The 121896-nt window shown below is 38.2% G+C and overlaps 3 protein-coding genes, 2 long non-coding RNA genes and 1 other non-coding gene across 8 annotated transcripts; 3 read left to right on the top strand and 3 right to left on the bottom strand.

The window, feature by feature from the left end:
• Nucleotides 1-1679: 1679 nt before the first annotated feature.
• Nucleotides 1680-73219, bottom strand: UBE2K (ubiquitin conjugating enzyme E2 K). Of its 2 annotated transcripts, XM_061164593.1 has the most exons (8): nucleotides 73063-73211; nucleotides 69851-69967; nucleotides 31048-31141; nucleotides 26774-26832; nucleotides 15232-15314; nucleotides 7506-7605; nucleotides 4793-4921; nucleotides 1680-4117 (listed from the first exon to the last, which is right to left on the bottom strand). In XM_061164593.1, exons 1-8 carry the CDS (start codon nucleotides 73123-73125, stop codon nucleotides 4043-4045), a joined length of 720 nt encoding a protein of 239 aa, XP_061020576.1. In that variant the 5' UTR covers nucleotides 73126-73211; the 3' UTR covers nucleotides 1680-4042. The 2 variants fall into 2 exon arrangements, with proteins under 2 accessions (XP_061020576.1, XP_061020577.1); XM_061164594.1 differs by lacking the exon at nucleotides 69851-69967 and having other exon boundaries at nucleotides 73063-73219.
• LOC133071953 (U6atac minor spliceosomal RNA) lies at nucleotides 23176-23298 on the top strand. The gene has a single exon (XR_009696574.1). It is a non-coding gene; the product is annotated as a U6atac minor spliceosomal RNA (small nuclear RNA).
• LOC133071800 (uncharacterized) lies at nucleotides 31150-48279 on the bottom strand. Its single transcript, XR_009696540.1, has 3 exons — nucleotides 47226-48279; nucleotides 32441-32456; nucleotides 31150-31522 (listed from the first exon to the last, which is right to left on the bottom strand). It is a non-coding gene; the product is annotated as an uncharacterized LOC133071800 (long non-coding RNA).
• On the top strand, nucleotides 48313-48706 carry LOC133071798 (small ribosomal subunit protein uS10-like). The gene has a single exon (XM_061164595.1). It carries the CDS (start codon nucleotides 48332-48334, stop codon nucleotides 48689-48691), a length of 360 nt encoding a protein of 119 aa, XP_061020578.1. The 5' UTR covers nucleotides 48313-48331; the 3' UTR covers nucleotides 48692-48706.
• Nucleotides 73220-73467: 248 nt separating the features above from the next.
• On the top strand, nucleotides 73468-91141 carry LOC133071794 (uncharacterized). 2 transcript variants are annotated; one of them, XR_009696537.1, is made up of 3 exons: nucleotides 73468-73843; nucleotides 87306-89587; nucleotides 90481-91141. It is a non-coding gene; the product is annotated as an uncharacterized LOC133071794 (long non-coding RNA). The 2 variants fall into 2 exon arrangements; XR_009696538.1 differs by lacking the exon at nucleotides 73468-73843 and adding an exon at nucleotides 78272-87006.
• Nucleotides 91142-117301: 26160 nt separating this feature from the next.
• LOC133071793 (copper transport protein ATOX1-like) lies at nucleotides 117302-117660 on the bottom strand. Its single transcript, XM_061164589.1, has one exon. The coding sequence runs from the start codon at nucleotides 117658-117660 to the stop codon at nucleotides 117454-117456; it is 207 nt and encodes a 68-aa protein (XP_061020572.1). The 3' UTR covers nucleotides 117302-117453.
• Between the last annotated feature and the right edge of the window lie 4236 nt (nucleotides 117661-121896).

Here is a 121896-nt window from a genome sequence, read left to right as displayed (position 1 = left end):
CTATAATGGCAGTAGACTTCCAGCAGACACCACGACAAAGCACCATCAATTGCTGAAAGCTAAAAAATAGATATTATTTTCAATAGTATTCCATTTTCTATTGGAAAAGTCTTTAAATTACATTAAATAAGTCTCTTTCCCCCCAAAGAAATAGTCTAGCTTTTATTACGATGTCTGTAAAAAGCAGGTAACAGCAAGCACACGAGGGTCATTTAACAGCACAGTGCAAATGATTTCTGAATCCACTCACCCCCAGGACCAAACTGATAAACTGTGCCTCATCTCATTATATAAGCAGCACTGAATATATACATATACATATATATTCAATGCCTGGTTGGAATAACCAAGCAAAAGGTGACACATTCACAACTTAACATTTAGGTGATGATCACAGGTTTATGAGGGTAGATCAGTCCAACAGAACAGTAACAGAACAAATGGGACAAGTGAGATACTGACATTTCCCTAGCTCTATGCCACAAGGTTTTTGACCCATATTGCAACAGTGCAAATAGAACATGTGACATAGTATGCAGACAAGGCAGAAAAGTCACACTTGAAGAAAAGGCTATTTATCAGTAAATATTTCAAGTCAACTTCTTCCCCAGTGATAGTAAACAGCTGATGTTAAGCATTTATTTTTAACTAGTACTAAAAGAATGGAAATGCAAATTTTCAAAATCAATGGCTTGTACAAGAAAAAAGTGATTCATACATTATTTTGTAAAAATCCATGAAATAAAGTCAACTGTAAACGGCTTCCTCTTTCCTATCCAAACACTTGTTTCCATCTATGTACAAGAAAGTATACATGGCTCCAACTGTCCCATGCCCAAATCTATCTCTAAAACAAAAACAAAAAGAAACATAGCTTCTGTTTCCTGTTACTAACAAGGATCGTGGACACATTATTACACCCCTATTGCAGAGTTTTAAAAGCTCAAATCAGGCATACACTTAGAGCTAAGAATTGCTTTTCACACTGATAAACTTGTTAAGCAGCAGTAACACAACATGCTGCATTCTGTATGGCATAAATAAGCAATATGCACTTTATCTGCCAATTCTTTCTCATACTTTAAAATTATTTTGCATAGTTTTATGCACTATCAGCAATCACAAATGTGAAACACTTCCCCCCAAAAAGGAAAAAAACCTGCCTTTCATTTCACAGAAAATGCTTCTCAAAAGCAAAATGGTCAGAATATAAATACACATATATATATATACTTGAATGCATTATGTGTTTATGTAAATCACAGCCACAATTCCAAACATTTGGGGGAGCCAGCACGGAGCATCTAATTTAGTACCAAGTTCCTCAAATATTTATATACCTTACCGTATACTTATTTGGATCACAAACTGCTATTTATTCATTCAGTCTGTACGGATACACTAACACAACTAATTGTTTGTTCTTTTAAAAGTCAGACACACACTCAGGAAACAGACCTGATCATCACAGAAGACTATTTGAGTATCAGTGACTTGTAGCAAATTGTCTGCCCAGATGGGATAAAACTACACATACATTTAACTACAATTTTTGAAGCCTTTACAACTAACAAATCACAAACCATTGAGAATTATATAAATAATTTCCAACAGGGTATGCTTTCCCTAGACCTGCACTTTTACTGCTCTTTTTCTAAACATACATAAGACAAGAGAAAAAAAAGCAACTGCCTTTATTTCTGTTTGGGGAAATAAATCTACCTGTAGAAAATAGGGGAAAAAAAGCCAAAACACCCAGTAAGAAGGCGATAGTGGGAAATATACCAGAAAACAGATAATCACATTAAATGTAAATGAGGTAAATTTTTGAAATGAAAATCCATTATGGAGAACCTCTCATACCAAATATTGTAGTTTTCCATTTCCTGGGCACTGGGGATGTTGAACTGCAGTTAGATGAGTATACCCTAAGGGGCTAATGTGCATAAAAGTCATAGGCAAGTTACAGCTGCCTCCAAGAGCAAAGTATACAATGCTTGACCCTTAGTAACTTCTGAGTTCTCTCTCTCATTTGTCAAACCACAGGACAATTAAATATACCCTGATAATACAGGCAAATAGTAAACTGGGTAGAGGTGTTTGATATTTAAAATAATGCAAATATTACTAACATTACCAAGCCACCCTCCACTAAACAACAAAAAAAATTAATTCTAAACAACGATGGAACAAAACTGTCCACATTTTCACACAATTCCAACCTTACCTCAAAATATAAAGAAAAGTACATGGTTTTAGCTATTTAAAATAAATAAAGAAAATCTTTTTTCCTTTGGCATCTTTAGAAAGTAACTAAATTACAATTAAAGGAGGTGATTGTATAAAGAAATTTATACTTAGGCAAACACAGGGGAAAAAAACAGCAACTTGTGTTTAGTATGCAATAATCAACTACAAGAGTTTCACTACTGATTAGGAAAGCCTTACAAGTTTCTGGAAGAACCTTCACATCTTAACATTACAATATATTTAATAATGGTTCTTTTTATTGCTTCTAAGATTATTGAGAAGTCAAATGAAATTATGCTGAATTTATGGTTCAAAACTATTTTCCAAACATGTAACCATTATAATTTAGGATAAATAACACTTGAAGAAAGCAAACCTTTCATAATATGACTTTCCATATACAGCCTTACTTTAATTCATTCAGATTCCATTACATTTTTGTTATTTTCGCATTGGTCCTGAATATTTAATAAGAACTGTGTTTCTATGTATAGAACTGCCTACACAAATCCATTTCACCCTTCATAAAATGTTCACATTAGTGTTAGAGCTTGCAAAACTAATAATTTTCAAACTTTGAACTTAGAGTGAAGTGTAACTTTAATACGTATAGAAAGTCTGACTATGTACAGGAGAAGGTAAAGTTTTCAATTCTCATATTATCAGAAACACCATAAAGAAAGCTAGATTTATAACACACTTCTATCCCTATGTGCATCTGAAGTATGTACAGTAAAACACCAACACAGCTTTCACGCGTTAATAGGGGAAGTGCAAGCAATCTCTATAAAGCCAAAATCAGGCTAAAAAACTGCAAGCAGTTGATTTCATCCTTGCAAGTTCTCAAAGAAAAATTCCATCAGTTTAAAAATCAAAAGACGTTAAATTCACCGAAAAATTAAGCTGGGTTCTTTTCATTTAATCTGGGAATACTGCAACATCAAGTATTTACTGTTTTTACCAAAAAAATGAAACAAAATTGGCAGCTCCATTTTTACATTATTGTATATATATTGTATATATTCCTATATAAGTAATAGGAAAGTTTTAAGAGTGGAGAACTGTGACAAAACATTCCAAATGGATGACCTAAAATGGAGCAAGGGATACTGTCCTTCAGCACATTTCCCCACCAAATATAAAGAAATTTAATATTAGAATATTAGCTGTGTGTGGAAAGAGGGGAAAAACAGGTAAGTTGTCCCAGTCTGTTGACAAGGACAAAAAAGGCTCTGACTAGGTCACCATCTTCATTTCTGGATAAGTCTCATATTGAAGAATTCTCAAATGCTTAAAATGGTGGTCTTTTCAGCTACCCATCCTAAGAAGTCAAGTACAAGCATGCAAGTAAATTCACAGGCACAGAGGATCCATGTTAAAAACAGTTAAGGTAGCTGTGATGCAACACCAACAATTTGAATGGCCCTGACACACTCAAAATATTATCTTAATTATTCAACAAAATCCTGAAGCAAACTCTTGCTAGTCTTGGTATACTGCTAAACACTAAAGTAGCATGTTTTTTCCATGGTTTTAGCTTAGCTCAAAAGAATTTTTACACTATTAAGTAAGAAAAAAATTAAAGTATTTCCCCTTTTTAAATTTACACAGACGTTTAATTAGCTTTATTTACAGAGCAGGGATTTTTTTCAGTCTCCAATGGTGCCTAGATAACATCATTAGGCAAGAATGCCAGTTTAAAAGAAATCTATGCAGAATCCTAAAAATAACAGATGTTGATGCTCCTCCAAGAAGGGGCAAGCTTGACTATATCAGCATCTCTCTTTATGTTTCAGTTACTCAGAAGCAATTCTGTTGCAGTCTCTACATCCCATGATTTTGAAGACAAGGCCACTATTACCGCATTCTGTAGAAAAGAAAAGGGGACAAAATAAAATCTCAAGGAAATATTTTTAAAATACCAGTATCAAAAAAAATAAATAAAAAAAAATAAAAATACCATATCACTCACTGTCTTTAAAGAAACCACACCCTGTTTTTTCATTTTTAAGTTACCTTGCACTCGTAGTGCATTAAAAAACTCTCAAACCAATGACCAGAGCTTCTTTGGTGGCTCAGAAGTAAAGAATCCGCCTGCCAATGCAGAAGACACAGGTTTGATTCCTGGTCTGGGAAGATCCCACATGCAGCGAAGCAACTCAGCCCGTGTGCCACCATTACTGAACCTGTGCTCTACAAGCCAGGAGTCACGACGGCTGAGCCCCGTGCCACAACGAGAAGCCATCACAGTAAGAAGCCTGCATGTCACACGAGAGAGCGGCCCCAGCTCGCTACAGCTAGAGAAAAAGCCCGAGCAACACTGAAGACCCAGCACAGCCAAAAATAAAGCAATAAAATTATTTTTCAAAATAAAATAAATGACTGGAACCAACCAAAGTTAAAAAAAAAATCACTAGTTTTAATAACAAAGTTTGCTTATCAAAATTAGATTTAGAGTACTGCTGAACCACTTTTGTCAGCCAAGGATTTGCAACAATAACTTAACAAATAAATAAAAATCAACATGCCTTTATGTACTTACCCTATCAAAGCCCATAGCACATAGGTTTTCTATTTTTTTGGTGTACTCTGGACTAGAAACTGGTGCTCCAGCATACACATGTGCCCAAAGTCGAGCTGTCTGTTTGAACATTTCAGGATTTTGTTTGTACTACATGGGGGAAAAATTGATTGATATGCAGTTATAGTATTCAAAATAGGAACTCATCTCCTAATTGCTTAAAAACCTGTTTTTTCTAAATAAATGTAGATTAGATTGTTAAAATGTGACTGATTCACTTTCCATAGCAAACAAACTATGTCACTGAAGAAAAGACTGTTTAACATGAACCTGCAATTCACAAGTTGCACTGATGAAAGAAAAACAAAGATATATAATATTTATAAACTTTAATCTCCAATTTCAACAAAGTAGTAGAAAACTAACACTAAATGGACTTATTAGAGATGCCTCTAATCATTGTGAAGTGGCAAACATTACACAGATAAACAGAATTACTAGCTTCTAAAATTAAGTGAACAGTAACTAATAAATGTGACCAATTTTTGTATTAATCACAGCCTGGGCTAGAATACAAGGAGAGTTGGCTGTTTTGTTAGAGTTGTATTACTGTAGTGATTTAAGGAAACCCCATGTGCAGTCCTAACTTACAGCACATGTTTTGAGATGATTATGAACTCACAACAGAACACTTTTTAAAATGTAAGAGTCTTCATATGCATTGGAAGAGGTAAATTTATTCTCAAGTATTCAGAGACTACGATTACTTAATAAAGCAAATTATAAAAATTTAAAATATTAAATTCATTTTATAATATTTAAGATGTTTTATACACATTGAGTATTTCTATACATTAAAATAATAAATCTAGTTTCTACCATTATTAACAAGGAAATAAGTCAGACGACCCAACAGAGTCAAAAGAAAACTGAGTCCAATCTCAAACTTTGAGACTCAGAACTCAACAGGAAATCAAAGCTGAGGCTCAAACCATGCTTCTATCAAAATTGAAATCAATAGGACATATATAACACGTTAAACCATAATTCTAAGCACTCTACAGCAAATAATAGTAGGACATATTAACAATATACATAAAATAAGGAGTGAACAGTTTTTCAAAGGAAAGAAAGAAGCTCGTAAGAGGGAAAGTTTTCTTAGGCAGCAAACATGACAGACTGGGTGAAATGACATGCAGGAATGATAATCTTGAATAGCCGGAGTTTGAGAACAGTAAGAATTTAGGAGATAGTTCAAATCATGGAGGAACTTTTCAAACTAAACAATTTGCTCTTACCAAGTAGGTGACAGGAGAGCTATTAACAGGTTTTTAATAGTAAAATGAAACAGGATTTGAACTTTTATAAAGCTAACTGCTATCAGCGTAGAAGGTAAAGAGAAGAGGTTGAGGTAGGAAATTCCATCAGAGCAGTCAAACGAGAATTTTTAAACATGTGAACTAAAGCAGTTAGAGAAGTATTATGATAGAGATATTGAGATATTAGAGAAAAGGAGACACACAGAAGTACTCCGTATCTGTGACTTGGATATATAAACAAGCTGTCTATAGAAGGATGGACAGGTTCACAAAGTTTAAGAGTCTGCCTTCAGTTATGGAATGTTGTACTAAGGTACCCATGGGATATTCATATAGAGCTCTCTGGTTCCTAACAGGTTTTTGGGTTTAGGAGAAAGGTCAAGCCTGACTATTGTTACCAACATACAGGTGGCAACATCAGTGTGGATATGATCATCCAAATGAGAGTATAGAATGGAAAGTAAAAGAAAGGATGTGATAAGAACTGAGGAAGTGTATTTAAAAGGGAGGAGAGGGAATTCCCTGGCAGCCCAATAAGTAGGACTCCACACTTCCACTGCAGGGGCAAGGGTTCCATTCCTGGTTGGGGAACTAAGATTTTAGAGGGCGGGCAACATGGCCAAAAACAAGGGGGGGGTGAGGGAGTAATGGTAGGAACTAAGAGGGAACAACCACAACTACAAAGATAGGAAGAGAAGTCAAGAGATGAAAAAAACTTCTGGCTTAAAAAAAAAAACCCTACAAGGCTCAATAAATCCTAATGGTTTAGAGTAGGAGCTGGCAAACTTTCTCATAATAATTATTCAGGCTTTCAGACCGTGTGGTCCCTGTTATAATTATTCAATTCTGCCACTTGTAGCTGTAAACAAATGGGGGTGTTCCAATAAAACATTATTTACAGAAACAGCCAGTCTGGCTGTAATTTGCTAACCTCTGCCTTGGAAATCAAAGATCAGAACTGAAAAATATTTATTCCATTTGGCAACTACAAAGTCCGTGATGACCTTCACCATGCCATTTCAGTGCCACAGCTGGAGCTGATTAACACTATCATCAGGGAAAGATCATCACTGAATTAAAAGACAAATGGACACACACATGAAGTAAAACGTTAATCACACAATCAAGACAGCAGGCAGATAAATGGGTGTTCACTGTGTAATTCTTGAAAATGGCACAATATATTCGAAAAAAGCAACTGGCTGCACTGGGTTTATTTAATACACCCAGTTAAACTACTATGTTTAAAAAAATCACTAAATTAGGTTTTCACTATTATATGTAATATAATAATCTCACAGCAAGAAAGGAAACCATTTCTAGATTTAGTTTCAATAGACATATGCTTATGTTCTAACACTGCAAACCACTAAAGACTCATAGATAAGGAAGTCTTTCAAAAGGAAAGATCTTACCTGATTTGCTACGACTGCATCTTGTGGATCATCTGGTTCTGCAGCTGCCAGCAGGGCTTGTAATGACAACAATACCGTGCGCAGAGTCATCGCTGCTGCCCTAAAATTCAAAACAGGAAGACATCCAGGTTGAAAACAGTTTGCATGACAAAGTAGATGTTTTCTGAATAAATACGAAAAGTACTGGAGCTAAAAAAGATTTTTATCTCAATCATATAATTAAGTCTTAGAAATTTATAATTACATATCTGCCTACCATATATATATTAAAACAATATATATAATGTACAAATATATATATATTTTAAAACAAGTAAATCTTTCCGTTTCTTAAGATACCTCAAATTGCCTTTAATCGGCTTAGCTCCACCCCACCCACCCACCCCCATGTTATTGTTGCCAATATTCTGGTCAGCTTTATCTACTGACTTAACTTTCTATCCATTTCTCTAGACATTATTAAAGTGACAAAGTAACTTCCTTTCTGTGTAACTCTAAAAACAAGATACCATCAAGCAGATATCCTTTACTTTCAAAAAAGTATAAAATTACTTGGAGGGCTTTATGCTTAAGTGTTATGTCAGAAAAAAAAAATATAGTAGCACTTTAATGTGTAATCTAAAAAATAAAACAAACTAGTGATATAACAAACAAATAAAAACTAGTGGTCAGCAGTGGGAGAGAGGAGAAGGGAGGGACAATGTAGGGGTAGGGATGGTTAGTGTCTGACTCTCTGTGAGCCCACTAGGCTCCTCTGTCCATGGAATTCTCCAGGCAGGAATACTGGAATGAGTAGCCATTCCCCTCTCCAGGGTCTCTTCCTGACCCCAGGATTAAACCTGGGTCTCCTGCACTGCACAATGCTTGATCATCTGAGCCACCAGGGAAGTCCAGGGATGTAAGGAGTACAAATTATTAAGTATAAAATAAGCTACATGGATCTACTGTACAACAAATTCCACGACAGAGGAGCCTGGCAGGCTAAAGTCCATGGGGTCGCAAAGCATTGGACACAACTAAGCACTCAACAGAAATACAGCTGATATTTTGTAACTACAAACGGAGTACAACCTTTAAAACCTGCAAATCACTATATTGTACACCTGTAACTTAGCAACTACAATGAAAAATTTTAAATGAAGAGAAAGAAAATAAATCACTCCATAATATTCTGAAAAAAGAAAGCTTTTGGCTTAATATTCATGCTTCTAAATGTTTATAAAGCAAATATTTATCTAGAAAATGCTGCCTACCTAACCAGAAAGGATTCTGAGCATTTCTGTTAAAAAATTATTTGACCAGTTACTATAAAAAATATTTATGAATACAATAGTGAAATAACATAATAGTGAACTGTTTTAAATGTAGAAGATTATTAAACAACATATCCATTTTCACCACACATTAGATAATTCCAAACCAGTCTTTTTCAACTGGGTTCCCCATAAGAGAAGGGAGAAAATTAAGTATTGTCTCAATTTCCCTAAGAATGGTTATATAAATAGTGCCATCTCAGATGTTTAGGAAAGTTAATTTACTATCAGCAACAAATTTAACGAAATGTGTCTCATACAGGTTTCTTCAAACAGCAGCATTAGTATCACGTGGGAACTTGTAAGAAATGAAAATTCTTAGCCTTATCCCGGATCTACTGAATTAGAACCTCTTGGGTGGTTTAACAGATACTCCAAGTGATTCTGATGCAAGTTAATTTCTGAGAAATACTGCTTCAGTGCATACAACTTAAAGCTAATTGAGAAAGGCTGTTCTAAACTAAAATAAAATCAGTGTCACAAACATAGGTCTATATTTTATCTATTAGAGAAAAATTACAATACAAATAGTTCTTTATCTAAATGCTATTGGAACTGTCATTTATATTGAACTCCATAAAATGCAAACTAATCTATAGTGACAGCAGATAAATGGTTGCTGGGAGATGGGGGAGCAGAAAGTCTGGAAGAAGCAATTACAAAGGAACCCACTAGAAAACTCTGGAGTATGTTGAGTATGTTCGCTATCTTGATGTGTGACAGCTTCATGGATGTATGAGTCTAAACTTATCAAACTGTATATTTTTAATGTGTGTAATTTAAGGTAAATTACACTTCAATGAAGTTTTTAAAAGTTGTGTTTTAAAAGCTTCCACCTTAAAAAAAAATAAAGTAAAATAAAAGCTTCCACCTTGCCTTATATCCTATATCAAAATTAACACAGAGAACCATGCTCAATATCTTGTAATAATCTACAATGGAAAAGAACCAGAAAAAGAATATATATGTACAACTGAATCACTTTACTGGACATGTGAAACTAACAACATGTTAACCATTCTTCAATTTTTGAAAAATCAGGGAAAAAAGGAGAAAAAAAATCAGTTCAAAATGGATCGAAGTCCTAAACCTAAGACTAAAACTATTTTTGGCTGCTGTGCCTGGCTTGTGGGATCTTAATTCCCCAACTGGGGATCAAACCCCACACCCCGCAGTAAAACAGTGAGTTCTAACTAGTAGACTGCCAGGGAATTCCCAAGACTAAAACTTATTATAAAACTCTTAGAAGGTGAAACATGGGGTGAAAGCTCCATGACAGTGCAGCATGCCATGATTTCTAGCATATCAAAGGACAAGCAAAAGCACAGGTAACAAAATAAGAAATAGAAAAACTGGTCTACAACTATATCAAAATGAAGAACTCCTATGTAAAGAAAAAAAAAAAGTTTTAAAATAAATCTTCCTTTGCAGTGAGTATAATCAATAGTGAAAGGCAACTCACACAATGGGGAGAAAATATTTACAAAATCATACATCTGACAAGGGAATTATATACAGAACTATATATACAACTATACAAGAATTATATATATAAGAACTCCTACAACTTGTTAACAACAAAAAAATGAACCTCACACACTACCTCACATCCATTTGGCTGGTTTACTATGAAAAAAACAGAAAATACCATTTGTTGGCGGGGATGTGGAGCAATTGGAATTCTGTACACTGTTGGTAGGAATGCAAAGGGACAGTCTGTTCTCAAAACTGAAGGAAAATCTAGAGTTTTACCTGGATTTAACTCATAACAATCTCGATGAGAAAAGTTTTAAGTCTCCTGTATGCTTGAAAACTTTCACAATAAATGTTGGGGAGGTATTCATAAACCATTAAGAACTGGTTTAAAAAGAAACTTAAATGCAAAGTTCTTAAAAGTTGAACACAAAATCAACATAAACAACAATTTTTTCAAAATTAGTTGTAATAAAATTAACATTAAAACAAAACTTATTCTTCTGGCCCTAAATACGATAGAAACTATAACATCTTTGATGGTATAAAGATATGTGTACATTTTTTTGACTGCTCTACATGAAATTTTGAATCTAAACTTGGTAATGTGAAAAAAATATACAAATAAAAATACAATCTTTAGTTTTCATTTATTTTTCTTTTCACAAAGTACTGATTAAATTCATACTACTGATAACTTTGAGATTTTTAGCATATAATGTGTAACATTAACATAAATCTATTAAAAACCAATCCTAACAGCCAAGCAGGAGTATGAAATTTCAAAATGTGTTAGCTAATTTTAATCAGTGGATATGAGTGAGTTGAAACTCCAATACTTCAGTCACCTGATGCAAAGAACTGATTCACTGCAAAAGACCGGATGCTGGGAAAGACTGAAGGCAGAAGTAGGGGACGACAGAGGATGAAATGGTTAGATGGCATCACTGACTCGATGGACATGAGTTTGAGCAAGCTTCGGGAGTTGGTGATGGACAGGGAAGCCTGGTGTGCTGCAGTCCATGGGGTCAAAAAGAGTCGGACACAACTGAGCAACTGAACTGATGACTGATGAGTGAGTACCTTATAAAACTATCTTCAGTAAATTAACTTTGCTCAGATCTCAAACTTCAATAAGCACAGTTAATATGGCTAATTGAATATTCATTCATATGGACTGCTGCTGCCGCCGCTGCTAAGTCACTTCAGTCGTGTCCGACTCTTTGCGACCCCATAGACAGTAGCCCACCAGGCTCCCCCGTCCCTGGGATTCTCCAGGCAAGAACACTGGAGTGGGTTGCCATGTCCTTCTCCAATGAAGAAAAGTGAAAAGCGAAAGTGAAGTCGCTCAGTCGTGTCCGACTCTTCGAGACCCCATGGACTGCAGCCTACCAGGCTCCTCTGTCCATGGTATTTTCCAGGCAAGAGTACTGGAGTGAGTTGCCACTGCCTTCTCCATCATATGGACTAGGTGGGGTCTTTAACATGTACAATAAAAAGCATTGAATTTTTGTATTATTGACTAACTTGTCTGTCAAGAATCTTCCAAAAGATCATCAATAAATAATCTATTTTCATTCAAAACACTGAATGCTACCTAAAGAGCATCTACTTTAAGAGAATGGCAGCTTTTTTGTTATAATTTTTTGTTAAGGTATACTAAGAGTAAACTGCCTGACAGCTAGATGAATTTTTATATATGTATACATTATAGCAATCACCACCTAGATAAAAATATAGAGTACTTCTAGTACTCAAAAAGCCCCCCTCTTGCCCCTCTTATTCACGACCCTTACCTATCCCCACCGCTGTCATAGTTTCTATCACCCCAAATTAGTTTTGACTCATCCTGAATTTCATAAAATGAAATCATACAGTATGTACTTCTTTGTGTCTAGCTTTTGTCACTGAACATGTCTATGAGAATCATTCATGTTACTGTGTCAACATGTCTTTTTTTTTTCTTACTGCTATGTACTATTTCAGTGTACGATTAATCCATTATATAGCCATTCTCTTGCTTATAGACATTTGGGTTACCTGAAGTTTGAATAAATCTGCTATGTATATTCTTGTCTTCGGGTGGACATACGCACTCATTCCTCTCAGATTTCTCCTGCATGTAATACTGAGGAGTAGAACTGTTATGCCATATGAAGGTATACGCTTTGGCAGGTACAGCTGGTTGAGTGGCTGAACCACATTATTACCAGCAATGCACAAGAACCATTTACAAGTGTGTAGTGCTATCATGGGCTTCCTTGGTGGCTCAGTCCATAAAGAATCCACCTGCAATGCAGGAGATCGTCTGCAGCACAGGAGACCTGGGTTCGATCCCTGGGTCTGGAAGTTCCTCTGGAGAAGGAAATGGCAATTCACTCCAGTATTCTTGCCTGGAAAATCCCACGGACAGAGAAGCCAGGTGGGCTATAGTCCATGGGGTTGCGAAGAGTCAGATGTGACTTAGTGACTAAACCACAACCACTACACTGGTATCTAACTATGATTTTAATTTGCACTTCCCTGATGACTAATGGTGCTGAGCACAACTTATCAACCATCCAAATATTCTCTGCCTGTTTATGTCTTTTGAAAGAGCAGTATCAATGAGTATTTTTTACGTGTTGCCATTTTCTTCCCCAGGTAAACAGACACCTTCAGTCTTAACAGGTGTCAGGGGAAAAACATCAGAAAATAGTTTGCATGTAGGGTTATGTTATGAAGTTAAGAAATAAACCATACTAACATACAAGTCATCAAATATTAAAGGTAAATCACCATCCGCATGTACTAATAAAAAATTTAGATTAACAAACAGTTTTCTAATATAACTATTTCAAATTAGCCTAAAAATTGACATCTACAAATACACTGAAGGTCTATTACCTCAACAAAGCTGGTGGGACAGGGGGAGGGCCCATAAATCCACGGATATCCAATCTCACCTATTTTATCTGATGTCTCTGATACCTTTTATTATTTGAATGATATAGATATGAAAAAAGACCAAATTCAGCTATTTGACCTGCCTTAGAAAATGAGAATAGCTGACAAAAGTGTTCTGATACAAAACTTCAAGTTTTCTGTCTCTATATACACCATAATCTTTCAACTATTTATAGAAAGATAATCAGAAGCGGTAGTACTGCTGGCTAACTCAGCAAAAAGAGAAGACAGTGAAAAATTTTAGTGTGGAGTTTTGTTTTCAAAGAGGCTGAGGTTTCATTCTATCTGCTAAGAATAGCCTGACTGAAGTTAAAAGCAGAGGGACAGGCTACTGCAATCATCAGGCAAGAGGCAATGCAACTTGGACCAGGCCAGTAGTAACAGACTACTAACAAAATGCTGTTGGTTTCAGTAACAGGATTTGCAGATGGAGTGTAAGGGTACCAAAGAAAGAAAGAAGCATCACGGTGAGGTCTGGCCTTAATAACTGTAAGGATGTAGCTGCTAAAACTTAGGATGGAGCAGAAATAAGTTTTGGGTTAGGGAAATATTATCAACAGTTCAGTTTCAACATGTTTTAAATTGGACATGTCTATTACATAGTCAAGTATAGGTGCTATGCCTGGAGTTCAGAACAGATAAATTTGTGAGTTGCTGGTATATAAACGCTGAAGTTATGAAATCAGATGAGCTCACCAAGAAAGTGAGTACAGGTGGAAAGAAGTAGAGGCCACGACTTAACCCTGAGATATCATCATGTGCAAAAGCTCAGGAGATCAGGCAGGAACGAGTTAAGTCTGGGAGAGGGAAAAGGAAGGGGAGAACAAAAGAAATGATGTCCTGGCAACCACCTGGAAAAAAGGACAATGTCTCTAACACTGCAAGTTTTCATTAAGATTACTGAACAATAAGAGCTACAAGGGACCTTTGAGATGACTTTAAAGATAAAAACATGGAGGCATAGAAATTCAACAAACTATAAAGTCACAAATCAGAAGACACCCAGAAAATAGTTAGGTCTGTTCCATAATGCTCAATGTTTAAGTGTATGGAACACAGATCAAGGAACTGGATCTCAAGAGATGATCCACTGAGGAAGAGGCTTTATTCAGATGTGCTCTATCAGATGGAAAAACAAAACCAGCAACTCTTGCCGTTCATCCAGTTTCTAAATATACCAACTGACCCATGTGCTAAATGTTGTCATTCCTGTTTTATCTTATTCAGCTTCCATCCTTTCCCTTTCTTGACAAATCAAACACATAACTTGTTTTCTTCCACTCCAATGACTTTTTATCTCTTGTCTGAATTTTTCAATCCAGGCTTTACTCTAAGAGAAATACATAAAACAACTCATTTAAGCTTCTCAATAGCCCTATGAAATAGGTATTAACCTCATTTTTTTCAGATAAGGAAATAAAGGCATAAAGACCAGGTAATTTACTCAAGACCACACAAGTAAGTAAATGGCAGAGCCACAATTTTAACCTAATGGTTAAACACTATGCTGCTAGGAAATCAGACAAAATATGTAAAAGCACTGTACAAATGAAGACACCACCTATAAAGGTGGTACTTCATAGAATCGTAGAACCTCGTGTTCAATTAGCACAACTTCTAACATTTTGGTGCCTACACTCCACCCAAGTCAGAGCTGATTACTTCAATACTTCAATTTTGTCTTTCAGAAAAATCTTTCAAAGATAGCAAAAAATGAAAATTACCAAAACAACAAACAAAATCCAAGATTTTTCAAGATGTAAAGTTAGCATCTGACATTTCCTAATAAATCACTATTTAAATATAGATTCCAATTTCAATTATAACATATTTTCTCTAATGTACTTGAGAGATTTCATTAAGTTTTAAAATTACTTCCCAAATAAGAGAAAGTATAATATGCTTATGCTTATGCTTTGAGGCCAAGCACACATTTAACACTCTAACAGACTTAGAATCATATGAGGCTTGAACATGAATTCAAAATCTCTTACCATTGATCTTTCAGGATATCCAAACAAATAGCCCCTGTGACGGAACTAATATTAGGATGCCATATTTTAGTGATAAACCGGACCTAGAATATAAAGCACATTTGAGTTTTTAAGTAACAGCAAAAAAAAACACAACCATAAAATTTAAGTAAAACTTCAAAAAAAAAGAAATCCTCAAGTTTTTTTTTTTTTTCCCAAGTTTTTTTTTTTTTAAAAAAGCCCATACTTAACATTACATCATTTTGCCTAGGTCAAGGGATGGATGTAGAAGACAAAGCATTCAGTAAGTTGAATGCTGTCAATGACATACATTCGTTTTAATAAATGCTCAAAGAAACCCACCAATTAACTATAACTAAGGTGTTTTTACCTTACCTAGCATAGTGTTAGATGTTATGAGAAATGTAACATGAATTAAGATCTATTTAGGTAGTACATAAAGTCAATACAGATAGCAAATGATGATTTTTTAGTGCAACAAAGGGTGTAGAATAGGTTTGAAGGAAAAAGCAAAATCAATATGTGAAAACAGATGTAGTAAGTGATTGAAAGATTGCTTCTGATTTTTCTGTAACAGTTTTTTCTCAAATACTTTAGAAAAATTAACACTTAAAGGTCTACTATTATTTGCCAGGCACTGAGGCTTAAAGTCTAAGAAATTTACCCAATATCAAATAACTAGTTAGCAATAGAAAATACAAACTCACACAATCTCAGATTCTAAATGTACCTGTTTGTCTTAACATGAAAGAGCAAGAAATCAACAAGTGAAAATGCTAACTTTGAAATGAAATCGAGTTCATCAGCTCTTACTTATGAGCTTCTGGAGGAGGAACAGGAGAAGACGGAGGAGGGTTTTATTTGACATGTATATGATAGTCACCTAAGTCAAAATTCTTTAACACTTAACAGATTACTACAAGCCAAACTAAAAGTACCTTACAACAATTATTCATCAATGTATGCTCCAAAACTAAGCTATTTACGCAAAGTAGCTAAAATATTTATGCTTCTGCTTCTCGTGATCTGTCTATGCTGCGGCTGCTACGTCGCTTCAATCGAGTCCGACTCTGTGCGACCCTACGGACAGCAGCCCACCAGGCTCCTCTGTTCCTGGGATTCTCCAGACAAGAATACTGGAGTGGGCTGCCATTTCCTTCTCCTTGTCTATGCTGCTGCTGCTGCTAAGTCGCGTCAGTCATGTCCGACTCTGTGCGACCCCATAGATGGTAGCCCACCAGGCTCCCCCATCCCTGGGATTCTCCAGGCAAGAATACTATGCTATCTATCCCTATTTCCGCACATACTCACTAACATATGTACCATCTGAAAAAGCACTGTAGGTCACCAATGACTTCAAAATACCTAAAACTAATGGAGACTTTCCACTCCTAGTTCTTTTATAATTCTTAAAAAATTACACTTACTGCTTTCACTGATACCTACTTCTTTCCACCCACAGAACACCATTTCCTTAAAGGAGACTATCATTATGCTCCTGGCTTACTCAACAGTTTACTGACTTTACTGTTTTCAGTTTTGTTCCCTCTAATCCATTTTCTACAATGAAACCAAAGAGCTCTTTAAAACAAACCAGATTCATGACACTACTCACGTAAGGCCTCTTAAGGACTTCTCATTTCCTTTATGTAAGCCCACACTCTTAAACTGGCTCTAGTTTATCTCTCAAACCTCACTATCACCCCACATTCAAAGCAAGTGCTCAACAAGTCCTATTTGCCTCAGGGCCTTCATACATTTCTTCCAATAACACACCTTAATATCCTCTTCTGGCTAACACATACTGATTCACCAAGTTTCAACTTCCACAACCCCTCTCCTTGACCTGATCCCACAGCACGCTACACTTGTCTGTGTCACAGCACCGATCACACTTCTACAATCTCTCCCACATTAGCCTAGTCTTCCCTCAAATGCATGGTGCCTATTTGCTTAGTAGAGCACTCCAAGCATCTGAGGTGCCTCACACTGAATAAATATACAATTAACATTAAGACAAACTTGTTACTAAAAAGCTAAACATTATCCTTCTCAAATATAGTGAAGATCAAATAAGACCGGCATATAGGGCTCATGTACAAAAAACATTTCTTGGTAACGGATATCACCATGATTTTCACATCACAATTTTTACCATTTGAGTTCAAAGCTTTATGATGATATGAGATAACAATAAGCCACAACTTCAGTGACACAAGGACAGCAAAGTGTTTTGAGTTTCAGTATTTTCAACAAGATTAGAAAAAAAAGAAAATTTCTTTTTTGGTCACACCCACAAGGCATGCAGGATTTTAGTTCCCTTACCAGGGAACAAACCTGTGCCCCATGCAGTGGGAGCGCGAAGTCTTAAGCACTGGAGCACCAGGGAAGTCCCAAGGAAAACAGAATTTTAAACATCTACTAGTGAAGATGTCAAAAGGTTTATGATTTCGGCTGATGATCTAAGGATGTGTAAATTGTATATTGCTTTTTAAAGAATCTTCAGTAAATGATTCTCAGTAGACTCTACATGAAAACTAATATGCACATTATTATTAATATGTGAAATTATTAAACTTTATTTCTTTGTACTACAATCTACAATTTTAGGAACAAGGAACTCTGAATTTGGAGATAATAATAAAGAGAATAATTTTCCAAGTTGCTCCATTATCTACTAGTACCGATATAACTGTCCTGTAAGTAGTTCTCTGTGTGGTCTTCCACACTTTTTTTTTTAATTGGAGGATAATTGCTTTACAATGCTGTGTTGATTTCTGCCATACAACAACGTGAATCAGCCATAAGTACACACATATCCTCTCCCTCTTGACTCACCCTCCCACCCCACCCCTCTAGGTCTTTACAGAGCACCAGGAAGAGCTCCCTGTGTCTGCAGCCACAAAATTAAAAGACTCTTGTTTCTTGTAAGAAAAGCTAGGACAAACCTAGACAGCGTTTTAAAAAGTAAAGACATTATTTTGCTGACAAAGATCCGTATAATGAACGCTACGGCTTTTCCAGTAGTCATGTAGGAACCTGAGAGTTGGACCGTGTGCTGAAGGCTAAGCGCTGAACAACTGATTGATGGCTTTGAACTGGTGCTGGAGAAAACTTTCAAGAGTGCCATGGACAGCAAGGAGATCAAACCAGTCCATCCTAAAGGAAATTAGTCCTGAATATTCATTGAAAGAACTGATGCTGAAGCTGAAGCTCCAATACTTTGGCCACCTGATGCGAAGAGCCTGATGCTGGGAAAGACTGACGGCAGGAGAAGAAGAGGGCGACAGAGGATGTGATGGTTGGATGGCATCACCAACTCAATGGACATGAGTTTGAGCAAACTCCAGGAGAGAGTGAACAACAGGGAAGCCTGACATGGTACAGTCCATGGGGTTGCAAAGAGTCTGACATGACTGAGCGACTGAACAACAACAAAAACAAACAGTACTAAAATACTTACACAAATAACAAGTCAAGCTTCCTTATTTTCACAAGTGAAACCAATAACAGCACCATCTGGATAACTTGACAACAATCATTAATTTCGAGGAGCTCTTAAAGAATTCAGAAACAGAAACCTTAATACCATGTACATGATGTGACCAGACTGAAGTGAAGGAAGGGGACTGTCCTCACTCTCTATTTGGTAAAAACCATCATCAGCAATCTTATCTCCTCCTACAGGGTGTAGCCTATGTTTTTACAGTCTTTAATTCAACAAAAATTTCACCTTCTACCTCATGGCAGATATGAAATCTATTTCCATCAGGAATTTCCAGTTTCAAGCTTGGAACTCATGAGAGTTACAATATTAAACCTGCTTTAACTAACTTGTACAAAAGAAAATGCTATTTTAAATATACATATGCAGAAGAGAAGACTCACTAAAGGCTATTACCATTGGTATTTATACTCAATTTCACATTTAAGAGTGTATTTGTAACACCAAGGAAAAAGAAGAAAATTCACAATCTAATCTCCAATAATCAGTTGGACAAATCACTGAACTAGTTTTCTTAATTTAATGAGTTTTTCATTAATAGAGTATATATTACACTTTACTTTTAAGTATGCATTGAATCAAACTCCTTCTACACTATATTCAGCTGACTCAAAGATACATCTTCTCTGTCCAGAAGTAAACCTTCTGCTCTTGAGGGTCAATAGTTTATTGCAAAAAAAAAAAAAAAAAATGAGCAGAAAATTCTCTGTGACCATGTTAAAATAAATCAATGTAAGCGTTCAATCTGGTGCAATTTTGGCTGCACAGCATTGAGAATTTAACAGTTTCAATACTTTAATCTCATAAAGTTTAAAATTAAACCTGAGGGGCTTGCTTAGTGGCACAGAGGATAAGAATCTACCTATTAATGCAGTGGACACAAGTTCGATCCCTGGTGCAGGAAGATTCCACATGCCTGGAGCAAATAAGCCCACAAGCAGCAGCTACCAAGCGCCACATGCTAAACCTGCTGAGCTTGTGTGCCACAGCTACTGAAGCCTGAGCTCCACAAGAGACACCACCGCAGTGAGAAGCCCCCTCTCACCAGCTAGAGACAGGCCTTGCAAAGCAACAAAGACCCAGCACAAGCAAAAATCAAGTATTTTTTTAAAAACAGACTTCTGGAGAACAGATTGGCAAGCATCCAAGACATGTAAGGTGATTATTAAAAAAAAAATGAAACCTGAGGCTATGTATTAAACATATGTGAACTTAACTATGCAAGAAATTTACACAATTATTCCCCACTCTTCCCATTATATTCACCAAGCAGTAAAAATTCAAATTTAATATAGGAAATATCCAGAACATATTTATCATACATTAATTACCATTTACTGCAAAAGCATAATACTATAAATTAGAGGAGGACTGCATTTAAAATGATACTAAATTCCAACTACAACTGGTTGAAGCCAAAGAAAAGCAAATTTGGGCTGACTGAACGAAGACTTTTCTAAATCTTGAAGCTACCTCAATATGGAATAACTGGAATTAAGACAGTAGTGGCCTGAAAAGCAACATGAGCTATCAACAGTAGCAAAAACATCAGAGAGACCTCAGTTCTTATGTTTTTAGTCTATTTTTCTAAAAATGGTGGAAAGAGGAAGGGTTAAAATAGTGATGTCAAAGATTAAATGAAATAATGTATCAAGTGCCTAAAACAGAGCTAGGACTATGACATCACTCTGGATTTAGATTTATACACTATACATGGACATCACCAGATGGTCAATATTGAAATCAGATTGATTTTATTCTTTGCAGTCAAAGATGGAAAAGCTCTACACAGTTAGCAAAAACAATCGCTGGAGCTGAATGTGACTCAGATCATGAGCTCCTTATTGCAAAATTCAGATTTAAATTGAAGAACATAGGGAAAACCACTAGGCCATTCAGGTATGATCTAAGTCAAACCTCTTATGATTACACAAATAGATTCAAGGAATTAGATCTGTAGACAGAGGGCCTGAAGAACTATGGTCAGAGGTTTGTAATACTGCACAGGAGGCAGTGACTAAAACCATCCCAAAGAAAAAGAAAGGCAAGAACACAAAGCAGTTGTCTGAGGAGGCCTTACGACGAGCTGAGAAAAGAAGAGAAGTGAAAGGCGAAGGAGAAAGAGAAAGATATACTCAACTGAAGGCAGAGTTCCAGAGAACGGCAAAGCGAGGTTCTTAACTGGACAAGGAGAAGAAATACATGAAACAACAGAAAGGGGAAGACTAGAGATCCTGTCAAGAAAATCAGAGATACCAAGGGAACATTGCATGCAAAGACAAGCACAGTAAAGGACGAAAACGACAAGGACCTAACAAGCAGAAGAGATTAAAAAAAGGTGGCAAGAATACACAGAAGAACTACACAAAAAAGGTCTTAATGACTTAGATAAACACTATGGTGTGGTCACTCACCTATAGCCAGACATCCTGGAGTGTGAAGTCAATTGGGCCTTAGGAAGCATTACTACAAACAAAGCTAGCAGAGGTGATGAAATTCCAGCTGAACTATTTCAAATGCGAAAAGATGATGCTGTTAAAGTGCTGCACTCAATATACCAGCAAATTTGGAAAACTCAGCAGTGGCCACAGGACTGGGAAAGGTCAGTTTCCATTCCCATCCCAAAGCGAGGCGCCGCCAGAGAACGCGCAGACTACCGCACAACTGCTCCTCTCACACGCTGGCGAGGTCATTCTCAAAGTCCTTCACGCCGGGCTTCAGCAGCACGTGAGCCAAGAGCTTCCAGATGCACAAGCTGGATTTAGGAAAGCAGAGTAACTGGAGATCAAATTGCCAGCATGGCTGGATCACAGAGAAAGGGAATTCCAGAAAAACACCCATCTCTGCTTCACTGACTACGCCAAAGCCTTTGACTGTGGATCACAACAGACTGGGGAACATTTTTAAAGACATGGGACTATCAGACCACCTTACCTGCCTCCCGAGGAACCTGTATGCAGCTCAAGCAGCAGCAGAACTGGACATGGAACAATGGACTGGTTCAAAACTGGGAAAGGAGTTTGTCAAGGCTATAGATTGCCACCCTGCTTATTTAACTTTCATGCAAAGCACATCATGCAAAATGTCGGACTGGATGAATCAAGCTGGAATCAAGATTGCCAAGAGAAATATCAACAACCTCAGATATGCAGATAATTCGACTCTACTGGCAGAAAGCAAAAAGGAACTAAAGAGCGTCTTAAAGAGGGTGAAAGAGGAGAGTGAGAAAGCTGGCTTAAAACAGCATTCAAAAAACTAAGATCATAGCATCTGGTCCCATCATTTGATGTAAATAGATGTAAAAAGGGGGGAAACAGTGGCATATTTTATCTTTGTGAGCTCCAAAATCACTGCAGACATTGACTGCAGCCATGAAATTAAAAGACTCTTGCTCCTTGGAAGAAAAGCTAGGACAAGTCTAGACAGTGTATCAAAAAGGAGAGACAATATTTTGCCAATAAAGGTCCATATCCATGTAGTTAAAGCTATGGTTTTTCCAGTAATCATGCACAGATGTGAGAGTTGGACCATAAAGAAGGCTGAGTGCCAAAGAATCAATGTTTTTGAATTGTGGTGCTGGAGAAGACTCTTCAGAGTCCCTAGGACAGCACAGAGAACAAACCCGTCAATCCTAAAGGAAACCCAACACTGAATATGCATCAGAAGGACTGATGCTGAAGCTGAAGCTCCAATATTTGGCCACCTGATGCAAAGAAGTGACTCATGGAAAAGAGCCTGATGCTCAGAAAGATTGAGGGCAGGAGAAGAGGGCAGCAGAGGATGAGATGGTTGGATGGCATCCATCAACTCAATTGACTTGAGTTTGAGCAAACTCCAAACTCCAGGAGATAGTGAAGGACAGGGAAGCCTGGCATGCTGCAGTCCATGGGGTTGCAAAGAGTCAGACATGACTTAGCGACTGAATGAAAACAATAGAGGGAAATAAACACTTTTATTGAGACAATAATCCATCCTCATATAAAGCGCACTTCTTGGTGGTAAGTATATTGAGTTGTGCAACCGCCACCAAAATATAATTTTTGACCATTTCAACACCTCAAAAATAATTATGCAACCACCAGTAGTCACTCCCCATTCCTTCATACTCCTCCAGCCTTAAGCAACCTTTTTTCTCTATGATTTTCCTCTTCTAATGTTCTTGTAAATGACATTATACAATGTGTGGCTTTTTACGCCTGGCCTTTTCATTTAGGATGATGTTTTCAAAGTTCATCTATCTTATAGCACATAGCAGCCTGTTCATCTTTATAAACAGATGTGGTAAATAAACTACATTTAATTTTCCCATTAAGTTGATGGACATTTAGAGAGCTTCCACTTTTTGGCAGTTATGAATTAGTGCTGGTATGAACACTTGTGTACAAGTTGTTGTATGGACACATTATCATTTCTGTTGAGTAGATATCTAGAACTTCTATGTGCTATATGAAAGGAAAGGTGAGCACTCCCCTTGATAAAGACCGAAGAGGCTCTAGAGCCTGACCACGTGCATATGGTTAAGGCACTGCCACCTACTTCACTGCATCTAGCCATCATGTTTTTCGGTAAAAAATAATGCTGGCTAATATTTACAGCATACTGTTCTAAGTATTGTATTTTACTGAACCTCAGGTACCATCAAGTATTCAATACACCATTATTTTATATACCATGAGAAAGAAAAAAACTGGGCCAATTAAATTATCTCATCCACTAAAAGATATACCCTGATTTGAGAAATATTAAAAAATGTCTCATAGAATTATTGAAATACTACTTTTTAAATGGACTACTCCTTTGAAATGATTTTACAAATGAAGAAACACCTTAGACAACTTGCCTAAGATCAAAAAGTCTGTCAAATGCTGTAAGATCTGAACTCTTATTCTTGTTTTTTATGGGCTCCAAAATCACTGCAGATGGTAATTGCAGCCATGAAATTAAAAGACGCTTACTCCTTAGAAGGAAAGTTATGACCAACCTAGACAGCATATTAAAAAGCAGAGACATTACATTGCCAACAAAGGTCCGTCTAGTCAAGGCTAAGGTTTTTCCAGTGGTCATGTATGGATGTGAGAGTTGGACTGTGAAGAAAGTTCAGTGCTGAAAAATTGATGCTTTTGAACTGTGGTGTTGGAGAAGACTCTTGAGAGTTCGTTGGACTGCAAGGAGATCCAACCAGTCCATCCTAAAGGAGATCAGTCCTGGGTGTTCATCGGACTGATGCTGAAGCTGAAGTACTTTGGCCACCTCATGCAAAGAGTTGACTCATTGGAAAAGACCCAGATGGGAGGGATTGGGGGCAGGAGGAGAAGGGGGTGACAGAGGATGAGATGGCTGGATGGCATCACCGACTCAATGGACATGAGTTTGAGTGAACTCCGGGAGCTGGTGATGGACAGGGAGGCCTGGCGTGCTGCGATTCATGGGGTTGCAGAGAGTCGGACACGACTGAGCAACTGAACTGAACTGAACTGATTCTTGTTCTTGGTAGAGCCACATTCACTGTTTCAGAGATTCTGCCCTTACTCTTTCCTCAGTAGGATCAAGGAAGTAGAGCACAGTAGGCCTTACAAATCTAGTTTCTATTTGACCTCTAACCCTCAGTTCCCTCATTAAGACTGTCTTAGGAAGGCATATAAAATTCTTAGCACAATGCAAGTGACATCTTAATAGTAAAAATATAGTGGGTTTTTTTTAACTTAATATTAAAAATATAGTTTTTTTTTTTTTTAACTTAATAGTAAAAATACAGTGTTTGAGAGCAGTCTCTCTTGAGATCTTTTCTTTCTTCCCTCGTTTCCATTAAAAAAATTATTTTTTAGGCTTGGAGGTCATCCTTATTGCAAAACATTTTAAAATCTTCTCTTAAACTTATAGTATTCTACAATTAAAATAAACTAAGTCCTGGGTGTTCATTGGAAGGACTGATGCTGAAGCTGAAACTCCAGTACTTTGGCCACCTCATGCCAAGAGTTGACTCATTGGATAAGACCCTGATGCTGGGAGGGATTGGGGGCAGGAGGAGAAGGGGACGACAGAGGATGAGATGGTTGGATGGCATCACCGACTCGATGGACATGGGTTTGAGTAAACTCCGGGAGTTGCTGATGGACAGGGAGGCCTGGCGTGCTGCGATTCATGGGGTCGCAAAGAGTCGGACACAACTGAGCGACTGAACTGAACTGAGAGAGACTACTACTTATTTTATTTTAATGATAATATTGACAATCAAGATTACCTAGTTGAGGGTAACTAAGATAAGGATGAATATTATGTCACAGATGTAAAATGAAAGTTTAATAGAAGTTCCAATACAAACTATAACACAGATGAGCCTTAAAGACATTTAAGTGAAATAAACCAGGTACAAAAGGATAAAAATTGAATGAGTCCACTTAAATGAGGTACCTAGAGTAGACCAAAATACATCAAGTGTAACTGGTTACCAGCATGAGGAAACAGGGAGTTATTATTTAGTAAAGGAAAAAAGGTTCTGAAAATGGATGGTGGTAATAGATGCAAAACAAAGTGAATCTGCTTAATGCCACTAAACTGTACACTTACAATTGGTTAAGGTAATAAGTTTTATGTTTACTTACCATAATAAAAAAATCAATCAGGTTTATCAGAAAATAGATGAACATAAATAACAGAGAAACAGGCACCTCACAATGTCAGGTGACACAACTTTACCCTGAAACTTCCATTATCTTGTCTATTCTTAAACAGAGGACAACCAGTAGGTTGCATGAATGAATTCTGGAAAGACTAATATCATATGCTCAAGGGAGCCTATAGTTTTAGGAATCACAGAAAATACAAAGGTGTATTAAGACATGGTCTTTGACCTCAGGAACACAAAAGCTAGTGAAAGATACACATCACCAAATAATACAATACCTTGATTCGTACTATAACTGTGTTAGTACTACATAAATTACATAGAATGCCATTGAGAGTAAAGGGAGGAACACTGTGACAGGCACAGCTTAATGGAGAGAGTGATCCTTTACCCAGGCCTCAGAAGAAAACCAGCACTGCCAAAGGCAGGGATAATGATTCAAGTGAAAATGACAGAAAAGCGTGAAAGAATAAGCATTATACAAACAGCAAATAATCTAGGTTGGAAAATGAAACCGATTTTGTGGGTGAAACTGGCAGAAGATTAGGCTGGAAAAGACCACAGAGGCACGTTATAGGAGATTTTAAATGCCCATCGCTATAAGGGGTTTAGACTATTAACAGGGAAAGAGAAGAAACAAAACATGATAAAAAATGCACTTTAGGAAGATCTACAGTACAGCACTACAAAGAATGAACATTAGTGGTAAAAATGAAACGGTGATTAAGTAACAGGCAAAACAGGGGACGTAATAAAGCTGAAAGCCTAAACTAAAATGGTGATGATAGCAAAAGTAAAGATGTAAAGGAAGGAGTTCAGTCAAATGTAAGTTTAGGTTAGTTCCACTTGTTATACACAATCCTAGGTTATTCTGTTTCCTCTTTTAATATTTATCACAATTGCAGTGATTTGTTCACTTTTTTCGTCCCACTAGAACATGAGCTCCATGACAGCAAGGACAGTAAAAGCTTTATTTATTGCTATACTGGCACAAAGCATTCAAATAAATGTTGAATAAATCCAGAATACACTATTCCCTAAAAAAAAAAAAAAAAAAAATGTATATATATATACACACACACACACATATATATTTCTTTGAGGCAAATAAAAATTTATATAAGATTCTCTAAATTTGGGGCACTGCAAGTTTTTCCAGACCTAGAATTTAAGCCATTGTCTGATACATATCTTGTTCCTGTCTAAATACACTACTAGCTGCCTCTAAGTAAGCTTGCTTTTCATTCTAATTCCAGAAGCAAATCACCATTACCTTAAACCTTGTCCACACCAAACTTACACAGCAAACACACACACACACACAAAATCTGTAATTTTAATAAATATTAAAGTATATATTAATTAAATGAACCAAGACATATAGTTCATGCATAAAAATGGGCTTACGATACCTTAGGGGGATTAAATGGATATGTTTCTGGTATTTTAATCTCTAGTTGATATCTTCCTCCTAAAAAATGGGGAAAACAGAAAGTTAAGAATGTTGCTTGTCTCAAATATGTAAAGCCAAATATAGTGATAGAACTTTTCAAAACATATACTATGTTATATTCAATTACAACAGATTCAGTTTAAAGTTGAAACCCAAAAAGGAAATAGACAAAATATTACTAGTTTTTAATATAAAGGTCACATAAAGCATACAGAATACCCATTTTATACAACCGATATTAGATTATCAGTGAATAATTGGACTAGAGATGGATGAATACATTAAATCTATAGACAATCCAACACCAAAGAATTCACTGGAACAATTAGAGAGTACAGGTTCTATCTGCTTTTGCTTCCTTTAATCCACACTGAAAAAAGCTGCTAAATAAGACAAAAAAATGGCAAGAAAAAAGGAAAGAAGGAAGGGAAGTATAAAGGCACAGAAGGTACAGAGAATAAAGATACACAGATTATGTCATGAGCTGAAAAAAATTTGAATCGAGCTGGTTCTCAAATATGAAACTGTCCCAAACTTTTATTTGGGACATAAAATACCAATACTTCTCGTTAAAATTTAAAAAACAAAATTCAACAATAAGACAAGAGGTAGGCACAAAGACAAAAACCTACTCTCTTCCTCTAAATAGGTATATAAAATGCAAAACTTTACAAAGAGATTGTTCTAACCAGTAATATATACACAGTAGGCAACATACTGGTATGAAGTTATCTTAAGCAACTAGCAGCTAAACAGGGCATTTTTTAAAAAAAGTTTATCTAGCTTTCCATACTAAGATATTAAAAGGGAGGCTAACTGCCCCTCAGGAAACTCTGAAGGGGGAGTCTTGCACTGGACTTCAGACTGGATTTGAGTCATAACTCTCAGGAAACTTCTAATTCTAAAATTTTATGTTCCATTAACATAGAGTATTTACCATTCCAAAACACAACAAACAAAACTGTGCCAGTGAAATAGTTATATATAAAACTACGCCTTGGGTTTGCTTCAAAACAGTCAAGTGATGACTTAGATCAAAGACTAGCCACGAACTGACAGCTATTAACGCTGGCTGATGAGTGCATGGAAGTTTCTTTATACTCTGTGCCTTCTGTATGTATCTGAAATTTTCCACGGTAAAAAGTAATAAAATACAAGCAGTAACTGTGCACTAGGAACAGTATCGATTTCACACTCGATACACTCAGTCCTCAGCATATCCTGCACTTCTTTCACTCTTAGGAATAAATGAGTGCAGGTCTGAAAATAAAAGAAGCAGTTCACTTGGTACCACTTTCTCTGCCCTTTTTGGTTCCAATTCTTCTTTTCCTGCTTATTCTTTTTAATAGCATCTCAGACTGACTGATACACAAGCAGAACTAGAGGCCTGAGGCACAGAGCACATGACAGCAGTGAAACAGGAAGCAAAGAAGTCAAAGAAACAAAAGGAAAAAACAGGTGAGAGAGCGGGACCTCAGGAAATGTTTGTGTATACAGAGCTAACTTTCTGTTCAGAGTTATAAATGTTAGCTTCAAATATAGGTATAATAAATTTGGCCTGAGTAATATGTAGAGTCTTCTCTTTCCTTCCTATGAACTTTACTTTTTTCTATTAAATTTCAAATTACTGTCTCTATAACCTTTCATATAAAGCTTTTCCTTCCTGAATGTCCAAAACAATCTCTTAGGAGTAGTATGAGAGCCCTGAAATACTACAGAAATAATGCTGGACCCTTGAGTCCCCCAAATTCTATTTCTACTCCATATGCTGTTAGTATGCTCTGTCTCACATTATTTGACAACTTCAATATATAATCAATACAGCATTAACTGCAACATTATTTGATATATATCAGAACAACACAACTAAGAGAGCTTTATAATATTCAATAACTACATTACTATCATAACAGCTTTCACTATAAAATATTTACTTCTTGAAGAATAGTTTTTAATATTAAACATCTATTATCTTTAAATTTAACTTAGTCCAAAGGGAAGCTGGGGTAGCAGTGAGATTTTTTTTTAAACATCAAGAATGATTCCGTAAATTTAAAACAGCTCTTAGGGAGAAAGGCTCAAGAACTAAATTGTTCCTTTGCCACTGAGCCATTAAGGCAAAAGAAAACTGAGGTAACATATACAATAACATGGTCATTTTAACTCAATCTGATTACTTTCTACACTACATAAAATAGCTGCCTGATTTCTTAATGATGGCTATTAACAATTTAACATTCCCATGTAAACTTTTGCCTTAGCTATTGAGATTAAAAAAAAAAAAAAAACCCTTCAAAATTTAGCAAGAGCCCTGAGATACACATTATCAAAATATTTTATCCCATTCATGTTGCAAAAAAAAGTATCTAAGCTAATGCCCTCAACTGATGCTTTTCTTAAACAAAATGAACTTCTCTTCAATAGTTTTATAAGAATACAATTTAAGTTAATCTACTTCAAATACATATCCAAGAAGCATATTAAAACTAATGTTATCAAACATTAATGTCTCAGTGGCAGCAGCAGAAATAAGCACTTAAAAATGATCAAGCTTGTTTCTAACTAATGAATGTGGTATAGTTATAACTTAATCATCCTGCAAGTAAGTGTGTACTGTCCAATTTTTAAAAACTTCATGTACCTTTATTAAGAGTTGCTAAGAAGGTAACAAACTCTGTTTAGTTCAGGAGTTCTCTTGTTTATAAATATCAATTCCCTGGAAGAGCTGCAGGGTGATAATGCTACTGCCATACTATCTTTTAAAAACACACCTAAACAACCTAAAAAAAGCAATTCAAGAATATTTATAATGTATGCTTTCAGAAGAAGTTAGCTTCAGAAGAAGCCAGTATATCATAAGTAACATCTGCTACTAAGGACTAACTTGATTTTTGCAAGATAACTCAAGATCTCTTCTCCATCTAACAACTGTCAAAAGGACTACATGAATATTTTGAATAGCCATTCATGAAAGAATTCAGATGAGGCCTGGCATACAGGAGGCACTATAAAAAATTAAGTAAGTCTAGAAATGGCTCATATGAACTATAAAACAAAAAATAAAATTATACCATTTCAGATTTGGTAGAATGTGCTAATGATATTTTAGGGCCTTTAAAAATTCAAATGAAAACAAATAGTCTAGGACGCTGAATTTTTCTGAAAAACTTTAACTTATTGTTCATTACAGAATTATAGAACCACTACATTCAAAAGAGACATCACCACCACTTCCAACATTCAATCAATCCTGATTTATTCAAGAGTAGAAAGAGATTAGGAAAAAAGGCTTTGGAGTCAAAGGCTATTAGGGACTCAAATCCCAGCTGTGCGCTGAGACGTCTTAAACAGTTACTTAACTTTCCTGAGCTTAAGTTTCCTCATCTATGAAACAGTGATAACCGTACTTACCTCATAAGATATGTTTTAAGGACTGAATGAGCAAAGACACATAAACCTCTAATAAGTAAAAGCTCAATAAATGCTATGACTACAATATTACAGGACTTCTATCAAATATGTGAATGCCTACTACATGCAAGAATCTTGGCTATGCCATATGAACTCGAATATATAATATTATTCACTACTGAAGATCTGCCTAATGAGTGGATAAAAAGCTTACAAAGCTTCTTTCTGTATCTTACCACCCCAATTCCATGGTCTAAAGTATAAAGACTTAATTTGTGAACAGAGTTCAGGAAAACTGCCTCCTTTCTTTTCTATGTGCTTGAAATGACCACTTAAAAGCTTTCCTGAATAAAGAAAATTAAATATTTGGAATACAGCCTGTATAAAGACATATGAGTGAATTACATGCTAAATGACAAACAGGGAAGAGGAACTTTGCTTTAAAAAATAAACGTAAGTCAGAAATTTAAGACAAAGTTTGTTACAGATACCATATGAAGGGTAACTGAGAGTTCATGTAAGTTAAAAGGTTTAACATGCTAGATGTAAATTTAATTTTACACTGTTAAATTCTAACATAATATAACCTGTAGCTTAGTTCTACTAAATCTGTTTTGGGAAAAGAAAAAAGTTAGCTAAAATTCAGTAAGAAAATCAGTCTAGCTAAGTATCTGAATTTATTATTTAAAAACTGCTGTATATATCCTTAAGCCAAATGAAGTTACCTTCCATGTAGTTTATAAATGCTTAAGATTATTCTGATTTAGTGTTTCAGATAAGTTCTAATACGCACAATATTTTGATACAGAAAAAAGTACTTGCCTTCATATGGTGTGTCTGGAGGTCCTGCTATTTCTCCTCTTAATTCTGTAAAATTCTCATCTACAAGATCTACTTTAATTTGATTTTTGCTCGTCTTAAAAATAAACAGAAAATAAATGTTAGTTATATCACCAAGGAAAAAACCTATTTTTATTAAAGTATTACCTATAAAAATTTTTTGAAACCCGTTCTTTCATAAGCTTTATCTACTCTAGTAAAAATAATATTGTCATCTTCAAGAACGTAATGAGCCAATTTGAAGAATACTTAAAAACACTAACAAAATTTAACTGCAATGTTTTTAACGACATTACAACACTTTGAATAATAGTACAATGTCCTGTTGACTTTATTATAGGAATGCTTAGAGAAAACTAGCTAACACTTATTTTATACCTGCCAAATTCACGTGTATTAGATCCAAAGTGATAATTCTACTCATCTATAGATGAATACTGCCATTTGATACCCTGGGCTACATGGGTTAGAGACAAAAAGAAAATTCAGGGTCATTATAACTCATTTAGGCTATACACTCTCATTTAAATTTCTAGGTGTGTAGATTAACTGAAAATATTACACCATCAAGCAGGATGATGTAAGCCCTAAGCATCTAGTTAATATCCCTTTCCACACAATTTCCTGAAGCCTAAATGTCTCACTAGAATCTTCCAATGCCTTCCTCAATCTGTTTTTCTGCTTAGTTTACTTCAGTGGCAATTACTTACTTTTAAAAACAGATTTTTATATTTATCTACATCTACGATATTTTGTACGTTTCTCAAAGTATTATCCTATCAATCTTATCACTTCAATCTCTCAATGATCTTTAACAATCCATTCTCATAGTAAATAATGATTGTGTCAGAAAACCCTCCAGTGGGATTCACTTCATTGGTCACATGTACTTGCTTGCAAATGGGCTCTCTACTTAGATTTTGTAACCTTCACTAGTATCTTACTGGTCTATTCACCTAACACAACAATCCTTCCCTTTTCTCAATTTTTAAAACCATAATTCCTCAAAATACAGGTTTTGTTTTCATTTTCTTGGTTAGGATTTTTACATTTATCTACATTTAGTTATTTTGTGGGGCTTCCCATATGGTAAAGAATCCACCTGCCAAGCAGGAGACTCAAGTTCGATCCCTGGGTCGGGAAGAGTCCCTGGAGAAGGAAACAGCAACCCACTCCAGTATTCTTGCCTGGGAAATCTCATGGACAGAGAAGCCTGACAGGCTACAATCCCTGGGGTCACAAAGAGTCAGCTACAACTTAGCAACTAAACAACAACTTACTTTGTACTTTACACTTTATACCTAACTGACACATGTACTCTTACAAAAGAGAGCCCCATAAGATTTCAAAAGAAAATTTTTGTTTTTGAACGTACCTCTTAATCTTGCTTACTGGATGGAAAAATTTAAGAATTACTATTTTAAGGTCCTTAACTGCCCCCATCCCAAAAGAAGATACCATCATTTTCACTTCTTCTAAACAATTTAGTTATCGAATGTTAAGTACAGAAAAAAATATAACTTTAAAATCCAAATTTTAAAGATTTTAATGTGACTTTTATCTTATTTTTAGTAAGAATAGAGTTAAAAATCTTACTTTATGCATTTTAACTAGAATTAGCTTCACAACCATTTCTGCATTTGAGATTAAAGTATTTCATATTTTTCTGAAGATAATTTTACCCCCAAATTAGATTTAATTATAAATACGCATAATAGGGAACTTCTTCCTATGCCCTAAAAAAAAAGTCATTCATTATCATCATTGATATCTGCAGAAAAGGATGAAATGTACAACTTTAGCAATGGTAAAATACTTTGTTGAGTAAGCACAGGAATAAAGAATGTTAAAATGAAAATCAGAGGTATTAGATGTTCACTGACCAATTTAAGAAGCCAAAAGTGTAACTTATAGACATCTATTTTTCGGCCCTAAGGCTTCTAAGGAAAACAAGAGTAAATGGATCTTGCAAATCATGAATGCTTTCAAAACTGTCTATAGCACCCCACACTATCTGCTTCCTCCAAAGAAGTAAATAACCTTAAAACCGCAGGATACTAAAGAACACTTTTTTGCGGGGGGCGGAGGGTAGAAAGCAGGAACAAATTAGAAAAGTTGCCCTGCAGATTGCCCCAACTGTCTGATCAGTAAAATGCTAAAGAATTATTGTCATACCTCTGTTCTTATTTTTGTCCTCATTTCCCCCCAAATTATAACTCAAAGAAAAATAGGTCTTTTTTTTTCACTCCAGGGAAAGAAAACTTTGTGTATAAAAATTTACTACAAAAGCTCAAGAAAACACGCCACCATGATGAATCCCGTTGTAAAGAAGGACTCTGTGTTCTAGAGTCGATTTTTATGGAAAGTTAAAGATGAAGATTTTTCACAGCTTAATTTTTATATCATGCCAATTATTTTTGATTACATTCATACTCTAATGCAAACATCCAGTATTTGACAATCGAAAACTCCAAGACCACTGCCCACACAAACCAACTTAAAATCCCACTTTAAGACTCAGAACTATAAGGGAGAAAGATAGAAAATAGCAAAATGACAGACAATATTTTTAAAAATTACAGCTTTTGGATTCAGACAGAAAGTTAATTTCCAGTTCTGCCACTTACTTGTGGTGTTAATTCAGGTAAGTCACTTACCATCTAACTCTCAATTTTATTATAAAATGAGAATATACTTCAGAATTAAATGAAAATTTCCTGGATAGAAGTAGCACACATACCCTTCCCCTACAAATATTAATTACAAAAACCTTTGATTTCAAGCCCTGTTTTATAAAATTTATTTCATAGGCCTGTTTTCAAACTAAGAATGGAAACTGCAATTTCTAAAAATAACGTGTTTCTAAATTTTAATGACCAAAACAACCAAGAGAGGCTGAGGCTTTTGGATAAAACCTTAAAGAATGATGCTATCATTATACATTTTTTCTGAGGACAGCTGGAAGGTGCTTCACTATACTTTCTTCTTCCAACTCATCTAAACCCAGTGGAACCTCTAGTTGTCTTGATGTTTCTGATGTTTCCTTGTGGCTCCAATACATTTCCAACACATAAAAGAAAAAGAGATGAAAAGAAGCCACAGCTCCTAATAAACAATTTTTAAATAAACTATTTTATTGATGTAACATGCATGAAGTATGCCAAACAGTACACAATACTGAAGTTAATCTGGAAGTGGTATATAAACGAACATTACTGCTAATGAGCAACAGGGCAGAATTTAAAGCAATTCTGGTAGATTCTCAAAACCAAGTGTCTTGATGAATTGACATCATCAATATCACAAAATTCTTTCAAATACTTCCTGGGATCTACTACATATTATATCTTAAATGTCAGAGAAACAACTAAGTAACAAAACCAAGCCCTTGCCCACTTGCAGTTTAGGCTCCTGTGAAAAACTAAAAATTGAAAGATTTTATCACAAAAGCACCAAGTATAGAGCTACTTTTGTTTAACCTACTTAAAACTCACTAGCTACCTGACTCTGAGCAAGTTAAATAACCACTCTGAACCTCAGTTTCATCCTCAGTCAACTGCAGATTATAATAGGACCTACCATATACAGTTCTTGGGGGAATTTAATGAATATAGTACTAATAATGCCAGCCAAACAGTAAATGTTTAAATGTATAGCAGTCACTTAACACTACAATATGTTGACTTTTGATGATGATGCTGGAGCAGAAAACTTTGAAACTGTACTTTAAAGGGATAATTTATCACAGGAGTCTCTCTTCTCCTTATTCTGGGAAAAGTTTTCTAAAATACAATTTAAATCCAAATTTCAGATAAGCAAATATAATACTAAATGACCCCTGAAGTTACTGATAATTCTCATATGCTATTTAAAAAAGTTAGTTTGTTCCCTAGACAAATCACAATTACCAAAATTCAGGAACACTACTTATTACTATCATGTAAATAAACATAAAATTCAATGCTTCCTTATTTGTTGGAAATGAGGCTTAAAAGATTTAATAGTTGCCATTATTTTCTCATAATTTAATATAAATAACTTATGTTTTCCCTACTATTCCAGGGCTCAAGAAAAAAAGATTTCTACCTTCTAAGCAATTAAAAACCTGAAGCTTAGGACATGTCATATTTTCAAAGCAGGGCTGATATGGAAACTGAGAGACTAGAGAAACTAAGAAACTAAGAAAAATGGGACACTGTGGCCATGGGGATGCATTAGTGGTACTTACAAAAAAACAAATTCTAGACCAGGGCTGTCCAACAGAAATATAACATAAACCACAAATGTACTTTTTTCCAGTTTTTCATAAGTGACTGTGTTTTTTTAAATTGAGGTATATAGCTGGTTTACAATGTTGTGTTAGCTTCTGGTACACAGCAAAACCATCCAGCTGTACATACATGTTCTTTTTCATATTCTGTCCCACTGTGGCTTATCACAGGATATTTAACATAGTTATTACCTGTGTTAAATGGTAGGACCTTGTTTTATCTTTTTATATGCAGCAGCTTGTATCTACTAATCCCAAACTCCCAATTTATCCACCCCCCCTTTTGATAACTCTAAGTTTGTACACTATGTTTGTAAGCCTGTTTTTACTTTGTAAATAAGTTCATTTGCTTTTTTTTTTTGGCCACGTCATGCATGTTATGGGATCTTAGTTCCCCAATCAGGGATTCGACTTGGGTCTCCTCAATGAAAGCACAGAGTCCTAACCACTTGACCACTAGGGAATTCAATATTTGTAACTTTTTTTTTTTTTAAGGTCCCACCTGTAAGTGGTATCAAATGGTATTTCTCTGACTTCATTTAGTATGATAATCTCTAGGTCTATCCATGTTGCTGCAAATGGCATTATATCATTCTTTTAATGGCTGAGTAGTATTCCATCATGTGTGTGTATGTATACATATATGTATCTCGCATCTCTTTTATCCATTCATCTGTTGATGGACATTAAGGGTACTTCCGGGTCTTGCCTATTGTAAATAATGGGTTGGCTAAAAAGTTCCTTCAGTTTTTAAGTAAAAATAAAAGATATTTTTTATCTTCACCAAGAACTTTATTGAACAATGCATTCATCATTTTGTTTCACTACCTTCTGCCATTTTTCAGGCAGCTTCGTAATACCATCTTCCCAAAACTTTTTATCTTTTTGAACAAAAACTTCCAGGTGCTTTCTACAGTCTCAGGAACTATAATATTTATTAAGAGATTTTTGTGAAGACCAAAATAAATGGAAATCTGAAGGTGAAAGGTCTTGTGAAAATGGCAGATGAATCAGGATTTTCCAGCCAAGCTGTAACAGTTTTTTCCTGGTCAACAAAGAAATGGACAGCCTTGCGTTAGTCTGATGGAAGACTGTGCGTTTTCTGTTAACTAATTTCAGACACTTCTGTTGAGTGCTGGTTTCAGTTGGTCTCGGTGGGAGAAGTACATGTTGGGATTAATCATTTGGTTTTCCAGAAGGAGCTCATAATAGAAGACTCCCTTTCCAATCCTACCATCTACATTACCTTCTTTGGATGAAGACTGGCCTTTAAATGTCGTTGGTGGTGGTTCGTTTCACCTGCCCCACAATCTATTTCTGCTTCACATTATTGTACCGTATCCCCTTTTCACCACCCGGCACAATTTGTTTTAAAAACAGAATGTTTTCCTTACAAGTAGAAAATTACATGTGGAAATACGGTCAAGAAATTTTTTTTTGCTTAACTTAACGCTATACCCCAAACCAAAGTGATTAATACCATAGCCAAGCTGGTGCAAATGATTTTTAATGCTTGATTTGGATATTTTGAATATACTGGCTATCTCCAGCCTAGCATAACGTTGGTTATTCTCAATTAATACCTTGATTTGATTGCTACCAACTTCAACTGCTCTACCTGACCACGGAGCATTGGCCAGCAAGAAATCTCCAGCCAGAATCTTTACAAGCCACTTTTAACACATTCAATTAGTCACAGCACCTTCTCCATACACTGAACGAATCTTTTCTTCTTTCAGTTGCATTTTTACCTTTCTTGAATAAAGCACAATATATTGAAAATGTTACTTTTTTCTTCCATCTTCAATATTAAAATGGCTCCACAAAAATTCACCAATTTTGATTTTAAATGCATAGTGATATGACAACTGTCACAGTACAATCTAAAATGTTTCAAATTAAGTTAAAGACAGCTAAGCGCTACTAGAGCCGTCTTACAGAAAACTGAACCAAATTTTTGGCCAACCCAACAGCGCTGTCACGAACATGGGGTGCACGGATCTTTTTGTACAATAGTTCTGTCTGGATACATGCCCAGGAATGGGACTGCTAGATCATATGGCATCTCCATTCTCAATTTTTTAAGCAACCTCCATACTGTTTTCCATTGTGGCTGCATGAATTCACACTCACACTAGTAATATAAAGGAGGGTTCCTTTTTCTCCACACCCTCTCCTACAAATTTATAATTTGTAGATTTTTAATGATGGCCAGTTTTAACTGGTGTGAGGTTTTACTTCAGTGTAGTTTTGGTTTGTATTTCTCTTAATAATTAACCATGTTGACCATTCCATGTGCCCACTAGTAATCTGTATGCTTTCTTTAGAGAAATGGCTACTTTAGGATTTCTACCCATTTTTAAAAATTGGGTTTTTTTGTTTTGTTTTGTTACTGAGCTCTTTGTATCTTTTGGAAATTAAGCCCTTGTCAGCTCCATCATTTGCAAATATTTTCTTAGTCCATAGGTGGCTTTTTTGCTTTCTTTATGGTTTTCTTTGCTATGCAAGCTTCTAAATTTGATCAGTTTCCACTTTTTTATTTTTGCTTTTATTTCTTTTGCCTTTGGGAGACTGACCTAAGAAAACACTGATACAACTTACGTCAGAGAATGTTTTACCTATGTTCTGTTCTAGGAGTTTTATAGTATCGTGTCTTATATTTAAGTCCTTAAGCCATTTTGAGTTTATTTTTGTGTATGGTGTGAGAGTGTTACATAAACGCATTTTTAAACTTTGTAGTAATCACATTAACAAGAGTAAAAGGAAACAGGAGAAATTAACTTTAATATTTACTTCCAACATATTAAAAATTATTTTCACATGCCATTAAAATTTCAGAGACATTTCACATTTTATAATACTAAGTCTTCAAGATTCAGCATCTAATTTACAATTACAAAACATTTCAATTTGGAACAGCTACACTTCAAGTATTCCAAAGCCACATGCGACAGGCAGATTGACAGAAACAGGAAGTAAAATACTGGTTTCTGGGGAAGGATGGGAAAATGAGAAGAACCTATTAATGGGTAGTGATTCTTTTGAGGGTGATGAGAATGTTCTGGAATTAGATACTGGTAATAGTTGCACAACCCTGTGAATATACTAAAAATCACTGAATTATACAAAAGAGTAGTTTTTTTTCCCCCTTTTAATTTGAAGGAAAAATTGTCACATATAGCTAGTGGGTACAGTATTAGACAGAGCAGCTCCACAGAACCAGGAAGCAGTAGCCTCTCCAATTACAACAACAGTGTGCCATTAAAATTTTACTTTCTGGACTGTTGTCATCACACTTGACACAATCTAGATGCAGAATAACTAAGGTTCTGAACCTTATATAAGTTTCATGAATATTTACTGAGTACACACTATCTGCAAAGCAAATAGGTACTGGTGGTAAAAGCATCAACAGCAATGTTCTCTAACATAACTTAAAGCCATAAACAAATTTTCATTCTAAGGTATTACACAACAAATTAATTTTTTTTACATAATCACAACAGTAAAAGATGTTTATCAGTTTTCACAATCCACAGTCAAAAAATAAATTATATAATTTTTAAAAGAAGTGTAGGATACTAGGAGGGTCATGAAGAAGATTCCCTGAGGAAACCATCATTAAAATTAATTTAGGTAAGGCCAATGACAGCATTTCAGGCGGAAAGTTCATCCTGTAGAAAACAGAGGCAAAGAAGGACTTGGCAAGTTTAGGAACTGAAAAGTCACCAATGTAACTAAAATATACAGAATAAAAGCAGGGGGAAAAAAAGAGCAGAAATGAGGAAGGAAAAGTAGGCAACAGCCAGATTATGCAGGGTCATGAAGAACAGTGAGAAAAACAGTTGTGGCATGACAAAAAGGTTTGGGTCTTTTAAAACAACTTGTCTGTAGTGGGAGGGAAATGCCTGGAGAGAGATTAAAGTAGATACACAGAAAAAGGTTAGGAATCCAGCAAGAATTATTAGAAAGTTCACTGAGATGAAGAGAAGTAGCTGAATTAAGAGAGGCAGGAGGTAAAATATATAGGACTCAGTTATTACATATGTCAAGTGTATGATCTTAAGGAGGGAAACAAGGATCACTCTTATGGTTTTGATTTTCCACTGGGTGGATGGTGAAACAACTAAGATGAGGAAACATGAAATTGAAGGGTCAGAGAGAAAATTAAAAAGGCAAAGAGAGAAGAAAAAATAAAAGAAGAGGAGAGAAAATAAAAAATTCCATTTTAGACATGTTGAAAAAAGATGTCTACAAAAATCCCAAAATGTCAAGTAGACAGCTGAAAATTCAGAGTGATCTGGGCTGATGATATGGTGAGCAAGAGGAAAATTCAGGATAATCTGTTATCACTGGCACCAAAGAAAGAAAAATGTTTCAAAGAGTAGCTAATGTTGCTGAGAGATTAATAATAATAATAGCTACTATACCTTATAAGTTGTATCCTGATTTATATGTAATAATTCATTTAATCCTCACAATAATTTCATGTGTCTACCAATAAGGAAACTAAGACACAAAGAGATCACACAGAGCTAATAATCAGCAAAGCCCGGTTTCAAAAGTGATGTAGGAGACACGGCATATACTTTCTATTTCATTATCATCAATTACAGGATGCCGCGCTGTTTGCCAATTAAAAAAAAAAAATTTACACTATGACACAGTTTTTATCATTTAGAATTTTTACACAAATTCAAAGAGACTTCATATTTTACATACATCATTCTTAAGACTACATAAAGAAAAATAAGCAAACTTTATTTTCTTCACAGTGAAAGCCCTAAACATGTATACACACAATTCTGAAAACACACACAAGAAACTGGCAATGGGGGCGGGGGGGGGGGGGGGAAATGCCTTAGGGCAGGGATACAAAGAACTATGAATCTGAGATAAATGAGAGGCTATGGTGCTGTTTGAAAAATATTTTAAAGACACACACATACAACTTTTGTTACAGAACACTTTTAAAAGCCTGATGGACAGCAGCAGGAAGGTGCTTGCACAGTGAAAAGATAAAAGCACCCTTTATACCTGATCGTACATGAAAGGTGAGGGAGTGAAGGGCAATGATCAGAACTCTTCCAAACACTGACCATAAAGGGGGAAGTGAGAAAGAAAGCAGTAGTTTGGACAGAGAAAGAGGGCAGAAGGTTGATTTTCTTCACAACACAGCCATTAGGCATTATGTTTAAATGCTCATGGGATAGCTACGGTAGAGGGCTGAGAAATTAAAAATAAGGATGACAGATAATGTAACGAAGAAGGTAGAATTGGCTAGAATGGGTGAAATCCTGAATGAGAATAATAAATACCCAAACTGAAAATCAACTACTCTTAGATCCAGAGACTGGAAGTTACAGACTCAACCACTGGCTCCAAAACAGAGACAAATGGGCAGAAAAAGAGAATCAAACCAGAACGAAAGATCACAAGCATCTCTGCTTGAACCGTTACCAAAGAATGAAAACCTAAATTATAGTTGACATTGCTGGAGGCACAGTGGGGATAAGTTTGAGAGTGAAAAACTTCCAGAAGACTCTACCACTTTTCTGAAGTTTTACCTCCAGGATTCCTATGAGGTTTTCTGAGAGAAGATCAGAGAAAACTCCTTTCAAGATTCTGGCAAGGGAAGGAAGAAAGAAGCCATTTTTCTCACTTAGAAATAAACCCAGAGTATTTGGTTGTTCCTAACAAGGCCTGCCCTCCTCAAGAGAAACTATTTTGCCAGAGCGTAACATCAACTGGGGTTCTAACAGATCCAACTCATCTGAGAGAGGGGGCAATATCCTCCAGCCCCCTCTAGCCTGACACCTACAGCTATTGCAAATAGTAAATACAGCCTAATAGCTAGCCAGATAAACATAAAAGCTCATTCTAAAGGCCTACTTACATGGTTCCTTTTATCAGATACACATGCCTCACTTTCAAGAAGAAAATTACATGGCATACTAAAACACAAAAAACACAGTTTAAAAAGGCAGAGCAAGCATCAGAACCAGACTCAGATATGGCAGAAGTGTCGGAATTAGACTGGAAATTTAAAACTATGACTAACATGCTAAGTGCTCTAAGAGAAAGAGTTGACAACATCCAAAACAGATAGATAATGTAAGGAGACAGATGGAAACTCTAAGGATCAAAAGTAAATAAATCAAAAATATTGTCTAACCAATAAAAAAATGCTTTTGATAAACTCTTTAGTACCTAAACATGGAGAAAGAATCAGTGAGCTGGAAGAAATGTCAATAAATGTCCAAAACTGAAATAAGAGTAATGGGAATACCAGAAGGAGAAGAAAAGAAGAAATATTTGAAGCAGTAATAACTGAGATTTCCCCTAAATTAACGATAGACACCAAATCACAGATTCAGGAAACACAAGAGTTCAAACCAAGCTAAATCTCCCCCAAATCGATACCAAAGTGTGTTGTTGTTGTTGTTTAGTCGCTAAGTCGTGTCCAACTCTTTGAGACACCATGGCCTGTAGCCCACCAGGCTCCTCTGTCCATGGGATTTCCAAGGCAGGAATAACATTCAAACTGAAGAAAATCAAAACAAAACACCTTGAAAGAAGCAAAAGGGAAAAAGGCACCTTGCCTACAGAGGACTGCTCTACATTAGACTTCTCTTTAGAATTCATGAAAACTACATGAAAAAACTGATATATTTCAAATGTTTAAAAAAAAAAAAAAAGCCCCCTAAAATTCAGCACCCATTTATGATAAAAACTCTTCAAAAATGGGCATGGGCATAGAAGGAACCTACCTCAACATAATAAAGGCCCTATACAACAAACCCACAGCAAGCAAACATTATTCTCAACAGTGAAAAACTGAAAGCATTCCCTCTAAGATCAGTGAACAAGACAAGGGTGTCAACTCTCACCACTATTATTCAGCATAAGTTTGGAAGTCCTAGCTATGGCAATCAGAGAAGAAAAAGAATTAAAAGGAATCCAGATTGGAAAAGAACAAGTAAAATTCTCACTGTACACAGATGACATGACACTATACACAGAAAACCCTAAAGATACTATCACAAAATTTATTAGAGCTAATCAGTGATTAGCTCTAATCACTGGTTACAAAATCAATACACAGAAAGCACTTGCATTTCTATACATTAACAATAAAAAATCATAAAGAGAAATTAAGGAATCAATCCCATTTACCATCACAACAAAAAGAACAAAATACCTAAGAATAAACCTACCTAATGAGACAAAAGTGCTGTATACAGAAAACTATAAGACACTGATGAAAGAAATCAAAGATAACTTAAACAGGGGGAGATATTCCATGTTCCTGGGTAGGAAGAATCAATACTGTGAATATGACTATACTACCAAATGTAACCTACAGATTCAATGCAATCCCTATCAAACTACTAATGGCACTTTTCACAGAACCAGAACAAAAAATTTCACAATTCGTATGGAAACACAAAAGACCCCAAATAGCCAAGGCAATTTTGAGAAAGAAGAATGGAACTGGAGGAATCAACTTCCCTAACTTCAGACTATACTACAAAGCTACAGTCAATCCAGTAGTATGGTACTGGCACAAAAACAGAAATACAAACCAAAGGAACAAGACAGAAAGCCCAGAGATAAACCCATTCACCTATGGGCACCTTATCTTTGACAAAGGAGGCAAGAATATATGATGGGGAAAAGATAGGCTCTTCAAATAAGTGGTGCTGGGAGAACTGGACAGTCACATGTAAAAGGATGAAACTAGAACACTTCCTAACACCACACACAAAGATAAACTCAAAATGGACTAAAGCCCTAAATGTAAGACCAGAAACTATAAACCTCTTAGAGAAAACACAGGCAGAACACTATATGACATAAACCACAGCAAGATCCTCTATGACCCAAACAGAGTAATGGAAATAAAAACAAAAATAAGTGGGACAGAACCAAACATAAAAGCTTTTGCGTAGCAAAGAAAACTATAAACAAGGTGAAAAGACAACCCTCAGACTGGCAGAAAATAATAGCAAATGAAACAACTGACAAAGGATTAATTTCCAAATTATACAAGCAGCTCATACAACAAACAACCCAATCAAAAGTCAGGCAAAAGACCTAAACAGATATTTCTCCAAAGAAGACATATACATGGTTAATAGACACATGAAAAGATACTCAATATTGCTCATTGCTCATCGCTCAGAGAAATGCAAATCAAAACTACAATGAGATATTATTACCTCACCCTGGTCAGAATGACCATCATCAAAAAATTCACAAATGATAAACGCTGGAGAGGGTGTGGAGAAAACGGAACTCTCTTGCACTGTTGGTGGGCATGTCAACTGATACAGCCACCATGAAAGACACCATGTAGACTCCTCAAAAAAACTGGGAGTAGAACTACCATATGACCCAGCAATCCCACTACCAGGCATATACCTTAAGGAAATCAAAATTCAAAAAGGCACATGCACCCCAGTGCTCACTGCAGTACTAGGACAACAGCTAGGACATGGAAGCAACCTAGATGTCCATCATGAGATGAATGGATAAAGAAACTGTTGTACATAAGTACAATGGAATATTAGTCATAAAAAAGAACACATCTGAGTCAGTTCTAATGAGGAGGATGAACCTAGAGCCTATTATACAGACTGCAGTAAGATAGAGGGAAAAAAAAAAGAAACAACAAATACCATACAGGGAATCTAGAAAGATGGCACTGATGAACCCATGTACAGGGCAGCAATGGAGACACAGACACAGAAAGTAGACCTATGGATACAGGAGGGGAGGGGAGGAAGAAGAGAGTGGGATGAGTGAAGATAGTAACACGGAAGCACACACACTTCCACATGTAGAACAGACAGCTAATGAGAATTTGCTCTATGACTCAGGAAGTCTAACCAGGGCTCCGTAACAACCTGGAGGCGGCAAGGGGTGGGAGGTGGGGGGAGGTCACGGGCGGGGGACACATGTATACACATGACTGGCTCATGTTGATGTATGAGGCGGCCAACACTATACTGTGAAGCAATTATGCTCCAACTAAAAATAAATTTTAAAAAAGAAAAAAGTCCCACAAACCTAGATTTTAATATACAACAAAATTATCTCTCAGAAATCAAGAATAAAGACATTTCAGGCAAACAAAAAATTGAGGGAATCTGTTGCCAGCAGACCTGCTTTGCAAGAAATATTACAAGAAATTTTTCAGAAAGAAGGGTAATGATATAGATCATAAACTTTAAATGTAGATAAAGAAAGGAACAGCATTACGAAAGGAATAAATGAAGATAAAATAAAACATGTACTACCTATGAAGTAATGTAATGTTATTTGGAAGAGCACTTTTTTTTTGGCTGTGCCACACAGCTTGTGGGATCTTAAGTTCCCCACCAGGGATGGAACCCAGGACCCTGGCAATGGAAGCATGGAGTCCTAATCACTGGACCACCAGGGATTTTCCAGGAGGACACTTTTAAGTAAGTGTATACGGCACATTCAAGGGTAACTACTAGAAAAGCTTCTTTAAAAAAGCACAATTGCTATGCTAAGAAGAAAAAAGCCAGAATCATATAAAATAATCAAGTAAAGCAAGATAAGGCAGAAAAGAATGGAAGGTGAAAGAACAAGGCAAGGAGCAGAAAACCATTTAAAAAATACGGTAGGCACTAATCGAATAAATGATAATCTTAAATGTCAATGGTATAAATATAATAATACAATATACTACTGAAGTGGATAAAAAAAGATTCAACTTTATGTTGTCTGTAAAAATCGCACTTTAAATACAAAGACACAGCTACAATAGCAATAAAGGGAAGAAAAAAACTGAAAGTCGAAAAAACACAAAAGAAAAGCTCTGCAACACAGAATTGTCGCAGACCTCTTGAATATGACACCAAAACATAGGCAACAAAAGTAAAAATAAAATGGATTACATCAAGATGAGAAACTTCTGTGTATCAAAGGATACAATCAACAGAGTGAAAAGGCAAACTGTGGAATGGGAGAAAATATTTGCAAATCATATAAATGACAAGTCATTAATATCCAAAATACACAAAGAGCTCTTGAACTCAACAACCAGAAACAAACCACCTATTTTAAAAATGGGCAAAGAACTTGAACAGATTATTTCTTCACACAATATACAAATGGTCATCAAGCAAATAAAGAGGCTCAACATCACTGTGTAGTTACCATTAGGAAAATGCAAATCAAAACCACGAGATAACCACTTCACATCCACTGAGATGGCTACTATGAAATAAAAATGGAAATAACAAGAGTTGGCAAGGATGTGGAGAAATTGGAACCCTGAGCACTGCTGGCAGGAATATAAAATGGTGCAGCCACAATGGAAAACAGTTTGGTTCATCAAAAAATTGAAAACAAAATTGCCATGTGATCCAGCAATTCCACTTCTGGGTATATACTCATGAGAAATGAGACAGAGTCTCAAATACGAAAATCTGCACGCTCTTGTTCATGACAGTATTATTCAAAAAACCAAAAGGTAGAAGCTACCTGTCTATTGGCGGATGAACAGATAAACAAAATGTGGTCTATACATACAATGGAATATTATCCAGCTCTAAAAAAAGGAAGGAAATCTGACACATGCTACAACATGGATGCACCTTGAGGACATCATGCTAACTGAAATCCATCACAGAAAGACAAATATTGTATGACTTTACTTAGAGTCAGAAAGTAAAATAGTAATTGCCCAGGCTAGGGACAGAGAGGAAAAAGGAGTTATTGTCCACTGGGTACAGAGTCAGTTTTGCTCCATGAAAATATTCTGAAGACTTGGATACACAGCAATGTGAATGGTTAAGATAGTAACTTTTGTGTGTATTTTATCACAATTTGGGGGGACAAAAATTAAAGAATGGAGAAAAGTATACTATGTTAACACTAATCAAAGAAAGCTGTAGTCATTTTAATTTCAGATAAGTTCAAAGCAAGGAAAATTACCAGAGGGACATCACATAATGATAAACAGGTCAATTATCCAATATAATGTTAAAAATACTTAAATTGGGAAATTCTCTGGTAGCCCACTGGTTAGGACTTAGTGTATTCACTGCCAGGCCCCAGGTTTGAAATCTGGTCAGGGAACTAAGATTCTGTAAAACTCAAGGTGTGGCAAAAAAATAAAATAAAAATAAAAAACTTAAACTGTATGAGCACAAGAGAATTTCAAAATACATGGGGCAAAAGCAATAGAACCTTAAAAGGAAAAACAGATGAGTCCAGTGTTATAGCCAGAGACTTCAACATTCCAGCATCAGTATCTGACAGAACCAGCAGGCAGAAAAACAAAAACAGAGTTGAACTAATCAACACCAACAATCAAACTGGATCTGTTATAATTGATATTTATAGACTACTTCATCCAACAAAGGGCAAGATTCACATTCTTCTCAAGGTCACAAAGAATATTCACCAGGCAGACATATCTTGGTGCCATAAAACACACCTTACAAATTCAAAAGAAGAGAAACTATACAAAAATTGCTTTCAGAACACAACAGAAATAAACTTGAAATCAATGACAGAAAGATAGCAAGAAAACCTCAAAATACTAAACAGAGTTCTAAATAATACATGGGTGAAATAAGACAAACTAAGAGAAATTTTAAAATATTTTGAAATTTGAAAACAAAAATACAACAAAATTGAGGGATTTGGTGAAGTAGTGCTTAGAGCAAACTTTACACTGAATGCATATATTAGAAAAGGAGAAAAATAAAAATCACTAATCTAAGATTCTACCTTATGGAACTAAAAAAAGAAAAAATTAAATACAAAGTGAGCAAAAGAAAAAACAATTTAAAAATTAGAGCAGAAATCCATGAAACTGAGAACACAAAATAAACAAAGGAAAACCAACCAAAGCAAAAGCAGGTCCTTTGAAAAATCAAGTAAATTGATAGGTCTCTGATGCTGCTGCTGCTAAGTCGCTTCAGTCGTGTCCGACTGTGAGACCCCATAGACGGCAGCCCACCAGGCAAGCCTGTCCCTGGGATTCTCCAGGCAAGAACAAAAACTGGAGTGGGTTGCCATTTCCTTCTCCAATGCATGAAAGTGAAAAGTAAAAGTAAATTCACTCAGTCATGTCCAACTCTTAGCGACCCCATGGACTGCAGCCTACCAGGCTCCTCCGTCCATGGGATTTTCCAGGTAAGAGTACTGGAGATAGGTCTCTACACAGGTTAAAAAATAGCAAAAGGCAAGACACAAATTATTAAATATCAGAAATGAAAGAAGCCGCCTCTGCTAATCCCATGGACATCAAAGGAATAAAAGAGTATTACAAATGACTACGCTCACAAATTTGATAACCTAGATGTAGTGAATTGATTCCCTAAAAGACAATCTGTTAAAACTTGGAAAGACAAGTAGACACTCTGAATAGGACTGTATCAATTAAGAAGGCTGAATTAATAGTAATTTTTCAAAACAAACAACGCCAGGCCCAGGTGTGTCAATGATGAATTCTACCAAACATTTAAGGAAGAGATTCTCTACAATCTCTTTCACAGAATAGTGGTAAAAGGACCATTCCGAATTCATTCTGTGAGGCCAGCATTACCCTAATACTAAAAGGAGACAAACACAGACAAAAGGAAAACTACAGACCAGCATCTCTCATGAACAAGGATGTAAAAATTGTCAACAAAATATTAGCAAACTGACTCCAACAATATATAAAAATAATTACATACAACCAAGTGAGACTTAATCCAGGTATACAAGCCTGGTTCAACATTCAAAAATCAGTTACTGTAACCCATCCCATTTAACAGGCTAAAAAAGAAAAACCAGATGACCATATCAAAAGCTGCAGGAAAATCATCTGATAAAATTCAACACTCGCTCTTAGAGGAGGAGGCGGTCGCCGCTGCAGCGGAGCTCAGTGCCACCCGCTCTTGTTCCTGACTCCCCGCTGTTCGCTCTCGCCGAGGAACAAGTCGGTCAGGAAGCCGCGCCGCAGCCATGGCCTTTAAAGACACCAGCAAGACTCCCGTGGAGCCAGAGGTGGCCATTCACCGGATTAGGATCACCCTCACCAGCCGCAACGTGAAGTCTCTGGAGAAGGTGTGTGCTGACTTGATCAGAGGCGCGAAGGAAAAGAATCTCAAAGTTAAAGAACCAGTTCGGATGCCTACCAAGACTCTGAGAATAACTACAAGGAAAACTCCTTGTGGTGAAGGTTCTAAGACTTGGGATCGATTCCAAATGAGGATCCACAAGCGACTCATTCACCTGCACAGCCCTTCTGAAATTGTCAAGCAGATCACTTCCATCAGTATTGAGCCAGGGGTGGAGGTGGAAGTCACCATGGCCGATGCCTAAATCAATCTTTTTAATAAATCAATAATCAGTAAAAAAAAAAAAAAAAAAAACACTCATTCACAATAAAAACTCTCAATAAGTAAAAAATAGAGTGGAACTTTCTCAACTTGATAAACAACATCTGCAAAAAACCTACAGCTAACATCATACTGATTTGGTGAGAAACTCAACACTTTCCCACTAGGATCAGGATATGCCGTCTCATCACCTGTCAGCATCATCCTTGAAGCTCAAGCCAGTGCAGTAAGACAATAAATAGTGTACATATTGGGAAGGAAAAAATACAACTGTTTGTGGGTGAAATCATCATCTATGCAGGAAATTTGAAAGAACTGACAAAATAATTCCTAGAACAAGTTAGTGATGATAGCAAAGCTGCAGGGCACAAGGTTAACATATAAAAGTCAATAGCTGTCCTATATATGGGGAGTGAACAAACAGAATTTGAAATTAAAAACATAATACCACTTATATTAACACCAAAAATAAATAAAAATAAATACATATAAAACTAACAATATATGAAAAAGAACTGTATGAGGAAAACCACAAAACTCTGATGAATGATATCAAAGAAAAACCAAAAAGTGAAGGACTGATACTACTCAAGACTTACTATAAAGCTACAGACCTCAAGAAAATGTAGTATTGACCAATGAATTAACAAATAAATCAACGGAACAGAATAACCCAGAAATAGACCAATGTAAATATACTCAACTGATCTTTGACAAAAGAGCAAAGGCAGTACAATGGAGCAAAGGCAGTCTTCAATAACAATGCTGAAACAATTAGATACACAAACACAGGGAGATCTCTGGTGGCTAAGAGGTTAGGATTCCAGGCTTTCACTGCTGAGACTGGGGTTCAAAGCCTGGTCTGGGGACTGAAATCCCACAAGCCATGTGGCGAAAACAAAGCACCCGAGACACAGACCTTACATCCTACATGAAAATTAACTCAAAATGGATCACAAATATAAATGCAAGATATAAAAGATATAAAAGCTCCCGAAAAGATAACATGGGAGAAAACCTAAAAACCATGGGAGTGACTGGGGTTTTTTTTTTTTAAGATACAACACCAAAGGCACAATTCACCAAAGAAATGACTGATAAGTAAGACTTCATTAAGTAAAAAACTAAAACTTTTCTGCATAAGAGAAGATCAAGGGAGTGAAGACTAGACTGGGAGACAATACCTGCACAAAAAGTATCTGGTAAAAAGGACTGTTTGAGCAAGCTTTGGGAGTTGGTGATGGACAGGGAAGCCTGGAGAGCTGCAGTTCATGGGGTCGCAGAGGCGGACACAACCGAGCGACTGAACTGACTGAAAGGACTGTTATCCAAAATACACAGAGAACTCCTACATTTCAGTTAAAAAAAAAATTAAAAATGGGTCAACCTAAACAGACACCTCAACAAAGATGACACACAGACAACAAGCATACGAAAAGACATGCCATTCAAGTCACAGGGAAATGCAAACTAAAATGGGATATCACTATACACTTATTAGAATGGCCCAAATCCAACACACTTACAAGAGCAAATGCTAACAAGGCTTGTGGAGCAACAGGTTCTCTTATCCACTGCTCGTAGGAATACAAAATTATGCAGATACTTTGGCAATGAGTTTGGCAGTTTCTCAAAAAACTAAACATAGTCTTCACATAATGTTATCTGGCAATAACACTACTTGGTATTTACCAAAAGGATCTGAAAACTTATGTCCGCACAAAAACCTGTAAGCAGATGTTTATAGCAGGTTTATTCATGACTGCCAAAACGTGGAAGCCAACGAGATGCCCTTTAGCAACTGAATGAGTAAGTATTACAACTAGACAATAAAACATTATACAGCATAAAAATCGTTATCAAGCCATGAGGAGATATGGCGAAAACTTAAACACGTAAATGGAGAAAACTTAAAACTAACTGAAACAGGCCAATCTGAAAAGGCTATATATTGTAAAATCCCAACTCTTTAACATTTTGGAAAATCAAACGTATGAAGACAGTTGAAAAATCAGTGGCTGGAAGGGGTCTGGGAGAGGGAGGGACGAACAGGCAGAGCACAGGGGATTTTTAGGGCAGTGAAAATATACTGTATGACACTATAATGATAAATACATGTCATTATACATTTGTCCAAACAGAGTAAACACCACTAACAGTGAACCCGAAGGTAAACTATGAACTTTGGGTGATTATGATGTATCAATGTAGATTCATCCATTATAACAAATGTACATACATGTTGGTGGGGGATGTCGATAATAAGGGAGGCGATGCACATGTGGAGGCAGGAGGTTTATGATAAATCTCTGTATGTTTCTATTTTGTGTGAACCTAAGACTAATATTTTTTTTAAGTCTTTAAGTTAAAAAAAAGAATACTAAATAAACATTCAAAAGTGTTCATGATACGTAAAGAAAAAAAAAACAGAAGCTGAACTGTGATTACCAACTACAAAAATTTGCAGAATAAAAACTAAAAAGATAGCAAAAATGAAACAGTCTTTGCGTGTTTTCGAGACAACTGAAGAAATCTGAATATGGACTTTATTACAAGATATCAAGATGTTTTGGTTAATTTGTTAGAAGTAATACTGGTACTTCTGTGTAAGAAAATGTTTTTAAATATATTAAAACAAAAAAGATATTAACATAAGCTGAGAATATGGAAGACATTTATACACGAGGCTAAAAAGGTAAGAAATGCTTTAAAATTTAAAAGCTACATATGCTTTAAAATTCCTGAATAAAGAAAATGCAAGATGAAAATTATCCTTGAATCACTTAAGTATTTTCAAGACCTGAAGGATCTGAAATTATCAAACAATTACCATATCTGCAGACACAATAGGCTTCAAATACAAAGTCTGAGAGACAAGAATACTAGAATATTAACTGATAAATAACATATTAATATATCTAAACAACTAGAAATTTCAAATGTGTCACTATATATGTATTAAAAACAAAAGCCAGTAGCCATTACCTATCATCTAAAAAGCACTGAGAAACAACAAGCACATCAAAAATAATGTAATATTTATTTGGCTAGCATAAAAAAACAAGCAGAAATACAAAACATAAATAAATATAATTTTAATCATAGGCCTCAACACTTCCTTGCAGGTAAACTAATTAAAAAAAACTCATCAAACATATTGCTGCTGTTGTTTAGTCACTAAGTTGTTATCCAACTCTTTTGCTACCCTACGCACATGGACTGTAACCTGCCAGGTTCCTCTGTCCACGGGATTTCCCAAGCAAGAACAATGGAGTGGGTTGCCATTTCCTTCTCCAGGGAATTTCTCGACCTAGGTATCGAACCTGAGTCTCCCGCATTGGCAGGCAGATTCTTTACCGCTGAGCCACCAGTGAAGCCCTAAAAAACTTCTAATGTTGTCTGTACTCTTGTCTGTATTGATAAAAGTTCAGGAACTTTCATAAATAATAAATACAGGATGAAAAAAGCAGGATACAGGTCCTAGATAGTTAAAGTGAAAGTGTCAGCCGCTCAGTTGTGTCGGACTCTCTGCAACTCCATGGACTGTAGCCCGCCAAGCTACACCAGCCATGGGATTTTTCTAGGCAAGAATACTGGACTGGGTTGCCATTTCCTTCTCCAGGGGATCTTCCTGACCCAGGGGTCGAACCCTGGTCTCCTGCATTTCAGGCAGACTCTTTCAGGTCTGAGCCACCACAGGGAAGCCCCTAGATAGTTAAGGTACATAACAAAGGAATGATTTCATTTAGTCCAGACTCTCCCATCTTCCCATACGTAGAAAAGTGCTTGCGATGTCTGGTTTTCTTTAACTGATAGTAAGCTTTTCATGTCTGACTATCTGCAAAACTCCTATAAGCCCTGGCTCCTCCCGTACTTTTGAGTCAGTTCCTTAGACCAATCCGAGAGTCTTCCATGCTTAAATCCTCAGAAAACCCACCAAAGGAAATAGAATTCTCAACTTTCAGGTTGTGCTTTTTCTTTCAGTCGACCAACTAGAAGTTCCTATGTTTTCTGAATATGTAAACACATAGAAAAAGTTGTTAAAGGGTCCCTCTGAAAGAGAGGGAAGGAAGGAAAGAATGGATGGGTAACAAGAACTTTTACTCTATATTTCTACAATTGAAAATTTTTAACAATGAAATTCTGTACCCATAAAAAAACAACTTATTTTTTAACCTTCCAAACTACTCTGTATCATTTAAGAAGAAAGTTTAAAGGGTTCAAAGTACTGACGGTAAAAAAATTAAAGAAGAGAACTGAACCAAACAAAAATGAAGACAAACAATGAAACCGTGACTCAATAAAATAAAAACCAAAAGTCATAGGCTCAACTGATAAAATAGAGAATATGTGAACTAGAGGCAGGAGAAAGAAAGGAAACAAAAACAAAATAAAATAAAAATAAAATAAAATTTAAAAAAAGAAAGAAAAAAATGAGATAAAGCAAAAAAAAAAAGCTAAACCATATCCTGTGTCTATTACATATTATAAACAGACCATAATTAATAAATGAAATCTAGTACATTTTAAATAAGAGATTTTTTTAAAGCCTCAACTGACAAAAATTTAGCAGCCACATTCTAAAAAGCCACCTGGTCCTCAAACATACATCCCACTTAAAAAAACCAACCAACCAACCAACCAAAGACCTCACACTGTTTCAAAAAAAAATGAAAGAGATAGAATGATTACAAACACATTTTCAGTTCAGTTCAGTCGCTCAGTCGTGTCCGACTCTGCGACCCCATGAATCACAGCACGCCAGGCCTCCCTGTCCATCACCAACTCCCGGAGTTTACTTAAACTCATGCCCATCGAGTGGGTGATGCCATCCAGCCATCTCATCCTCTGTCAAACACATTTTATAAGACAAATAATGGTTTGATCCCGCAAACTTAGCCAGCACAATTCTGAACAAATATTCGCTAGTCTCACTAGTATGTCAGTCACTCAGTCGTGTCCAACTCTTTGTAACCCCATGGACTACAGCCCACCGGGCTCCTCTGTCCATGGAATTCTCCAGGCAAGAATACTGGAGTGTATTGCCATGCCCTCCTCCAGGGAATCTTCCTGACCCAAGGATCAAGCCTGGATCTCCGCACTGCAGGCAGATTCTTTACCATCTGAGCCACCAGGGAAGCCATAGAAAGACACACAATTCTCAACAAACCCCTGGTTAGCACACCGCAACAAAGGTAAAGCACTCTTCACCATGCTGCAGCCCACGGCCGCACAGGGTTGGAAGCGACTGAGCAACTGCACAACATTTAATGCGACCAAGAGGGTTCCACGCCAAGAATCCAAGAATCCAACTTTTATGGAACGAGTTCCATAAAAGTTTTTATCAGAAAGGTATTTGGAAATGCCTTAATTTGACAAATACAAGTCTTAACTTGAAAAACAATATATATCTAAAGTGGAGGTATCTGCCATTACTGCTACCACTTAAAAAAATCCTTCCACCTAAACACAAACTCTTTTATAAAATTAAACACAAACTTATTTTGCATAAACTGTATTTTAACCACAAAGAATTTTCAAACAGACACCAATCTCAAATTACTTTCAAAGCTGTAACTTTAAGTACCTATCCTCTAGAACTGTGAGAAAATTAATTTCTGTTGTTTATGCCACCCAGTCTACGGTATTTTGCTGGCAGCATCGGCTAACAAATCCACACTCTTGATTAAAAAGAAAATCCTCTGTTGCCACTGGAGGCGACTATTATATCATATCTTTACTCACTTCAGTTTACTTGCTAACTGTAAAAGGAATAAAACATATCTCTTCACAGACAGATCTTGTGGCTCCCACCTTAATCAAGTTATTACCCAAGTAACCTAACATCACTAACAATGAGAAAACCCGTTATCACACACATATATTAACATGATTCAACATGAATTACACATTACAATTGGAGTCCTGACAAAAAAGTTTAATGTGATAATCTAGTCAAACCTTTGTACCTTAACTCCCAGTTTATAAGAAATACAAGTTAAAACACCACCACGAAGGAAATCTCCAGGATTAAGACTGGAGGGATCTGCAGGAGAACCATCATAAAGTTAAAAGACTAAAAACCACCTCAGGGCATTCCCTGGCTAGAGCTCCGTGCTGTCACTGCCATTACCAGGTTCAACATGCAACGCGTAAACCTAAGTGGGTCCTACTTAAAGAGAAAAAAAAGGCTATAAAAGACATTTTTTAAGCAACTGGGGAGATATGGGAAAATATGAGCATTAGATACTAAGGAATTAACAATTTTCTTAGGTAGAACAGTAATACTGTGGTTATGTAAAGAACGTCATTCAGAGGAGCTACATGCTCAGCCTTCAGTAGTCTTTCAGTAGTGAATTGTTTTCATAACAGCAGTTTTAACAGTTGTTGAATCTAGGCAGTAATGACAGAAGCATACTGAAAATTTTAATAAAAAGTCAAATAAAAATTAGAAAAAAAATTTTCCCACCACTTGTCCATAGAATGTCTAGTACATAGAACTTGCTCAAGTTGACTGGATAAATGAGGGCTTGGTCAAATGTTTATATAAGTAAACTCAATGTTTTTCCAAGGGGAAAAAAGTTAAACAGATAAAACTGGACAGTTAATTTTTCTGACTTATAAAAAAAGGTCGCATTAAATGTTGAGAATATGATGAAACGGGCTGCCTCATGCACTGCCAGTGCTGGAGAAATTTACAACCACCTTTGTAGAAAGCACCTCGGTCCTAAGTTCAGATACTATGATCTAGTAATTTCTTTCCAGGAATCTATCTTAGGGAAATGAACTCATATAAAAAGTATTATGTAAAGATATTCCTTTCAGTGGGAAAAAACAGAAACAACATATAAACGTTCAACAAAAAGACGGTTCACTAGGTAGTACTAAATATTAAATATATAAATACTATTTAATTCTAACGCTCAAGTTAAACATTAAATACTTAAAAAGAGTACTTAATGTCCCAAAGAAAACACAAATGCATTAACAGGAAAAAAATATACTAAGATTCTGATTTGATTACAAAAAAAGAAGGATGTTAACATCAACAGCTATCTCTAGTTGAAAGAGACTGTTGCCTACTTTGTCATCTTTGTACATTTCTTCTCAATTCTCACAGAAGAGCTAGGAGACAGGATTAGGACTGCCTGGGTTCCAAATATTGATAGACTGTAAGCTCTTATCTCCACATAATCATACCCTTCATTTTGTTGTTGTTCAGCCATCCAACTATCTCATCCTGTCATCCCCTTTTCCTTCAATCCTTCCCAGCATCACAATCTTTTCTATAAGTCGGTTCTTTGCATAAGGTGGCCAAAATACCAGAATTTCAGCTTCAGCATCAAGCCTTCCAATGAATATTCAGTATTGATTTAGGACTGACCAGTTTGATCTGGCACTCTCAGGGACTCTCAAGAATCTTCTCCAACACCACAGTTCAAAAGCATATATTCTTTATGTTCAGCCTTCTTTATGGTCCAACTCTCACATCCATACATGACTACTGGAAAAACCACAGCTTTGACTAGACGGACCTTTGTTGGCAAAGTAATGTCTCTGCTTTTTAACACTGTCTAGGTTTGTCATTGGAGAAGGAAATGGCAACCCACTCCAGTATTCTTGCTTAGAGAATCCCGTGGACAGAGGAGCCTGGTGGGCTGCTGTCCACAGGGTCGCACAGAGTCGGACACAACTGTAGCGACTTAGCATGCATGCGTGCACTGGAGAAGGAAATGGCAACTCACTCCAGTGTTCTTGCCTGGAGAATCCCAGGAACAGAAGAGCCGGTGGGCTGCCGTCTATGGGGTCGCACAGAGTCGGACACGATTGAAGTGACTTAGTAGCAGCAGGTTTGTCATAGCTTTTCTTCCAAGGAGCAAGTGTCTTAATTTCATAGCTGCAGTCACCATCTGTAGTGATTTCAGAACCCAAGAAAGCAAAGTCTGTCACTGTTTCCATTGTTTCCCCATCTATTTACCATGAAGTGATAGGACCAGATGTCATGATCTTCATTTTTTCAATGTCAAGTTTTAAGACAACTTTTTCACTCTCCTCTTTCACCTTCATCAAGAGGCTATTTAGTTCCTCTTCACTTTCTGTCCTAAGGGTGGTGTCATCTGCATATGTGAGGTTATTGGTATTTCCTCCAGCAATCCTGATTCCAGCTTCTGCTTCATCCAGCACAGCATTCCTCACGATGTACTCTGCATAGAAGTTAAATAAGCAGGGTGACAAATATACAGCCTTGATGTACTCCTTTGCCAATTATGAACCAGTCCACTGTCCCATGTCTGGTTCTAACTGTGGCTTCTTGACCCACATACAGGTTTCTCAGGAGGCAAGTAAGGTTGTCTGGTATTCCCATCTTTTAAAGAATTTTCCAGTTTGTTGTGATCCACACAAAGGCTTTAGCGTAGTCAATGAAGCAGTAGTAGTTGTTTTTCTGTAATTCTCTTACTTTTTCTATGAGCCAACGGATGTTGCCAATTTCCTCTCTGGTACCTCTGCCTTTTCTATATCCAGCTTGAACATCCAGATGTTCTCGGTTCACATACCGTTGAAACCTGGCTTGGACAATTTTGAGCACTACTTTGAAGCTGGACACAACTGAGCAACTGAACTTGCTAGCATGTGAAATGACATGGCACTGCCTTTCTTTGGGGTTGAAATGAAAACTGACCTTTTCCAGTTCTGTGGCCACTGCTGAATTTTCCAAATTTACTAGCATATTGAGTGCAGCAAATTAATAGCATCCATCTTTTAGGATTTAAATAGCTCAGCTGGAATTCCATCACCTCCACTAGCTTTGTCACATCAATGCTTCCTAAGGCCCACTTGACTTCACACTGGCCCTAGGTCAGATAGATCACACTATCAAGGCTATCTGGGTCATTAATATCTTTTTTGTATAGTTCTTCTGTGTCTTTTTGTCACCTCTTCTTAAAATCTTCTGCTTCAGTTGGGTTCATACTGTTTCTGTCCCTTATTGTGCCCATCTTTGCATGAAGTGTTCCCTTGGTATCTCTAATTTTCTTGAAGAGGTCTCTAGTCTTTCCCGTTCTATTGTCCTCCTCTATTTCTCTGCATTGATCACTGAAGAAGGCTCTCATCTCTCCTCGCTTTACTTTGGAACTCTGCATTCAGATGGGTATATCTTTCCTTTTCTCTTTTTCCTTTTCTTTTTGCCTTTCGCTTCTCTTCTTTTTTTCCTTAGCTATTTGTAAGGCCTCCTCAGATGCCATTTGGCCTCTTTGCATTTCAGTTCAGTTGCTCAGTTGTGTCCGAGTCTTTGTGACCCCATGAACCGCAGAATGCCAGGCCTCCCTGTTCATCACCAACTCCCGGAGTTCACTCAAAGTCATGTCCATCGAGTCGGTGATGCCATCCAGCCATCTAATCCTCTGTCATCCCCTTCTCCTCCTGCCTTCAATCTTTCCCAGCAACAGAGTCTTTTCAAATGAGTCAGCTCTTCGCATCAGGTGACCAAAGTATTGGGAGTTTCAGCTTCAACAGCAGTCCCTCCAATGAACACCCAGGAGTGATCTCCTTTAGGATGGACTGGTTGGATCTCCCTGCAGTCCAAGGGACTCTCAAGAGTCTTCTCGACCACCACAGTTCAAAAGCATCAATTCTTCGGCGCTCAGCTTTCTTCGTAGTCCAACTCTCACACCCACACATGGCTACTAGAAAAACCATAGCTTTGACTAGATGGATCTTTGCTGGCAAGGTAATGTCTCTGCTTTTTAATATGCTGTCTAGGTTGGTCATAACTTTCCTTCCAAGGAGTAAGCGTCTTTTAATTTCATGGCTGCAGTCACCATCTGCAGTGATTTTGGAGCCCAGAAAAATAAAGTCAGCCACTGTTTCCCCATCTATTTGCATCTGCCATCACCTAAACCTGCATCTTTTCCAAAACTCATGTTAAGTTCCTCAAATTCCCAACTTCTGTGGATTAGATAAATTCACTTTGATACTTCAAACCCAGCTATTAGCTCACTTAATCAAAACAGAGCCACTCTCCCTCATTATCAATCATCTTTACTGTCCTCACTTCCTTTCTTAACCAGTTTTGATTCCTTGGACATTCATTATAATCAATCCTTTGCAAACACTCTTGACAAACTTGATACTTTCCTTCCTTCAGTGTACTCATATGGCAAAGCCCCAATGCTAATTAAACGCATTCCCCCAATTAACTAAAAAACAAACAAACAAACAAAACTCCCTGCATCCACCCCTAGCAGCTTTGTTGGGGGCAGGGCAAGAAACAACCAGCATTAATAAGTCTCCTGTTCAAGTGAAAACCATAAATCCCAAGTAGAAACTTAACACTGCCCTAAGCATCTCTGCTCATATTAAAGATTAATCCTCCCACTTATATTTGGAACACCGCCCCCTGTTCTTCTCCAGGACTTTGCACCTTCAATTACTCCTTCTCTCTCTAGCATAATCAATTTCTCCCATTCATTAATATACAAATATACTCTAATAAGCTAATAGAAAATTGTTGGAAAGATCTCTGAAGTCATGGTCTTCTCCAGCTCCCTATCTTCTCTCCTTTCCTATCAAAGCAAAACTCCTTTAAAAACGCTGACCATCCATAGTTGCCAATTAGCTCCTCATCTCATTCCTCTCACAATCCACTCCAATAAGACATGCACACCGTTCCAATGAAAATACTCCAGTCAAGGTCACCAACAATTACACTGCAAACTCAATGGTCATTTCCCCTATTCAGCAGCATTACAAAGTCGACCACTCTCTTCTTGGAATTCAGTCTTCTCTTAGCCTCAGTGACATCACACTCTCCTTTGTAGGTTCTCATCAATTCAACATATGCCAGGGACCCGAGACAAAGTCCAGACTTTGTCCTAGACCCCTTCCTTTCTAATCAAATTCTCCTACTAGAGTTAAGTCACCCAGCCTAAGTTTTAAACTATACCATCTCTATACCTATGATGCCCTGATCTCTCTTCAGCTCTAACTTCCAGATTCACATAATCAACTGCTTGTTACTTTCTAGCCTTAAAACCTAACAAGAACAAAACAAAGTTATCATCCTCAACCTCCAGTGTGCTTTCCCCACTCCTATTTATTTAAATCACTACTAGTGTTTCTTTTGTTATATCCACCAAAACTCAACCTTTAAATACTAAACCTTTCCTCACATCTTCAGTGTCAATTCATTCTTCACAGCAGCCAAAGTGATCTTTAAAAAGACACAAAATTCTAAAAAAAAAAAAGACACAAAATTCTGTCTGTTGCTTTAAATCCTCAAATGGCTTTCAGAGTTACTTAAAATCCAAACTCCTTACTTTGGGCTTATAAAGTTGTATGTGATCTGGTTCCTGCGTACATCTCCAAATTCATCTTACATCACTCTCCACCGTTACCCACAATACCCCAGTCTCAACCACCTTTTTGGCTGCTGAGACATTGCAAATTCATTCCCAACTTTAGAGACTTTAACAGTTTCATCTGAATTGGACTGTTCTTCGCCTAGAGACATGCTTTTATCATTCATATCTCAATTTAAGTTTACAATTCTAGGAGAGGTCTTTTCTGAACAACCAATCAAAACCAACTAATTAATTTCATCAATATTATTTTATCAATTTTATTTTCATCAGTATTATTATTACAGCTGTACAATAGTATTATACTACTCTGCACTGCATTTATTACTTACTTGTTTGTCTTCCCTTGCCCCATTCATTGCTATATCCCCAACACATATCACGGTGCCTAGCATAGAGGGAGCCCTCAAGTATCTTTTAAAGAGCTCTTGGTACTGATAATACAAAGATGGATGCCTACCCGTGAGAAGCTTGGAGTCTCATAGGGAAAAACAGCTTCAGATGATTTAAAAAATTACAGATTTGGGTTTAAAGTCCCATGGGAACTGTATTCAAAACTTCCCCCAACACCAAATTCAAAATATGCATACATATGTACGTACATAGATAAAATGAAAGGAATATCAAAATTAAGATGTATCTCTGTATATATGAAATATTTCATAAACAAAACAAACTTTGTTTTAAAAAAAAGAATTATCTCTAGGAGTGAAATTACAGATTATTTTTACTTGAATATGGTTCCCCATATTTATCAAAGTTTAATGTTTGTTACTTTTACATTCACAGAATTTGACTGTTTATTTAAAAGAGAAAAGCAATTATATTGTTTACATTCTTCACTATATAATGACTATTAGCTTTCTATGTGCATGTAAGAGTTGATCATCCTAATGTATGACTAAGTTAATGTTATCTTCCCAAGTATCAGTTTAAGGGTCATCTCCAAGGAACTCTTCCCCTGAGTTTAGGTTACCTCATCCTCACAGTTCTCCTTAAACTCAACAAGCACACACAACTACCTGTTCAATGTTTTACTGTCTTACTGGACCATAATTTACTCCAAAAGGGCATGGACCATGTCTATCCTCTTAACAAACGTAAGTGGCCTTTAATAATTATTTGTTGAATAAATGAAGAAAATGTAGAATTACTGAAGAGTTTAAACCATCAGACTTCCTCAGTGGTCCAGTAGTTAAGATGTTCTGCTTTCAATGCAGGGGACACAGGTTTGATCCCTGGTCGGGAAAGTTCTGTGTGCCCGGAAGTGCACCAAAAAAAGCTTAAACAATAAGTATAGATGATGTCATATATAATACTAAATTGCCGGGCCTGCCGGCTAGATGAACAGGTCGAGAACGCAATCACCAGAGCACCTGAGAAATAAAAGACTAGGAAAGATGGGGTTGAGAGGGACGGAGTCAGCTTGTGACTGATTCCGACGACTTTACTGAGGGGTAACATACATATATATACTAACAGGATTCACCAAATTTTAGATCAAAGACTTGCATACGTGCAGAACTGCAGACACTAGTTTTAGCTCAGGAGTTTTATCTTAACTCCAGCAGAGCATGGCACCAGCGTCTTACAATCAGGTAAAGACTACCTAGACATAAGCCATTCACAGGAGCCCGATAATCTTATCAGAGTCAGGAAAATGGGCAAATGGTGGCTGCAGCGATTTCCTTGAGGGAGGTGAGAAAGGCCAATTTGCACTTTAACAAATCAGGGGTGGCGGGACAGAGAGGGACCTTTTGATCTCTCTCAGGGCCGAGAAGGGGCCTGAGCAGTCAGGCCGGCTCCCCGCACTAAATAGATGCCCCCTGAGATCATTAAAGGAGAACTACAAAAAACAGCAAAAAAAATTCCCTTCCCACCGCCTTATTTCCAAGTTTTGGACTTAGACCTGGTATCACCCCAACTCAGAACCTTAACTACATTATCAAAAGAAACTCAACTTCAGTGGAGGCCATCTTTATCAGCATATTCAACTCTTCCTAGTACCAGAAGTAGGATGAAAGGTATTACTTTCCTAGTGCTTGGGGATTAGCTTCCTGGAGCTTATGAAATCCTTAAACTCATTCAGGAAAACAAATGCCTCTTGCTTACCAGGCAATGTGTTAAGCAATAGAGAATAGAAAATCAGGAAGATAGGTCTCTGTCCTCAATGACTCACATCGGGCAGACGGAGACAAAGCACCTAAGTAAACACCTGAGGATATAATCAAAATATGACCAAGCCAAGAGATATTTTAAAAAAAGTCTGACATACCCACTTAAAAAATTACATCCAAATACCCATATACCCTAAACTCTTGCACATATGCATCAGCAAGAAACTGGAAATAAACCAAATATCCAATGCATAAACTGTAGTATACTACACACACACACATTTTAAAAATAAAGGAACTACTGCAGAAATATTTTAAGAAAAATGAAGCACAAAATATTTTCTATCGCTGCTGAAAATCAACAGTCTCAGACAATCCACAATTAAGTACACCAATCCCAAACAGGATGGTTCACATAAAACAAAGAAACCTAAAAGTAAAGCATCCCACAGTCACTTGAGAGAAAAGACTACACATGCTAGCTAGCCCTGCATTTGTAATTACTAGAAAAATTCATAATCACACAAAGGCTAAAAATAATGAACAGAGTAAAACAGATCCGTTCTAAACCTAGGCAAAGAGCACTTTAAGCAACAGCTCTAAAAGATTAGACACCTTCTGAAGATCTGGGGCATACTTTAAATGTTACTGGGGCTTCCCTGGTGGCTCAGAGGGTAAAGAGTCTGCCGGCAACGTGGCAGACCTGGGTTTGATCCCTGGGTCAGGAAGATCCCCGGAGAAGGAAATGGCAACCCACTCCAGTATTCTTGCCTGGAGAATCCCATGGACAGAGGAGCCTAGTAGGCTACAGTCCACGGGGTCGCAAAGAGTCGGACATGACTGAGTGACTTCATTTCACTTAAATGTCATTAAGCTTACTACAATTCAGGCACCATGCTGGATGCTGAAAAGATAAGAACCCTCAAAGAGCTCGATGATCTGGCAGGAGCAGAAAGACATATATACAATCACTAACAATACAGTAACTGCTCTAAAAAGATCCTGACAAAGTGATACTAGAAAAAAGAGGTAATCTGTGTTCAAGAAACGCTTATTCGGAATGGCATTTTAGAATGAGTTTTTTGAAAGAAAGAAAATAAGGGCTTAGTCCATGCAGACAAAACAACTCAACAGCAAGCAATTAATTTAGTCAGCTAAAGGTTGGAGGGAGACTGAGGGTCTGAGGTATGTTTAGGCATGCAGCTGAGTTGAGACTTGACAGGAAGGTCAAGAAAGGTAGGCTAGAAATGAAAAGGTTGTGACTTCCCACAATAAGAGGTAGACAATCTAAAAGAAAATGACAAGATCACGTTTTAAAAACTAAATCCAGGGACTTCCCCAGTGGCCCAGACTCCATGTTTCCAATACAAAGGGGCACAGGTTTGATCTGTGGTCACGGAACTAAGATTCCACGTGCCTCATGGTGAGGACTAAAAATTATTTTTAAAAAATAAATAAATAACCCAGTAGCATGGCACCAGGGGGGCTGAATTAAAAGTTGGGACAGACTAAAGGTAGAGAACTAAACGTAAATTAGCAAACTATTTTTTTTTTTTTTAGCAAACTATTTTAATATAAAGAGTTTATCTAAGAAAGCCTCATCTAAGACAATTAACAAAAAGAACACAGAAGAGGAAACAAAGATTCAGAAGACATATGGAGGATGGGAGATGAAATCAAACCTACAAAGGGTAATAACAGAAGTTAAAGAAAAACCAAAATTTAGTATCAGAGCAACTGAAAAAGGAAAGCTCTAAGAAAGAACTGGAAATGCTGAAGAAAGATATTTGCATTTAACAATTTAGAAGTTGTTAGCAATGCCTGAAAAAGTAATTTCAATATGACAAGAAACTGAAGAAGCCTGAGTACAGAAGTTAAAGAATAAATTAGAACTTCGCTGATGGTACAGTGCATAAGAATCCACTTGCCAATGCAGGGACTCGGGTTCAATCCCTGGTCCGAAAGATTCCACATGCTGCAGGCAACTAAAGCCTACGCACCACAACACACAGGCTCTAGGGCCCACAAGCCACAACTAATGAACCTGTATGCAGCAACTACTAAAACCCACACCCTAGAACCTGTGCTCTGCAACGAGAAGCCACCACAATGAGAACCTCGAGCACGGTAAGGAAAAGCAGCCCCTCGTCACAACTAGAGAAAGCCCGTGCCCACCAAGGAAGACCCAGCACAACCACAAACAAACAAAAAGAATGAATTAACTTTTAAGAACCAAATACATGAGAATATCTTTATGATAACCAGAGTAGGAAAATATTCCTTAAACAAAATATTGGGTTGGCCAAAATGTTCCTTCAAGTTTTTACAAAAGATGCTACGGGGGGTACTCTTTTGCCCCCTTCTCATGCCTATGTCAGAAGCTTTCTCTATCTCCTTTATACTTTAATAAAACTTAAAAAAAAAAAAAAAAAAAAAAAAGATGCTACGGGAAAACCCGAAAGAACTTTTTAGCCAATCCAATACAAAAAAAAAAAGCACACTACATAGGAAAAGACAGACAAATTTGACTACTTTAAAGGTAAACTCAGTAGATCAAAGATGTGATAACGTTAAGTGAAATAAGCCAGTAAAACAAATAATGTATAATACAGTAGTCAAATTCAGAGACAACAAGTAGAGTGCTGACTACAGGAGCTGGGCATAGGAGAAGTAAGGAGTTAAGTGTTTAATGGGTACAGTTTCAATTTTACAAAATGCAGAGTCTTGGAGATGGATGGTGGTATTGATTATACAACAATGTGAATGTACTTAACACCACTGAAATTGTCCACTTAAAAATACACAAGGTAGAAAGTTTTATATGAGTATTTACCACAATTTTTAAAAAGAGCATTAAAAAAGGTAAGACAAAAGTTGTCTTTAAGTTGATTTAAGCCACATAATAGACGTAGACAAAATTATAAAGAATTCTTACAAATCAGTAAGAAAAATACAAACCACAGAAATTCTTAAAAATAGGTAAATAATGAAAACACTAAATTTACAAAAGAAAGCCTCACAGCCAATAGACACAAAAACACGCTTAATATCTCTACTGACAAAGGAAATGAAAATTAAGCTACCATTTCATATCCATCAGACTGACAAAAATCTAAATTTTGCAGATGTCAGGTCATTAGAATTCTTACGTATTTCTAGAGGGAGTGTAAATTGATACGATCATTGGGAGAACAAAAATGCAATATCCAATCATGCAGAAAAGATGCAAATACACTCAGATCCTGCAAATCTACTTCCTAAAAAATACCCAAGGAAACCTTTATAATAATGTTCAATGTGTCTTTTTTATAACTATATGCCATCAACAGGAGAATGAATTTTAAAAACTGGGACACAAAATACTCTATACAGTTGACCTTTAAACAATGAGGGGGTTAGGGATGCCAAACCTCTGCTCAGACAAAAATCGAAGTATAACTTATGGTGCCAACCCTCCATATACAGTTTCCACGCATCTACCCATTCAACCAACAGTGAATCATTGTGGACTGCAGTATTTACTATTGAAAAAAATCCCCATGTAAGTAGATTCATGCAGTTCAAGCCCATGTTGGTCAACTGCAGTTTAAAATTGAAGAACTAGAGCAATTTATGCACTGTCACAGATAAACCTTAAAAAACAACGCTGAGAAGAAAAGTTGCAGGAGATGCAGAATATTATAACCATCTACGAAGTTTTTTAAAAAAATTTTAGAACACAAAAGTGACCTTACACTCAAAAACACTATGTTTATCAGTAGTAAAAAATATGTATAGGAGGGATATACTCAACTTCAGCATAATGGTTACTTCCAAGGAGAGTACAGAATAGAGAAAAGGTTAGAAAGTGAGTTTCCTTTGTAGGTTTTATTTCTTGGGGGGTTGAGGAGGGGCTAAAGCCAGTATGAGGATTAAGATTTATTAAATCTGGACCACGGATATAAAGGTTCATATATTATTTCTAAACTTCTAAGTCTAAAATGTAATTTTTAAAAGCATCTTTAGAAATAATGGATTGGAAGCAAGCAGCAGATAAGATTATTCTTTCCACCATACTAAGTTAAATGGAGTCAGAGACCTGGTTTTAAACCCCTGCTCAGACAGAAAAGCCTGGAGCTCTGCAGTCCACGGGGTCAGAAAGAGTCGGACACCTCTTAGCAACTGAACCAGCACCACCACCACCACCACCAAGTTACTTGACACTGTGGAAAGTTAATTTCTTCAGAGCTACAACTTTCTAATCTGTAACAGAAGCAACCCATCTCAGAAGGCTGTCATAGATATAAAATACCAGACAGCAGGCATTCAACTATAGGTCATTATTTTAAATTCGCAATAAAAGAAAAGAACTAAATGGAGGGAAATGGCAAGGGTTTTTAATGCAATGAACTTGCCTCACCTTTTCAGAATTACATAGCAGAACATACCATTGATGTCAGATGGATGTGACTACCACTTTCTAACTTCCAAGACCCAATTTTAAAATAGGGATTTTACAAAGGAATTCAAAATTACACACCACAGGATTAGAATCTGGATTCCATGGTCCAGTTAAAGGAGACCAGAGTCATGTGAAGAAATCCAAAATAATCCCACTGTCTCCTTAAGAAAGACTAACCAACATTTTCAGAACTAAGTCCAAATATACTTTTGTATTCCCCTGGCCACCAGTCCCCATAGGTTATTTACACACAAAGAAACATTATCAGAAGTATCAATACTAAAGTCCCTCATCACCTTAAACCTTTTCTGGAACCACATTCACATAGAGCTATCACTGAACCATTGAAGGAAACTTTTATGATCCAAGGACAACAATAAGTAGAATATGAAAGTATAATTAATTCAGACATCTTCACAACTATCCACTTACTGAATATTCCTAGCACTGCTCTAAGCATGAAAAGACTCTCTTGATCTCCTATTTTCAGAGAAGAAAACTGAAATAGTCAGTGCTGTCGGTATTAAGCTGAAAAGCCAGGACTGAAATTCCAAAGCCCACACTATTAATCACTAAGGTAAACTTACTACATTATGCTTGGGAAACTAAGTATCTCTGCCTCCTGGCAAACTGAAGTTCTCACACCAAGACAGAAAAGCAGAATATGTTTAAAGATTAATGCAATTCTCAATACTGAATGACATGAATGACATGTTATCCACTGTTGTAATGATACTTAGTCTTATTAGCATTCAACTTTTATAGTATTGTTTATGAAAAAGATCATCTCATAAAGCAACCATATATAACAGCTGGAGAAAACTGGTATGCAAAACACCTGGACGAGGGGGCTTCCCTGGTGGCACAGTGGTTAAGTATCTTCCTGCCAATGCAGGGTACACAGGTTCGATCCCTAGCTGGGGAAGATCCCACATGCTGCGGGGCAATGTGCCCATGTGCCACAACTACTGAAGCCTGTGTGCCTAGAGTCTGTGCTCCTCACCAAGACAAGCCACGGCAATGAGAAGCCTGAGCCCCACAAGGAAGAGGAGCCCCTGCTCGCTACAATTAGAGAAAGCCCACATCGAGCAACAAAGACTCACAACCAAAAAACAAAAATCTAAAACAAAAAAAACCACAACCCAGGTGAAGTTCACCATTAACCAGATCTATGTGTCACCGAGCAACAATCAATCTCTCTAGGCTTCCGTTTCCTGAACTTACAGATGAGATTTTTCACCTAGATCTAAGGTCTCTTTCAACTAAAACTTTCAATGCATTTCAACACATTCTCTAGACACTGTTAATGTATTTTCTGAACAAAGACTTTGAAAGGCAGCTTTTAAAAATCTTTAAAATTAAATCATATAGTATATGCTCTTATGTCTATCCTTTTACTCAAACATATCCAAAGCTAACCCGTGTTATTAAAAATCAGGAAATTGACTGGAAAGGGGTGGGTGTGGGGATTCTGATGATGCTGGTAATATTAACATTGTTTTGGGTGCTGGTCACACTTTTATCATATGTGCTTTGTATATTACTATTATTTTGATCTGAAAAAGGTGGTTTTCCCCCAAAGATAACTTATGTGTTCTAACTCCACAACTACGTTTGTGTATATCAGACCTGTGCAACCTTTCTGTTATTAACATATAAATGTTCCTAGCTTCATTTTGTCTACAACTCCTGCTCCCTAATTCCAATTTAGGAGTCTACAGAAGAGGTCATTTACCGATACAGTATTCCTGTAATTCTTTTAAGACTGTCTCCTGAAATTCAGTCTTAACTTTCCTTTGGAACTGAGCTCAACAACCTCTCTTCCTACATACACACACCCTCAGAATTCCCACAGCACTGATCCTCTCCATCATTTTTATCTGTCTCCAACCAGGTAAGTCTTTTAGGGCTGTTTGCAAATATTCTCAATAAATGCTGACAACATACTTACTGAGAAATAAAAAAACATATTCTTTACAAAGGGATGATCTGCAAAGGAATCCCAGATGATTGATGGATAGATCAAAGCCTTTAAAAAATTAAAAAAAGAAATGCACCCCAAACAGCATTACTTGGACAGGCCTTTAATTTTTTTTTTTTTTTTTTTGGCTTTTAATTTTTTTAACTCAGTCAATAACACTTTTCTTGCTCAACACACACCCAGAACCTCATAAGGCTAAGCTACACTGAACTAAAAACTTACATAGCTGTAAAAACAAATTGCTTTTCTACTCATAAAAAATTGTTCAAATTCTAGTTACATTCATTTATAGCAGGAAATTTCACCTTTGTCTTTAAACTAGAAAGGAATAAGTCTAAAAGAAAAGGATAATAATTAATTGATAAACCAGGGGCAAAGTCTTAAAAACAGAACACTCAAAGCTAGTGGTAGTCATGCTATATTAATTTTTTGTACGGTTACTGTCCATTCATCTTTTAGATGAATTATACTACAAACTCTATATAGTTAACTGTCTTAAATGTTCTTCTAAAGAGTTCTGTCTACAGCAGTGGTTCTCAACATTTGACAAAGTATGGAAACATTTGTAGCTGACACAATGGCAGGGACCTGGTCGGGAGGTGGGAGAAGATTGCCGGTGCTACTGGCATCTAGCGCTCTTAGTCAGCGCTAGTGCTGAACATCCTACAACGCACAGGAGAACCACCCACGACAAAGAAGTCATCACCCGTCCTACATGTCAACAGTGCCAAGGCTGAGAAACCATGGTCAACAGAAATTAAAAGACTTCCCGCTAAAGATTTGTAACTAGTTCTATACAGAATAGTCAAGTAAAGATTTGTAACTAGTCCTATACAGAATAGTCAAGTATATAAAATTTAAAATGACAACAGGTACAAAAATCCATTTAAATACCTAAGGGAAATTTATACAATAGTAGTTTTCATAAAACCAATTTGTTAATGCCACATATTTAAATATTCCCTATGAGAATCCTAGAAAATCTTAGCAAAATGCAGTTACAGTACGAAAAAAACTACAGGTACCATACAGGAAGAGAATAAACAAAGGTATGTGAACTGATTTACGGGCATTTTACTTCAGTGAACTTCAAATTTAAAAATATTCTGCATACTGACATGCAAGCAAACCTTTAATTACAGGCAATGCTTAATGTTTAAACAATTAAATTAGGCTGCATTTAAATCTTTTAATCAGTAATAAAAACCAGGTTCAATTATTTTTAAATAATTAAAAGTATACCTACACTTGACAAGTCAGAAGAGCATGGTACAATATAAACACCAGCAAACTTAGATCTAAATCCCAACAGTGCATGTTTGCAGACAAATAATTTAACTTCTCTGAATCTCAATGTTCTCATCTAAGAAATAAAAAATCTCATTCAAGAATCTGTTCTTGAGAATTAGCAGTAATGTATATAAACAGATGGAGCTGCTAGTTCCTTTACAAATGATGGTTGTTAACACCAGTAACAATTTACAGTAAATAACAATATAACCTATGAGTACAGATCATAGCTTTACTCTGTCCTCATAAGCTACAATTCACTTATGTAACTCAACTAAAAAAACACCTATTAAGTGTACTTTAAATCAATTTTCTATTCCTTGCAACTTTGAAATATTACTTAAGCTTACACAGATTTAAATAAATTAATATCTCAGACAAGTGATAGATTGCCAAACACAGTCTCATGGAAAAAAGGCCTACATGGTTTATTTATTTTTAGTAAATAACATATTAGCATGACTCAAAATTCAAAAGGACTCTTTTGATGCCTGTTGCCCCAGACACCCAATTCTCCTACAGAGAAACAATGTTACCAAGTTCTCATTCATCCTTTCACCTATCCAAATACACATACTCCCCTACTTCTGACACTAAGGGTGGCCTCCTCTCACTATTCTGCTTCTACCCTGTACTTTTCACATTTAATTTATCTTGAGGCTGTATTTTAATTAACAACACACTCCAACAGTGGCCATTGACAACTTCTTACCCCCAGATATAAGCTATCTTTACAAAGACACTTAAAAAAGGGGGAGGGGAAATCCTTAAAATCAACCAAGATTCTTAGTAAACACAAAAATATGAAATAAACTTCGGTAAAATGAAGATTTACATAGATGACATGAGGAAATACTTGACTATTACACCAGCCACTCAAATACTGCATTTACATACACAAAAAGGAAACATGTGGACTGTACTTCAATGTACTGAAAATAATCAACAGAATCCACCTATAGAATTGGACTTGTTAAGTATCAATGAAATAAAATATATTGGTGAAAATGAAGCTATTTATTGGTTATATTTTCCAATATTAAATTATCTGACCCTTTCCTAAATGTTCTTTCTGGAAGAAGTTTCATTCCAGATTTATAAAGGCATTGTTCTTAAAAAAATAATTTTCCTGTTTGGATTTTGTTTTCTTCCTCTGAAACACTACATCACTTACTTGAAACAAGGTTTCATCATTGCTTATATATAAAAAGCTGTATTATTCTAACAATATGCATTACTAGAGCAATACAAGATTTCTTTTAAACTTCAAGTACTAAGAACATCATGGTGAAAAGTCACCTCACGTAATGTAGACACTATACAAATTATGAGAGCAGTGACCACTTTTAAGTAATAGGAAATAAAGCATTAAAGTCTTATATTAAGTTTCAGGCTTGTACAACTGTATTAAAGAAGAAATGTTGTAGGCTACTGGCAATAATATTAGCTGCAAACTTTCATTAGGAAGATGTATGTCAAGTATGCTGGAAAATATTTTCTTACTAAAGAAAAATTTAGAATCACTGTCTCACTATGTATCACAGTGCAGGTATTTATGATTCTTTTTCTGCACTATACCACAAAAACACAAAGTCATCCTTCCATTCAGAGTTTTGGCACTTGAACAAATACAGAGGTCAGAGTTCATACACATGCTCTGTAAAACTAATCATTACTTATATACTATTATATTCAATAAATCTGCTAGGATTTGGCATTTTTAAATAATTTTAAAGAATCTTCTCCACGTCTAACTGTAAAGATACACAATCACTTCAGATTCAGTGGCACAAATAAAGTTCAAGTGCTTGCTATCAGACTTGTCAATAACTCATCACATACTTAGAGTGCTGAATTTCACAAATCTTTGAGATCATTAAAGTACCAACGTAAGAGAAAAACACAAATAGCAATAATATATTTGATAATGATAATGTGACATCTTGAAAATAACCATTCAGTATTTTTAATCCTTGTTGAGTCCAAGGAGGAAAAACAAACTAACATTCTTGTTGATTTTGGGTGTGAAAACCTAACTGTAATATACTTTCATAATTTTGAGTCAAATTACCAAAACATTTAAAATACATTAACAAATGTGGCCAATATCAACGAATCTAAAATTTCTACAGGACTCAAGAGTAGCTTGAAACAAAAACATTTTTAATCATTTCAGATATATGTTGGAATAAACCTACTTAATAAGGAAACATAACAATGTATTAATCTGAAATCTCATGTTTTTAAGCAGGACAGTTTTTCAAAAGTAAGAATTAATTATGGGGACATCATAATGAAGTTTCATGGCACAACACAACAGTGTCACAAAGGCATTGTCTTAGGACAGACCCTCTCATCTGTAACTTGTAAACAGTATTTTGAAATAAGCTACTCATACACTCCACATTTTTTCCTAATCCTAGCTAAAAATATTTAAACGTCTTTAATATACCGAACGTGCTTTTACCCAGTCAAAAAGCTTCAGATGTCAATCGAAAAAGAGGCCTAGCATGTCGGAGTAAGTGGAAATGAGAGATAATGGTCTAATACGGAATTAATTTTCTATCTCAGGTGAAAATTCCCTTATCGCCCACTCAAATAAGCTAGTACCCCATTATGTCTTCTCATTTCTCCCAACACCCAACCGAGAGGGATTTAACTCCGAACGTCCTTCTGTCATCAATCACTCCTTCCGTAAGGAAAGGACGGTGGCAGCCAGACCGGCTATAACCCAGAGCACCCTGAAAAGTGTGGGCCTTTGAGCAGCGCGGCTCTCCGGATCCGGTTACCACCTCTCCCCTTCCCCCAACCCACTTCCCGGGTTTTCTCAGGCTCGGCCTGCTACCTCCCCACCCTAGTCACACTTCCAGCTGTTGCCACGGCCGTGGGGCGCTCTCTGGAGCTCACACCGGCCGATACGCGCCCTTTCTCCATCTGCCCCCTAAACCTTATTCCTCCCCAGACCCCCCGCCCGCGAGAGCGTCCACCCCAGGGCCCGGGGAGGAGAGGGGAAGGCGGCGGGAGGAGGGGGACACTGCTGCTTCCCCACAGGCAGAGGGCGGCCGCGAAGCAGGCCAACCGGGGGTTACCAGGGATATTGGGATTGCCGCCGGAAGGGCCCTCCCGCCCTGGGCTGAGGTGAGGGACGTCCGGGAGTTCATCTCTGACCTCCTCGCTCTTCAGCACCTCCTTGAACTCCCGCTTGATTCGCTGCACCGCGATGTTGGCCATGTCTCCGCCCGCAGCTGATTCGTACCCGCCTCCTCCGCCACCGCTACGACCACCGCCGCCGCCGCCACCGCTCCCTCCACCGCCTCCTCCGCCGGCGATTCGCACCCGAGCACACGAACGCTGCCACTGCCAGCCCGACCGCCGCGCTGTCTTCAGTGTGGAATCACCTCCGCGCCCGGCCACCAAAATGGCGCCGGGTCCGCGCGTGCGCACGACGCTGACCCGGCCGGGCGGCGCAGCCGCTCCCGCCGTAGCCCCATACGCCTCAGCCGCGAACCTGCGCCGCGCCGTGCGGCGCGTCTCTGCCTGAGCTGCGGCCGCGTGGCTCCGCCCCGCCGGCGTCTGGCGCCGGGAGGGTGCGGCTTCCGCGCGGGCCGGGGCTTCCCGGGCCTCACGGGTCGTCTCCGGCGCCTCCGCCCCTGTACGAACGTAGGTGGTACGGTGGGGGCTTCCAGACCGTCGCCTCTAACCGAAGGTTCGAGTCCAACCTGACGGGCTCACGCGGCCCCCCTCTGGGCTTGGAGCGTCGCCCTGACTCAGCCAGACCACGGGCTTAATGTATCCGGCTGTGTCTAGGATTCCGAGGCAATCCTCGGAAAACACTGTCCGGGAACTCGGTCTGGCCCATTTTCTCTTGGTTCTGAAAAGCCACCGCGGTTCGTTTTTGTCCTGCAGCCGTTACAGTTCTGTCACTGCAGACATCCCAGGATCTTTCCAGGTACAACAAATCATTAAATTAAGTGTGGTCGTTGTTGTTGAGCCCGGGTCTCAGTGGAGATGCCTGAGATGGGTTTAGAAGCCAGATGTTGATCTTTGGCCTACTTAGATAATTAATAACAAGCCGTGGAATTAAAACCATAGCTTTAAAATTTGAATGTACATCAGGATCCCTTGAGAGCTTAAGAAAAAACAAAAAAGAGTGTAAGGTGGGCCTAATTTGCATTTTTAGCAAGTTCTCAGGTGCGGCTGCTCGTGCTGCTGGTTCAGATTCCACAGTATGAGAACCACTGAACTAAGATATGCGAAAATAGTTTATGTTAAAGGGAAAACTAGAGAAACCTATGCTTCTTGGGGAGGAAGGGCAGCTTTACTTCTGTAAGCCTAGAGTGTACAACAGTGGCTGGTGCTAGTAGGCACTCAATGAATATTGAATGAATAAATGAGTAAACAGTAAATGTTTTAAGCGGGAAGTAAGTTTGAAAGGCAGTTTAAAAGTGATTGCTAGGGCTGCCGGTAATATGGTTTTGATACTAAGGGATGCTTTGAGTAGAAAACATTTTGTAATAAATATTTATTTAGAAGTTTATATTTCATGCACTTCTTTCACCTAACTAATCAGTAAAGCGTCCTGTTGGGAAAATATCACAAATACACCATCTTAGCAAAAATTACTAAAATTGTGGCAGTAAAAAAAAAAAAATAAGCCCCTGGGTATGAGTCATTCAGTGGAGGCACATGGCAAAAAAAGAATTTCCTGAACTGCCGCAGGAACCAAGAGGGGATTTTAAATTCCAGCCCTCTTCCATACCAGCTCTCTCTCAACCTTGATTTCCTCTTCTGCAAAATAAGGAAGCTGGATGAGCTGATCTCTTCCAACTTTTAAGAGTTTAGAATTCTAAAGCATCATCTGGAAACATTGCCCTGAACGGAAGAACTATAAAAACCCTTCCAGCAGAGCCCCCTAGTGGTCCTAAGGCGAACTAACTATACATGTGGGTCATGGCACAATAAAATATGGTATAATGTAGAAGTCTTGCAATGCTATCTGTGTTTGTGCCAGTACATTAAAAATAATTATTTCAATATGTGTAAAAACTTTTTGAATACTTTACCTTTATCACTTCATTCAGTCCCCAATATTCATCTTGGCGCTTCAAAGAAATTAAAACAGTCAAATCACAGGAGAACTAATTAGAAAGGTATGCTAATTTCTCTGGGGAAGAGAAGTTTGGTAATTTTTAAATGCACATAATCACTGGCCCTGAAATTCCACTTTCGCTACATTTTTACAGTCCTTCCTATTTACAGTCCTATTAAAGTCCTTCGTATTTACAGAATTCGAGGCAACTGCCAATTAACTGACATGAGGCAATCCTCAAAATATATTTTAGGGAGAAAAAGAACACTATGCTGAAAGTGATGTGGTATCCTGGATTGGACCCTGGAACCAAAAGGACATAATTAGTGAAATCTGAATAAATTTTGTAATTTAGTTAATAGTGTAACACTGTTAGTTTCTTAGTTTGACATGGTACTATGATTATGTAAGATGCTAATATTAATAGAAGTTAGTAAAGGGTGTACAAGATTCTCTGAAACATTTCTGTAAATCCAAAATTATTCCAAAAGAAAAAGTTTACTTAAAAAATCATTATTGGGACTTTCCTGGTGCTCCCAATACAGGGGGCCCAGGTTCGATCCCTGGTCGGGGAACTATATCACACATGCCTCAACTAAGAGTTCATATGCCACAACTGAATATCTTGCATGCTGCAACTAAGACCCAGCACAGCCAAATAAATAAATAATTACAGTTTTTTAAAAATTAAGATTCTGTCTAGATTATGTATAGTATACCACCATTTATGTGAGGGAAGAAAGGAATATGTTTGTGTATATGCTTGTGAATCCATAAAATATCACTGGAAAAATACCTCAGAAACTGACAGCAGTGGTAATCTCTGAGATAGCAACTTTAGTTCCTTGGGGAAGGCAAAGTGGAAGACTTCATCATGTATGGTGTTGTATATTTTACCCATTCAACACTAAATTTTTAAAAATGAATTTCCATAATGCATGTTATAATCTCTTCACTGTTATAAGTTAGTGCTGATTACTTCATTAAATAATTAAATGAATAAGTATTGAATGCCTGCTGTGTGCCAAGCATGATCTAATAATCCCTGGAGGCATACCAGTGAACAAGATAAAAAAAACCCTCAAATCGTAGGATTTACATTCTAGCAAGGATAAGGAAATACTCACCTCAGAGGATAGTCTGCAGTCACCTGGGAAGAGGGGTCCCTGAGAGGTCTGCGATGCCTGAACTATTATCAAAACTAAGAGATTTATTTTCCTTTTTACTGTGTTGACATATGCACTGATGATGTAAAAGCAGTGTGTGTGTGTGTGTTAGTCACGTCCAACTGTTTGCAACCCCCAGAGGATCTTCCCAACTCAGGAATCAAGCCCTGGTCTGCTGCATTGCAGGCAGACTTCACCGTTTGAGCTACAGGGAAGTCTTTAAAAAAAAAAAAAAAAAAGGTGTATTGGTGCTGTAAAAGCAGTCGTGAGCAAAAAAATCACTGTGCTAGTAGTAATGTTACTAAAGTCATCCACTCACTATTTAAAAACTGTTTCACTTTAGAATGTCTTCACTGAAGCAGTCGGGATTATTAATTATATTAAACTTCAACTTTCAAGTGAAGTCTTGATGTTTTGTATGATACATGGAAAGGGAGTTTCCCTGGTGGCTAAGACAGTGAAAAATCTGCCTACAATGCAAGAGACCTGGGTTTGATCCTTGGATTGGGAAGATCCCCTGGAGAAGGGAATGGGCAACCCACTCCAGTATTCTTACCTGGAGAATTCCATCTACAGAGGAGCCTGGCGGTCTACAGTCCATGGGGTGGCAAGGAGTCGGATACAACTGAGCGACTCTCTCTCACACACACACACAGGAAAAGGATACATAAAGGACTTGTATACCAAAGCTCATGGTAAAGCACTTGTACAAATGGTTGAGCTGCAACCTGGACTTAATCATTTTTTTCATGGAACACCATTTTCACTTAATGATTGAGACAAACAACTTTTCTTAAGAGTTGGCTATTTGGCAGGTGATTTATCAAAAATGAACAACGTAAGCTATCACATCAAGGAAAATAACTGACAGAATTTGTTAAACATGATAAATTCAAGCTTTCAACTGAAAATTAAAGTTTTACAAAACATGCCTGCCACTGTGACTTGATAGCTTCCCAATATGCTTAAAGACCTTTCTGATTAAATTGGGTGATATTGACAAATATGATTACTAGAAATCATACAGTGGAGTATGTCAACATTGGAAGAGCTGCATAAATTAGTGAGGTAATAATTGGTCCAAATACCGATGCATAGTGTTACAAAATCATCATGAGGAAAACATACATTCAAGGATCAAGACAGACTGATGGATTTTAAGGTAACAGTACAAAAAATTCATAACATTTCAGCTAACCTTTGAGAAACTACTATTTGTCTAGATTTAGTGTAGGGTTAATAATATCCACAGTTATCTGAAAAGGTTATTAAAATATTCCTTCCCTTTCCAATCTGCATAAGGCTAGATTTTCTTTATGTACTTCAATCAGAGCAACATGTGCAACATATTGAATGCAAAGGCATATATTAAAATGCAGCTGCGTTCCATTAAGCCAGCATTAAAGAGATTTTGTTTTGGAAAATGGTTATTTTTCACTGAAGTTATACTATTTATATAAGCATATAATGGATTTTATTATAGTTATTTATTAGTGAATATTTCAGTAATTTGTTACTTTTAATTTCTAACACAATGCTCTTTAACCCATGTAAACAAATGCTTTTTGGAATCCTCAATATATTCTTTAAGAGTATAATGGAGTACATTTGAGCATACTGTACTACCTCCCAGGTGTCACAGTTGGTAAAGAATCCACCTGCCAATACAGGAGACCCAAGAGACACTGGTTTGATCCCTGGGTCAGGAAGATCCCCTGGAGTAGGAAATGGCAAGCCACTACAGTGTTCTTGCCTGGAGAACTCTGCGATCAGAGAAGCCTGGTGGGCTACAGTCCATGGGGTCACAAGGAGTTAGACACGACTGAGCACACACCACTTGGTACCTGGGGCCTGCAACTGTTTAAATGTGCTGCTTAAGCATGAGATTTAGATCTAAAAAGTTCTCCACTTTCAGAATATATAATGTATATAAACATTATTTATTTGAAGTTTGTGAAATTGGTTTTAGATGGATGGAGGAAAGTTCATCTGCTAACTCTCTGTTGCCTCTAACAGAACAATGTGTTTTGATATGTTGATTCACATAAAAAGAAATGTGGCAAGGCATAATCGTGCTTTACTGACCGTTAATAATACTCCCCTACATTGGAAACAGGTAAGTCTTCCTTTTTGTAGTGCCTACTAGTTACTATGACTGCTCTACAGATTCAAATATCCTGTTCTATATGTAGAGGAATTTTTTTTTTTTCCTACAGCCCTTTCCTGACCTTGTGTTTTGCCAGTTTTTTGAGACTTTTTTTCCTCTGTCTCTCACCACTGCCTATTCTATCCAAGCCTCTCACTTAACTCTCCTTTTGAAACATCCAGTCATAATTCTAAGGTCAGTTTGCATTTTTTTTTCCCTCTTTCACTGAGTCCTACCCTTCCCATCTTGTTAGCTCCTCTCCCCTACCCACCCCAGCTGGGATGAGGAACTCTAGCAGCAAGAGTAGAAACCAACATTCAGATCCACAGTTGAACTGCTGAACTCAGCTCCAGGCCAGTGGACACCACAGTATTGATTGTAATGCACACTCTATTATTTCAAAGATAGAGAATAGATCAGAACCCCCACCATTGTGGCTTTCAGAATATCTGTAGCATGGCGGGGAAAGCTTGTTTCAATAGCACAGAATAATGTTTCCTTGCCTTAAATTACCTTTTCTTCCTGTTGGACACAGAGGCTGTTTAGGTGGGAGCTTTTTTAGGAAAGGACCTCATAATTCCACTCTGTCCAAGGAGTATGCAACTACAGCTGGGACATGGCTATAAGACCTTCATATTTCACAGTCAAGATACCAGCCACCTTTCCGGTAGACTGCCCTCTGCTGATCATCCCAATTATTTTTGCTGAGTTCGTGAATTCCTTTCTGCCCTCTAAACCAGAGTCCTCTCTTTTAGACCCTAGAATCACTGGGGCTTCAGTGAAAGATCCCAATCCTCCAGAGGCCACTCTTCAAATTCCTTTTTTTTAGTTGTCTCAAAGACCATGAACTAGTCAACATGGGACTTCCTGCTAACTAAAATCCACAACTAACTTCTACCTACCTAGCCCCTCGATTGTCAATTACCTATCATTCATTTAGAATACAGATTTTGACAAATCATATAAGCCTCATTAAATTGGCCAGATATTCTTTGTTTGCTCCTCCAAATCCGCTCTCCAGTGTTCTCTGCCCTGTGCACCTAGATGCTGGAAGTATGAGCTGCCAAGGAGTTCACTACATGTACAAAGCTTTCTTACTTTCTGGATTCCAGTTGAACGCAGCCAGTGGGATGCTCTGGCAGGAGATGAGGCCAAGGGTTAACAATGCTACCTTTCCCTCCCAAAGGCCACGATTTCAATAGCTCTTTCCTTCAGCTGCAGCTACAGCTACTGCTATAGTTCCTTCAAGATTCCAGGAATTATGGGCTCCTATCCTTTCAAGCCTGGAGGCACCAAGAGCTCCCTGCTGTTGTTAGCCTTTGCTAGCTTCCTTTAACCTTTGTAAACAGTCTCTTCAACAAATTCTTCTCTTTAACCACTGACTTCCTGCCGGGACCCTGTCTGATAGGCCAAGGTACAACCATAATTCCCTCCTCTCCTGAATGTGGTTGCTATTTAGAAAAATTACCAATCAATCTCTCCTACTCTACAGTCTCTAAATCAGGATTATTTCAAGGAACTCAAAGTTACAGTTCTCCCCACTAAGGTGAAACTCTGAAGGGTCAGCTGAGGCATTGCCCTATGAGCAACAGATCAGTATCTTTCCCTTAATTGGTGCTCCCTGGAATGGAGATTCACACCCGCTTTCCCCTCTCTATAGCTGAGCATTCAGCTGTACTATCCCTAAGAAGTGACTCCTTTCCAGGGTTAACAATTCAGCCTCTATCCAGAGGCTTGGGGAAGCATATGCAAAAGAATTCCCCCGTGGGTCCTGAAGTTAGCAAGCCCCATGACTTAGACACACTAAAGAAACATAAGGAAAATCATGATTTAAAGTATCAGAAGGCATGTTTATTATATAAACATCTCAGCAAAAGCACTGTGCTCAGTAAAAACTACATTTTACTCTCTTTAAAATGATTTTGATGTATTAGCCAGTAGTATGAATTCTTATCCACTTTGGCCCAGTCGCTTCATTCATTCTGGGGCTATTGGTAGTTCTCCTCTGATCTTCCCCAGTAACATATTGGACACTTTCAGAGATGGGGGATTCATCTTTTGGTGTCATATCTTTTGGGCCTTTTGTACAATTCGTGACAGTCTTATGGCAAGTATACTGGGGTGGTTTGCTTTCCCTCCTCCAGTGGATCATGTTTTGTCAGAGCTCTGCCGTGACCCATCAGTATTGGGTGGCCCTGCACGGCGTGGCTCACAGCTTCATTGAATTACACAAGCTCCTTCACCACAACAAGGCAGTGATCCATGAAGGGGTTTTGCAGTCAGCATGTCAGCAAATCTGGAAGGCCTAGTAGTGGCCACAGGACTAGAAAAGGTCGATCCTCATCCCAATCCCCAAGAAGGGTAGTACTAAACAATGTGCTAACCATCAGAAAATTACACTCTTCTCCCGTGTTAGTAAGGTCATGTTTAAAATCTTGCATGCTAGGCTTCAGCATTATGCGAACCAAAAACTTCCAGATATCCAAACTGGGTTTAGAAAAGGAAGAGAAACTAGAGATCAAATTGCCAACATTTGCTGGATTACAGAGAAAACAAGGAAGTTTCAGAAAAACATCTATCTCTTTTCATCGACTATGCTAAAGCCTTTGTGTGGATCATGACAAACTGTTTCCACAGCTCTTAGAGAGAAAGGAATACCAGACCATCTTACCTGTCTTCTGAGAAACCTGCATATGGGTCAAGAAGCTACAGTTAGAACCCTGTATGGAACAAGTGATTGGTTCAAGATCAAGAAAGGAGTATGGCAGGGCTGTCTGCTGTCACCCTGTTTATATAACCTATATCTGAGCACATTGTGAGAAATGCTGGGCTAGATGAGTTACAAACTGGAATCAAGATATGCAGATGATACCACTCTAATGGCAGAAAGTGAAGAGGAACTAAAGAGCCTCCTGATGAAAGTAAAAGAGAGTGAAAAAGCTGGCTTAAAACTCAACATTCAAAAAACGAAGATCACTTCACGGCAAATAGATGGAGAAACAATGGAAACTGTGAGAGACTTTATTTTCTTGGTCTCCAAAATTGCTGCAGATGGTGACTGCAGCCATGAAATTAAAAGAGGTTTGCTCCTTGGAAGAAAAGCTGTGACCAATCTAGACAGCATATTAAAAAACAGATATCACTTTGCTGACAAAGGCCCACCTAGTTAAAGCTATGGTTTTTTTCTGTAGTCATGTATGGATGTAAGAGTTGGACCATAAAGAAAACTGAGCGCAGAAGAATTGATGCTTTTGAACTGTGATGTTGGAGAATACTCTTGGAGAGTCCCTTGGACTGCAGGGAGGTCAAACCAGTCCATCCTAAAGGAAATCAGTCCTGAATGTTCATTGGAAGGACTGATGCTGAAGCTGAAACTCCAATACTTTGGCCACCTGATGTGAAGAACTGACTCATTGGAAAAAGCCTGATGCTAGGAAAAATTGAAGGTGGGAGGAGAAGGGAACAACAGAGGATGAGATGGTTGGATAGCATCACTGACTCAATGGACATGAGTTTGAGCAAGCTCCAGGAGTTAGTGATGGACAGGGAAGCCTGGCATCCCGCAGTCCATGGGGTCGCAAAGAGTCAGACACAACTGAGTGACTGTAAACTGAACTGACTACACCAATTAGAGTTTCAAATATGTCTAGATTAGTGTGTGGACTAAGCACATTCACTGCTGAATGGAATTATTTTTTAAAAACATAAAGGCTTTTTTGATATTTTAATATGTATTAATTTGGCTGCTCTAGTTGCAGCATGTTGGATCTTCTATCTTCATTGAGGCATGTGAACTCCTAGTTGCAACATGTAGGATCTGGCTCCTTGACCAAGGATCCAACCTGATCCAGGAGCACTGAATCTTAGCCACTGGACCACCACAGGAGTCCCCACAATGCCTGGATAATTAGAGTTTTAGATTTCTGCCATTATATAAAATTAAGTACCGAGGTGTTCTATAAAGGCTCTCATTAGACTTCTTTGCAACACTTCATTACAACTTTTTTTTGTTTGTTTTGAAATTGTGGTAAAAAAAAAATAAACATAAAATTTACTATTACTCATTTTTTAAGTGTACTTTTCAGTGGCATTAAATACATTCACATTGTTGTGTAACTATCACCACCATCCATCTCTGAAACTTTTTCATCATCCCAAGTTGAAACTCTTATGTCCATTAACAAATGACTCTCCATTCCTCCCTCTTTTCAGCCTCCAGAAACCATTATTACACTTTTTGTATCTATGAATTTGACTATTCTAGTGACCTCATGTAAGTAGCGTCAGACAGTATTTGTCGTTTTGTGTCTGTCTCATGTCACTTAACAATATTTTCAAAGTTCATCCACATTGTAGCATGTTACCAGACTTTCCTTCCTTTTCAAAACTGAATAAGATTCCGTTGTACATATATGCCACACTCAGTTTATTTGTTTTTCATCTAAGGACAGCTGGATTTTTTTTCTCATCTTTTAGCTACTGTGAATAATGCTGCTATGAACATGGGTCTACAAATTCTCTTTGAGACTCTGCTTCAGTTCTTTTGAATATATACCCAGAAGTGAAACTGGTGGATCATTTGATAATTCTGTTTAATTTTTTTGAGGAACCATCATACCATCATCCACAGTGGTTGCACCATCTTACATTTCCACCAGCAATGCATCAGGGTTCCGGCTTGTCTACATCTTTGTCAACACTTTATTACTTTGTTTTTTTTTTTAAACAATAGCTATCCTAATGGGTGTGAGGTGATGTGATATTGTGGTTTTGATATGCATTTCCCTAGTGATTAATGATGTCAAGCATCTTTTCATGTGTGTATTGGCATTTGTATATCTTGTTTAGAGAAGTAAGTATCTATTCATGTCCTTTGCTCATTTTTGAATCAAGTTGTTTGTTTTGTTGTTGAGTTGTTGGAGATTTAAAAAAAAAAAAAATATATATATATATATATTCTCAATATTAATCCCTTATTCAGATAGATGATTTGCAAGTATTTTCTCCTATTTTGTGTGTTAACTTTTCTCTAACTTGATAGTGTCCTTTGATGCAAAAAAATATTACATTTTGATGAAGTCCAATTATTTTGTCACTGATGCTTTTGGTGTCATATCTAAAAAATCATTGTCAAACCCATTGTCATAAGATTTTCCCCTATATTTTCTTCCAAGGCTTTTACAGTTTTAGCTGTTTTATAGTTTTAGTTGTTAAGCTGTCTTTGATCCACTTTTAGTTAATTTTGCATTTGGTGTAAGAGTCCTACTACATTCTTTTGCAAGTGGATATCTAGTTTTCCCAGCATTATTTGTTGAAGAGACTATCCTTTCTCTCTTGAAGGGTCTTAGCCTTGTCAGAATCACTTGACAGTATATTTGAGGAATCATCTCAAGCTTTTAACCATAGAAGGTTATTCTTATCTTTCTTTCCAGGCAGAATTTTAAATTTGAATAAATGCCACTATAATTATCAACATTTATGGATGTTCAAGCAACTATGATGCAAGAGATCAAATTAAATGCAAGGGATACATGGAGAAAAAAGATATGGGCTCTGGTTATGAAACTACCAATTTATTGGGGGAGATAGAATATCTCATTAAAAAATGACCACAAATATAGGATAGCACATGCTAATTTAAAAATAAATAGCACAGAGATTACATGTCTTGAGAGTTCAGAGCTTGTGGTTTTAGGGATGGATTTTAAGCATTAAAATATCAGTAGGTGCAGAAATATTCACAGCAGTTTTATTCATATTGGGCTTCCCAAGTGGCGCAATGGTGAAGAACCCACCTGCCAATGCAGGAGATGCAAGAGACGCAGGTTGGATCAATCCCTGGGGTGGAGAAGATCCCCTCGAGTAGGAAATAGAAACCCAGTCCAGGATTCTTACCTGGAAAATTCCATGGACAGAGGAGCCTGGCGGGCTTCAGTCTGTGGGATCACAAAGAGTCAGACAACTAAGCAACTAAGCACATTATCTATATCAGCAAAAAGAATGGAAGTTATGCAAATGTCCATCAGCTGATGAATGGATAAGCCATATGTGATCATATTGAATAATGAAATATTATTCAGCAGTCAAAAGAAAGTGGTGATTGCCACATGGATGAACCTTAAAAACATTATGCTAAGTGGAAGAAACCAGCCACAAAGGACCACATATTGTGTTACTCCATTTTTATAAACTGTCAAGAATAAGGAAATCCATACAAACAGAAAGTAAATTACTGGTTTCCTAGGTCTGGACTGAAAGGAGGCAAGGGAGGAGAGAGGAATGGAAAGTGACTGCTAATGGGCATAGAATTTGTTTTGGGGCTGATGAGAGTATTTTGAAACTGATTATGATGGTAATTATGCAACTCTGTAAATGGTTGAATTGTATGGTATGCAAGTTGTATTCCAATTAAGATGTTAATTTAAAAATAGCCTCACCAATCCCATCTGTCCAGGTAAAAATGTGAATTTTATCATATGTGAACTACATGTCAACAAAGCAGTTATTACAAATGGAAGAAAAGAGGACTTCCCTGGCAGTCCAATGGTTAAGACTCTGGTCTTCCAATACAGGGGGCACAGGTTCAATCCCTCGTTGGGGAACTAAGATCCTGCACAGTGAGGCAAAAAAATTAAAAAGAAAACATACCAAAGATTCCAATCAGTAATCCAGAAAGAACTATAGTCTGGGCCAGATGACCTGTTTCTCTTAGGTTTATAGAATCCTATCTGAAGCAATGCAAAAGTATGAATTTTTAATATCTGAGACAGTGGGCAATTATTGAATGTTTTTGTTTAAGGTAATGATACACTAATGTGTTTTAGAAACACTGATACTGGTGGCTCTCATTAGGCTGGACTGGAATGGAGAGGGACTGGAAGAATAAAACCTGCTGAGGTAGCTGTTAAAATATTCTAGAATAGTAGTTTCCAAATGCTGACCAACAGTGTCAGCATCACCTAGGAATTTGTTAGAAAGGCAAATTCTTGGTTCCCACCTCAGAGCTAGAATCAAAAACTCTACATTAGGGTCCAACAGTTTGTGTTTTAATACATCCTCTTGGAGATTCTGATACAGGAAAATATTTAAGAATATTTCTGCTCTAGGAGAAAAGTAATGGGCATCTGAGAGACAGTGGTAAAGATGTACATGAAGAAACGCTTGTAATATATAGGTAATGTATTTCTCGTCAACTATTTGAAAATAAAGGCAAGAGGAAGGAAAGAAGCACAGAAGATTCACAGATTTTCTCTGTTGTCATTAACAAATATAGGGAGGAGAGGTAGAGGTGCTAGTATAGGAAGAAGACAATGAATTCAAATATTTACATTCTGAGCTGATTTACGGAGTGGACACTGTTAATTGCCTGTCCAAATTCGGTTCTCTCACTGTTGGTCTTTTTTTTTCACTGTTGGTCTTTATATGGACTGGAACCTGGTGGTCTGGAGTCGACAATGAGAAAGTGAAAGAAGGAAAGAGGCTACTATTCCCCAGGTTACACAGCCAGCCTTCACGCTCCAGGGAATTAGCCAGAAATAGCGAGCGAGAGAGAGAGAGAGAGAAAGGAATATACGGGGACCCAAGCTCTGATGGAGCAAAGGTGTTTTATTCAACATGGTGTGGGCATGTATACTGTCTAACAAGGTAGTTATTCTCAGCAAAGATAAAGATTAAAATTCCAGACTTACAAAACATAAAGTGATCCATATGAAAGAGAGAGAGTTGTAAACAATCACTTTTACCATATGGTTCATAAGAAGGAAGAGGGTACTTATCACCGTATTGGTTTTGAAAAACTAACGAAGGAAATGCGTGGATTCCTCAGCCCCAGGAGAGGCTTGCCTCTCCTCTTAATTCCGGAATATTCAGGAATTAATAAGGAACAGAGGATTCATGACAGATCCAAAACAGCACACAGGAAGCCTCCTGTTAAATGCTTCCTGACACCTCACCTGCCCCATTTCCTTCTTAGCTAAGCCCCTTTTTGTGCAAGTGTTCGTCCTCCATGTGGCCATGTACGTCAGGGAGTATGCACACCTCCCTAACCTAACAGGTGACTGTTGGCTGATAGTAGTTACAGTTGTAATAATTAGGTTAGGCATGAGCGTGTTCTATAATTCTGGCCAGTGAGCAATGAGGGGAGATCTGCTGGGGTTCTGAGACGGAAGAAGGAGCTTTCTTTAAAAGGACATAAATCAGGGTCATTCCTTTGTTTCCTGCCTCTAGGTTAGCTGATCCACACAGTCAAAGGTTTTGGCATAGTCAATAAAGCAGAAATAGATGTTTTTCTGGAACTCTCTTGCTTTTTCGATGATCCAGCAGATGTTGGCAATTTGATCTCTGGTTCCTCTGCCTTTTCTAAAACCAGCTTGAACATCTGTAAGTTCACGGTTCACATATTGCTAAAGCCCGGCTTGGAGAATTTTGAGCATTACTTTACTAGCGCGTGAGATAAGTGCAATTGTGCGGTAGTTTGAGCATTCTTTGGCATTGCCTTTCCTTGGGATTGGAATGAAAATTAGTCTTTTCCAGTCCTGTGCCCACTGCTGAGTTTTCCAAATTTGCTGATATGCTGAGTGCAGCACTCTCACAGCATCATCTTTCAGGATTTGAAGTAGCTCAACTGGAATTCCATCACCTCCACTAGCTTTGTTCATAGGGATGCTTCCTAAGGCCCACCTGACTTCACATTCCAGGATGTCTGGCTCTAGGTAAGTGATCACATCATTGTGATTTTCTGGGTCATGAAGATCTTTTTTGTACTATTCTTCTGTGTATTCTTGCCACCTCTTCTTAATATCTTCTGCTTCTGTTAGGGTTAGGGTTAGGGTGTGAAAAATTCTGAAAGAGATGGGAATACCAGACCACCTGACCTGCCTCTTGTGAAACCTGTATGCAGGTCAGGAAGCAACAGTTAGAATTGGACATGGAACAACAGGCTGGTTCCAAATAGGAAAAGGAGTACGTCAAGGCTGTATAATGTCACCCTGCTTATTTAACTTATATGCAGACTACATCACGCTGGGCTGGAAGAAGCACATGCTGGAATCAAGATTGCCGGGAGAAATATCAATAACCTCAGATATGCAGATGACACCACCCTTATGGCAGAAAGTGAAGAAGAACTAAAGAGCCTTTTGATGAAAGTGAAAAAGGAGAGTGAAAAGTTGGCTTAAAGCTCAACATTCAGAAAACAAAGATCATGGCATCCGGTCCCATCACTTCATGGCAAATAGATGAAGAAACAGTGGAAACAGTGGCTGACTTTAATTTTTTGGGCTCCAAATCACTGCAGATGGTGACTGCAGCCATGAAATTAAAAGATGCTTACTCCTTGGAAGAAAATTTATGACCAGCTAGACAGCATATTAAAAAGTAGAGACATTACTTTGTCAACAAAGGTCCATCTAGTCAAGCCTATGGTTTTTCCAGTAGTCGTGTGTGGATGTGAGAGTTGGACTATGAAGAAAGCTGCTTTTTGAACTCTGTGGGAGAAGGTGAGGGTGGGATGTTTCAAAGGAACAGCATGTATACTATCTATGGTGAAACAGATCACCAACCCAGGTGGGATGCATGAGACAAGTGCTCCGGCCTGGTGCACTGGGAAGACCCAGAGGAATCGGGTGGAGAAGGAGGTAGGAGGGGGGGATCGGGATGGGGAATACGTGTAAATCTATGGCTGATTCATATCAATGTATGACAAAACCCACTGAAATGTTGTGAAGTAATTAGCCTCCAACTAATAAAAAATAAAAATAAATAAAAAGAAAGCTGCTGCTGCTGCTGCTAAGTCGCTTCAGTCGTGTCCAATTCTGTGTGACCCCATAGACGGTAGCCCACGAGGCTCTGTCCACAGGATTCTCCAGGCAAGAATACTGGAGTGGGTTGCCATTTCCTTCTCCCTAAAGAAAGCTGAGCACCAAAGAGTTGATGCTTTTGAACTGTGGTGTTGGAGAAGACTCTTGAGAGTCCCTTGGACTGCAAGGAGATCCAACCAGCCCATCCTAAAGGAGATCAGTCCTGGGTGTTCATTGGAAGGACTGATGCTGAAGCTGAAACTCCAATACTTTGACCATCTGATGTGAAAAGCTGACTCATTTGAAAAGACCCTGATGCTGGGGAAGATTGAGGACAGGAGGAGAAGGGGACAACAGAGGATGAGATGGTTAGATGTCATCACCAACTCAATGGACATGGGTTTGGGTAGACTCCAGCAGTTGGTGATGGACAGGGAGGCCTGGCCTGCTGCAGTTCATGGGGGGTTGCAAAGAGTTGGACATGACTGAGCAACTGAACTGAACTGAACTGAGGTTAGCTGAACTGAAACTGCTACAGCCATCTCCTTACTGTAAGGGTACTATTTAACAGTGTTCTGATAGTTCTAGACAGTTCAAAGTTCCAGGGAATAGAAGGAACATTTTGAGAATTTACTTGGTGTCAGACATGCTCAGGTACTTTACACATATGATTATGTTATTAGAATGTAAGTTAACTTTTACTCTCATAATAACTTCATTTTGCAGATGAGGAAACTGAAAGATGGCAAATTAACGTGCCCAACACAAAGTTAAATACTAGGAAATGAAAAAGGATTCCCACAGGTCTTTGACTCCAGAACTTACACCCTTAACATCATTGCTCAACTTACAATGATCAGAAAACAGGGGACAAGATTGTAATTATTTGTAGATACTATGACTGTTAACAAAAGAAAAATATTAATGAAAGTTTTTTAGAAATATTGAATTCAGTATGTATAAGAAATTAACTAGTATAAATCTCAACCAAGTAGAACTGGAAGATCAGAATGGGGAACTCTCATGCCCTGTAGTGATAGCAGAGCCCAGTAGGAAGAAGAAAGACTCTTTTTCCTGGTAAGGACTCAGCCAATGAAAGGCTAAGAACTCTTTGTTTATTATAGCCCTACCAACTCCTTTTTCAACCTATAAACTTGTTCTCCTTCCCTTGCCATGAGGAGGACTGTTCGTGGTTGCAGACCCCAAATTGCAATAATATTCTAATCCCAAATAAACCCATCATTGCTGAAGAGATATCTGGCAGTCTGTTTGTTTTAGGTCAATGTTTTGGTGGCCCGTACAGGGACCAGAGAAGACCCTGGAAGACTCTGGAGCTGATAGCAAACAAGTGCAGAACCTACAAACTGAGCCCATTGTCACTCACTACTTTCCTCACCAACCCTGAAGTTTGGAGGTGCATCTTTCTCCTGGATCCAAGCTCACATCCTGGTTGCATGTTGAAGCTCTTCAGGTTTCTAAGGTTTTTTCTTCCAGGGTAAGTCTTGAATCTGTATTCGAGTATTTGTTTGGCACTTCATTCTGATTTTTTGATCAAACTGTTTGAATTAAAACTAGCTGAAATCTCACTTGGCTCATTCCTTTGGAAATAGAAGCTGCTTCATGGAAATTGTACCAGGTTTTTCAGCTGGAAACTGGCTTTAAAAAGCCTTTCACCTGGCTCCTCCAGGACCAAGCTCTTTCCTTAGAATTGATTGTGATTAACTTGCAAGCAGTTTGAATTAGCTGTTTGAACAGTAAAATCTTTGAACTGTTTAAAATCATTTTTTTTAAACTCTAGAGAAAAACTTCTTAAGAATTGATATCCCAGTTATCTAAATATTTTGAGGGTGCTCCCCCCAACAGGGTTCCAGTTGATTTTGTTTAAAATAATGGTCCTTGCTCATGCGCCTTCTAACTAAATGGGCTATCTTGGCCAAAGGCAATTTGGAATACCAGTGGCCATTATGGGGAGTTTTTGAAATTCTCAAACTTAATTTCCTTAAAGCCAGATTTAATTACAATAGCTCAAAAATTTCCAGACCTGAGTGGAAGGCTTATTTCATTTGGTATTTTGGGGCTTCCCAACACTATCAGGAGTCTCCCGAAAATTTGCGCTTTAAATAAAACTTTAAAATGAACTGAGGCAAACAGTTAAAGATAAAATGGCTCCCAAAGCTTCAGGCTCTTCCTTAACGTTTTTTGCCTCAGGCTCTGCCTCCAGCGCCGTCTGGTCTCTCTCCCTCTGCTCCTTGTGGCTGGACTCTCCCGCTGGCGCCATCTTCCTTTCTAGGAAGCTACTTCCTTTCTGTGAGGGGAGGCACACTGACTGAAACCGCCCACCCTGGCCAGGCACCAGAGTAACTATTTACATGAGTGTTTTAACGACAGGAGGTCCTGGTAAGGAACGTGGAACTAATAAGCCACCACCAACTGGAAGAATTCGGGAAAGGTCAAAAGGTGACACCACATGTCCAACCACCTCCCAGAATCATCCTCGCTGGCATCCACCTTAGCTGAGCAGTGCATGCACCACGAGGAAGGACTCTGAGTCAGAATGATTGGCCAAAGACAACCCAGAAACTAATCCCACCACCATAAAACCCAAGACTGTGAGCCATGTGGCCGAGCAGTTCTCCTGGGTTCCCTTACCCTCCTGCTCTCCACCCAGACACCCCTTCCCAATAAACCCCTTTGTCAGCACATGTGTCTCCTTGAACAATTCATTTCTGAGTATGAGACAAGAGCCCACTTTTGGGCCCTGGAAGGGGTCCCCCTTCCTGCAACAAGTGGTGATTCTGGTGGGATTCTTCTTCACTGTGACTGATATCCTGACCAATTAGGGTACTTATTGACCAGCTTGCCCACTGATGAACCAGACCCAGTGGCTGCAACTGGGACCCTTTTGTCCATGGTCTCCTCTTGACGTGGACAACTGTCCAGAGTGCCCCAACCGGCTAAGGAATAAGAGACTTTATTGACCTCTCTCCGCTTCCCTCTCTCTTTCCTCTCCTTCAGTTCAGTTCAGTTCAGTCGCTCAGTTGTGTCCGACTCTTTGCGACCCTATGGACTGCAGCACACCAGGTCTCCCTGTCCATCACCAACTCCCGGAGTTTACTCCAGCTCGTGTCCATTGAGTCGGTGATGCCATTCAACCATCTCATCCTCTGTCGTCCCCTTCTCCTCCTGCCTTCAATCTTTCCCAGCATCAGGGTCTTTTCAAATGAGTCAGCTCTTTGCATCACGTGGCCAAAATATTGGAGTTTCAGCTTCAACATCAGTCCTTCCAATGAACATTCAGGATTGATTTCCTTTAGGATGTACTGGTTGGATCTCCTTGCAGCCCAAGGGACTCTCAGTCTTCTCCAACACCACAGTTCAAAAACATCAATTCTTCGGTGCTCAGCTTTCTTTATAGTCCAACTTTCACATACATACATGACTACTGGAAAAACCATAGCCTTGACTAAATGAACCTTTGTTGGCAAAGTAGTGTCTCTGCTATTTAATATGCTATCTAGGTTGGTCATAACTTTTCTTCCAAGGAGTAAGAGTCCTTTTATTTCATGGCTGTAGTCACCATCTGCAGTGATTTTGGAGCCCCCAAAAATAAAGTTAGCCACTGTTTCCACTGTTTCTTCATCTATTTGCCATGAAGTGATGGGACCGGATGCCATGATCTTCGTTTTCTGAATGTTGAGCTTTAAGCCAACTTTTTCACTCTCATCTTTCACTTTCATCAAAAGGCTCTTTAGTTCTTCACTTTCTGTCATAAAGGTGGTGTCATCTGCATATCTAAGGTTATTGATACTTCTTCCAGCAATCTGGATTCCATCTTGTGCTTCATCCAGCCCAGCATTTCTCATGATGTACTCTGCATATAAGTTAAATAAGCACGGTGACAATATACAGCCTTGACATACTCCTTTTCCTATTTGGAACCAGCCTGTTGTTCCATGTCCAATTCTAACTGTTGCTTCCTGACCTGCATACAGGTTTCACAAGAGGCAGGTCAGGTCATTTGATATTCCCAACTCTTTCAGAATTTTCCACAGTTTATTGTGATCCACACAGTCAAAGGCTGTGGCATAGTCAATAAAGCAGAAATAGATGTTTTTCTGGAACGTTCTTGCTTTTTTGATGATCTAGCAGATATTAAACTAATTGTGTTTATTTGGTTGGTTAAATTACATGGAAAATATTATCAAATGAATAATATATCCTCTCAGGTTAAAGTGTATGGTAAATGTTACTAATATAGATACCCTAGAAATTACATGGAGTTCCTAATATTCTGATATGTCCTGGTATTCTAATGGGAAAACTGATGACTTCACAAAAGTTAACAAAAGGACTGAACCAGCAAATATGCTTGTAACTTTTATGGTTTCTATCTGAAAAAATTACAGGTTTGAATCGGTTTTCCAAAAGCAGGGGAAATCTTCCCCTCAAACTAATTATGACAGTAATTTGGTAAAATTATGTTATAAACAAATTTAAAAAATTATATTTTCTCTCTATCTGACTCCTCCAGAGATTGAAAACTCTTAGGTTTCCAATAACTTTATCAGATGAGTTAGGAAAGTTATGTCACTAACAGGTACAGAAAACTCATGGAATTTTTGAGACCTTAAAAAGGGAAAAATTTACCTAGGTTTGTTAGGTGAAATCTGTGATAAGCCTTTGGCATGACTTTCCCAGCCCTGTTTTATTTTAAACGTTCAGTCTGAGACTCTATAAAAGTTTCAACAAAGCAAAAAGTCTATGATCAATTATGATTGTATAAATCATCAGGCCAAATTTATTGAGAGCAGACCTATTTCGCAAACAAACTAGTCTTAATTTGGTTATATTTGATAAAAATAAGGGTAATTTTAGGGAGAAAAAGATGTTTCAATAAATGTTAAATCCCAGTTTGTTAATGGAGGTCTGTATCTAGTAAGACTCATTTCCTGGATAGTTCTTTGCTGTTGTGTGATATTAATGTAAGATTTAATTAAATTCTTAAAAAATACCCTAAGTTTGTTTCTGAAGCTTATCTCAGTAATCTATCTTTAGATAAAGATCAGACGCCTCATGACCTACAAGTAGGACTGAAAAAAGACATAATTTAAGGGACTGTTTCCAACCTGGATGGAAGGACCTTTTATCAAATACTCTTAACTAGCTAATGCACAGTGAAATTGAAAGGAAATTGACTTTTAGATTAATTCCCACTTCCAAAGGCCCCTACACTCGACTGGTCTATAGAGAGGACAGCCGACCTGATCTCACCTTAAAATGACTCTCAAACAGAAGAGAAACTACACTACACCAGGACAAGAAGACGACAACAACAGAGATAGACAGCTTGCCCAAGATGCTGGACCTGACTCATATAATCATTTATAATGTTTTCTTGACTTTTTAGACCTTTACATATAAGTCAAATGCTTTTCTACCATAGGTCTGATCCTATGCTTGTCTTAGAAATCAATCCAGTTGTTGGGTTTGTGACCAATTACCTGTGTCTAGTTCTGGGTTACCTTGGTGAATTTCTCTACTCCAAGGCTCTAACTAGTTCACCCTGAAAAAATTTACTTAAAAAAAAAGATTATAGTCATATTCAGGTCACTATTGATATTACTAGATGAGATCCCCTCACCTGGCCAATTAATAATGCCTGCTCCTGACCCTGGCCATAAATTTGAATTTTCTCCTACTACTCAAGCTCAATCAGAGCAGCCAGCAAAGTTTCAACAAAGAAAAAAATCTCCCTCAATTATGGGATAGATTTATATAGATAACACCAGGCTATGGTAATTTAGGTTGAAAGTCTCCTCTATATTGGAAACTATTAAATCATATTAAGGAAAATCAATTTAGTAACACTAGAAAACTGGGTTATATGCCTTATAGATAGTGCCAATCAATATATAATTTCCCTGGAAGATAAAAATTCGTACAGAATAGACTAAGTCAGATGACCTGGGATATACTGGGCTACAGCTAATGGAAGTTCTTAAGTCTTACTTATGACTTTACTAATACTGCTGGCTATGTTATTTGGACAGGGAAGCCTGGCATAGTGCAGTCCATGGGGTCACAAAGAGTTGGACATGACAGAGCAACTGAACTGAACTGATATTATTTGTATTTTGCCTGTTTTACAAAATTTCTTTTTCTTACACTGCCAAATATGTGACTGAGGCCTCTGACAAATAATACGTAGTTCCATATGAGATCAATGATGATAACACTGTAACTCTAGATATGGGAAGAAACAAGAGGAAACGTTTTCTTGGACCAAGAGGCTAGTGAGACAGATGGTCCAGAGAACTTTGGATACTGTTTTATGGCCCAGTCCAGTAACAACGCATTGAGTGGCCTGTCAGCAGAATCTTTGCCAGACCCGAGAATGAATATTCTTAGCACAGTGGGATGACAAGGTCATGAAATGCCCCCCACTCAAAATCATGGTCAAGTTTATAACCAAGAAAGGGCCCTGCCAACTGAAAAGGAACACTTGCCATCTACCTCTAGAAAGATTAAATCATGGCCACTGCAGCTGCTGACCTTCAAGACCCCTGAAAAGAGTTTAGGTTGAAAATCAGGAATGAGGTACTCTGTACTCTGGGAAAAACTGCAGAACAGGCCTTTAGATAGACCTTTTCAGGAGAAGATTTTATGAGTCCCAGTTCTTGCATCTTCTCATACCTAGAGAAACAATGACATCGTTAATAGTGACATCTGCTTTGGCTATTAAGGAAAAATTTACAATTAAAAGTCAAAATAGAGTATACCCATAGTATACTATAATATAGTATTATAGTAGTATACTAGGTGATAGTATTTCAGACTAGACCTTATATTGCTAAATACTTCAGTTTTCTGAGTTGTGTCAGGCTTGAATACCACCAGACATTCTCAGAACAATGTCTGCTGGCAGCTAGTAACTACAACCTTACATTTTATAAAACTAGGCAGCTGGCTACCTGACTCCAAGTCTCCCTGAAGTGCCAGGTCCAGACTGGGTTTCAGGTCTATTCTTCTGAAAAGAAATGAGATTTATTTTGTCTATTTAAATTCTAGTTGTCACTCCTCCAATTATTTCTAATTGGGTCTGTTACACCAAAATGCCAGACCAAGGGATTGAGATTTTAATCATACAGGACTCAGATCTAGGACTCAGCACTCAGGAATACTTCTAATTCAGTGTCTATTTGCCAAACTGAGACAGTCCTGTGCCCCATTTTGACAGGAAGTTAACAAAGTCATAGTTGCCCAGTTCCCTGAGTTAAAACTGAGCAGGATTCTCTGGGACTCTGGAGTATGGATCCGTTCTATTTTCTCCATTTCTTGTTTGTAGGATGTAGACTTCATTCAGCCTCCTTGACCTTTCCTGAGTCCCAAAGGGCAGATTCAAACAATTGCTGATCAGGGAAGGGAGGGAATACAGAAACAGAGGAGGAGCAATCAAATAATGGTAGAGCCTTGAGATAGGGTCCTGGTTTCTACTCAAGAAATATGCTTAACAGTGTCTTTGAGTTCTTCTGCAGAACTGGGACCCCCACCCGGGTGTAGGATGGTAACTTCAGGCTGAGCACAAGATTCCTGGAGCGCCGCTCTGTTGCCTCACCACCAACCAATCAGAAGGAAGTCACACACCTGCAGCCCTTGCCCGAAATGTTGCCTTCTCTTTTTAGGGCCCACTGATGGCCATGGGAAAGATTGAAGGCAGGAGGAGAAGGGGACGACAGAAGATGAGATGGTTGGATGGCATCCCTGATTCAATAGGCACGGTTTGAGCAGGATCCAGGAATTGGTGATGGACAGGAAAGCCTGGCGTGCTGTAGTCAATGGGGTCACAAAGAGTTAGAACATGACTGAACGACTGAACTGAACTGATGACCATCCTTTTAGGCCTCCTGTTTGGCCCTGTCTGTTTTATCTCTGTCAGGGGCCAACAATTTCAACCTAAATTGCTGTTCTTATAAGAGTAAATGCTGGTTTCAGGCACAGAATACCTCGAGTTAGATCAGGTAGAGAGAGACTTCTGCTCTGGTAGGCAGACCTCCACCCATACACAGCAGAAAGAAGTTACAGAAGAAAGAGAACTCCACCCCAATTCCCAAAAAGTATCTTGAGTATAAAGTCTCTCAAGGGGGAGTTGTTAAGGGAAGCACACTGACTGAAACCACCCACCCTGGCCAGGCACCATAGTAACCATTTGCATGAGTTATTTTACATCAGGAGGTCCTGGTAAGGAACAGGGAACTAATAAGCCACCACCAACTGGAAGAATTCGGGAAAGGTCAAAGGTGACACCACATGTCCAACCACCTCCCAGAATCCTTCTTGCTGGCATCCATCTTGACTGAACAATGCATGCGCCACCAGGAAGGACTCTGAGTCAGGATGATTGGCCAAAGACCACCCAGAAACTAATCCCACCACCATAAAACCTGAGACTTCAAGCCACGTGGCAGAGCAGTTCTCCTGGGTCCGCTTAACCTCCTGCTCTCCATTCGGGCGCCCTTTCCCAATAAAATCTCTTGCTTTGTCAGCACATGTGTCTCTTCAAACAATTCATTTCTGAGTGTTAGACAAGAGCCCACTTTTGGGCCCTGGAAGGGGATCCCCCTTCCTGCAACATTTCCATGCCACCTATACCTTGTCTATTCCCTCAAATTCCCTGACACAGATTCTTTCACCGAACTTCCACTTTTCTCTGAAACTCTTCCTACTCCCTTTTCCTTTGAACTTGTCCCTTTAAAATTAAGCCTTCTGAGGATCCAAATGCCACATCCTTAATTTCTTGTATTTCCTAGACTAAAACTCAACTGCAAGTCACAAAGATTCTGGCAAAGTAACTGAAGATTCTCATGTATTTGTTAAGAAATTTAACATAGACATTCAAACTTATTGACCTGATTTCTCTGACTTATAGGAGCTAGTTCATATGCTTATGTGTGAAAGCCAGGCCCAGCAATTAGATAAAAACTTCTAATTGGAAAAATCCTGGAAGCTCTCTAGAATTACAGAGAGGAGACCAATCTGCTAACTTATTATATAATCAGGTTTGGGCAATTTCTAGGCAACTTCAGCAAGCAAGTCCTAGAACTTTTCCAAAGCCTGTTGACTGGACCAAAATTCAGGCTTGTATGCAAAAATCTGATGAGTCTGTTCATGACTATTATAATTGATTTAAGATTATTTTTAAAGAAAAGTCTGGTCTTCCATCAGATGTTGATTCCATGTGGGTGGCTTTTAACTCTGTTTATCCGTTGGTTAAACCAGGATCTTTGGGCTTCCCTGGTGGCTCAGTCTGTAAAGAATTTGCCTGCAAAGTGGGAGACCTGGGTTCAATCCCTGGGTTGGGAGGATCCCCTGGAGTAGGAAATGGCAACCCACTCAACTGTTCTTGCCTGGAGAATTCCATGGGCAGAGGAGCCTGGCGGGCTACAGTCCCTGGGGTCTCAAAGAGCTGGACATGACTGAGCGACTTAGCACAGCTCAGGACCTTTACTTTTAGTAAAAATGACCAGGATGGAATGGGAAACTATATCCACTCCATATTTTGTTCATCTGTCAAAGCAGCGCTCTCACACTCTAGATGAGTCACCTGAAAGAAAGGCCACCAGACTTCATTACCTTCAACTCCAGCAAATGAAGGCTTGCTTCTAAATGAAACCAGAACCCTCCTAGTTTCCGATGCTGCAAAGAGTCAGGACGTTGGAAAAGAGTACTACAAATATAAGCGCTCTAAATGCCTTCAGTCCTCTAACCAGACTTTCTGACATCCTCCCAGTTCTCCATGATGGGATTCTGAGGAACGGCAGGGGCTCTTCTCAATCCTCACTTTTAATTAGCTTGGAGAAACATTTCTCCAGACTGGGGATTAATCTCTTCCAGTCCTAACTGACCCTGGAGCCACACTTTCAGTGCTTGACCCCACCGCTATAAAACAGCCCCTGCCTCAGAGTACTAAAACAGTTCAAATAGTGGGGATCTCTTCTCAAGAGTTTCCTGCCCCTGAACCCGTTCTGATTTGTTTAGCCCCTTTGTGAGATACACACCCTTTTCTCCTGCCTTCTACACCCTTACCCATTTATTAGGCTGAGGCTTCTTGGAGAAATATTGTGCCAGAATTTTCTCTCTCCTGAAAGGGTAAACTAACTCTAGAATTTGACAGTAGTTGTCAAAATAACCCACTGGGTGAATCAAACCATACTTTGACATTTTTTATTTGCTCTATCTCTGATGACACTAGAACAGATTCTGGAAACCCATTCCTAATAGGCAAAATTTCTAGCTGCTGTTGGCAAAATTTACATAGCTCACCTCTCATCAAGATTCAAATAGATCCCTCAAAACCTCTTCCCAGAATTAATACTTTATGTGTAAATGAGCCCTTCCAGGCACAAAACCCATAATAGAATATTTGAAGGCTCAAGGCTTCATAATTCCTTGTACTAGGCCCTCTAACACTTTCAATTTACCCATGAGAAAACCTAAGGGCTGAGGGTAGAGGTTTGTCCAGGACCTCCAAGCAATAAACAACATCATTATTGACAACCCATTGTTTATAACCCTGATAAGTTACTAACTTCCATTCCCATGGGAAGTAAATTCTCTACTGTAATTGATTTATGCAGTACATTCTTTAGTTTTTCAGTTGATGAAGCTAGCCAATACCCTTTTGCTTTTGCTTGGGAAGAAAAACAATTCACCTGCAGAGGATGCCTCAGGGTTTTGCTGAGAGTCGTTATGTCCTGAAAATCATGAAAGCTCATTTGAATGATACAAAATTCTCAAGAAGCCCTGCTTTGTTGTAGTATGTGGGTAATTCGCTCTTCTTCTCAAGCCTCCTCACAGGAAGGCAGCATTCATTTACTCACATTTTTAGCCTTAAAAAAATAAAATACAATTTTTAGCTTTGAAGGGACATAAGATCGCCAAAAGCTACATTTTGCCCAAATACAGTTTGATAGTGAGGGTATCTGATCAAAACAAGACTATACCTAGATCCAGATAGACTTCATGGTGTTCTAAGTGTCCTAAAACTCAAAACTAAATGCCAACTGCAAGGTTTTCTTGAGCTATTTGGTTATTGCTGAAATTGCATTTCAAATTTCTCCCTTATGGCGAACCCTCTGTATATTTTACTAAACAATAACCTGGACCCCATTTTATGGAAAGAATGGGACATTACCTTCAACACCTTAAAGGAGAACTTGATGAACCACCTGCTCTGAGTAGCCTAAATATCAGAGTCCTCTTTTCCTTTTTGTATACTTGGGGTACTCGCCCAAAATTACAGGGACCATTATCAACCCATAGGGTATTTAAAAAAATTTTTTTAATATTTTTAATCATCACAACTAATTTATTTTTAAAATATTTATTTATTGGCTGTGCTGAGTCTTAGTTGGTACGCACGGACTTTCTCTAGTTGTGGCGTCTTTGTGCAGCCAAAGGGCTTTGTTGCTTCAAGGCAAGTGGAATCTTCCCAGACCAGGGATCAAACCTCTGTCCCCTGCTTTGGCAGACCGATTCTTATTCATTGTACCACCAGGGAAGTCCCAACCCATAGGGTATTACAGGTAGCCAGAGGGAACACACAGATACCTCCCCCATTACCTTGGAATGATTACAGCCACTGCTGTTTTGATTTAAGACCGAGAAAAACATTGTGAGATTCCCTTTAACCAGTTTTGTACCAAATGCTATGGAAGTTCTACTGAACTGTCATCACTCAGCAATTCGTGGCCAACCACATTCCCTCCTGTGAAGTCCTTTTGTTAACCACTCCTCACATAGATCCTCTGGCAACCTTAGCCTTGCTACTGCTTCCCGCTTCGTCCTGATGAAGCAGTTGTGAAGAACTGCTTGATGCTCATGGAGCACCGCCTACTGACTCTCATAAGGACCTGTAAGAAACTTGTAGTTAAAGCTGACTTCTCGTGGTTCACTGACGGCTCCTGATGGCAAATGTCATGCTGGGTTTGCTGTTGCCACTCCTTTGATGTTTCTGAGGCAGCATTTTTTACCTATGGCTTCTTCAACCCAACATGATGAACTGTAGGCTCTTACATGGACTTGAACTTCAGCAAAGGATAAAACTGCCAGCATATATATTGATATGTTTTCAGAGCTCATGAGTTTAGAATGAGCTGGAAGGAATGTGGCTTCCTTACTTTCAAAATACTTACTAACAAAAATTAAAATGGCCCATATGTTCAGGAATTATCAGATGCAATACCATTACCTGCCTCTTTAACTTGTAGTTACCTAACAGGATTGTAAATACTAATTACTAACGTTTCAGGGAATTCTAACCTTGACTCCCTGGAAGCTAAGGAAAATCACCTTGCTGTTATTTCCTCAAGGAATGCTGCCCTTGAAGGGACCAGCAGCAGCCAGATCCCTGTCATTGTCTGCAAGGATATTTCCTCAAATGAAAACAGAAAAACTAGCTAGAGAATGTCAAAACAATTGACCTCAGGAAAGGAAAAACACTATTGGAAATTCAAAAACTGTTGGTTTGATAAAAAGAAAAAGCTCAGATTTGGACCAAATAACAGCCCAGTCCCATCTGAATAAAATCCCCACTCCTCATCACTGTACATGAATTATATCATTGGTCTACTGACAGAATGATAATATTCTTGAATCAGCATTGATGGGAAAACATTAACAAGGCCACAAAAATTGCCTACCTCACTTGTCCCATTTAGTACAACCAGGGAAATCTAATTAAAGTGCCCAGACATTTTGAACTGCCTAATTGGCATTCACATTCCAGCAAATGGATCTCACACAACGTCCTCTTTCTCATGGATATAAACATGTTTGTAGTTATTGTCTATATGTTTTCACACTGCACTGAAACCACCATTACGGTGTCATACTGTGAACCGTCTGTGAATGAAGTGATGAATAAATAAATGGCTGTCATAAACTCACATGGTCATGGGCTCTGAAACAAGATTACTACAGTTTGAGCCTCACCTCCCCACTTAATATCTGTGTGATCTTGGACAAATGACTTAACCTCTCTGTATTTCAGCTCCCTCATCTGAAATGGCTATAACTGTAGTTACCTTATAGGATTGCTATGAAAATTTAAAATCTAGCACAAACTTCTACTTCCAAGGAGAATGGAACAGATTTACTTATTCCTTCCACTAAATGCAACTAAAATCTCTGGATATTATATATAAAACAAAATATAAGGAGACTCTAAGAAGTATAGAGGGGTAAGCAAACCAACTAAAGATGTCAGGACCCAAGGAGGAATATAATGGTAAGCTCCTTGGGTTTCATTTTCACCGAATGTATTCCAGACTGAATACTGGAGAAGCCAGCAGCTTGGACACACCAATGATTACAGACAGAAAAAAAAAAAGGCCCCAGGAAAAACTTGCTCTCTGTAGCCAAAGGACTAGGAAAGGGGCAGTCTAGCAAGACAAAAACCTTTAAACAGTTACTTCTCTACTTTGGGCAAATATCACAGGAAAAACTGTGGCTTCAGCCACACAATCTCCCACAAAGGCCTGGTGGGGAGCCAAGACTTCCACTCTTTCCAGGCTGTGATGAGTCATCCCAAAGTCCTTGTCAGGGTAGTAACAGAGAAAACCAAATGGAGAGCCATGACTTTGATCTCTGCTTAGTGGGGAAGAGCACTTGATCCTCCAACTCCAGGTGTCAATGGAGACCATATGGGAAACCTGGACATTCATCGACACCCAAGGCATGCATCCTCCTCCTTGCCCAGTGATGTCAGAGTAAGCCTGGTAGAGAGTCAGGACTTCTACCACTGCTTGGTGGTAACAGAGCGCTCCTCCCCAGAGCTGGCAGAGGCCTTGGAGGGAGCCAGAACTCCCACCCTTATTCAACAGTAATGAAATGCCCCTTCCTTCAGGGAAGAAGAGAGGAGGACCCAGACCTCTACCTGCACCTGGCAGTGATGAGGGAGCAACCCCTGCCCCCTTTCCCCACCAGAGCAGTGTCAGAGGAGGCTTGCTAAAACACAAGACCTAAACAAGATCTGGGGTTCCCAGGTGGCTCAGTGGTAAAGAATCTGCCAGTGCAGGAGACAGATTCGATCCCCGGGTCAGGAAGATCCCTTGGGAAAGGAAATGGCAACCCACTCCAGTATTCTTGCCTGGGAAATCCCATGGACAGAGGAGCCTGGCAGGCTACAGTCTATGGGGTTGAAAAAAAGTCGGACATGACTTAGCAACTAAACAACAGCAACAAAATAGGCCTAAATTCTTATCATAATATCCCAGATGTCCAGGTTTCAATAAAAAATCACCATACCAAAAAAAAAAGAAAACCTCAAAGCAAATGAGAAAAAGACAATTAGCAAATGCCAACACTAAGGTGACACAGATAAAGCAGCTTGCAATTGCAATTATAAGCATGTATGTGTGTTCGTGTGTTCACTAAGTTGCTTTAGTTATGTCTGACTCTGCGAGCCCATGGACTGTAGCCCATCAGGTTCCTCTGTCCATGGGATTCTCCAGACAAGAATACTGGAGTGGGTTGCCATGCCCTCCTCCAGCAGATCTTCCCGACCCAGGGGTCAAACCTAGGTCTCATGTCTCCTGCACTGGCAAGCAGGTTCTTTACCGCTAGTGCCACCTGAGAAGCCCAACTATAAGCATACTTGGAACAAATTTTAAAATAGAAAGTTTCAGCAAATAAATAGGAAGTCTTAGAAAAGAAATAGGGCATGAAGGAGACCCAAATGGAGTACAAAAAAATACAATAGCCAAAATAAAATCCTGATGGATGAGCTCAACATAAAAATGGAGTGGTCAGAAGAAAGAATCAGTGAACTTGAAGATAGAAGAATATAAATTACTGCTCTGAACAACTGAGAGAAAATGGATTTTTTAAAAAATTAACAGAATCTTGAGGACCTATGAGATTATAACAAAAAAATCTAATATTCCTATCATCAGAGCCCTGAAGGAGAGGAGAAAGAGAACAGGGCCAAGACAGCATTTAAAGAAATAATGGATAAAGAGGAGAGGGTAGATAAAGCTATACCAAGCTGACACTAATCAAAAGGACTGTAGTAACTTTAGTAATTTCAAATAGAGCAGATTTCGCAGCAAGGAAAATTATCAGGGATAGAGTGGGTATGACATCATTAATAAGGGATCATTTTTCCAAAAAGGCTTTATATATACTGTGCATCCTCTTAACAACTGAGATCACCTGTACCACACTTAGCCTGTAGTTAATACTATATATGTGTACTTAAAAATTTGTTGAGTGTATAACTCATGTTGAATATTCTTACTACAATTAAAAGAAATATTTTCTTTAGAAAAATTTGTAATATTGGCATTAGCTTTGCAATATATGTATGTATGTGTACATACATAAATTAAAATAATATCTGTCAAAAGAAAGAAATAATGGCTGAAAATCTCCCAAATTTGGCAACAAACATAAACATGCAGTTTATGACTATATGACTGAACTCCAAACAGGATACTTAAATTATGTCAAGACACATCATAATTAATCATTAAGGAAATTAGATTATTAATATAAATAGGGGAGGGTAAAGGTACATAAAGGGAGGTAAGGTAAAATGTCAACACCAATAATTTTTCCCATATGTGAGAAAATGACATAGAACTACATACACACATTGTACTGATGTCAAATTCCTGGCTTTGTTGTTGTATTACAACTATATAAAAGCTAACCATTGGGAGAAACTGGGTGAAGGATTTGTGAGACTTGTCTGTACTATTTATGCAACTTCTTTTGAATCTATAACTATCTCAAAATTAAAAGCTATTAAAAACTTAACATACATAAAGCACCTAGAATAGTTCTTGTTGCACAGTAAGTACGATAAATGTGCCAGCATTATTAAACAATATCTGCAAGCTCATTGGGCTTCCCAGGTGGCGCTAGCGGTAAAGAACCCACTTGCCAATGCAGGAGACATAAGAGACACGGGTTCACCCCCTGGGTCGGGAAGATCCCCTGGAGGAGGGCATGCCAACCCACTGCAGTGTTCTTGCCTGGAGAATCCCATGGACAGAGGACCTTGGTGGGCTACAGTCCATAGGGTCACAAAAAGTCGGACACAACTGAAGTGACTTAGCACACAGGCAAGGGCATTACTAGTCAAGCGTCTTTAGGCCATACCACTAAAAATTATATTGGCCATTGCCCCGTGTTTGGCTCTACTGCTTAACTTCAGGCAAGTTTCTTAAATGACTCTGAATTTCAGTTTCTATAAAAGTAGTGTACTTTAAAAAAAAAAAAAAAGGAGCGTGCTTGAAATAGATTAACACAGAACCTGACACATACTAGAGATTCAACAGAGCTTAGTTCCTATCAACTCTCCTACTTTCCCTAAATTATCACTCCAGACTGGCATTCCCATCTACATCAACTAACTAGGTTCAAACTTTACTTCCCCCAGAAACAAAATCTTTGTGTGGACATCGGCGTTCTCAAGTCCAGCTTGTCTGTTACTCTCACGACTTCATTAATGATTCTCCAAATTGGGAGAGCCTATATGCATTCATTTTACCTAAAATAATTTGAGTTAGATTTATATCACTTACAACCATGTCTAAAGTGACAGTTAATCTGCTAAGGTAAATTACTTAAACTACTTGAATTAAATATTGAAATTGAACTTCGTGGCCGGATGTTCTTTTAGAAATAATTTAGTTCAAACTTTCCTTCCTACTTCTCTTAAATTTCAAGATTAAGGAGTTCCCAGAAAGGTTCACAGACTTGCCAAAGTCATGTAGATGATGACTGCTCGGAGCCAAGACTAGAAGCTGGCATCTGAAGCTGTTGACACCACAGCCTTGTGCTATAGGGAAGTGGGAATGGAAACCAAAACCAGACACCTCTCTCTGCATTCTATCTGTAGGGCTGTGGCTGCTGTTTAATGTTCATACAATATTGACTGTTCATTCTGATCTTGTAGTCAAGAGGTTCCCATTTTTTTTCCCTTGAATACAAGTAAATCCGAGCCTCATCATTCAGTTTTTAAGCAGCAGAATTTTTTGGTTTGTTTGTTTTTATTTTGTTTTAGCACACAAACTCGGCTTTACATGAACCCATATTAAATTACCTTTTGGATCAGCCTTTTTTTAGGTCTTCTAGAATCTTTTTTCTGTCATTTAGCTTATCATCTACTAAACACCCCCCATTTTGTACTATCTGAAAACTTGATAATGAGCTTCCAGTATGCTCATTCATATTAAGTGATTCATGAAAATATTTAACAGGATGGGCTATATAGAGGCCTTTGACAAGCTACTGGAATCATAAATCATTTCAACTTCCAACAAAATGTACTATCATCCAGCTCTCCATGTTCATGAAACTTTGTCAAATGCTTTAAAAATATAAGGTTCACACCATTTTCTTGATCTACTACAGTAGTAAGGGTAGCAATGAAAAATAATAGCGATGAATACTTACTGAGTCAACAGTCTAAGCATTTTTTCATATATTATTTTAAATGTAATCCTCTCAAAAATTCTGTGAAGTAAGTATTACTATCATATTATTATTTTATTATTGTGGAATCATAGTTCCCTGACCAGGGATCAAACCCATGCTCCCTGCATTGAGAAGCACAGAGTCTCAACCGCTGGACCACTAGGAAAGTCCACTATTATTATCTTAATTTTTGCTGTGGCAGAATAATTCAGGCTCCCTAGAGCATACATGGGTATGGTTTGGCCATTAATTGGCCAAATAATTTTCTAAGTATTATTGTCTTCCTGGTTGGTGGGAAAGCAGAGATGTACCTGGAGAAACTGGAATGTTGTTGCTGTTATTTTGAGAGCGTTAGAAGTGAAGGCGATGATTTGGATACCCTTGGGGAGGAATTTTGGGGAAAGGTCCAGGTTAACTAAGGGGATTTTTGTGAAGTTTTTGTTTGGTCATATATAATTCCCATTTTTTATCAATGCCTTCAAAGTTCGGATTATTTTTGTTGCTTTGTGATAAGGCCATATGTGGGAGACTGTTCTCCAGGAAGGCCCTGGCTGAGAACAGAGCTAGCCAAAGGAGCTCCATTACATTTGGGTAACGTGACAGGAAGTAGGAGCGCAATTCAGCCTCATTCCACTCCAAGGCCCACTTTCTTGCCTTGTGGGCCTGGGATCAGACCAGGGAGAATAGGAAACCTTTCAGGAAGACCCACTTATTTCTTAGTGAATTCAAGCTGGGCCTCATGTTCATTACGTTTCTAAATATTCACATATCATTTGTTTATTTATTCCACGGTTTTCCCAAGGAAAAAATGTGCTCACAGGCCTATAGTTTCCCAAGGAAAACTGTGCTCATGGGCTTATAGGTTTTTTTTTCCCCTCATTGCTGGGGTCCAGCCTCAGCAGGATCCAGGGGTACCCTCAGGATGAATGGCGTCGGCGAGAGAAAGACAGAGAGACAGACAGAGAGAGAGAGACCAGACTGGGGGTGTGCAGCAGAGTCTGGCAAATCTTTATTTTTTACCGTAGCTTTTATATTCTAAGTTAGTACATTTTAAAGGGGAAGATAGTTTAATTTTACATCGGCTCATCCTTCACGAAACCAGGGTGTTTTCTGCATACTTCTTTGTGAGAGTCTTGTACATTATCTTCTGGCCTTGGAGCCTATTGACATTTTATGACCTAGGTGAATGCAAAGCTGTTTTCCGTAATCTATTCTTTAATGAACACAAAGGTCAGTGCTTTTGCAGAAGTTATCAGTTAAATTTATCTGAAAGGTTTACCACACAAAGACTCTGCAGCTCTGGTGAGGCAGCCCCTGTTTAGCATTCCTGGTTAAAATTAATAATTCTAAACTCTTATTTTTCTAAATCTTTAACTATAACCACTTTTAGAATAATATTTTTATGTTCTCTAATAGGGCTTCCTCACCCCCGAAGGGCTCTGTGCCTATTAGGGCCTTTGTGTGATCAGGTTCTTTATGCTGTTTATGATTAAGGTGTCGTGAGCAGTCATGTGCATTAGTACGCATTTGCCAAGCAGGCTAGAATGCCAGTAAAGGGGTCTAAATTGAAACGCTCCTTTCATCCTGGATAATCTTATAGGATACCACCTTCCGGGGGACATATTGATTAAAGTTGTAAGTTGATTCTGTTGGGAGAGAGATCGGGGAAGGCCTTCTCCCTGTGTCACAGAAATTAGGGAGTAGTCTAATATAGCAAGCATCAGAAAGACAGAGATCATCTTTAAGGTGAGCGCCAGGGCAGGTTTTCGAAATTCCTGAAGTCCTGATCTGCCTTGCTTCTCAGGTCTTCTCCTTATGACCTTGTCATGGGTGGGATCACGTGTACTGGCTCCCAGCACCTCAATGTAGAAAATGAGGGGAATTACCTGCAGTCCAGTGGTAAAGACTCTGTGCTGCCATTGCTGAAGGCCCAGGTTCGATCCCTGGTTGGGGAACTAAGATCCTATGAGCCATGTGTCTCAGCCAAAAAAAAACCCCCCAAACCCTCTTTCTTGTGTAGGTCCTAGCCTTTCTAATTTGATGATAATTCTCAGTGATAGAAAATGGAAGCAAAGTAGGAGCTGATAAATTCTGCTTTTTTCTCTGCCATGTTATCATCACACCTTCTCTTCCGTGTTCTTCTTGCTCAGAACCTCAATTTCCCTGCCATTGTCTTTATGTATTAGTTTGTTAAACACTATTATTACAAGTTAGTGTTTTGGGATTAATTTATTAAACTACATCATAGGTAGTTTAGTACAAAGCCTTGCTTTTAAAAATATTTTACCTATTCTGAAGCATTTTTATAGCTGTTCTCTCATGAGACAATAACTGCAAAGTATACTATTTACAACATTTCCTTGAAAATGCAGAGTTTCAGACAATAATTCAACTACTTTATCGTTAAAATAAAAGTCTTTTCCCCCAACTTTATTGAGATATAATTGACATAGAACATTGTATACGTTTAAGGTATACAAGCATGATGACTTGATATATTTATATATTGCAAAGTGATAACTGTCATAGTGTTAGCTACCGCTTCCATCCCGTGCCATACTGCCGTTTATTTTTTCTGGTGAGAGTACTTAAGATCAACTCTCTTAGCAACTTTCAAGTACATAATATGGTGTTACTAGCTGTAATTACCACCATGCTGTGCATTAATTAGATCTCCAGAACTTGTTAATCTTATAGCTAGAAGTTTGTAGCCTTTGACCAATATCTCCCCATTTCCTGTATTCTCCCAGCACCTGGTAACCACCACTCTACTCTCTGTTTCTCTGCGTTCAGCTTTTTCTTTTTTTTTTTTTTAAGTGTTAAAATACATGTTTTAATTTTCTAATTAGTAACAATTTATATTGAGAGAGCATAAAAACATTTCAGGAAAAGGACTTAGAACTTAATGTAATTTCAAATGAGGAAATTATAGTTAAGAAGGGTATGTACTATGCAACTAGTTAAGAGCTAAAAATTAAAAATAGAACTACCATATTATGCAGCAATCACACTGCTGCTGCTGCTGCTGCTAAGTCGCTTTAGTCGTGTCCGGCTCTGTGCAACCCCATAGACGGCAGCCCACCAGGCTCCGCCGTCCCTGGGATTCTCCAGGCAAGAACACTGGGGTGGGTTCCCATTTCCTTTTCAATGCATGAAAGTGAAAAGTGAAAGTGAAGTCGCTCAGTCATGTCTGACTCTTCATGACCCTGTGGACTGCAGCCTACCAGGCTCCTCGGTCTATGGAATTTTCCAGGCAAGAGTAGTGGAGTGGGGTGCCATTGCCTTCTCCATCAGCTTTTTCAAATTAAAATGCAAGCCTGTTTAAATGGTAGGAACAGAAGTTGAGTTCCATCTCCCCAAAAGTACAAAATGATAATGCAGGAAAAAATAAGAAATGCTGTATTAATAACACAAATTTTGTTTAGACTATTTCCCCCCTTCCAAGTTATTCATTCTCTCTGGAGAGGTAAGCTGGCCTTGCATTTTTATACTTGATTTGAATTTCCATAGATTTTCCATTAAAAAAAGATATTTGCATAATTTTGTATTTCCCCAAAAAACGAGCAAGAAATCCTCTTCAAAGTAAGTTGTTAGATTCTATGTTCAGTTGCTTCATTTATCTGACTTTGAAACTCAAAAGAGGTGACTCAGAGCTGACTCTTTGGGTCGGCATCTTAGGATTCAGCCACTGTAAAATTTATGCAAGGTTTATGTTCAGCATTTCATGTCTTCTCTGCCTTCCCTAAATTCTCTTAATGTGGCAGGATTTTCAGTTCACTTCAACGAAGTGTTCTAAAATAGCTGCCACATTTAGTACCTGTTATTTGCATTGGATTACAACTATGAGTCAGTTTCTCCCTTTATGACATTAAGTGGGATGATCTGAGAGAACAGCATTGAAACATGTATATTATCAAGCGTGAAACAGATCGCCAGTCCAGGTTGGATGCATGAGGCAAGGGCTCGGGGCTGGTGCACTGGGAAGACCCAGAGGGATGGGGTGGGGAGGAAGGTGGGAGGGGGGGTTCAGGATGGGGAACACATGTAAATCCATGGCTGATTCATGTCAATGTATGGCAAAAACCACTACAATATTGTAAAGTAATTAGCCTCCAACTAATAAAAATAAAGGGAAAAAAATTTTAATAAATAAACTCTAGAATTAGCAGTCTCATAATGTTCTGAAACCAAAAAAAAAAAAAAAAAGACATTCACAACCTAGTTGGAAGATAGCCATATCAATTAAAAAAAAAATGCAATAAAAATACTGTGTTGACCAAAAAGTTAGTTTGGCATTAGCCATAACACCTTGCAGAAAAACCCAAATGAACTTCTTGGGCAGCCCAATACAACCACGTATGATGTGTGAAACAAGGGAAACATGTGCCAAGGAGTGAAATAGTGGAAAGGAGGACACTCTCATTGTGAGGTTCAGAAAAGTGTCACAGAATACTATGAATGTTGCAGTCACAGATGTGAAAGAATGAACAGGTATGCAGCAAGAAGTCAAGGTGCAAAGGACATTCCAGATAGCAGATACACCATGTAAGAAACATGATGTGGGTAAAAATAAAGATGACCAATGTTCTAGTGCAATGTGTGAGTAGAGTGTGAAGTCCAGGCTGTGATGTCATATGTCATATATGCCATGTAAATAAATTTGAACTTTGCCCTGGATGAGAAAGTGAAAGTGTTAGTCTCTCAGCTGTGTCTAACTCTTTGAAGCCCCATGGACTGTAGCCTGCCAGGCTCCTCTGTCCATGGAATTCTCCAAGCAAAAATACTCGAATGGGTAGCCATTCCCTTCTCCAGGGGATCTTCCCACCCCAGGGACTGAACCCAGGTCTCCTGCATTGCAGGTAGATTCTTTATCATCTGAGCTACCAGGGAGCCCAAAGGTCCATACAGTCAAAGCTATGGTTTTCCCAATAGTCATGTACGGATGTGAGAGTTAGACCGTGAGAAGGCTGAGCACCGAAGAACTGATGCTTTCCAGTTGTGGGGCTAGAGAAGGCTCTTGAGAGTCCCTTGGACAGCAAGGAGATCAAATCAGTCAATCCTAAAGGAAATCAACCCTGAATACTCACTTTAAAGACTGATGCTGAAGCTGAAGTTCCAATACTTTGGACACCTGATGCAAAGAGCTGTCTGTCTCGGAAAGATCCTGATGCTGGGAAAGATTGAGGGCAGGAGGAGAAGGGGATGTAGAGGCTGAGATGGTTGGACGGCATTACTGGCTCAATAGACATGAGTTTGAGCAAACTCCAGGAGATAGTGAAGGACATGGAAGCCTGGCCTGCTGCAGTCCATGAGGTCACAAAGAGTCAGACACGACTTAGTGACTGAACAACAACTGGATGGTTTTGAATGGAGAAATGACTGGTCAGAGAAGGATCTTTGAAAATCATCCTGGCATCCAGCAATATGGAGGATAACTTACAGAGAGTTGGACTCAAGACAGAATCACCATCTAGGAGATTATTATTTTTTCTTTCTTTTTTTTTTTTTTGCATCTAGGAGATTATTGTATTAGCCTAGGTCCTGACGGAAGTATTGGCACTAGATTTCTGGTTTGTGATTTCGATAGCTTGCTAGCTAGTACTCCTGCTTCAATTCTTCCCACTCTACTATCTTACATAGCAGTCTGAGTGATTTTCCCTCCTTATATTTTGTAAAATTTCACTTGAAAGAATAGTACAATGTATACTGACATAGCTTTATTCTGGATATATCATGTGCTAACTTTTTGCCACATTTGTGACTCTCCTCCCCCTTCTCTCTCCCTGGCCCTCTGCACTGGATTTATGTTGTCAATTTAGCTAAGCTGGAACCACATTTCCCAGAATTCATTTCTGTGCATAGTGTCACAAAGAGTCTTGAGATTCTGTGCATGTAAAAGTCTGCCACAGTTCATGAATCTGGCAGAAGACATGAGACTCCAAGGTTACAGTTAGAGGATTTCGTTACCCACAACATAGCAGGCTGCATAAGCTTCTTGTTCATACAGCTCCTTTTGTGTCCCCACCCTGACCAAAACACACACACACACACACACACACACACACACACACACACACAAAAAAAAAAAAAACCTCCCAATCTTTTGTAATGGATTGCAAGCAAATATAGGCTTCCCAGGTGGCTCAGTGGTAAAGAATCCATCTGTCAATGCAGGAGACGTGGGCTGCATCCAGACGTGGGTTAGGAAGATACCCTGGATGAGGAAATGGCAATCCACTCCAGTAGTCTTGCCTGGAGAATCCCATGGACAGAGGAGCCTGGCAGGCCACAGTCCATAAGGGTTGCAAAAAGTCGGACACGACTGAGCAACTGAGTATGCAACGCAAGCAAATCTGCTCAACCTTTGCCTTGGAAGGTGACATTACATTATTGTCTGGTTATACTGCAGAGTAAGGCAATCTGCCCTCTATCCCAGAGCAAGACACTATCTCTCTCCTCCGAGGCTGTTCACTATAATACAATCTGATATTGCCTTTTTCTCAAGATATACAGAAGAGTAAGAGAACCATGGAGAATTGTTGCCCAACACATAGCTCCATGACCATGAGGGATTTTTTGCATGAGATTTAGAAGGCAAAAGTGCAGTAGCAGCCATCTTCTTTGTATAATTGTAATGTTAGTGCAGAGTACTAGCAAGTATTAGAGTTGTCTCTTATCTGCTGGCTCATGCTGCTGGTGTGGGGCAGCAGACAGACTAACAGCTACTTTAGCTCCTGCCAGATCTCCTCCACCAGCTTCTCCACCTCCTGGGGAAGATGCCTGAGTAGCCCTTCAATAAAAGTCACCAGTTTATTCCTTGCATTATACCCTCATCCTTAAAGTTGGAAACTTGGAAGTGATAAAAGACTCATCTCAGTTCCAGTCCATCCTGTTAACTTCACAGATTTCAGCTTGTTCTTGCCTCCCCCAGTTCACATCCATCTTTCTTCTCTGAGTACCTGCCCTGTACAGACTCAAGAAACATACTCAGAAACAACAGCCTTATATAAGCCAATCAAAATGGTCTAGTCCTGGCATTAAAAAAATCAGTAAGTAGATCAATAGTATAAAAGAGAGAGCCCCCAAATAGATCCACACTTATAACATCACTTTTTCCTTTTTTTAAGCAAAGGCATCAAAACAATCCAATGAGGGAAGGAAACTGTTTCAACAAATAATGTTGAAACAATAAGATATCCAACATTGTTTTGGCTATTTTAGTTTAATGTATTTCTTATAAAATTTAAAATCAGTTTTGAAGACTCCAAAGAGTCTTCAAAATTTTTGATTAAGATTGTACTGATGCTGTAGATCAATTTGGGGATAACGGACATCTTAACAATTTTGAGTTTTCCAGTGCATGAATATCATATATTTTTCTATTATTTATATCCTTAATTTCTCTCAGTCATGTTTTACTCTTTTGCAATGGAGAGGTCTTGGGCACTTTTTGTTACATTCATTCCTGATTATGTTCTGGGTGACACAGTGGTAAAGAATTCACCTGCCAATGCAAGAGACTCTAGGGACACAGGGTCAGAAAGATCCTTTGGAGGAGGAAATGGCAACCCTCTCCAGTATTCTTGCCTGGAAATTTCCATGGACAGAGCAGCCCAGCGGGCTTCAGTCCATGGGGTCACAAAGAATTGGACACAACTGAGTGACTGAGCACATAGCATACATGTTATTATTATTTTTTCATTTTTTGGCTATGCCATGCAATTTTCAAGATCCTAGTTCCCTGACCAGCAATTGAACCTGGGCCATGGCAGTGAAAGCCCGGAATCCTAACCAGTAGGCCATCAGGGAACTCTGTAATAACGTTATTTTTTAATGCTTCATAAATAGTATTTAGACATCACTGGTGTCTCAATGGTAAAGAATTCTCCTGCCAATGCAGGAGATTCAGGTTTGATCCCTGGGTCAGGAAGATATCCTGGAGAAGGGAATGGCAACTCACCCCAGAATCCTTGCCTGAGAAACCCAATAGACAGAGGAGCCTGGTGGACTGTCCTTAAGGTCGCAAAGAGTTGAACACAACGACTAAACAACAACAACAAAAATAGTATTTAGTTTTTGTATTTTCCAATAGTTTGTTGCTAAGATGTTGACATCCATTGATTCTTTAACTCTGCTTCCTTGCTAAATTTGTTTAATAATTAAAACACTTTACTGTGTATTCCCTATGATCTTCTGCGTAACAAATCAATCATATAATCTGCAAATAGAAGCAGCTTTACATTTCCTTTGACTCTCCATCTTTTTTTTTCTTGCCTATTGCATTAACTAATACCTCTTATATAATAGTAATAGAAGTGGTGAATGTGGGTATTCTATCTTTCTGTCCAATCTCAGAGGGAAAGCTTTCCCTAGTCCACCATTAAGTATGATACAAGCTGCAGTGTTTGTACATGTGTCTACTCAGACTAAGGAAACTCTCTTCAATTCTTAATTTGATGAGAATTTATGGCATGAATGGTTGTTAAATTTTAGCAAATGTATTCTCTGTCTAGATAGACAGGAGATACATAGCTACATATATTTATATATCTAGATCTATCTATCTATATATATATTTATATACTTATGATTATATATCTATGTACATATATCTGGAGCCTCCTTTTTGTATAGCTTGTTCCTCTCTAATGCATTGCCCCACAGATTTTAGCCAACTCAGAGGCCGCAGACTCTCGTATCTGCCTCAGTTCAGCAAGATCTCTATTCTCTGCTCAGATTCAAGCTGTCTGTACTATAATTAGAAAATTGTTCCCAGGCAGAGAGCTGCTCAATCATGGAACTCACCTCATGAGTATCCTTTCTTTCAGAAACTGCAATCTATGCTGTCTACTGTACACTCTAAAAATAGTTGTTTAATATGTTTTGTGCTGTTTTATGGTTAATTATTCCACTATGAGCAGAAGTGGAAGCCAAATACAGCACCAATTCAAAAGTGGTTTTATCTTTCTCTCTTTTTAATAATTATTTTTTTATTGCTGCATGGGGTCTTAGTTGTGGTGTGTGGGCAGGCTCTTTGTCATAGCACACAGGCTTAGCTGCCCTGTGGCACATGGGGTCCTAGTTCCCCAACCTGGAGTGGAACCCTCATCCCCTGCATTGCAAGGCGGATTCTTAACCACTAGACCACCAGGTAAGTCCCTGCTCTTTCTCTTAATTATGGAATAACAAGCTTCTTATTTATTACTTTTCTGTATTTTCCAATTTAATGAAAAAGTTTTCCCTGAATTCACGAGAAACCTATGGCTTTAAATATATGTATATTTATTTTTTTATACTTATAATTGTCTTGCTTCTGCCCTGGAGTGGACTGTGTGAAACAGCGACCCTCTGTTTCAAAGGCCAACATTGCCTTCTGGGATTGAGCTGAAAAAATCATTAACTAGGAGAAACAGTAGAAAACAAATATTGCACCAAGAAATTGGGACATAATGCTTCTCTTCTAGCATTATGTCTGTATTCCAGGAAGGAATAGGGGTAAAGGTGAAAAGCAAAAGGAAGTATGAATGCCAAATGAGTTTATCCCCATTCTATTGGTAAGGAAGAACAGGTTGATTGATACTGCATAGACAATTTGAAATCTCCGCCTAACCATTGAGACCTAAGAAATCATCTAGGTCATAGTCATTTTGCAAATGAGAAAACTGAGGCCTAGAGAAGTTAGTTTGCCTTCAGTCATATAGCTTATTAATGATAACAAATTGGGATAGAAAGCATATGGGGTTTTAGTCAGATATTTCTAATCATATTTTGGTTCTACCACTTCCTAACTGTGCAACTTTGGGCCAAGTTATTTAACTTCTCAGGGTCTGTCTTTTCATTTTCAAAATGATAGTAATCTTACCTATTTCAAATGATTGTTGTGAGAATTAAACATATAAACACATAGCTAATTCCAAATAGATGGTTGGTATTCAATAAATGTTATCTTCATATTCTTTGTATATATAGTTATTTGCAAAGCAAGGGTGCCGTCTATAATAACTCATGTAGAGACTGTACAGTATGCTACTTTGAATAAAGGAAGTAATAAGATACAAATACTGGAGTCATACCCTTGTTATAAAACCATGGTTCTGGAAACATTTTAAGGAGTATGCAGGACAAAGAAATAAACATATTTTAATTTGTGTATGTTGATAATACCTGTGATGGTAAATTCTATACCTCTATTTGATGGGGCCACAGGGTGCCCAGGTATTTGGTCAAGCATTATTCTGGGTGTATATATGATGGTGTTTCTGGGTAAGATTAACATTTGAATCAGTAGATTAAGTAATGCAGATTTCCCCCTAATTGAGAGAGTGGGCCTTATCTAATCAGTTGAAGGCCTGAATAGATTAAAAGGCTGAACTTCCTTCAAGTCAGAGAGATTTTTTCCTACCTTGAGACTGAAACATCAACTCTTTCTGGTTCTCAAGCCTGCCAGCCTTTGGACTGGAACTGAAACATTAACTCTCCTGGTTCTTGTTCCTTTCAACTTGGACTAGAAGTACATCAGCTCTCCTGGGCTTCCAGCTTAACTACTCCCCCTCCAGATCCTGAGACTTCTCAGCTCCCACAATCACATGAGCTGATTCCTTGTAATAATTCTCTTTATAATTATAAATACACACACACACATCTTAATGGTTCTGTTTCTCGGAAGGACACTAATATCATACCATAGATATGCACGTGTACATACTTATTCCTCATGTCTTCAGAATAGTCAACAAATAAGAATCTATTTCGGGGAATGCTTATGCAAATCCACAAGAAGTTGGGAAATACTAGGCAACAGCTAACTTCTCACATCTGATAAACCTCTTAAGAATATATCTGCCTCTCTGAGAGCACTGCTTTTCTCTAAAATACATGGCTTGTTCCAGGAGAAAGAGAGGTGACTCAGGAACAGCAGAACCAAAGAATACATGTCAATCAACTCATTCCTAAAAGTGTTACCTTGAAGGATAGAAAGTTTGAGCAACTCTTTCGTAATATTTCCTGTTCATGTTGCTTTCAGAAGACCAGCTTTTGCAATTCTCTGTCTATGGCATTTTTAGTGGACTTCGCAGTATCATGAATCATATCCATGATCTGTCTCGTGACTGGTTGGTGACTGGTAGCAGCTGAATGGGGAATCCATTGAATAGAATACATTTTTCTAATCCTTTCATATGTTTGGTCTAAGTGCTATCATCAAGTCAGCATTAAATAAATGTTTTATGATTCTGGTTTTTAAATCTCCAAAATAAAGATAATAATGCCAACTATATATTTTAAAGTATGGTAGGAAAACTATAAAACGCAAAAGTATTACAAGATAATACTTTTACTTATCAAATGAAATGGTGCAAACACAAAATGTTATTGTAAACACTGCTGCTGCTGCTGCTGCTAAGTCGCTTCTGTCGTGTCGGCCTCTGTTCGACCCCATAGACGGCAGCCCACCAGGCTCCCCCGTCCCTGGGATTCTCCAGGCAAGAACACTGGAGCGGGTTGCCATTTCCTTCTCCAGTGCATGAAAGTGAAAAGGGAAAGTGAAGTCGCTCAGTCAATTGCAAACACTAGAAGGCACTATTTCACTACTGAGGCAGACAACGACTCTAACACAAATTTCTTGTATCATAAACCTCCTCTCGCCCAATTTCTATTCAAGAACAAAAAGTATGAGAAACTTTATTTATTTATTTTTTTCACCAGCAAAATCGGCTTGACTTTATTGCAGGAGAGCTACAGAGGAGCAGGGTAAATGAGGGTCTCCGCAGGAACTACCATCGCTGAGAGGGATTGCCAGGTCCTAGATCTGTCTGGAAGGCCAGCGAGGATCAGCGTCCTGCCCATGTGGGTCCATCCTACAGGCTGCCGGATGGGTCCTCTCTACTTGGGGCCAAGGTAGGAGACAGCCTTTCCTGTTTTCCCCAGGGTCTCCAGCAAAGCGTCCACGCCGTGCTCAGAGCTGATGCAGACCTTTTTGTTGGGCAGGTCAATGTCAAACTGAACTCCTCCTAGCTTGTTGACGACTCGAGCGACTGCGTTAGAGCAGCCTTCACGGGTCACATCCCCGGAGCGCTCACGCTTTGGCATGACTGAGGACGAGGGGGCGGCCGCGGCGGTGACTGGGAAACTTTAAAATATACATTTGCACAATGTACTAAGCAGTGCAAAGGGAAAAGGAGAACTAATGTATAAAGGACACTAAGAAAACATGTAAATCCAATAAAAAGAAGACAGAAACAAAAAACCTGCAACAGGTGATACAGGAGAAGAGGGATAATGAGAAGAAAATGAGGTCAAAGCAAGTTTCTTTTATACAAAGTAATATATGGGAAGTATTTTCAATGTCACAACTCTTTGTCATGTTGTATTGAAAAATCCTGATTTATAATTAGTCACTGGCTCTCTAGGTCTGTGCCGGCTTCCCTTTCCAGCCTTTTTCACCCATCCTATTTCTCTCAAATGCACTTTGCAAAGAGGATGCTGGGGATGTGTCAGAATCCAAAATGAAGACAAGGATGAGGGAGGGGGTTTGGAGTTTCTCTGAAAACGCAAGAGCTGTTTTGATAGTACTGCTCATTGGAAGGAAAGTGGACAAATTTCCTTCTTATATCTCCCTAGATGATTATGTCCGAATGCTTCATTTTGAGACTTAGAAAGGAATTGAGGGGACTGTGAGTGACAGAGAACGAAACTGGTCTAGACTGTGTGGTTAGAGGCTTTTTAAAAAAATTTAACATTTGGAACTTAAGGCTTCACAATAACTTGAGGTTCATTTGTTGTTGTTGGTTGCTGGTGATTTTTCTTTGCTTTCCTTTTCTCTTTCTCTGAAAGAATACTTTCTTCACCTTTTAATTCTTGACAATTAAAGGGATCCAGGAGGAGGCAGCACAGAGCTGGCTGGCTGCTTAGGTTGTGATATAAATTTAAAGAGGGATCTTGAGATTGGGTTCTATTAATACTAGTCTATTTCTGAAGTCAACTTAGAAAAGGAAACAGGAACTGAAAGTAACAAATTTGTCCAAATCAAACACTGTACATTTAAGAACCTAGGCAATCATGGTTTGAGACTCTCAGGAGATTTTTACTGTGCTTTAAGGACAAGGAAATCAAAATGTCTCATTTAGCACACTTAGATTGGAGTTTAAAACACCTGAGTCAACAGTTTCTCAACAACAAATACTCTATTAATCTATGAGCTCTCTGGGAATCATGTCTCATATCTTCTGCACCTCACTGTCTATGCCCATAATGACTGGCCTATAGCAGATGCTCAATAGTTGAATGAATGAACATGGAAACATTCTTCTGGTATTAGTCATTCAGGCTATCACTGTCTTGGTTTTCTTTTTTTTTTTTTTTCTTTGATCTTTTTTTGTCCTTGCTTTCTTTGAACCATGCTCTTATGATGGAAAATATTAACTACCTCTTTCTCACTTCTTATCAGGAGTAGTGTCTGAGTCCAAAGGATATAATTGAGGCTGGTGTGAATCTCTGTGTAAGAGGGAGAGGGGAGACTTTAATAGCCAGTAAGTAAATCTGTGGTGCCCTCAAACTCCATGGAAGAGTAGGAAAAAGAAGCCATTGGTCACTGGAAAGTTAACTCAACAGTGAGTCTTGATGACAGAGGACACATTCTTTCTTCATTGTGAGTCTAGACTTTGATGCCTTCAATAAAAACCATTAATGCAAGTCCTTGGGAGTAATAGTCACCTTGTATATGACCCAGGGACTGGCAGTATTGCTTCCCACCTAGTTGAAGTTCAGAAAGTTCTTGTCCAGCAAGAGCACATAAATGTTGATATGCAATATAGTCAGCCTTCTTGAGGTGATTTGTGCTGCCTTCCTTCTGACTTGTAATCCATATTTGAGTCTATAGGGCTAGACTAGGGCAGATTGAGGGAGAAAGGTCCAAGGGATGAATCTCTTCCTATGGAAGAAACAGGAGCAGTGTTTTTTTTCCCCCCAAGGAGTAATGTGGGGTTGTAGGACTGAGTGTCTTGAAGAGGAGGTGCTTGGGGGAGAGGAAGGGGCAAAGCCTGGAATTTCCTGTTAGGAATGGAGGGGAAGGCCCAATGAGGACTCCATCCTAATGAAATCTTTGAGTGCTTTTCCTTTTGGAATGCAAGGGAAATTTCAAGTTAGCTGATATGAAATTAAAAGACACTTACTCCTTGGAAGGAAAGTTATGACCAACCTAGACAGCATATTAAAAAGCAGAGACATTACTTTGCCAACAAAGGTCCGTTTAGTCAAGGCTATGGTTTTTCCAGTAGTCATGTATGGATGTGAGAGTTGGACTATAAAGAAAGCTGAGTGCAGAAGAATTGATGCTTTTGAACTGTGGTGTTGGAGAAGACTCTTGAGAGTCCCCTGGACTGCAAGGAGATCCAATCAGTCCATCCTAAAGGAAATCAGTCCTGAATGTTCATTGGAAGGACTGATATTGAAGTTGAAACTCCAATATTTTGGCCATCTGATGTGAAGAGCTGACTCATTTGAAAAGACCCTGATACTGGAAAAGATTGAAGGCAGGAGGAGAAGGGGACGACAGAGGATGAGATGGTTAGATGATATCACCGACTCAGTGACATGAGTTTGTATAAACTCCGGGAGTTGGAGATGGACAGGGAGGCCTGGCATGCTGCAGTTCATGGGGTCGCAAAGAATCTGACACAACTGAGTGACTGAACTGAACTGAACTGAACTGAACTGATATGTTAACGCCTGCCTCTTCTATATTATAATTCTCCTATATAAATAATTCACCTATATAAATAATTCAGAGTCAGTTTAGTTGTGGAGGCTGAAAGGACAGAGTAGTGAGTGGGAAAGAGTTCTTCCACCATATTCTTTTTGTTGTTGTTGTTGTTATTTATTTGGCTGCACTGGGTCTTAGTTGTGGCACGTGGGATCTTCGATCTTTGTTGTGGCATACAGGATATTTAGTTGTGGCATGAGAGCTTTTTGTTGTGGCATGTGGAATCTAGTTCCCTGACCCGGCCACCTGCATTTGGAGCATGGAGTCTTAGCCACTGGATCTCAAGGGAAGTCCCTACGATATTCTTTTTAAGCACTCCAGTAGAGAAGGGGTATAAACCTAGCAGGCAGATTGTGGGTCTTAACTGGAGGCCTCAGCTCTTTGTCGAATGGGCATCTTCCTACAACATGCCAACTGGTTTTCTCACAATGAGTGACCCAAGAAAGACCAACACAAAAGTTAGCCTTTATGACCTCACCTTGAAGTGGCACACCATCACTTCTGCCAAGGTCACATGGGCCAACTCTGATACACTGTGGAAAAGCACTACAGAAGGGAGGAAATACCATGAGACAAGGATCATGGGGGCCTAGCCTGGAATTTAGCTATCACCGATGAAATTCCTAAATGTATTTGATTTTAAAACCTTTTTTAAAAATGGGAATTTCCCGGGACTATTGTTCTATGAAACACATTTTAGGAAATGCTTTTTATATTTTATAGGTAATGGAAGTCCATTGAAGTTTCTACAAGACTGTGGCATGAATCTGTGTTTTGAAACATCGCTGGCAGAAACATGCTGAATGAATCTAAAGAAGAGTAAAGATTAAAGTCAGAGGCATTCCAGTTAGGCGGTTTGGCAGTTTTGTGCATGAGAGGTGATAGTAACAGGAAATGGAGAGTGGGGATGGAAAGAGGAACCAAAGTGAGATACATTGTGGAGGCAGAAACAACAGAACAATGTGATTATGAAAGAGGGAGGCATCCAAAATGACTCAGATTTCTAGCTTTAAGTGATTAGGACCATGATGAGTCCAAGAGCCAACACTGGAAATAGAGTGAGGATCGGGTTTGGGAGCAGCGTTGATGAATTCAGTTCTAGATATCTTGAAATTTTGTGCCAGTCAGGAGCATATTTACATGAGCACATCAATGAATACATTTTTGGCCACAGGCAACAAAAAACCCTACTCAAAATGGCTGAAATGATAAAGGCAATATTTCGCTCACAAATTGGAAATCTAAAGGTGGGATGGCCTTTAGGGTTGACCTAAAGTGTCTCCATTTCCCAGTGGTTCCTTTGGCTCTTCTCTCTCCCCTATGTCAGCTTGTTCCTTGGGCTGATTTTCAAGAATGCTGCAACTATTCTGGCCTCACACCTGCAGGTGACTATATGGGAGAACAAAGAGGCCGTCTCACCTGTGGATTGGTCTTTCCTCACTTGTCAGAGCTTAGATTGAATCTCATGCCCAGCATGATTCAATCCCTGAGCCCCAAGGAATGCTTTGTGCTCATTTAAACCAATTACTATCAAGGTGGTTGGATAGGATTCTTAGACCAATGAA

This window comes from Dama dama, chromosome 17 (genome assembly GCF_033118175.1).
Source record: "Dama dama isolate Ldn47 chromosome 17, ASM3311817v1, whole genome shotgun sequence".
NCBI lineage: Eukaryota > Metazoa > Chordata > Mammalia > Artiodactyla > Cervidae > Dama > Dama dama.
Note: the sequence above shows the minus strand (reverse complement) of the source record. Positions and strands in the feature narration are given on the sequence as shown.

Excerpts from the sequence above, each read along its gene's own strand:
- LOC133071798 (XM_061164595.1), top strand. The coding sequence starts at position 48,332 with ATGGCCTTTAAAGACACCAGCAAGACTCCCGTGGAGCCAGAGGTGGCC.
- LOC133071793 (XM_061164589.1), bottom strand. The coding sequence starts at position 117,660 with ATGCCAAAGCGTGAGCGCTCCGGGGATGTGACCCGTGAAGGCTGCTCT.
- UBE2K (XM_061164593.1), bottom strand. The coding sequence starts at position 73,125 with ATGGCCAACATCGCGGTGCAGCGAATCAAGCGGGAGTTCAAGGAGGTG. Across the intron at positions 69,968-73,062 it reads AGGTGCTGAAGAGCGAGGAG|ATGAGAACATTGAGATTCAG; the intron begins GTCAGAGATGAA and ends TTTATTTCTTAG. Across the intron at positions 4,118-4,792 it reads GTGCTATGGGCTTTGATAGG|AATGCGGTAATAGTGGCCTT; the intron begins GTAAGTACATAA and ends TCTTTTCTACAG.